Below are 103,524 nucleotides of genomic sequence, written 5' to 3'. Positions count from 1 at the left end.
TAGTCAATGCTCGTGCCAAATTTCATGTTTCTACGACATCGGGAAGTGAGAGAATTAGTGGCAATGATGGAAATCGAACGATCTACGCGGGGGGTCGTAACCGTCGTCGACGCTCGCGCACGCGCCATTTATCATAGAATATTTGTACTATGCCTATAATCTTCCCAGGAGTGTACTCAACAACTTCCCAAAGTTTCATGGCGATCGGATGAATGGTGTAGTAGCGCATAAAGGACAAGCAGACAGACACACAGACAGACACGCAGACAGACACGCAGACAGACACGCAGACAGACACGCAGACACGCAGACAGACACGCAGACAGACACGCAGACAGACACACAGACACGCAGACACGCAGACAGACAGACATTCGTTTTTATATATCTAGATAACAACCAATCACAGCGCAGCTTTTTTAGGTTACCTCAGTGGTATAATATATAACAACCAATCACAGCGCAGCTTTCATGTTACCTCAGCTTTATTGATATCGAACTATATCAATTGGGACGCTACATTAGTAGAAATGAAGCTGTTTGGTGTATTTTCTCATTTCCAATTCATGAATGTCATCCAACAGTTGTTCATTTGGCAGTCCATTTTCAAGATGTACAGCGCGTGTATTTTACAACAGAAAATGTACATGCAAGAGCATCTTCGCCACCGCAAACAACGTTAACTGCCTTCTTCTCATTGTGCACGCATGATTTGTTCGCAGGAACGCTACTTTACTCAGAAGTGCCAAAATACTACACATGGAATGCATCAGCGAAAAACTTTCAACGTCGTAAACAGGGCAAACCAGTTGAAGGGCATCCGAATTTATATTCGTCCGACACGTTAGGCCGCCTGTATACAGTTCATCCAAACAATCAAGAATGTTTTTACTTGCGCTTACTGTTAGTTAACATGCGTGGACCGAAATCCTTCCAAGAACTGAGAACAGTAAATGGTGAAGTATGTGCGACCTATCGAGAAGCTTGCCAACAATTAAAGCTTATTGAAAACGATGCCCATTGGGACACAGCACTCAAGGATGCATCGAATACTGCTCAACCACAGCAAATACGCACGTTATTTGCGATAATATTGACAACGTGTTTCCCATCCAATCCGTAAGATCTTTGGGAAAAATACAAAGATTACATGAGTGAAGACATCCTACGTCGTTTGCGAGCAACGAATCCGGATATGCAATTCACAACAAACGTGTATAATGAGGCGTTAGTTTCGATCGAGGATATATGTTTGGCAATCGCTAACAAAGGATTGGTGCAGTTGGGAATGTGTGCCCCGAATCGAGCTGCAAATGACGCTTATGATCGTGATTTGCAACGTGAAACACACTTCGATGTCGATGATTTGGGTACATTTGTTGAAAAGAATCTTCCAAAATTGGTTCCAGAACAACGCATTGTATATAACACAATCCTAAAAGCAATTACAAATCAAAGCAGAGGATTGTACTTCATAGATGCGCCCGGAGGTGCTGGCAAAACTTTTCTCATTTTAATCATTTTGGCAACTATACGATCACGGAATAAAATTGCACCGGCAATTGCATCATCTGGAATTGCGGCAACACTTTTGGATGGTGGTCGAACAGGACATTCAGCACTGAAATTGCCCTTGAATTTGCAAGCCACTGAGACACCAACATGCAATATCACCAAAAATTCTGGAATGGGCAAAGTTCTCCAAACTTGTGAACTTATCATATGGGACGAATGCACAATGGCTCACAAAAAAGCATTGGAAGCGCTTGATCGCACACTGCAAGATTTGAGGGGAAATGCACAGCCCTTCGGTGGAGCACTCATTTTATTGTCTGGTGATTTTCGACAAACTGCCAGTTATACCCCGTTCAACACCCGCTGATGAACTTAATGCATGTCTCAAATCATCACTTCTATGGCGACATGTTAAGAAATTGACTTTGAAAACCAATATGCGTGTTCAACTACAAAATGATGCATCCGCCGAACGCTTCGCAAAACAATTGCTGGATATTGGAAATGGGAAGATGCCAATCGACAGATCTACACAATGTATCACATTGCCAACAAACTTTGGAAAGATGACATCAACCAAAGACGAATTGATTCAAAAGGTGTTCCCAAATATCGCGCGGAATTACCAAAATCATCAGTGGCTCAGCGCACGGGCTATATTAGTAGCTACCAACAATGATGTCAATGCCATCAATTTCAGCATTCAAAACGAAATACCAGGCGAAGCGACAACGTATAAGTCCATCGATACTGTGATGAATCAAGATGAAGCTGTCAATTACCCAACGGAATTCTTGAATTCACTCGATTTTCCAGGTATGCCACCGCACATTTTAACATTGAAAATTGGCGTGCCTATCATTCTTCTCCGAAACATCCATCCACCACGACTTTGCAACGGTACAAGACTTTCAGTGAAAAAGATGATGAACAATGTCATCGTAGCTACAATTTTGAATGGGAAATTCAAGGGGGAAGATGTTCTGTTGCCACGGATTCCAATTATCCCAACAGATGAGCCATTGGAATTCAAACGTTTACAGTTTCCGGTGCGAGTCGCTTTTGCAATGACCATCAACAAAGCACAAGGACAATCGCTGCAAGTGTGTGGGCTAGATTTGGAGAATCCGTGCTTGTCACATGGACAACTGTATGTGGCCAGCTCACGCGTCGGAAAACCTTCGGATTTATTAGTGTATGCACCAGACGGAAAAACAAAAAATATTGTGTATCCACAAGCACTCGATTAAATACATAGAATTAAAATGACACTTTGAAACGTTTTCCATATGAAAATAAGTAAGTTTAAATAAAAATGACACAATGTAAATTCAATGTTATCAGAACGAGTTTCCTTGATTTCCTTTTCTTCTGATGTCGCAGCAATGCGCGACGGGTAAGCTAGTATATTATAAAGCTGAGGTAACATGTAAGCTGTGCTGCGATTGGTTGTTATATATTATACCACTCAGGCAACATGAAAGCTACGCTGTGATTGGTTGTTATCTAGATATATAAAAACAAATGTATGTATGTATGTCTGTCTTCGCAGCAAAGTGCGACGGGTAAGCTAGTATATATATATATATATATAAAATTGAATGTATGCGTGTCTGTCTGTCTGTTTGTCCTTTATGCACTACTACACCATTCATCCGATCGCCATGAAACTTTGGGAAGTTGTTGAGTACACTCCTGGGAAGATTACTGGCATAGTACATCTATCCTATGATAAATGGCGCACGTGCGAGCGTCGTCGACAGTTATGCCCCCCACGCAGATCATTCGATTTCCATCATTGCCACCAATTCTCTCACTTCCCAATGTCGTAGAAACATGAAATTTGGCATGAGCATTGATTATGTCATAAATAGCAAAAGCTAATGGGTCCCAACTCCATTATTCAATTCTAAGCGCAAAAGAATTAGCGTCCAAATTTTACGTACGGAATCTAATTCACTTTCCAATGTCATAGAAACTTGAAATTTGGCATGAGCATTGATTATGTCATAAATAGGATAAGGTAATAGGTCCCAACTCGATTATTTAATTCTAAGCACTAAAGAATTAACGTCCAAATTTTACGTAGTACGGAATCTAATTCTCTCACTTCCCGATGTCATAGAAACTTGAAATTTGGCACGGGCATTGATTATGTCATAAATAGGAAAAGTTACTGGGTCCCAACTCGATTTATTCAATTCTAAGCGCAAAAGAATTAGCGTCCAAATTTTATGCACAGAATCTAATTCTCTCACTTCCTGATGTCATATATATATATATATATACACACACACAGACACATACATACACACACACACATACATACATGAATGAATGTCTGTCTGTCCTTTATGCATTACTACACCATTCTTCCAATCGCCATGAAACTTTGGGAAGTTGTTGAGTACACTCCTGGGAAGATTACTGGCATAGTACATCTAGCCTATGATAAATGGCGCGCGTGCGTGCGTCGTCGACAGTTACGCCCCCCATGTATATCGTTCGATTTCCATCATTGCCACTAATTCTCTCACTTCCCGCTGTCGCAGAAACATGAAATTCGGCACGGGCATTGATTATGTCATAAATAGGAAAAGCTAATGGGTCCCAACTCGATTATTCAATTCTAAGCACAATAGAACTAGCGTCCAAATTTTACGTACGGAATCTAATTCTCTCACTTCCCGATGTAATTTGGCACGAACATTGATTATGTCTTAAATAGGAAAAGCTAATGGGTCCCAATTCGATTATTCAATTCTAAGCGCAAAAGAATTAGCGTCCAAATTTTATGTACGCAATCTAATTCTCTCACTTCCCAATGTCATAGAAACTTGAAATTTGGCACGAGCATTGACTATGTCATAAATAGGAAACGTTAATGGGTCCCAACTCGATTATTCAATTCTAAGCGCCAAAGAATTAGAGCCCAAATTTTATGTACGGAATCTAATTCTCTCACTTCCTGATGTCATCTACATATATAAATAAATGAATGTATTTGTGTCTGTCTGTCCTTTATGTATTACTACACCATTCATCCAATCGCCATGAAACTTTGGGAAGTTGCTGAGTACACTCCTGGGAAGATTACTGGCATAGTACAACTATCCTACGATAGGTGGCGCGTGCGAGCATTGTTGACAGTTATGCCCCCCAGACAAAGATCGTTTGATTTTCATCTCAAGCACGAAAGCAAAAGGCATTACGAGCAACGGGATGAGTGTTCAACTACAAAATGATGCATCCGCCGAACGTATCGCAAGACAATTCCTGGATATTGAGAATGCTGAGGTAAAATGAAAGCTGAGCTGTAATTGGTTGCTATATATTATACTGCTGAGGCAACATGAAAGCTGTGCTGTGATTGGTTGCTACTTCTTATACTACTGGGTGTTATATATTGTAAAGCTGAGGTAACATGAAAGCGGCGCTGTGATCGGTCGTTATCTATATATTTAAAAACGAATGTATGTCTGTCTGTCTTCGCAGCAACGGGCAAGCTAGTTAAGTAATAATAAACACAACTCCATCCTGATCCGCGCACAGAAACTGCACCTCCTCCAACAGTCCTGTATACACTGCGCTGATCATATGACCACTCCTACTCCCACCCATGTGACCCTCCTCTCATCCATGTGACCCTCGCATGACTATGACAACACCACAGATGCTGTATGCATATTTAGGTTTTCAGCCGCACTTAAGCAGCGGTGATGGATTCCAGCAACCTGATTGGTTGTTGGGTACACCCCCCCCCCCCCCTTTGGAGATCTGCACGAGTGTCCGGCCCATAAAATAAGCAGCAGCAGAGCTGTAGGAGGGTCGGCAACTAAGCGCAACCCTAAACCCTAACCCTATCCCCAAACCCTAACCCTGAAGCCTAACCCTGAATTCTAACCCCTCCGCTGGTCTCGTGAAGTAGCATTCGTGCACATCTCCAAAGGGGGTGTGTACCTAACAACCAATCAGGTCGCTGGAATCGCTCACTGCTGCTTAAGTGCGGCTGAAATACCAAATATGCATCCTGTATGCACCTGGCTGATCATGTGACCCTTCCTCCTCCCACCCATGTGACCGCTCACATGACTATGACATCACCACAGGTCCTGTAAGCACACGGCTGCACAAGGTAAGGTTGGTTTTTACATGGGAGATAAAATCGTGCGAGGCCAGAGTGGGGAAAATAGCAGATTTATGAAAGCGATTAGCGATGTTTTCACTGATGTTGCGAGAATAAAATATCGCGGCGCGCTCTATCTATCTGTGATGTTAGATTTGTTTTATCTTTTATCGCCTGTGTTTCCCTATGGAGCTTCCCTTTTTATCGTGTCGCAATTGCGTTGCGATGTTGTTTTAACCCCTTCAGGACATGGCCCTTTTTTCCATTTTTGTTTTTTCCTCCTCCTCTTTTTAAATGATTTTATAGAATTTTTAAAAGTTATTCAATACAGAAGATAAAACAATAATAATAATAATCTTTATTTGTATGGCGCCAACTTATTCTGCAGCTTTCAGGCATGGATAAATGCAAACTATACAACAATTACAGTGTGGGGTACATTGGGTTAGACACAAATGGGTTGGGGTGATACAGGAAGGGCAAAGGGGGGGGGCAAGGCATGGGGAACACGGGCAAAGGGGGGGAGCAAGGCATGGGGAACACAGGCAATAGGGGAATTCATGTGCAGAGCAATTATTAAAAGGAAAACGGGGTGGGGTGACATAGGGATGGGACTAGGTCAGGGGATTTGGTATGCCTCCCTGAAGAGGTGCGTTTTTAAGGCACGTCTGAAGTTTCGTGCATCTGGAATTGTCCGGATGCCTTGGGGTAGAGCGTTCCAGAGGATGGGTGCGATGAGTAGCGAGTTGCAGTAGTCAAGCCGGGAGTGGATGAGGGCAACCACTAGTTTCTTTAGCGTGTCCGTGGTTAGGAACAGCCGTATTTTAGCAATATTTCTAAAGTGCATGTGGCATGTTTGGGCCAGAGATTGGATATGGGGAGTAAAGGAGAGGTCAGAGTCCAGTGTGACCCCAGGGCACTGGGCATACTGTCTGGGGGTTATGATGATGCCAGACACTGGAATGGAGATATTGAGGGGAGGTCAGTTGGAAGGTGGAAAGACAAGGAGGTCAGTTTTAGAGAGGTTTAGTTTGAGAAAAAGGGAGGACATAGTGTTAGAGACAGCAGAAAGACAATCGGTGATGTTTTGGAGGAATGGTCCAGAGATCTCACGAGAGGAGGTGTATAGTTGGGTGTCGTCGGCATAGAGATGGTATTGGAGGCCAAATTTGTGGATGGTTTGTCCAATTGGGGCAGTATAGATAGAGAAGAGAAGGGGACCAAGGACCGAGCCCTGGGGTACCCCAACAGCGAGAGGAAGTGGAGCGAAGATAGAACCAACAAAGGAGACACTGAAAGAGTGGTCAGAGAGGTAGGAAGAGAACCAGGAGAGAGCAGTGTCTTTTAGCCCAATAGAGCGGAGCATACTGAGAAGGAGGTCATGGTCGACAGTGTCAAAAGCAGCAGATAGGTCAAGGAGGATTAGTAGGGAGTAGTCACCTCTCGACTTGGTAGTCATCCGGTCATTTGTTACTTTTGTGAGGGCAGTTTCGGTCGAGTGTAGAGAGCGGAAACCAGACTGGAGAGGGTTGAGGAGTGAGTTGTCAGAGAGAAAGCGTGTAAGGCGAGAGTAGACCAGGAGCTCTAGTATTTTGGAGATGAAGGGGAGGTTTGAGACGGGTCGGTAGTTGGCAGCATTACTTGGGTCCAGGGTTGTTTTTTTAAGCAGAGGGGATATGATGGAGTGTTTAAATCAGGAGGGGAAAGTGCCAGAGGTTAGGGAGAGGTTGCAGATTGTGGTGAGGTGAGTAATGAGAGCTGGGGAAAGGGACCGGAGGAGGTGAGAGGGGAGAGGGTCGCTAGCACAGGTGGTGGGGCGGGCAGCGGAAAGGAGCCTGAAGACTTCTTCCTCTGTCGTTGGTTCTAACATAGATAGTGAGTAGGTGCTGGATGCAGTGCTGACAAAACTGGGTTAAGGGCTAACCATGCAGTTTTTAAAGATTTCTTTGCGAATCTTGTCTTTTTTTTATTTTTTCTTTGAAATAGGCAGCTAGTTCTCCAGCAGTCAGGTCTGTCGCAGGGGCCTGTTCTTTGGGGCTGAGGAGGGAGTGGAAGGTCTCAAAGAGTTGTTTGGGGTTATGGGATAGTGAGGAGACAAGGGAGGTGAAATAAACTTGCTTGGCATGGTGAAGGGCTAGGTAATAAGTTTTAAGCATAAATTTGAAGTGGAGAAAGTCTGCTGGCAGCTTTGACTTTCTCCACAGCCGCTCCTAGAGCACCGCCCGATGAAGCGCGTTTGGGGCGTGAGCCAAGGTTGCCGTGGTCTGCGTTTGACTGCTCGAGTCACAGGCGGTGCCGCTTCATCCAGGGCACGACTGAGGGTGGTATGGTAGTGTTCGGCTGCCAGGTTAGAGCAGGGGAGGAGAGAGATATGGGATAGAGAGTACTGAATAGTCTTGGCAAACTGTTTAGTGCGGACGGACTGGAGGTTCCTAGAGGTGCGATAGATAGGAGGGTTAGGGGAGATGCTAGGGTGCCTGATGGAGAAGGAGAGAAGGTTGTGATTTGAGAGTGGAAGGGGGGAGTTAGTAAAGTGAGAGGCAGAGCAGAGATGGAGGAAAACTAAATCGAGAGTGTTGCCATCTCTGTGAGTGGGGGAGTCAGAGATCAGTGATAAGCCAAGGGAGGAGGTAAGCGTTAAAAGCCGGGAGGCAGATGAGGAGCTGGGGTTGTTAGTAGGGATGTTGAAGTCACCAAGGATGAGGGTTGGGATTTCACAGGATAGGAAGTGGGGAAGCCAGGCAGCGGAATGGTCTAGGAACAGGTGGGTGGAACCTGGAGGGTGGTAAATAACTGCGACACGCAGGGGCACTGGGCGGAAGAGTCGCAGGGTGTGGACTTCGAAGGAGTGGAAGCTAAGCTAGGGAGCTGAGGCAATGACCTGACAGATACAGTTTGGCGAGAGGATGATACCTGCTCCGCCGCCGTGGCGTCTGTCATCTGATCTGGGGGTGTTGGAGAACTGCAGGCCATCATAGGACAATGCAGCAGGGGAGGTAGAATCAGACTGCTGTATCCAGGTTTCTGTGAGGGCGAGCAGGTTCAATTGTTTACTGGTGAAGAGGTCATGGATAGTTGGGAGTTTGTTACATGCAGATTGGGAGTTCCATAGGACGCATTTGAATGGGGCGGGGGGGGGGCATTTTGGTAGGGAGCAGTACGGGGTGGGCCTGGGCTGGGGGATATGTCCCCTGCGGCTAGGAGTAGCAGGGTAGCAAGGGTGAGTGCATGGTTAGGGGATTTGTGTGGGTGGCTGAGGTGTTTCTTGGCTGTATGGGGGGGGCTGGAGGTGTTTTAGGAAGTTGAAAAGTGCATGGGAGCCATACATGGGTGAGGAGAGGAGGGAGGGGCTGATGTGGATGGAGTGTGTTGGGCCTGAGCGTTGAAAGAAAGAGTTAAAGCCTGAAAAAAGGATAGTGATGGAGATCAGTGCAAAGAGGAGAGTATTTCCCTCCAGACTTTGGACAGTTGTGGATGTTACCTGTCTCCTGCTCTGTCGTACTGCGCCGTATAACTGCATCATTCGACAGCATAAGACACTTGTTTCTGGACACATCAGGTGCAGCATGGAGGATAGAACTGGATTTAAAGTTCTGACTACAGGACTTCAGCTGGGAGGGACTTGTTACATTTCACTAGTCAACCAGCTGACCCACCTTTGGATGGCTAATGAACAAATTGGGGGGGAGGGGGGAGAGGTTTATTACTCTCTTAGGGTGCATTCCCACGAAAGTATATCGGCTCGGTTTTCACACCGAGCTGAAATACGTTGTCTTCGTGTGCAGGAGGGGGGGAGGATGGAAGAGCCAGGAGCAGGAACTGAGCTCCCGCCCCCTCTCTGCCTCCTCTCCACCCCTCTGCACTATTTGCAATGGGGAGAGGCGAGGCGGGGCTAATTCTCGGAACTTAGCCCTGCCCCCGCCTCGCCGAGCTCGGTTTTCACGCCGAGCTGATATACGGTATCCTCATCTGCAAGGAGGGGAGGATGGACTGAGCTCCCATCCCCTCTCTGCCCCTATGCACTATTTGCAATGAAAGGAGGTGGGTGGGGCTAAGTTTGGAGAATTAGCCCCGCCCGCCTCTCCCAATTGTAAATAGTGCAGAGCCACGGAGAGGAGGCAGAGAGGGGGCGGGAGCTCAGCACTGCTCCCGGCTCTTCCAGGCTCCCCCCCCCCCTGCAGAGAGCGACGACGTATATCTGCTGGGCGTGAAAACCGAGCCGATATACGTTGGTGTGAATCCAGCCTCACATAAACAGACTGTGTCCAGCCACACTAAGATGAGACGGGGAGAAAGCTATTTGGGGAGGTGATGCGGAAAATACATATGGTAACAAAAACAAGACTTGGATTTAGACATATTCATCAGTACTCTAAAATTACAATGTTTGAATCAAAACCTTTCAAAACCATCTTAATAAAGAAAAAAATATATTCCATTTGTCCATGGCCGTCGGAGGGCTGGTTGGTGTTTTTTGCGGGACGAGTTGTATTTTTCAGTGGTGCCATATAATGTACTGAAAAATGCTAAAGTGGAGTAAAGTGAAAAAAACACAAAATTCTGTCATCTTTCGGTGCTTCTTGTTTCTACGGCAACTAAACTGCAACACAGATGACCTGATCACTTTATTCTATGGGTCAGTCCGAGATACCGAACCTATAGTGGTTTTTTGTTTTTTTTGCTGAACTACTTTTATTTTTTTCAAAGATATTTCATTTTTTTAAAAATTATTTTCTGCCGCCGTCTTCTGACCGCCATAAACTTTCTTTCTCAGTTGACACAGTTATACGAAGGCTGATTTTCTGCAGGATGTCCTGTAGTTTGTGTTGGTTCAGTCTTTGAATACATATGACTTTTTGATTGCTTTTTATTGCATTGTTTTTTTTAGAGATCAGGCGGCCAAAACGCAATTCTGGCATTCTTTTTTTTTTTTTTTCGGACAACGCTCACCATGCGGGATAAATAATGTGTTCCTTTGATAGATCGGACGTTTACAGGCACAGCAATGAGAAATATGTATTTGTCTTTATAATAAATATGGCAAAAGGGTTTAGTTTTTTTTAAAGATTCGGTTTTTTTTTGTTTTTTTTAATAATTAGTAAAACTTTATTAACTTTATTCTTACTTTTTATTGTAGTGCCCACGGGGAACAACAACATAGGGGGTTAACAGTGGAAAGTTCTATGGACTTACGCAATAAAAATTCAATTAAAAACGATTCTCAAAAAATGCGTTGCTGATGCCTTAAAAATCACTTGAACAAAATCGCGATCGCCAGTGTGGGGCTAGCCTAAGTACGATGTCCGGCTCCTGTAATGTGCACCGTGTAGCTAATGCTGCGTGTCTTAAGTGAGCGGGGGTCTGTACTAGGGTCCCATAAGATGGGGGACAGCAAGATACATGTAACCCCCAACTCAGTCCCCCACACAGTAATAATCCCCCCCTACATAGTAATGGCTCCTCTGTACCCCAAACTAATAAGCATTATCTGTGACCCTGACAAGGTGATAGCGGCCCCTCTGTGCCTCCCCTAAGTAACAGCGGCCCCTCTGTACCTCCCCCAGTAATGGTGCTTCCCCCACCAACTACCAGCATTTTCTCCGTGTAGCTTCCAAGTATTGGTGTTTCCTTCTAACTAATAGCCGTCCCTTAGTACATCTTCCCCAAGTATCAGCGGTCCCTCTGTGCCCCCCTGAAGTAATGGTGCCTCCAGCCAAGTAACAGCAGACCCTCTGTATATCTACACCAAGTCATAGCCGTCTCTCTGTGCTTCCTTCTCTTAAGTAATGGCCGTCTCCTTGAATGTCTCCCCCAAGTACTAAAGGTCCTTTTCCATATCCACAAAGTAATGGCTCCTCTGTGTGTTCCCCCCCCAAGTAACAGCGCTGTAGGGTGTAATCACCCCATAAATCTGTACAAAGATAGAATACAACATCTACACTTCAGTGTCTCCTAAAAGGCTTCTCATTATTATCTCCACAAAGGGTATTTTCTGTGGTTTCTACATTCATTCCTCTTCTTTCCATTCAGGCTCCGGCATCCTAGTACTGTCTGTTGGGATCTTCCATATGAGAGAGGTTTTCTGATGAACCTGCCAAGGATGGATGGGAAGAGGAAGGAGATGGCAGAGAGTCTATTACATCTCACCCTAGAGATCCTCTATCAGCTTACTGGAGAGGTGAGAGATTCTGATGACGTCACATGACATCATTCTTCTTTATGATAACAGATGGACATGACTGAGAAGGTGAGGGACTCTGTAGATGTATGTAACACCATTTATTAGTCCGTCTCTCATCAGGATTATACAGCAGTGAAGAAGACCTCCAGTGAGCGCTGGCAGAACTTTGTGTCTGAAGGTCATGGAAGAACCCTGAGCCCAATAACGGGGCCTTCAACTCACTACCCGATACATGAGGACTTCACTGGGCAGAAGATCCTGGAACATGTCCTTAAGATGACTGAGCTGCTGACAGGAGAGGTGACACTGTGGGGAATGGGGGGCATTATACAGTAACAGGAGGGCTGTGGAGGATGACTGTATATTGTGTTGTCAGGTTCCTATAAGGTGTCAGGACGTCTCCGTCTATTTCTCCATGGAGGAGTGGGAGTATATAGAAGGACACAAAGATCTGTACAAGGAGGTCATGATGGAGGATCAGCAGCCCCTTACATCACAAGGTAATCTATACATATAATGAAATGTCCTGACTGACTGATTCATCAACGCTGAGTTAAACTATTAAAGTTAGAAACATAATTGGCCAGCAGCTTCTTTGTATAACATAGAGATCCCCTAAGAAAGGATTTTTTTCAATTCTACCCCTAAGAGGGTGACAAAGGGGGTCAAGTTTGTATGGGAAAGCAATATCTAACGCACCTGTGAATGTGAGACTTGGCTAAAATAATCAATAGAACAAATAATTTAACACATATTTCACCAACTGTCAAACACTGACCTAAATATTTGCTGAGCTGCTACTGATTTCCGCAATCCACCATAACGGCGAGCCCGCGCCATATCCTCTAAATAGTCAGCTAAACTGTTATAATTACTCCCATCACTATCAGGAGATAAAATGGTGAAACCATCCCAGTGATTCTCCACGTGCTCCAATATCTCCTCCTGCTCAATGTTATCTGTTGCTCCCTAACTGCTATTTTTTATTTCCCACTAGCTTACCCGTCGCGCGTTGCTGCGAAGACAGACAGACATTCATTCGTTTTTATATATCTAGATAACAACCAATCACAGCGCAGCTTTCATGTTACCTCAGTGGTATAATATATAACAACCAATCACAGCGCAGCTTTCATGTTACCTCAGCAGTAAGAGAAATAACAACCAATCACAGCGCAACTTTTATTCTGCCTCAGCAATATAAAAAATAGCAACCAATCACAGCGCAGCTTTCCTGTTACCTCAGTGGTATAATATATAACAACGAATCGCAGCACAGCTTTCATGCAACCTCAGTAGTATAAGAAGTAGCCACCAATCACAGCACAGCTTTCATGCAACCTCAGCAGTATAAGAAATAGCAACCAATCACAGCACAGCTTTCATTTTACCTCAGCATTCTAAATATCCAGCAATTGTCTTGCGAAACGTTCGGCGGATGCATCATTTTGTAGTTGAACACACCTCCCGTTGCTCGTAATGCCTTTTGCTTTCGTGCTTGAGATGGAAATCAAACAATCTTTGTCTGGGGGACATAACTGTTGACGACGCTCGCACGCGCGGCACCTATCGTACGATAGATGTACTATGCCAGTAATCTTCCCAGGAGTGTACTCAGCAACTTCCCAAAGTCTCATGGCAATTGAATGAATGGTGTAGTAATGCATAAAGGACAGACAGACAGACATGCATTCATTTATATATATCAGGAAGTGAGAGAATTACATTCTGCACGTAAAATTTGGACGCTAATTGTTTTGCGCTTAGAATTGAATAATCGACTTGGGACCCATTAACTTTTCCTATTTATGGCATAATCAATGCCGTGCCAAATTTCAAGTTTCTATGTGAGAAAATGACATTCCGTATGTAAAATTTGGACGCTAATTCTTTGGCGCATAAAATTGAATAATCGAGTTGGGACCCATTAGCTTTTCCTATTTATGACATAATTAATGGTCGTGCCAAATTTCAAGTTTCTATGACATTGGGAAGCGAGAAAATTAGATTCCGTACGTAAAATTTGGACGCTAATTCTTTGGCGCTTAGAATTGAATAATCGAGTTGGGACCCATTACCTTTTCCTATTTATGACATAGTCAATGCTCGTGCCAAATTTCATGTTTCTACAACATCGGGAAGTGAGAGAATTAGTGGCAATGATGGAAATCGAACGATCTACGTGGGGGGGTCGTAACTGTCGACGACGCTCGATCACGCGCCATTTATCATAGAATATTTGTACTATGCCTATAATCTTCCCAGGAGTGTACTCAACAACTTCCCATAGTTTCATGGCAATCAGATGAATGGTGTAGTAGCGCATAAAGGACAAACAGACAGACAGACAGACAGACACGCACACACGCAGACGTACATTCAATTTTATATATATAGATTTGTTCCTATGGAGGCTTCTTTTTATCGCATCGCTACAAACGCACAATGTGATTAACATTATTTAGTCCCATTGACTTTTGTGATAAAAAAACGTACGATTTTTATCGCGGGCGGCAGTGATGTGATGCAAGAAAAAAAAAAAAAAGCATCGCTCTCGTTCACAGATCGCAGTGAATAAAGATGCAAATTTGCCACATTTTTCTTGTGGCAAAATCACAATTGTCCGTGTTAGTTAGCCTTATGGAGCTGTGTTGAACCCACTCCCCATTCCTCAGCTTGAAAGTACTTCTAATTCTGGGGAAAGTGCTCAAAAACGCTGAGCTAGATTTACTGATACTAAAAGAAGAAGAACAAAACGACTCTACGAATCCGCTACTAAGTACACAGAAAGAAGGGAGTTCACCGTGCCGCAGTGACAGATTTCCAGCAAATCCACAGGTTCATAGAGCTGCAGCAGCTAAATACCAAGATAACCCCAAGGTCCTTAGAACATCATCAGCTGAGTAACCCCGAGGTCCAAAGAACATCAGCAGCTGAATAACCCCGATGTCCATAGAACATCATGAGCTGAATGACTTCGATGTCCATAGAACATCATGAGCTGAATGACTTCGATGTCCATAGAACATCATCAGCTGAGTGACCCCCGAGGTCCATGGAACATCATCAGCTGAGTGACCCCGAGGTCCATAGAAAATCATGAGCTGAGTGACCCCGAGGTCCATAGAACATCATGAGCTGAATGACCCCGAGGTCCATAGAACATCATGAGCTGAATGACCCCGAGGTCCATAGAACATCATGAGCTGAATGACCTCGAGGTCCATAGAACATCATGAGCTGAATGACCCCGAGGTCCATAGAACATCATGAGCTGAATGACCTCGAGGTCCATAGAACATCATGAGCTGAATGACCCCGAGGTCCATAGAACATCATGAGCTGAATGACCCCGAGGTCCATAGAACATCATGAGCTGAATGACCCCGAGGTCCATAGAACATCATGAGCTGAATGACCCCGAGGTCCATAGAACATCATGAGCTGAATGACCCCGAGGTCCATAGAACATCATGAGCTGAATGACCCCGAGGTCCATAGAACATCATGAGCTGAATGACCCCGAGGTCCATAGAACATCATGAGCTGAATGACCCCGAGGTCCATAGAACATCATGAGCTGAATGACCCCGAGGTCCATAGAACATCATGAGCTGAATGACCCCGAGGTCCATAGAACATCATGAGCTGAATGACCCCGAGGTCCATAGAACATCATGAGCTGAATGACCCCGAGGTCCATAGAACATCATGAGCTGAATGACCCCGAGGTCCATAGAACATCATGAGCTGAATGACCCCGAGGTCCATAGAACATCATGAGCTGAATGACCCCGAGGTCCATAGAACATCATGAGCTGAATGACCCCGAGGTCCATAGAACATCATGAGCTGAATGACCCCGAGGTCCATAGAACATCATGAGCTGAATGACCCCGAGGTCCATAGAACATCATGAGCTGAATGACCCCGAGGTCCATAGAGCATCATGAGCTGAATGACCCCGAGGTCCATAGAGCATCATGAGCTGAATGACCCCGAGGTCCATAGAGCATCATGAGCTGAATGACCCCGAGGTCCATAGAGCATCATGAGCTGAATGACCCCGAGGTCCATAGAGCATCATGAGCTGAATGACCCCGAGGTCCATAGAGCATCATGAGCTGAATGACCCCGAGGTCCATAGAGCATCATGAGCTGAATGACCCCGAGGTCCATAGAGCATCATGAGCTGAATGACCCCGAGGTCCATAGAGCATCATGAGCTGAATGACCCCGAGGTCCATAGAGCATCATGAGCTGAATGACCCCGAGGTCCATAGAGCATCATGAGCTGAATGACCCCGAGGTCCATAGAGCATCATGAGCTGAATGACCCCGAGGTCCATAGAGCATCATGAGCTGAATGACCCCGAGGTCCATAGAGCATCATGAGCTGAATGACCCCGAGGTCCATAGAGCATCATGAGCTGAATGACCCCGAGGTCCATAGAGCATCATGAGCTGAATGACCCCGAGGTCCATAGAGCATCATGAGCTGAATGACCCCGAGGTCCATAGAGCATCATGAGCTGAATGACCCCCGAGGTCCATAGAGCATCATGAGCTAAATGACCCCGAGGTCCATAGAGCATCATGAGCTGAATGACCCCGAGGTCCATAGAGCATCATGAGCTGAATGACCCCGAGGTCCATAGAGCATCATGAGCTGAATGACCCCGAGGTCCATAGAGCATCATGAGCTGAATGACCCCGAGGTCCATAGAGCATCATGAGCTGAATGCCCCCGAGGTCCATAGAGCATCATGAGCTGAATGACCCCGAGGTCCATAGAGCATCATCAGCTGAGTGACCCCCAGGTCCATAGAGCATCATCAGCTGAGTGACCCCGAGGTCCATAAAGCATCATCAGCTTAATAACCCCAAAATTCACAGAGCAGCTGTTAATAAATATGACAGAAATAATCCAAGACGATCAGAAAGGCGATCGCTTCCATGGAAGGTTAAAGATTTGTCAGGAATGTTGTACGATTCTGACGTGGATTATGAATCTGATAAAACTGTTGTTCTGGGAACTATGACTCATAAATGTACCGTATATTCCGACGAATAAGGCGACTGGGCGCATAAGATCACCCCCCCCCCCCCCCCCCCGCAACTGTCACCCTATATGCCGGGAATATAATGTAAAAAAAAAAAAAAAAAGCAGTACTCTCCTCCCCCAGCGTTCTTTGGCACTGCTGCAGGCTGTCGCTCCCTCCTCGTCCCTGACAGAGCATTGCTTTCTAGATGCAGGGCTTGAAATCCCCGCCTCCAGAAAGCTAATGCTGTGATTGGCTAACATACGCACCGTCAGCCAATCACAGCCATTCAATGACATCATTGAATGGCTCTGATTGGCTAACTCAGGCGGCCTCAGCCAATCACAGCCATTAGCTCCACGGCCTTTGCTTTCTGGAGCCGGGATTTATAAATCCCACAACCAGGAAGTGATCTTCTGTCGGTGGCCGAGGACTGCAAGAATTGCAGTGTAGCTTTGGAGAGCAGCAGGAGAGTTTCGGACCGAGCCTGCTATATAGTGATATAGACCACGTGGGCACGTCGCACAGCAGTCAGTGCTCTGGCAGATGAAACAGACGTTGCAGTGTCCTGATGGTGGCAGCACCCGTGGTGGACTTGCGGAAACGTGCGCACAGGCGGCGTAGCTTGCCTAGCAGGTCAGACAAGTGGGGGTAGTTTTTTAGAAATCGCTAAAGCACTAGATTAAAGACGTGGGCCAGGCATGGCACGTGTGTGAGGCTGCAGAGCTGCCACCAGGTTACGGCCATTGTCACACACGACCATGCCCGGTTGGAGGCTCAGCGGTGAAAGCCAGAAGTCTGTCTTCTCTATCAGACCCTGTAACAGCTCGGGGGCCGTGTGCCTCTTGTCACTAAACTGGTTAGTTTCAGCACGGGTTGCTGACGCTTGCCCACCACTGTGCTGCCACGCCGCGCGCTACCAACTGCTGGCGACGTGCTCACACTTCGTAATTGAGAGGTGGAGGTTGCGGAGGTGGGATTGGAGGAGGCGGAATAATACGCCACAGATACCAGCACCGAGGTAGGACACGCTATTCTTTGATGTGGGTAGCACGTGAGCGGTCCCAGGCTCTGACTCGGTCCCAGCCTCCACTAAGTTCACCCAATGTGCCGCCAGGGAGATATAGTGGCCCTGCCCGCCTGTACTTGTCCACGTGTCTGTCGTTGAGTGGACCTTCCCAGTAACTGCATTGTAATGTTGCGGGAGACGTGCTTGTGTAGGGCGGGGACGGCACACCAGGAAAAATAGTAGCGACTGGGGACCGAATACCGAATAGCGCGGGACCACCGCCACCATCATATTTTTGAAAGCCTCCGTTTCCACAAGCCTGTACGGCAGCATCTCCAGGCTGATTAATTTGGCAATGTGCACGTTTAAAGCTTGTGCATGCAGGTGGGTGGTGGCGTATTTCTGCTTTCGCTCCAACGTTTGTGTTAGCGACAACTGAACGCTGCGCTTAGAGACATTGCTAGAGGCCGTAGAGGACCGTGGAGGTGTGGGTGCAGGCCACGAGGCGCTTGTGCCTGCATCCTGGAAGCAGGATTGGATCTGTGTGGCAGGTTGTGGCACAGGGGTCGAGGCAGTGGTGTGACACGAAGGCAGTGAATGGCCTTCGTCCCACCTTGTGGGGCGCTTGGCCATCATATGCCTGCGCATGCTGGTGGTGGTGGCTCCCCAACTGATATTGATGCGGCATAGCTTGCACACCACTGTTCGTTGGTCGTCCGCGCTCTCACTAAAAAGCATCCACACCTTTGAACATCTAGCCCTCTGCACGGAGGTTTGGCGCGAGGGTTTGCTGTGGAAAACACTTGGTGGATTCTGGGCCTGCCTCTACCCCTGGCCACTCCACTGCCTCTTCCAACCTGTCCTGCTGCTGCACTTGCCTTCCCCTCTGAAGCCCTGTCCTCAGTAGGCTTAGCAAGCTAGGTGGGGTCAGTCACCTCATCGTCCAGCAGCTCTTTCTCAGAATCCTCTGTACACTCCTCCCTTGGACTTAGTGCCCTTACTACTACCTCACTGACAGACAACTGTGTCTCATCATCCTCACGCGCAAAAAGCTCTTGAGATAGTTGCCGGAGGTCCCCAGCCTCATCACCCGGACTCCGGGAACTTTCCAAAGGTTGGGCATCGGTCACGACAAACTCCTCAGGTAAGAGAGAAACCGTTTTTTCCCACTCAGGGCAGGGACCCGAGAACAGTTCCTGGGAGTCTGCCTGCTCAGAACATGTCATTTTCATGGAGTGAGGAGACTGGGAGGAAGGAGGAGCAGCCAAAGGATTCAGAGTTGCAGTCCCTAGGCCAGGAGTAGTGGACTGCGTAGAAGAATATATATTGCTGGACGTGTTTTCTACCATCCATGACAGGACCTGCTTGAACTGCTCTGGATGTAATAAAGGTCTTCCACGCGGACCCGCAAATTGTAATATGAACCTGGGGACCTATGGACTTGGCTCTCTCCTAATCCCTCAGCAGCCGGCTGTGATGCACCCCACCCATGACCTCTGTCCTCATCATGTTGGATTAAGAATAGAGCAGGGCCAAAATAAATGACCCCACCGTATAGCGCTGAGAACTGTGGCTAATTCACCGCACACAAAGACTTGTAGATAGCGGAGGCTCTATGCTGTGACTGGAAGAAATTAAACCGCTGTCTTGCACTGATAACGAGGGTTAATTTACCGCTCACGGAGACTTGTAGATAATAGAGAAGCTGTATGGAGTGGGAGAAAACTAGAAAGCCAGTGGATAGTGCTGATAACTGTATCTACTTCACCCAACACAGAGAATGGTATCTGTGAAATGCTGTTCTGCAGTGGCCCAGGAAATATTAGAGTACTATTTAGCGATGAGAGTGAGCAATTTCGTCTCAAGTAACGAGCATCTCAAGTACCCTAATGCTCAAACGAGTATCGAGCTCGGACGAGTGTGCTCGCTCATCTGTATTCATTACCATTGGTCGATAAATCATAAACACAATATGAATACGCAAGATAAGGAATTTAACATCTAAAATGCCAAACAAATGCGTGCAAGCATACTAGAATCACACATGATTGGCTTCTCAAACGCTGGTACACAATAATCAAAAAAACAATAGAATGTTTATTATAAATATTTTGAAACATATTCGAACAGCGAGGAACATGTCATCGCGACATGGGGGTCAGTCTGGAGACCTATTCATCATCTTCTGGTATCTTTGGCCTCGGCTGTTCACTCAAGGTTATTTGAACAACTATTTAATGCCTTTTAGGCATTGTGAAGGAAAAAACATAATGTATGAAGGATCATACACAATGGAGTCACATCTTTGTATGTCTCCCCCAAGTAATGTCTGTCCCTCTGTGTGTCTTTCCCAAGTACTAATACTCCCTTTTCGTCTCCTCAAAGCAATGACGGCTAATAAGCCCCCCACCCCACCCCTAGAAAATCAGAGTACAGCTTATTGTCGGCACAGGTCTTATTTTCAGGGTAACACTGTAGTTTCTTTTTTTTTCCATTCTTAGCGACATTGCGTATAAACTGCACACATATGTAATGTAATTACACATGTACAGCATTTATTACACTCACATAAAGAACAATAGGGCTGATGGGGCGTGGCTAACGCAGGCACCGAGACGGACGTTTCTCCTTAGGCTCCGCTCGGCAAGGGCACGAAAATCAATATAAAAGCGTTTAGCAGAAGGAGGGAAACTTACCCGATCCACCTAAGACCACATCGGGGACCGGAGATGTCCAGAAGGAGGACCGCAAAAGCGATCCCGACCAGGCTGGAGTCCTTCTTCTCCGTGCGCGGGGCTGCAGAGGAGACAACTGCAGGAGCGGCATCCTCTCCCGGCGCTCATGAGGAGGAACGGAGCGGAGACTCTGTACAGCCACAGGGGAAAGAAAGTGCCCCGGAGGCTACCAAGAAGCATCCCGCAGCGGAGGTAACGGGCTCAGGCCAGAGGGAACAACCCAGTGAAGAGAGGTTAGTGCAGGAGGGAGAGTTGGGAACGGAGCCCTCACCCCCCAAGATGGAGCCGACCACGCTACTGACTAGCAGCACTGCATCCTCTCCATCAGGCAGCCCAGAGAAGCAAAGGCAAAAAATGTCCCCCCCTAAAGATCTAACAGCACACACTGAGCCTCCCTGCAACACCAATGTAGAGAAAAACATTAATAACCTCTCTGCTTCAGACAAACCCGCAACAGAGCTCTACATCAAGGAGCTAGTCATGATCCTAAGAGATACTATTCACTCTGACATCAAAAGCATGACCTCGGACATGAATGCGTCCGTCCTTGAAGTCAAAAATAGAGTCGAACAAACAGAGAACAAAATGGAAGAAATCGTCAATTCTCACAATTCTCTTATAGATGCGCACCGCGAACTCGAAGATAAAGTCTCTAAACTTCAAAACAAGTTAATAGATCTTGAAGATAGAAACAGACGCAACAACGTCAGAATCAGAGGCGTTTCCGAAAGAGTTTCCAATGCTGAAATTTACAACTACGTCACGCGCTTCATGAAAAAGCTTCTTCCTGACGTCCCTGATCAAGATCTGAAAATCGACAGAGCTCACTGCCTGCCGCGTCCGAAATTTCTAAAAGAAGACAGTCCCCGGGACATTATAGTGCGTATCCATTTTTTCCGCACCAAAGAAGCCTTGATGAATGTGGCTAGGAAAACGCCGACTCTCCCAAGCCCCTACGACAAAATCCGCCTCTTCATAGACCTCTCCCAGGCCACTATGGAGACAAGAAGAGGCTTCGCCGCCGCAACAGCCGCTATGAGAGATGCCGGCATCATTTACAGATGGGGATTCCCCACAAAAATAATAGCTACTGAAGATAATACAACGCACATTTTTCTCAATCCTAATGAAGCAACAAACGCGTTGAATTTCTGGGGAGTTCCAATTCCTGACCGGTTTCAGCCACGTGCTCCGTCCAACACCAAAAGAAACCACCCTCCTGGATCCAAAGGAGCGACCAGCTTAAAATGAGTACTGGCTTTGTTTTCCCTCCCTGCTGATTTATGTCTCATATCATTGGAGTGCCCTACCGCATATGCTGGACTTTACTCCCCCAGATGATTCAACAAGTGTTGTCTCGTTTTGTTTTCTTAATGGTGTACAACGCTTGTTTTCCCCCAAAGCTACTTTTCCTTAGTGACCTATTCTCATATGGGGAAAACCTCTTAGTTAACTGCTTTATTTATTCTTTTTGTTGTTACTCTATTTTAGGTATCTTGGTCTTCCACGGTCTCCCAGGTCTCCAGCTTCTTCTTCCGCCATCTTCGCAATGACACTGAAAATCCTCTCCATAAACGCCAACGGCCTAAACTCTCCATACAAGAGACATGCAGTCTGGAAGGAATCTCTCTCCCACGATGCGGACATCGTATGTATACAGGAGACACACATGTTAGAATCAGACACAGGTCGCATGACACATAAAAAATTTCAACATTCTGTATTTGCTTGCACGCATAAAAAACACGCAGGGGTCATGATCACCTTTAAAGACAACGTAACATTCAAACTAGACGAAAAATTTTGCGACACCAAGGGTCGTTACATTATCCTGGTGGGCTCCCTGAACAACGTTGCACTTACGCTAGTCAATGTGTATGCCCCGAACACAAAGCAAATCAGCTTCCTTAATAAGCTAATGAAGAAAATCAACCGTGTAGCTAAAGGCTCGGTGATTGTCTGCGGTGACTTCAACCTAGTCCCAGACAACACAATTGACACTATTAACCAGAGACTAAAAAAGGGGCTCACCCTGGGTAACTGGCTACATAATGCGGCCCTTTATGATACTTTCCGTTGTATAAATGCCTCAGCAAAAGAATATACCCATTTCTCCCCCAGACACAGTACTTTCTCTCGTATTGACTTATGCCTAGTAGACAAAAATCTTCTCACAAAAATATCAAAGTCGGAAATAGGCATTGCCTCATGGTCCGACCATGCCCCGGTTGTGACATCCTTGGAACTTGGGGGAAACAGTCAAACAAACGGGTTATGGAGGAATAATACATATCTATTAAACCTACCTAAACAAAAAATAGAAATTCAAAAAGCCCTTGAGGAGTTCTTCACATTTAACGACACTCCAGACGTGGACCCCATGGTTTTGTGGAATGCACACAAAGCGTATATGCGTGGCATTCTAATAAAACTTGGTGCCAAATTCAAAAGAGACAAAACAAACAAAACGGTCGCACTACTGTCCCAGATAGCCACAAAAGAAAAGGAAATTCAACAACATCCCTCCCCCAAGGGGCTAAAAGATTTACGCATCCTGAGACTAGACCTGCGCAAAATACTATTGGGAGACTTTGATAGAGAGGTCAACGCCAACAGAGCCAACATATATTCATCCATAAACAAACCTTCTAAATGGATGGCCAACCTAACAAAAAGGAAAACCATAAAAGCCAATATTCCATATATATGGAACTCCAAAAAAAAGGAATATAAACTAACCAGCCCCAAACACATTACAGAAGCCTTTCGCACATACTATAATAATTTATACAACTTGAAGGACAACCTGCAGATCACTCAACCCAACAGTGTCACAATCGACAATTTTTTGAGAGGAGTCAATCTACCGTCCGCAGACGCGAACCAGGCATCTATCTTAGACCAACAATTTAACCCCACTGAATTGCTCTCAACAGTTTCCTCATTAAAAAAGCACAAAGTACCAGGCCCAGATGGCTACTCTTCAGAATACTATCAACTTTATTGGAACACACTATCTCCATATATTCAAAACACATTCAACACAGCAATGCAAAGGGGCAGTTTCCCTAAAGAAATGCTCCAGGCTACGATTATAGTCCTTCCCAAGCCGGGTAAAGAGCCAAACGATCCCGCCAATTTCCGTCCCATATCACTCCTTAATACGGACGTCAAAATTTACGCAAAAACATTAGCCAACAGATTACTAGATTTGCTCCCATCCCTGATCCACTCCGACCAACTGGGTTTTGTCAAAGGTAGACAGGCCTCAGATGGCACCAGAAGAACCCTAAACCTCATACATGCAATAGAATCCTCTCGCATGCCGTCAATCCTATTAACCTTAGATGCCGAAAAGGCTTTTGATAGGGTACACTGGGGTTTTGCCTTTGGGGCCCTAAAAAAATACGGCATGGGAGAGGATATAATAAGAGCGATACGTGCGTTGTACTCGTTCCCTTCTGCTAGGGTAATGGTAGACGGGACTCTATCAGAACCATTACTCATATCAAACGGGACTAGACAAGGTTGCCCATTATCACCTATCTTATATGTCCTCGCAATTGAACCACTAGCGGAAACAATTCGTCTATCCCCTGAAATTAGCGGTATCCCAATAAATTTAAGACAACACAAAATCGGTCTGTTCGCAGATGATGTCATTCTAACTATGTCTCGACCTCTGGAGTCCCTGAGAGCAGCTCAAAACATTTTAAACAATTTCAGTGAAGCTTCCCTCTATAGCATAAATGCAGACAAATCTCTTATCCTTGGTATTCATATATCGCAAGCCCTTAAAGTAGCCATTCAATCTGAATTCCCCTTTGGGTGGAGGAAAAATTCCATTCCCTACTTGGGGGTGGAGTTGACTTCTCCTCTTAGAGAGTTGGAAACTACAAATTTCCCGACGCTACTCGACTCTACACAGAAAGAGCTTGAACACCTGACAAAGCTAAACTTAACCTGGTATGGCAGGATTATGTCATACAAAATGAAGATCCTGCCAAAAATTTTATACTACTTAAGAGTCCTCCCGATCCCACTCTCAAATACATCCTTAATCAACTTACAGAACCAATTAAATAAATTTATATGGGGGGGTAAAAAACCATGCCTTGCTCTATCGATTCTCGCTGTACATCGTAGGAGAGGGGGAGCCGACATTCCCAACCTAAAAATGTACCACCGTGCAATTGTGTTAAATCAAATCAAGGGATGGCTGTCCGACGAGTGCCCCAAAGGTTGGCCTGGCATAGAGAGGGCCCTCTCAAGAAATATCCCAGGCAAATCCCTTTTGCTAGCAACATCTCTGTCCGGGGTTTCAGGTTCCTTAAACTTGGAACTAATAACTACGGGGATGTCTCCTCCCATGCATGCTTCACTTGAGGCATGGCATGAATTCACACAGAAACTAGCCACATGGGACACCCTTAGTAGGCCCTCACTGCCACTCAATGTTCTGCACCTCTTCTTGCCCAACCTTAATTTGAAGGAGTGGACAACTGGGGGCCTACAAACAATTGAAGATCTTAGATCCGCAAACAACATCAAAACATTCGAGGAGCTTAGCTCTTTATACCACCTATCACAAAAAGAATTCTTTCCTTATTGCAGAATTAGATCTTTCCTACAAACAACTCCCATATATAATATATATCTCCCAACTACAATTGCTCAAAAACTATCCTCAGGAGGAACACAAGGAAGCAAACCAGACACCAAATTCTTCTATGACATCCTAACAGATAACTCCTTTCTAAAAAAGAAGTCCCACATGTTAAACTGGGAAAAAGAACTAGGCGAAACAATATCTACCGTCTCTTGGGAAAGGGCCTACAAAACTTCAATGAAATCTTCTAAAGGGATGGGAATTCTGGAGTCTCAAACAAAAATATACCTAAGATGGTATTTCTCCCCTTCGCTACTAGAAAATAGATTTAAACTAGGTTCGGGCATGTGTTGGAGAGGTTGTGGCAGAAAAGGCACCCTTTCCCACATATTTTGGTCCTGTCCCTCACTCACTCAATTCTGGAGCGAAGTTCTGGGAGAGATATCTAAAATAATTAAATGTTATATTCCAAAAAAGACCAAGCTAATCCTTCTCCTGGTAGGGCTGGAGGAGTTCCCCCCTAACACAAGATACCTTCTCGCCCACTCTCTGATGACAGCAAAAACAATAATAGCTAGACACTGGAACAAATCCTCCCCCCCGGTTTTGGAAGAGTTTGTGGAACGGATGGCGGAACAACATATGTTTGAAGGATGGTTAGCTCGAAGAAACAATACCATGAGACACTTCGAAGTGACCTGGGAGAAGTGGAAACTACCTTAATAATATAATGTTAGAATATAGCCGTACGATGCCTTGTTAAAGTTAAAGTTAAACCCCCCCCCCCTTCCCCGTATTTTTTTTTCTTTCCTCCTTCATCCCCCCCCTCCCCCACTCTCCTCACCCCCTTTCATAAGAGAATAAAAAAAAAAAAAAAAACTGTATACAAGATTGATGGATAAAGCAAATGCAAATTCAAAAGTTCATGTCAGAGATTTATTGACCACTTTATGTTTACTGTTACTTAGTAAGATTGACTTTACAGTTATATACTTCCACAAGAATCCTTAATATGTCATTATTGATCATCAGTGTTTTGTATTTTGAAACTCTCAATAAAAATTTAATATGGTAAAAAAAAAAAAAGAACAATAGGGCTCTACCGCGCATAATACGTGGTAAAATAGAACATGCTGCGTTATTTTTTACACGTGTATTATACACAATAAAAAAATTGCTAGTGTGAGTGAATCAATGAAAATGAATGGACTTTAATTGACTTGATTCACCGCCTATTATGTGCGCATAATCCACGAGGAATTTACTCTTGCGTGAGCCTTAGCATCTCCTGTTTCTCATCATTAGCTCAATAAAGGGTATTTTTTTCCACATGGTATTTTTTTGTGGTTTTTACATTTGTTCATCTTCTTTCCATTCAGGCTCCGGCATCCTAGTATCGTCTGTTGGGATCTTCCATATGAGAGAGTTTTCTTCTATTAATTTGCCAAGAATGGATGGAAAGAGGAAGGAGATGGCAGAGAGACTATTACATCTCACCCTAGAGATCATCTATCAGCTTACTGGGGAGGTGAGAGATTCTGATGACGTCACATGACATCATCTATACGTGTGATGTAATGTCCTGACTGACTGATTCATCAACGCAGAGCCGAAACTACTGAAGTCAGAAACTTTAAATTTGGACAGACGCTTCTTTGTATAATGTAGAGATCCAATAAGAAAGGATTTTCTAAAATTCAACCCCTAAGAGCTCAGTCCCATTATTCATGCTTTAAAAAAGATTGCACAATATTGAACCAATGCTTTCCAATGGCAGCGGTCACATGGGCGAACTTTACATGCGCAAAAACGTCTGTGATGAAAATGATAGGACACCGTTTGTTAAAACGCGGCTAGCTGCGTTCTGCGTTTGCAAAGTATTTTTTCAAGAATGCAGAAATTGCCATTGCCTGCTATTCAGTTTTTTTGAGCATGCCGCACTGTACTTCCATCATCTGAACGAGTGCATAGGCTTCTATGCTGAAAGTGAAATCAATAGCAAGTGCTGACGATGTTGTCCTTATTGGGGCTACTTTGTAATTTCTGGGCAAATGGGTCGTGTGAATGGAGACATTTAAAGAACTTTAGCATTGTCCGCGCCCCTCCTGGCGAAGGCTCATAGACGTATGTGTTTTAGCGGTGTTTATTTTTTTTGTTTGTTGCCAAATCATATCTCATTTTGGTCAGCTGCTCTCAGATAAAACTAAAATAGTTCACCCATTTTTATGCCAAAACATAGAATATTACACTTGTTAATATACTTGTTTCGCCTGCTTGAATATTCTACATCGCCACCTGCATGTTGTAATCGTCTGTAAATATGTTGGACCTCGATTCATGTGCTTTCACACCTGCTAAGTACGCTCCCCTTAGCTAAAGCATATGTAAATCTTGCCGCTTCCATTCGCCCAAAGCTATGACCTTTGAATTTTTCACAACTGTTTTCGATTAATTAGGGGTGTATGTTTCCCGCCTCTATGCGTCCACTATAAAAGTTTCCTGGTTGAGTCGGTGAAGTACGGCTGACATTTATATAAAAAAAAAAATGTAAAAAAATGTGGAGGAAAATGATTTTTATCCGCGCTGTGGAGAGGCGGCCCGCATTGTGGGATACGCGCTGTAGCGCGTTTAAGAAAGACCGACAGAAGATTGTGCTGTGGGAGGATGTTGCCCAAGCAACATGTAGGATGCAATGGCGTTCTTTCAGCATCAGTGCCCGGAATGAAAAGAGTGAGTTGAATGTATTCTTTGCTTTTGCACCCTGCTCACACTATGTTATTGCTTTTTCCCAACCACGTTATGTTCCGATTTTTGCTCCCCCCGCCCCCAAATTGCTTATAAGTATCTGTTTAATGAGTCTGTGTTTTTCACCCTGTGTACGTGAACTATGGTTGCCGTGTATGTGCCTTTATGATATTTATGTTGTCTGACCTACTGGTCTGAAACACTTGCATGCCATCACTTCCCGACAATGGATTAGAGATCACTCCATCCACCTTCCACCTCCACACAGTCCCCATTCACGGCGTCGCCCGTGGATCTTTTAATGCCACATTGATTTATGTTTGTGGAGGCCCTGCATTGCCATCATTGCCATCCGGTTGGTCCATCATCTGGAAACAGAAGCTGGGTTTCGTGCCGTCCCAGAAATGTTATATGTTTATAAATAGATCTATATTTGAGCCATGTTGGCTCGTTATTTATACCTGCCAGTTTTGCACAAGTTTTTCCCATAAAAACAAAAAAACAAAAGAAAAACTATTTTGCCATGTTTTTATTACAATCTTTTAACAATCAACACAACAGGACCTTTTTTTGCCAAACACAGGCAAGTCTTTCATTCAGATGTCGCAGGTAAAATGCTTGTTGCAAATTACATTAGGTGAAGTACACATATTTGAGGGGGAGCATGTTGGACCTGGTGAACTACATTACTAGTTAAACTAAGAAAAATAACAAAAAAAATCAAATATGCTGAGTTTCACTGCTAGACACAAATTGTGCACCTTGTTTGGCTCTTTTTTTTATTTCCCGGAAAGGTACTATGGCTTTTAACATAGACATTCTTTTATGGTGGGTGAGTGCTTAGAGCCGCAAAGCTTTTTTGGCATGGAACTATAATGTACTCAGGTCAATACATGTAGTTCACATAGAAATAAAAACCTAGTTTAGAGGGGACATATTACGGTATACTACCCTTGATACGCCAGCCTGGGTGCCCTAGATCTCACCCACAACCCCTGTCCCTGCCTACTTGCCTCCACTCCTGGCTAACCCCAGGCGGGCAACTGGGCGGCAATCCCTACTATCACTAGGGACTGAAAAGGGGACGCTGGCGTATCTGGATGGAAAGGGTAGAATACTGACAGAAAAGGCTGATGTAAATAACCAACAAGAGCAATACTAAGCGGAACCGAGGCAGATAGAAAAACCTGGCGGATAATAGCAAAGTTTAGCAGACAAGATGACAGAAGCAGGAGACCAACCGAGGCAGACTAGCTAGCACACTGAGGGAAACCAATAACTGGCAGTGATTGCAAGTCTCTACCTGACCATTAAACAAAAGCTGAAGGGACAAAAGGTTTCAATAATGACTTATGAAAAACCCTGTGAACCCTCCATGTAGCTGGCAAATCAAGTTCATAAGCAAGCGGATTTACAAAGGGACCCACGTAACGAGGCACCAGTTTCAAAGACTGAAGCTTCAATTTGAGATTTCTAGAAGACAAATATACCTTCTGTCCCATCCTGTAAGGTTCAGATACTGAGAGACTCTTCTTACTACGCAACTGCATACGAGACCCCATTGCTTCCAGATTCTTCTGTACTTCTTTCCATACCCCCTGCAGTGCATCTGTGGCGACATCAGCTGCAGGACAGGCAGACTGAGCAAAAATAGCTGTAGGGAAGCGAGGATGCTGACCATATACGCACAGGAATGGAGATATTCCAGTGGAAGAACAAGTAATGTTGTTTAGCACAAACTCTGCCAACGGCAGGAATTCTGCCCACTGATGAACCTTTTCGCTAGCAAAGAACCGTAAATATTGAACTAAATCCTGGTTCTTCCGCTCAGTCTGACCATCAGTTTGCGGGTAGAATGCTGACGAGAAGGAAAGCGACGTTCCCAGATTTCTACAGAAGGCTCGCCAAAATTGCGCAGCAAACTGAACACCGCGATCAGATACAATGTTCTCGGAAACCCCATGTAGACAAATGATTTCTTTTACAAAAATCTTGGAAAGCACAGAAGGTAGCTTCTTTAACGCCACGAAATGTGCCATTTTTGAGAAACGGTCTACAACAACTAGGATAGTGGTGAACTTCTGAGACTCGGGTAGATCGGTAATAAAATCTACCGATAAATGCGACCACGGATGAGAAAGCATCGGTAACGGTTTCAGAGGCACCTCCGGACGACACCGACTTTTACTGCGTGCACAGACAGAGCATCCCTTAACAAAGTCGCGGATCTCCCGAGACATGTCTGGCCACCAATAGTGTCTAGAACAAAGATTCAGAGTCCCCTGAACCCCCGGATGGCCTCTTCGATGACTCTGAGATGCAAGGACTCTGGCACAAACCATCTGCCCTCCGGCGCCCCCAAGGGAGCGTCCTGCTGACAATTTTGTAGATGATGAACGAGATCAGATTCTACAGCTGCCACCACCACCCCAGGTGCCAAGATATTTTCAAATATATGTAACAACGAGGTTAAACCTGGCGAAAAACGCCAACCTGGCCTGACGAGCAGCGAGTCTCTTGGTATTGGCGAGATATACCAAGTTTTTATGATCAGTATACACGGTAATGGGATGCCTTACCGCCTCAAGATGGTGACGCCACTCTTCTAGAGACCACTTAATCACCAATAACTCACGATTACCCACGTCATAGTTGCGTTCCGCCGAACTGAACTTCCGCGAGAAGAACGCACATGGACTATACCCAGGTCTCCTGCTGAATTCCTGAGACAGTACAGCCCCCACCTCAGACGGATCGACCTCATTGAATAACGGTCGTCGCGCGTCAGGCTGTACTAGCATCGGGGCAGTAGTAAACGCCCTTTTGAGATGACTAAAAGCTTCTTGGGCCTCTGGCGACCATCTTACCAAGTCTGCACCCTTCTTGGTAAAATCGGTCAGGGGTTGAGCAATAACAGAATAATTTTTAATGAATCTACGGTAGAAATTTGCAAAGGCTAAAAACCGCTTGAGATCTTTTAGCTTATCTGGTCTGGCCCATTGGGAATTGCTGCCACTTTATCAGACTCCATTTGAATTTCTGTGAGTGAAATTACATAACTAAGGAAAGACACTTGTTTAGTACCAAAAATACATTTCTCCAACTTGACAAAAAGTTGGAACTCGCGCAAACGGGTCAGAACCAGCCTCAGGTGCCGCACATGTGAATCCCAGTCTTAGGAGTATGTCATCTAGAATGTCATTGAGATATATGACCAAAAATACCCCCAGAAAGTCATGGAAGACCGTGTTCATAAATCCCTGGAACCCAGCAGGGGCATTACAAAGCCTCCGCCCAGGGGCGGAGAGAGGGAGCAGCCAACTCTTAACAGAACATAATAAAAGGGAGCTTGTGCACGGCAGACGCACTCACAGGTGCACCACGCCGGCTAGGCACCTGTGCCCCCAGCAGCCAGACAACAAGCCGGGGGATGCGCCCCGACCTCTGGACCTCGCACACCGCCGCCCCGGGAGGACCAGCAATTTCTGCATGGTAACAGGACACAGTCCATTCATCTAATAGAAGGGCAGCATGTAGGGCACAATAGTCACTGTTAACACATGCTTACAACGGTGGTCCAGGCGACAATACTTGAGCTTCTACATATGCAAGGTGTTGTTAGTTTGGGCATTTTACTTAGAAATCAATGATTTGTCTTGGCATGGCAAGCATACATGTTTGAAAAAAGGTGGCCAATATCTGTGAAATGTTCCAACATCTGAAGACCTGATTTTGGTTAAACAACCAGTAAGCCAATGCAACACTGCGGTTAGACCTATGAAACTAAAATGCACATATTTGAAATCACTCCACCAACAACATTGCTATCAAACATATTTCTAAAATGTATATATACTCGTTTAGCGAATATTTGAAAAACACTATCGGTAGGAGAAAATTTTGTAAATGATCTATGAAAATCTTTCTATCAACCAACATAACTAGTGTGGCAACAGCACCAGATATGCCCATATACATGATTCTTTGGGAGGGTTCATATTGGCAACCCTAACAAACAGAATGAATTTGTAGCATTGCTATTTACCTGGACAATATTCACACGTCTTCTATAAAAGAGAGTGCTGCTGCATGTCTAGTCTGATGGCGCTCTTTAACCACACCAAAATACCTATAGAAAATGAAAAAATAAGGTTTGTGGTTATGGCCCACAACGGCACAAACATCTGCAAGCTGATTGTAATTTTGCTGGTTAAAAACCCTAATCACAGCCTGCTAAACTTGCAGTACATACACACAAATGGTGAGCTGATTTCTTGGGAGAATAGAGGTGACCACACATAGCACCAAAATGCGATGAGGGCCACAGTTGAAGTAAAACCTCACGTCTCAATTTTTAAAGGGGGTCCCTTGGATGATGCCAAAACGAGGAATTGGTTCACTACATTGGCCGCTTCTGCTCCTTGGCCAAAAAAACCCAAAATAGGCCCCAAGTGGAAGATCACACTCGCTATATCGAGCGGAAGGTGGCCAATTTAGTACAAGCTCGCAACCCACGTCAAGGGTCCTCGTTGTCTGCAAGTCCCTAACTACCAAAAAGTGCCAATAATGATCTAACTAATACAAAAAAGGTGGGCACAGCCAGCTTAAAAAAAAATTATACTATCTTGAGAAACCAGCTCTTCGGCCTTCTCACACATGGTCTAATTGCCATTGAAGCGCTCCCCTTGGAAAAGGAAGTACTCTGCGAAGAGTTCCCTGACTTGGAGAGCAGAGTGTGCTGGCCTACCATACTGTACAGGCTCTTCCAAAACTTCGCCCCCAAAAGCAGTGGGTAAAGCATCCACAGTATTCAAAACAGTATTATGTTGCCGGCAAAAATGATGTAAAACCGCACATGTGCTAATTATCGCAGATATGTTCTCAGGAGCCAGCTGAATGGCACCTAGTAACACTCGCCAACGATTAGCGAGAATCCCAAACGCACACTCAACATAACACCGGGCACATGTGAGGCAGTAATTAAACACCTGGCTCCTGCTGTCAATGTTCCTGCGAGCAAAAGGATGCATAATATAATTAGACAGGCTAAATGCCTCATCCGCCATGAAGACAAATGGGGCTTCTGTACCTGACGAGCCAGGAAGGCTCTGGGGCGCAGGCACAGAAAGCTGCTCGTCCCTAAGCCACCTACCCATTCTGAAAGCTCTGAAAATGCGAGCATTCCCAGCACTCCCAAAGGACCCACTATCAACCAGCAGGAATCAATAGTTGCTGTCAGCAACAGCAAGGAGGACCACCGAAAAGAACTGCCTATAGATGAAATACTGAGACCCAGAGTTAGGTGTTTTTTGGACATGAATATGGTTACCGTCCAGCACCCCAATGCAGTTTGTAAACTGTGCAGCGCCCATAAAACCCTCAGCGACGTCCATCCAATTTTGAAGAGAGGGCGGAGACATAACCAAAGGACGTCACAGGTCTCCCTGATGATTTCACCAATTCTAGAGCGACCAATCTAGAAAGCCAAATGCAACAAAGCAAAGGAATTCCCAGTAGCCAAAAATCTGTAGAAATGGGAGTAAAGAAGATATCTTAAAATAAAGGTACAAACCTTGCGGTGTGAACTGACACTATTAAACATGGGTCAGCATCATTAACAAACATATACATGCAAAACAACTATCCACTGATGAATGAAAGACATTGCACATTGGGCTACACGATTTACGCAAAATTTTTTGCCTGGCTGCTAATTTGGTGCACATACTTCACCGCCTCTAGTCAATTCAAAGGGCATGATTGCGGGAAAAAATTTGGCCCTACATGATGTGGTTTCCACCCCACCCCCCCCCCAAAAAAAAAATTAAAACAAAACTAAGCCTTTCACCTCCATTAACACAGGCTCCATTGGGGGAGGAAGGGTGGGGGCGGGGGCAGCACTGACAAAGGGTGTTCACAACAAAGTGGGGCTTATTATTAGGCATTAACGCCTGTAAAAAGGGAATCTTAACAGCTACAATTAGCCCTTTTAATTAATGAAAAACAAAACCATATGTGCCATGGCCATGGAGCCTGTGATGGTGCTTCAGGCATAGGTGTTAAGTTTGCTAATGTGCAGGCAAATCAAAGACGCACCTAATAACCAAACATGTCTAGTCAAAGATACAAAGCCTACGCAGGGAAGGGATCAAACATAATTACATACATGATGTTACCTAGAGACAGATGTTAACTTACCGCAGAATGACCGGGAGTCTTTCCTCAGCAGAGACACACTCATGCATGTTGGAATCTCTGTGGGTAATTTCGAAATGCACCACCTCCAGAAGTTCACAGAACATGACAAACAAAAAAAGGCGATGAACTTGTCGGGTAACACCTCAGGTCCGTGTATAGGGAATAAAACAGGCCAATATGTTTACGCTGTGACACCATCGAATGCACCCAGTACCTCCTAGTTCTCCTCCTCCTCCTCCTGACTGGCCTAGGACTATTGCTAGCACTAAGTCAGTCACTAGCAATGTAGCCAAACACATCCTCTGGCATGCAATATGAAAGCCTACATGCACGCAACATAAACCAGCCAAAGAAAATATCCCCTGACGACATGTCTGCAAGTCCTGTTGTTGCAGCCGTGCTGAGGCCTGCACCTTGTCTGCCGGCCAAACCAGGTTTTGGGTGTGCCCTTGCTTCTCTGGGAGCTGAGGGGTGTGGTAGCTGCAGGAAGAAGGTCAGTCAGCACCTGGTGCAGAGTAGCCTGGCTCCTATTTAAACAGGGCCAGCACTATCTCCTGTGCTGGTCAATCACTTCAGTTGCATTTTGGACAGCGACGGAGCAACACAGCTTGGCGGAAGCTCTCCATGCAAGCTAAGTTCTTTTCTGTTTTGTTTGGTTCTGACTCACTTGTACTTTATGCTAGGGCTCCCTGATAGGGACTGGTTAGTGGCCCAGGCACGCGTGCAGGCTCGCACTTGTCAAAGTGATCGGTCCGCCAAGTAGGCAGGGCCCCCTCCCGGGTTAGGGGACTATAGGGAGAGTATTCCCCATAGTGTTATGTTTCCTTTGCACGGTTGTGCCTTTGATTTATGTTATTGAGGTTGCACGTCTGTAGGACGCAACACCTGTAATGTCTTGGACATCCAGAATGAAGCAGAATAAAGCAGAAGCCTCATTACAGCCAATTTATAACACCTTGTAGTGGGCTGGACGATGAATAGCTACGCGAGGATCAAGTTCCGGATGCTCAAAGATTCAAATGCATTTTGCTGTGCATTGCAAATTTATGTAGCGGAAAGCTCTGCTAGGTGCGTTTTTTACAGCGTGACGCACTCTTCGGTCATGCAAATTCTTGAAAGCATGCGTTCTGTGCACAAAGATTTGCACGTTAAAACGCTCGTGTGACTGAGCCCTAGGGGGTGATAAGGAAGGGGGTCAAAGTTTGTATGGGAAAACTGCAATTATTCTTACCATTAATTCCTTTTCAAGGAGTCCATCATGACAGCACACATGGAGGTTGCCCCCTCTTGAGCTCAATGGGACAGGAAGAGGAGAGTTCTTAAGGTCACCTCCCACCACCATTCTCCAGTGGCTTCAAATTATCATAACAGATACGTGGCCCAGTTTTTTATTGATGCTAAAAAAAACTAACATACTGTTATGTTTACATGTACAATATGCAGCAATTTACAAATGTGGGTAAGTATGTGCTGTCATGAGGGACTCATGGAAAAGGAATTAAGAATAATTCCAGTTTTACCATACTATCCATCCTGACAGGACACATGGAGGCAATAGCAGATTATGACTGTAACCTTAGGGGGGAACCACTGCCTAGAGGACCTTCCGCCCAAAGGCCAGTTCTTTACCAGAATAGAGAGCCAAGTGATAATGCTTAGAAAATGTATGGACACTGGAACACATCGTTGCCCTACAAATCTGCTCTGTCGATGCTCCACTGTGTTCGGCCCATGCAGAAGCAAGAGCCCTAGTAGAGTGAGCTCTTATCCTCTCTGGGGCCAACAAATTTCTGGATTTATATGCGTCCTGTGTTATCATGAGCCTGGTCAGGGACCATGGGTGGCAGTGGCGCGGTTCGCCGCTGCGTTCTGGGATGGTGTTGCGCCCACGTTCAGGTTGGCAGGCTGTGGTGCCGTGCTCTGCTGTACGGGCGTGGAGTGTCTGCTATGAGTGGCGCACACTCTCTAACTCTGTGAGTTATAGTGGCTGGCTGGGAGCTCCAGTAAGCCGACTTGATTGGTCTCTGCTCAAGGGGCGGAGACTCCTGAATATAGTCTGGCAGCTGCTGATAAAAGTTGCCAGTTATTGGTTCAGTTCCCTGTGTTTCTGACTTCGGTCCTGCTCCAGTGCAAGTTACCTTGTCTCGATGCAGTTCTGCATGTGTTCTGTGGTTTTCCTGTTGTGTTTGTTTACTCTATCGGCCTAGCCTGTCGGTACTAGTAAGTTGTCATCTGCATAGGTACGGCGGTTCCTTCCTGTCCTGCCACTAGGCAGCGTAGGGTCAGTGTTGGTGGCCTGGACCTGTCCACCTTTTGGGGCTACCTCCAGGAGGGACATTGGCGTTGGTGAGGGTCAGAGAGTCCAGCGCCATCTGTCCCTGTGCGGACTACTAGTACTGTAACATAGTAACTGGCCAAAAAAATATTATGCAGCGTTTTTTTTAAGTGGAATTCAGATTCGTGACCTGGCCGGGATGGTTCAGGACCTGTCGGGGCGTGTCAGCCATCATGAGCAGCGGTTGGTTGTGCCCGCTGATCCAGTACCTGAGCCTATATGCCTATTAACCGAGGTGTTCTTGGACCGGAAAAAATTCTTTGCCTTCCGGGAGGCTTGTAAGTTTTTTCGCTTGCGGCCTCATTCCTCTGGGTCCAAGTCCCAACGGATGGGGATTGTTATGTCTCTGCTCAGAGAAGGGCCCCAGTCATGGGCCTATTTTTTTACCGGCTGATTACACGATCGTGCAGGTAATGCAGTCAGTAAGTTGTTGGCCCTACGCCAGTATTCAGGTAAATCTGCATGGAACAACTGTGCGCTCAAAGATTTGTTTTTGGTAGGCTTGTCTGACGCAGTAAAAGATCTATTACTGTCCCATCCGTCACCCTCTACTTTGAATCAGGCTATGGAATTGGCATTCAGAGCTGATTGTAGACTCAGGTCTAGAAGGTAAGCTAAGCTAGAGTACCGTCAAGAACAGGGTGCTAAGTCTCTGGCGACTTCTACAGCCTGTACCCCATTTTCAACCCCTGGAGCTGATGGTATGGAAGTTGACCGGTTGAGTCCTAAAGAACGAAGGCGGTTCCGGGTTTCAAACTAGCTCTGTTTCTACTGCGGCAAGGCTGGTCATCGTATTGCGTCCTGCCAGGAACGGCAGATACTGAAGCAGCAGGAAAACTTCAGCTCCTAGGTGACTGTCGGGAGGGTCATCTAGGAGGTCAGGTACTCCCTAAATTACTGGTGCCTTGTAGTGTGTCTTACAAGGCTTTTCATAGGGTGATTTATTGATTCTGGGTCAGCTGCGAACCTTATCCATTTGCATGATATGTATTAGAAAGGTTGCACACCCACTGCCTAGGTGTTTCCTCCTTTGGAAAGATTATGCATTGGCCTGAGATCTCTTTCAGATGGCTTGAACCGCTCCATCCAAGTGCGGTACACAGGTAAGTAGATACAGAAAAATGCTGCAGAAAAACAGTCATATGTCTACACAGTGTAGACGTCTGACTGTTTTTATGTAGCACTTTATTCAATAAAGGCTTGTGGACACTATCTCTGTGAAGACAGCATTTTTCTGCATCTACTTATCCATTTGCAATTTGCAAAACCACTGTTATCAAGTTTTACCACGTTAGGTTTGTCGATCCACTTTACCAGTATCGATGCAACCCCTCTGTCCTCAGGGGTAGTGCGCTTGAGGACACCAGAAATTCAGTTCATGGTGGGCGCATTACATTCGGAGGTTATTTCATTTCTGGTCATGGAGAAGATGTTCATGGATATCGTTCTGGGATTGCCGTGGCTAAAGACGCACAATCCTCAGTTCGATTGGACTACTCTGGAGCTAGTTCAGTGGGGAGGGTGCTGTAAGGCTCATCTAGTGCCTGTTACATTGTGCTCCACCGATACTATTAGTATTCCAGACTATTAATGGGATTTTCAAGATGTGTTCTTTAAGAAGCTTTCTTAGATATTATCCCCACACCGTGAATGGGATTTTAGGATTGACCTGGTCCTAGATAGTCCCATCCCTAAGTGGGCCATATTTAATCTGTCGGGTTGGGAGCATGAGGCTCTTAAATCCTATATTTCAGAGGCTTTAGCCAAGGAACATATCAGATCATCAGTCACCAGCTGGAGCAGGCCTATTTTTTGTTGAAAAGAAAGATGGGTCTTTGCGGCCTTGTGTTGACTATCAGGCTTTAAACAAAATCACCATAAAAAATCAGTGCTCGCTCCCTCTGATCCCTGATCTGTTGAATCAGGTGGTGGGAGCATGCTGGTTCTCTAAGCTTGACCTTCGGTGGGCATATGATGTTATACGTATTAAGTCTGGTGACGAGTGGAAGATTGCGTTCAACACCCCGTTGGGGCACTTGGAGTGTCTGGTTACGCTCTTCGGATTATGAAACACCCCTGTGGTTTTTCAGGGGTTTATAAACACGGTCTTCCACGATTATCTAGGGTTTTTTATGGTTGTCTATTTGGGCGACATTTTGGTGTACTGGTCGGATTGGGACACGCATGTCAGACATTTCCATTTAGTGTTAGAGCAGTTATGGGAGTACCAATTGTATGGTAATTGGAGAAGTGCTCATTTGGGGTCAAATGCGTGTCATTCTATGGGTATATTGTTACTCCAACTGATGTGTGTATGGAGTCAGACAAGGTTGCGGCAATCGCACAATGGGCTAAACCAAATAATTTGAAGGCTCTTCAGCACTTTCTTGGGTTTGCCAACTTTTACAGAAAATGTATCAGAAATTTTTCAGTGATTGCACAACCGCTGACTGATCTCACGAAAAAAGAGGCCGACGTGACGCCGTGGTCTCTGGAAGCTTCAGAAGCGTTTGAGCAAGTTAAGAGGTCTTTTTCCACCGCGCTGGTGCTTGCTCAGCCTGATCCTCAGAAGCCCTTTTTTGTGGAGGTAGATGCTTTGGAGGTTGGGGTGGGGGCAGTCCTCTCCCAGGAATTGGGAGGCCGTTCAGTTTATAGTCCGTGTGCCGCCTTTTCCCGTAAATTCAGTAGTGCCGAGCACAACTGCGGTGTTGGTAACAGGGAACTATTGGCAATAAAATGGGCATTTGAGGATTGGCGTAATCTTCTGGGGGGGCTCAACACCAGGTAACAGTCTTCACCGATCGCAAGAACTCGCAAGTGTATCTTGAGAATGCTAAGCGTTTTAATGCGCAGCAAACCAGGTGGGCGCTTTTCTTCTCGAGATTCAATTTTACAGTCACGTACCTGCTGGGAGATGAAATTGTGAAAGCTGACGCTCTCTCCCGCAGTTTCAGGACTCCGGAGGTTAAGGGCTCTTCTCTGGAAGGCGTCCTCCCGCCCGGTGTCGTGGTGGCAGCCCTGACACGGAACTTTCCAGCTCAGCTTGAGGAATATCAACTTCCGGCAGGGAAGTTATTTGTACCGATGTCTCTGCAGTTGTTGGTTCTGGAAGAGTCTCTTTCCTCCATTTTTGCAGGGCATCCGGGGGTCCAGGGGACTCTTCAGCTATGTTCCTGATTCTACTGGTGGCTCGGCATGGTCCAGGACATCTGGGAGTTCGTAAATCAGTGTTCAGCTTGTGCACGTGGTAAGAGTCGCCTTAAGAGCCCTGAGGGACCGTTAATGCCGCTGTCAGTACCTGGTAGTCCATGGTTGCACGTGTCCATGGATTTTATCACTGACCTGCCTCTGTCACAAGGTTGTTCCACCATTTTGGTAGTTGTTGACAAGTTCTCAAAAATGACCCATTTTGTTGCTTTGGAAAAATCGCTGTCTGACACTGAATTGGTGAAGATTTTCATTAGAGAGAAAAGATTGCACGGAATATCGGTCAATATAGTTTCGGATCAGGGGTGCAATTTGTGGCCCAATTTTGGAGGGCCTTCTGTAAAAACTTGGGAACATCTCTGTCTTTCTCATCAGCGTTTCATCCGCAGACGAATGGGCAAACAGAATGTAAAAATCAAGACCTAGTACAATACTTGCGTCTTTTTGTGGGCAAGAGGGTCAGTCAGGTAGCGTTTTTACCTTTGGCCGAATTTGCCATAAATAATCGTATCAATTCTGCGATGGGGGTGTCTCCTTTCTTCTGTGTGTTCGGTCAGCATCCCTGGTTGCTGACTTCCATTCCAGTACCTACAGCTTGTCCTGCTGTTGATGTTGGTACTAGTGAGTTGCGGGAGGTCTGGAATGGTGTGCACAAGAATCTGGAGGAAGCACGTGCTCGTATGCACAGTGGTCGTCAGAAGGTCTAGCTGTCCACAAAGAATTTAAAAATGAAGCTCTCCTCAGTAAAGCTTGCGCCGTGTTTTATCGGTCCCTTTGCCATAACGCGAATCCTTAATCCTCTAGCTTATGAGTCGGATTTACCGAGTTCTTGGAGGGTGCATAAGGTGTTTCATAAATCCCTTTTGAAGTTGTTTATCCTTCCTGTTGTGTTGGTTTATTCTATCGGCCTAGCCTGTCGGTACTAGTAAGTTGTCATTTGCATAGGTACGGCAGTTCCTTCCTGTCCTGCCACTAGGCAGCGTAGGGTCAATGTTGGCAGCCTGGACCAGTCCAGCATTCGGGCTACCTCCAGGAAGGGACATTGCCGTGGTTGAGGGTCAGGGAGTCCCGTGCCGTGCGTACCTGTGCGCACTACTAGTACTGTAACATCCTGAATCGCTGTCTTGATCCATCTAGCAATGGTGTATTTTGACGCTACTTTCCATTTATGTCCCTAAAATTAAAGAAATAAATTGTCTGATTTCCTAAACGTCTGTGCGACTTGTAAATATGTCAGGACTGCACAACGGACATATAGATTGTGTAAATGCTGTTCTTTGTTGTGTTTTAAAGCTTTGATAAAAGGAGGGCAAAACTATCTCTTGTTCCATGTGAAGTGTGTGATCTTCTCTCGTGTTAAATCCCCGGCCCGATTTAAAATCTCCCAGACTGCTCGAAGTTCTATATAATTCAAGGACTGAGAGCTAACATATGCTGACCAGGAGCCCTGTGGATCTGCTGAATGAATTACAACCTAGGATACTAAAGGAAGCAGCAGAGCTAACTGCAGAACCACTTACCATAATCTTTGAAAATTCCTGAAGAACAGGAGAAGTCCCAGAATATTGGAAAAAGGCAAATGTTATCTTCAAAAAAGGGAAGAAGGTGAATCCAGGAAACTATAGGCATGTGAGCCTGACTTCTATACTGGGAAAGATCTTTGAACAAATTATTAAACAGCATGTATGCAAGTACTTGGATGAAAATAGAATAATTAACCTGAGCCAGCATGGGTTTGTAACAAACAAGTCATGCCAGATGAATCTAACTTCCTTCTATGACAGAATCACCGACTGGGTTGATCAGGGAAACGCGGTGGATATAGTATATCTTGACTTTAGTAAAGCATTTGACAAAGTATCTCATACCATACTTATTGAAAAAAATTACCTAATATGAGATAGACAAGGCAACTGGTGGAATCACAACTGGCTGAGTGATCATAGTCCAAGAGTGGTCATAAATGGCTGCACATCCAAGTAGAAGTATGTATTAACTGGGGTACTACTAGGTTCTGTCCTAGGCCCAGTGTTGTTCAACATTTTTAAAAATGATCTGGAGGAGGGAATTAATGGGAAATTGATCAAATTTGCTGACAGCACAAAGCTAGGAGGGATAGCTAACACTAGGGAAGAGAGAGAGAGCGTATTCAAAAAGAGCTAAAAAAGCTAGAACAGTGGGCAGTGACTAACAGAATGGTATTTAACAAGGAGAAATGCAAAGTCCTACGCCTGGGCAAGAAAAATCAAAAAAGCACATACAGAATAGGAAGAATTGGGTTCGCAGTAGCACATGTGAAAAAGACTTGGGTATACTAATAGATCATAGACTGAACATGAGTCAACAATGCGAAGCAGCAGCCAAAAAGGCAAACACAATTCTGGGATGTATTAAGAGAAGCATAGAATCTAGATCATGTAAGGTAATTATCATCCTCTATTCTTCCTTCGTCAGACCTTATCTGGAATACTGTGTCCAGTTTTGTGCACCGCACTTTAAAAAAGACATAGACAAACTAGAGCAAGTTTAGAAAAGAGTTACCAAAATGGTGAGCGGTCTGCAAATTATGTTTTATAAGGAACAGTAAAAGGATCCGGGAATGTTTAGCTTGCAAAAAAGAAGGTTGAGAGGAGACTTAATAGCGGTCTACAATTATCTGAAGGGCTGTCAATGCAGAGGGATCATCCCTATTCTCATCTGCACAAGAAAAGACTAGAAGTAATGGGATGAAACTGAAAGGGAGGAGACACAAATTAGATCTTAAAAAAAAACTTTCTGACGGTGAGGGTGATCAATGTGTGGAACAAGTTACCATGGGAGATGGTGAGTTCTCCTTCAATGGAAGTGCTCAAACAAAGGCTGAACAAATATCTGTCTGGGGTGATTTAGTGAATTTTACATTTAGCAGGGGGTTGGACCAGATGACCCTAGAGGTCCAATCCAACTCAACCATTCTATGAGTCTTTGCTACCTGAGCTCCCCAGCCTAATTCACTAGCATCGCTGTGTACTGACATGCACGGGGACTACTTTTCAAAGACAAGCAGGCGACAACCACCAAATTAGGGATTTTTTCACTGAGGATGATAGTTTAAATTTCCTATTTATGTAAAATTGCTTTTTCTCCCCAGTAGAGTATTTTTTGCTGCAAGGGTCTACAACAGAACTGAGTCTATGGAACCATTGGCAAACAAGCTGTCATTTGCCCGAGGATCCTCATAGCCTCTCTTATAGAAACCCAGTTCTTTTTAAATGTATCAATCAAGAGGCTATGTTTGGGGGTCCCGTACGGCCACCCCGGAGTGAGATTGGGTGAGCCGTGTGGGTATAATGGCAGCCAGGGGCCTGCTGAAAGGCCCCAGGGCTGTCTTGGCAGTATGCCTATCAAGCTATCCCCGTGGGGGCTTGGTAGACTGCTTATCAGAATGCAGGATGATGTAAAGCTATAGCATTAGATCGTACTACATAAGCGATCTAAGCATCGATAGTTGTTGTCCCCCTGGGGACTAAAAGAAAGTATAAAAATAAAAGCAATAAAGTTTTTCTAATTTTTAAAAAAATAAATAAATTTTAATAAAAACCCGTTTGCCATATTTACAATAAAAGAATCTAAATAGTAAAACAATCAATTTTTGGTATCGCCGCATCCCTAAAATTCTGATCAAAATAACTCATTATTTACCTCGCACAATGAACGTTGCCAAAAAAATAAAAATAAAGCCAGAAATGCACTTTTTTGGTCACCCTGTCTCCAAGAACAAATGTAATAAAAAGTGATCAAAAAGTTGTATATAATAAAAAATGGTACCATCGGAAACGTCAGGATGTACCGCATAAAATGAGCCCTCGCATAACTACGTCGGTGGAAAAATAATGATTGTGCTCAGAAGATTACAGCAGAACATGATATATATATATATATATATATATATATATATCTCTTTAAAAAAAATACTAGTAGTATAGCAAAAAAAACCTATAAGTTTGGTATCATAGTAGTCATATGGTATTGTAAAGACCCATAGAATAAAGTTATCATGTCTTTTTTTGCAGTTTCTGTGCTGTATTTCTCTCCACTTAGAATTTTTTTTAAGGTTTTCAGTACATTATATGGGACATTAAGTCATACCATTGAAAAATACAACTCATCCCGCAAAAAAACAAGCCCTCATACAGCTAGATCAATGAATAAATAAAGGAGTTACGATTTTGTTTTAAAAGGGAAAAGGAAAAAACGAAAATGGAAAAAAGCAAAAAAAGCTCCATCACTTAGGGGTTAAGGGCCTTCAAATTAAGTATGGTTCTAAATTAGTCACTAAAAGTACAGAATAATAATAGCCACAATCCAGTTTCCTTATAGGGACTGGTATAATGGCTCCCATTAGCAATAAATTTTGAATCCCTTCCTCCAAATGCTCTTGATGAAGAGGGGTCTGTAATGATACTACCAAAAAATATAGATGTAGCAGCACTCCTCTGGAGTACACCTATAGGTGCAAGGCGTGGAACTGGGGTGCAAAAGCTCAAAAAGTCCCGACTCCTAGGACTGCACAGTTCATCCAAATAAAGCATAAATCGAGCAGCAAAACCAGTTATCCAAAATAGTGCTTCTTTATTAATCCATACAAAAAGGCAGAGCAGCGTTTCAACTCCCTCTGGAGTTTTTTTTTTTTTATAAATTCTTTATTTATTTTGGTTTTAACTTGGGTACAGAAAGGAAAAAAGGGGGAGGGGAATATACAGCAATAAAATGCAAGGAGGTTTGTTCACATATACATTTAAGTCTTGTAATTGAGTATGAATGATAGGAGAGGTTAGAGGGTAAGGGAATACAGGTAGGTATGATCAGGGGGGGGAGGAGGGGGGAAAAAAACCAGGTCGATTTTTGTAGCTTGCTTTATGATCCAAATTGTAGGTCGTTTTAAGAAATAGAGTAGGATTATTGTGATGATGCACATGGTACGCAGATTAGTGTGTTTCTAATTGGAGGATTGTTTGTTCCCATAAGAGATCCACTTGTTCCAGATATTTAAGTACTTTTTGGGTTCTCCTTCTTGTAGGCGTCTCGTTTTTTCATAACTATTTATTAAATTAACCTCATTCCACCATTCGAGGATGTTAGGGGGTCTACTTCTTTCCACTGTCTCGGAATTAGTATTTTCGCTGCGTCCAGTAAAAGAGGGAGTAGTGGGTCACTTTTTTCTGACGCCTTCCGGGGGAATATATTTAAGAGGAGCAGTTTGGGTGTGAGGTTTACTTCGTAACCCAGAATTGATTTTTGCGTCTTTTGTATATCCCGCCAAAAGGGGGCCAGCCCTGGGCACAGGTATAGAATGTGTGAAAGGGATCCCTCTGCTTTAGAGCACCTTCAGCAGGTCGAGGGATATTTCAAATCTATTCTTTGGAATAGTTCTGGAGTTTTGTACCACCTGGAAGTTATTTTATAGTTCAGCTCTTGATATTTTGTTGAAACCGAGCTTGAGTGTGAATTGCTTAAGATGATCAGGATTTCCTCTTGGGAGAATGTGGTGCCGAGATCTTTTTCCCAGCTGGAGATATAAGAGGGGTTTTCCTTATTATGGATGAGAGTATTGTAGATTTTTGAGGTGATCCCCTTAAAGGGGCGAAATGTCCTGAGGAGTTTATGGGAGAGTAGATTGTGGTTAGTGCTCAGAATGTCTGGTTGAAAGAGGGACAGTGTGTCCCTAATGGTCTTGTAATCTTTAGAATGGAGTTGTGGCAGACCGAGCAGGTTTTGGAACTCCTGGTAGTTGATAAACAAATTGTTGTGAAATAATTTAGATGCGGACATAGAATGTAGGTGAGAGTGTTGTAAGAGATTATTTTTAAGCCTCTTTAATTTGTTTGGTTATAAATTCAAAAAGGGAGTGTATCAACTGACCTGAGGTAAGAAGCGCAATTTCTTGTTAGTTTTGTGCCAAATTTTGAAAGAGGTTGCGGTTACGGGATTGGTGATTCCTTTTAGTGAGGGTTTATTGTATGGTGTCACCCAAGGTAGAGAATAAAGATCGGTTTCTAATGAATGACGTTCTATTTGAGCCCATAATTTATTGTTGGCTGGGTGTATAAGGTCGAAAACGCGGGATAGCTGTATTGCGTTGTAATAATGTTCAAAGTCTGGTAGGCCGATACCGCCAGATTTTTTATGTCTGATTAGGGTTCAGTATTTTACTCTGTGGCTTTTATTTTGCCAAAGGAATCTGGATATAAGGCATTTTAGTTTAACCCCTTGAGTGGCGGGTTTCCTACCACCCTGTAAGACCCAGCAGGGCAGGTTTTTAAAAATGGTCTAATCATTGAATTTCAACTAATTTTGCAGTTGCGTCTCAAGAGCCATATCGTTTTCATTTTTCCATTGACATGGCCATATAAGGGCTTGTTTTTTGCGGGACAAGTTGTGATTTTTTTAAACAGGGGGAGGAAAATAAGAAATGGGGAAAAAAGAAAAAAAGGGGCCATGTCATTAAGAGGTTAAATAATGTATTAACTTCCTTCTCTGGGTCATTACGACGCATGGATACCACATGTGTGATTTTATTTTTGATTTTTTACAAAGTAAAGGGAGACAAGTGTTTTTATAATTTTTTTTAAAATAATTAAAAAAATTTTTTTTGTCCCTTTTAGGGGACTTCCACAGGGACCCATCAGGACCCCCTGATCACATTCCAGGGGTCCGATTGTGACAGCCCTTTACATGCTGCAGTGACAGCCCTTTACATGCTGCAGTCACATAGACTGCAGCATGTAAAGGGTTAACACAGCAGAGATCGGAGGTTTTCTCTGATCTCTGCTGTAAGAGCTGGTACCTAGCTGTCCTCTTACAGCCAAGCACCAGCTCTCCCTGCCACAGAGACCATCGGCTTGCTTCTGACAAGCCGATTGTCTCTATGGCAACCTGTAAACAAAGCAGGAGACTTAGAAGCAGGAGATTGCCGGCAGATCGGCAATATCTTCTGCTGGTTTTTCAAAGCCCCTGCTGTGTTCTCTGTGGGTCTGTGCAGGCAGAGCACACTGTCACAGCTTGTGGCATTGTGCTCTGCAGCTCCCATAGTGATACATAGCCCGGAAATCTTCCGGGCTATATCACTATCGGCCGTCGAGCTCGTCCCGGAAGATTTCTGGGCGTGCCACTCAAGGGGTTAATGAAGAAAGACTGTGGGATTTCTATTGGGAGCACTTGCATCAGATAAAGGACTTTGGGCAGGACCACCATTTTAACTAGGTTCTTCCTTCCCATCCACGACGCCTGTAGGGACATCCAGGAAGCTAAGTCTTTTTCGAGTTTCTCTAATAGTGGGAGAAAATTTAGTTTATATAGATCAGGTAAATTATGTGAAATTATGGTTCCCAGATATGTTATATGGGAGCATGTGTTCTTAAATGGAGATGTTGTGCATAATCTGGACCATATTTTTCCCTCTGTATTTATATTGAGAAGGTCAGATTTTGAATAATTGAGTTTGAAGTTTGAAACTTGTCCAAAGAGATCAAATTCTCTCGAGTGGTTTGAGAGACTGTTGTGGCTGGGATATTATTATCAATACATCGTCAGCGAAGAAAGCTGTTTTATGCTCAATCTGTCCGCAACGGAGGCCTATGATTCGCGGATTTTGCCTTATTCTTTCCAGAAACACCTCCATTGACAAGACAAATAAGAGAGAGAAGGGGGCAGCCTTGTCTCGTGCCATTCCTAATGTTAAAGGCCGAGGAAAGGCTTTCATTTATTTTGATCTTAGCTGAGGGTTTTTTATATAGTGCCATAATTTTGGGTCAAATTTATGAAGGGCTTTTTTAAGAAATAGCCAATTTACCCTATCGAAGACTTTTTCTGCATCAGTTGTAAGGATCGCTAGAGAAGTTTTGGCATTCTTGGCTTGGTGTAACGCGTTGATCAGCCTGATGGTGTTGTCTTTAGCTTCTCTAGAGGGTGTGAAACCCGCTTGTTCTGAGTTAATAAGACTTGGGAGAAGATGTTCGATTCTATTCGCTAGGATTTTGGCACAAAGTTTGATGTCATTGTTGATTAATGAAATTGGCCTATAACTGCTACAAAGAAAGTTATCTTTTCCTTCTTTCGGAATTAGGGAGATGTGGGCGGTGAGTGCTTCTTTTGGGAAATCTTTTGTGGCGTTGATATGGTTGAAGTAGTTGAGCAGGGCCGGGGTTAAAATATCTTTGAATGTTTTATAGTATGATGAACTATACCCATCTGGGCCTGGGCTTTTGCCTTTGGGGAGGTCTTTAATAACATCCTCTATTTCTTCTAGGGAGATTGGGTTGTTTAGTGCCGATTTCTGGGAGTCTGAAACTCGTGGGAGATTGATAGAATCTAAGATTCTCTGAATCCGCTCGGTTCTCTGTGTATATGATATCTCCTGATCTATATATATAAAATTGAATGTATGTCTGTCTGCGTGCGTGTCTGTTTGTCCTTTATGCGCTACTACACCATTCATCCGATCGCCATGAAACTTTGGGAAGTTGTTAAGTACACTCCTGGGAAGATTATAGGCATAGTACAAATATCCTACGATAAATGGCGTGCGAGCGTCGTCGAAAGTTACGCCCCCCCCCACGTAGATCGAATAAGTAAGCCACCTGCTATTGTGATGTCATCACTGATGTCATCAACATCGGACGCCCTTGAGCATGCCCCAACATGTTCTATAAAGCTGCATTGTGATGTCATTAAGGCTCTATTATGACACGTACAGCTTGGAACCACTAGAGCACGCCAGCCAATTACCATTGGAGTTGGAAGTGGGTAAACAAGTACTAGGATATCTTCCTAAGAAGCCACAGCAGCCGGATAAATTGTATGTTCCACCCAACGGCTATTTTATTCAGCCCGCAAGGGGGAAGCAGCGGCCTACAAAATCTAATTCTCTCATTTCCTGATGTCATAGATAGATAGATAGATAGACTGTATGCAATAACCCTGATAGATAGATAGATAGATAGATAGATAGATAGATAGATAGATAGACTGTATGCAATGACACGTACAGCTTGAAACCATAAATACTAGAGCACGCCAGCCATTTACAGTCAGTCTCCATTGGAGTTGGAAGTGGGCAAACATGTACTCGGCCAGTGATGGCGAACCTTTTAGGGACCGAGTGCCCAAACTACAACCCAAAACCCACTTATGTATCGCAAAGTGCCAACACGTCAGGGGGCGGGGCTTATCACAACGTATGATTTTACCCCCGTCGTTCTAAAAAGGAGAAGGCTGTTTCAGAATAGACCGGGTGCAGATTCTGACTGCTTTTTGGACGCGGAAATACTGCAGAATGTCCTCAGCGGAGATTTCTGTGGAAAATTCTGCAGCATTTCCGCATCTAAAAAGCAGTCAAAATCTGCACCCGGTCTATTCTGAAAGAGCCCTGCCCATTTCTGCCACATGTACACATACCCCAGCGGTAATAGTGACACCTTCACCCCAGCGATAATAGTGACATCCCACAGCAGTAATAATAGTGACACTCCCCCCATTAGTAATAAGAGTGACATACCCCAGCGGTCCCCCAGCAGTAATAATGCCCGCTCCCTTCCCCCCAGCGGTTCCCCCAGCAGTCATAATACCCCCCCCCCCCCAGTGGTCCACCAGCAGTCACAATGCCACCCCCAGCTGTCCGCCAGCAATAATAATGCCCCCCTCCCCCCAAGTGGTTCCCCCAGCAGTCATAATGGCTCCCCCCCAGCGGTTCTCCTGGCAGTCATCATGCCCCCCTTCCCCCACAGAGATTTTCTTGGCAGTCACCATGCCCCCCTCCCCCCAACGATTCTCCCAGCAGTCATGCCTCCGCTCCCCCGCCAGCGATTCTCCCAGCAGTCAGAATGTCTCCCATCCCCCCCCCCAGCGATTCTCCCAGCAGTCAGAATGTCTCCCATCCCCCCCCCCAGCGATTCTCCCAGCAGTCAGAATGTCTCCCATCCCCCCCCCCAGCGATTCTCCCAGCAGTCAGAATGTCTCCCATCCCCCCCCCCAGCGATTCTCCCAGCAGTCAGAATGTCTCCGATCCCCCCCCCAGCGATTCTCCCAGCAGTAAGAATGTCTCCCCCCCCCCCCAGCAATTCTCCCAGCAGTAAGAATGTCTCCCCCCCCCCAGCGATTCTCACACAACGGCTATTTTATTCAGCCTGGAAGGGGGAAGCAGCGGCCTACAAAACCTCAGTGGTCGCTGCTGCCGTCATCTAGATATATAAAAACGAAGTATGTATGTATGTCTGTCTTCGCAGCAACGCGCGACGGGTACGCTAGTTATCTATATTATATAGATCCGAGTAGTAAGATTGAAAGGTTCTAGCTATAGCGTCTGTTGTGTGATGGAGTTGGTCGTTCCTATCTTTAATTTTCGTGATGAAAGACCTGGAGTTTTGTTTTTTAATTAAGGAGGCTAGTCTTTTCCCGCATTTGTCTGCTAAAGCATAGTGTTTGAATTTGGCGTAATATAGATATTTGTCCGTATTTAGGTTAAGTAATTGCCTTAGCTTTGAGCGTAGTTCAAAGAGGTTTTTCTCCAGGGGGCGCAGGATTGTTTTCTTATGTTGTAATTCTAGTTTTTTGATTTGTTCGATGAGGTCAGTTTTCTCTTTCTCACTTTCCTTCTTCCTTCTAGAGCCTATTTGTATGAAAAGACCTCGGATCACTGCCTTGTGGGCTTCCCACAGAATTTCAGGCTTTGAGGAGTATTGGGCGTTATCCGTGAAGTATAATTGGATATTTTGCCTAATGGAGGCAACGTCTTCTTTAAGTAGGATGCTATCATTTAATATCCAATTGGGTGGGCATCTTTTTTTTTTTTGCTAGTGAAATTTCGAGTGAAAGAGGGGCGTGATCTGAAAAGAGGATTACATCATAAGCAGTCTTCTCCACCGAACCCAGTAAGTGATGCAGAATATACAAGTAATCTATCCTAGAGTATTTCTTGTGTACGGGCAAGTAGAAAGTAAAATCTTTTGTAGAGAGGTTGTGTATTCTCCATGGGTCAACTAAGTTAAGGTCAGTTAGTAATTTTTAAATTTTTTTTGAGTTTAAGGTAGGAAATTGAAGACGTTCCGTTTGATGTGTCCATGGAGGGTTGGAGTGGAACATTAAAATCGCCGCCAATAATTAATTGCCCTTCTTTGAATTTTTCCAGGTGGTCAAAAACTGAGAGGAAGAAATTTACTTGATTGCTGTTTGGAGCGTATATATTTGCCAGCGTGTAGGATTTGTCGAACAGAGTACCCTTAAGGAAGATATATCTTCTGTCTGGGTCAGACTAAACATTGTTGAATTGAAATGGTAGATCTTTATTTTGAACTATTGCCACTCCTCTGTGTCGTTTAAGTGGGGAGGAGGCGTTATACCATTTAGTAAATACTTTATTTTTGGATAAAGGTGTGTAGCTTTTTTTGAAATGCTTTTCCTGGAAGAAAATTATATCAGTTTTGTTTTTCTCTAGGTAGTGGAGAATTTGGGATCTCTTATGGGGGACATTAATACCTTTGACATTGAAAGTGTCAATTTGTAGTTTAGCCTTTAGGTCTTGTAATGAGTATTGTTCAATATGTGGTAGGATCGGCAGAGCTACTTAGGGTGAGAGAATCAACAAAGGGGTAAACACAACGATGTTTCATCATTTTAAGAAAATGAGAAAATGAAATAAACAATTGATAACGTTTTGCAGCTGAGCGTGAGTATTTAGACATTGTCTGCTCGCACTCAGGTTCAAAAGCAATCTATCAAGGTTTGTGGGGGGGGGGGCGCAAACAAAGAGGATCAAATGGGATCCAACATTAGCAAAGATCGGTGGGAGGAGCTGACTAGACCAAATTGGGTTTGTTCCCGTCAGATCTCCCAGCGCAATCCGTATAACTTCAGAGAAAACCAAGGTAAAACAGGCAAGTGTAAATGGAGAGAAAAACGTGAAGTCTATATTTATCTCCTCAGAAGAGAAAAGGGGGCAAGGCGGAATAAAGACTCCCATCTTGTCAGGTGGCGTCTGGTAGGAGGCCTCTTCTAGGGGTCTTGGTGAAGTCTTGCTCCATTCTCCTCCACTTCCTGGGCTTGTTTGGGGTGACTTGAGTCCAAAATTCCATTTTGGGAAGAGCGGGAAGGGCCAAGGAGTCTTCCGCTGATGTCCAATCCAAAATGTGAATATGGGAGAGGTTTAGCTTGTTGAGAACTGAATTCACCGATCTAGGCCTGAAGACTCTGTGGGCTCTTTCCAGCCCGAGGTCTGCGTCCTCTTCCCTTTCCAAGAGGCTGTTGAAAATTCGGCAGAGAGTGGTAGAGATCTCTTTGTCGGGGATGCTTTCGGGAATACCGCGTATGTGGATATTGTTGCGTCTCGATCGGTTTTCTAGATCATCTATATGTAGACGTTGGAAGTACATTCCTTTGTTTGTCAATCAGAATATCTTTAACCCTTTCTGCGTGGTTGATTATCTTTGTGCAAGAATCTTCAAGGGTATTGATTTTGGCGTGTACTTCTTTGACGTCTTTCCTTAGGTCCAAGATCTCCTCCTTCACCGTTTGGGTGAATTCTTTAAACAAATCTTTAATGCACTGCTTGGTTGGCAGCGCCTTGATGTATTTTTTTTTATATCTGAATTGGAGATCATGAGTGAGTCGTCTTCTGATTCACTTTCTGAGCCTTGCAGGGAGGCAGCGTGGTTTTGGTTATCTTCGTCTAATGCCATCTGCTTGGATTGAAAAGTGGGAGGAATATCTTGTGAGGCGGACCCGGAGTTTTCCATTAACGCTTGAGATCTTTTAGGTGTTTTGAGATCCTTGGCATTGCTGTTGCCTAGAGATTTTGTGGGTTTCCCCATTTTGCCTGTCTTGATGCAATTGCGCTAAGAGAAAAAGGCCTCCTTCCCACGAATGGATTTCCGCCGCATAATTTGCGGCGGAAATCCGCTGCGTTGCCCGCAGCTATTAGGTTCTATTGAACCTAATAGGTCAGGGCTCACGGTGCAGAATTCCGCACCGTGAATTCACCCGTCCTCACCCGCGGCATGCTCTATTTGCCGCGGGTGTACGCGCGGACGGCTTCCATTGCAGTCAATGGAAGCCATCCGTTCACGCTATCTTCAGCTGTAGCACACGCCCACGCGGTGGGCGTGTCGACGCGGTGGAGGTGGGCGGGGAAGCGTCATGCGGGAGTGAGGACGCCGGATCCGCAGGTAAGTATGGGGTCTCCTGGGGGGCGAAGTTTAACGGCGGAGCCCGTCACGGCTGTGTGCAACCGGCCAAAGGGTGAGAGGGGTTTTACATATCACGTTTTGTAGATACAGCTTTTACAGGTCTTTGTATTTGAGAAGCTGATATATGTGATTTTTATTGCATTTCACCACTAGATGGAGCAAGAGTCCATTATTAGTAATGCCAACAAAGCAGAGCCACTCAGATGTAAAATGGGGTGATAGGATAGACTTCAACGATGAGACTGTGCACAATGTTATGCTTTGTGATTATAAGGGGGGTTGCTTGTGCTGCAGGTGTCTCCAGGGACTGTCCTACCCCTCAGGGTTAGTATGCTGTTGGCTGCTGTATTCAGCCTTGTACAGATCTGAGCAGAGGAATGTGACCTGAGTAATTGGCTGCTCCACGTGGGGCACAGCAAATGGCGGTTGTCTCCTTCTGCACTTTCTAGTGCAGATGTTATGCAGCTGTTATACTGTTATGCAGAGGGGAGACGACAGCACTCTGCTCTCTTTCTCCCGGTCTCCCCCTGCTACTGTTCTATATAATGATTTTAGCCTTGCAGAGGCTTTGGCTGCCGCGGGCTCCCTCTCCTCATTCCGTTCCTCCACAGCTCCACGTGGGGCACAGCTAATGGCGGCTGTCTTCTTCTGTACTTTGCAGTACAGATGTTTTGCAGCTGTTGGGTGGCTGTTGTGCAGAGGGGAGTCTATGGCTCTGTTTCTCCCGATATCCCCCTGCTCCTGCTCTCAATAGTTATTGCCGTGTAGAGGCTTTGGCTGTCACGGGCTCCCTCTCCTCCTTCAGTTCCCCCACTCACTGCCTCCCGCGCTCCTGTCTCCCCGGCTGTCGGCACAGCAGGTGTCTCCTCCGCTCTGCTTCTTTAGCTACCCCGCTCCTCTCACCTGCTCTGAGCTTCTCCCTCCGGCAGGCAGCAGGGAGATTCAGCATCAGGCCGTCCGGCAGCAGTTGGGTCCCAGGCACCGTGGAGTCAGCGTCCCCGCGGGTCCCCGAGCAGGCTGTCTCCGGAGCTGATTACCACGTCCCGCCGCCTCCACAAGTTGCTGGGTCTGCAGAGTCTGCCCAGGTAATGCAGCTTCTGCCTCCTTGGCACTTTTCTCAGGGTTTTTCCACTGGTAAATGGGTATTTTGTGCCCGACTGATGGGAGCTCAGGCTAACTGCGTCCGACCATCTTGCCCGCTGGCCACGCCCCTCCCTTCAGAGTTTTTGTCAAGCTAACTTCAAGTAAAAACAACAGACACTATATACAGTGCACAAGCCAATCACTATAAAAAATTAAAAGCACAGGACCTCCACCCATTGTGTAGCATACTTACTCCTCCATGGTGGCAGGTGGGGGACCGGGAGTGGCTATGGCGTATACAATGGTCCAATGCAGAGGCATCCATGTCCGGTGCATGCGTGAGACTTAACAGTCATTGCGATATATGACTAGGAGCGGCTTTACCAAGTGTGCATGTCTCAGACCTTAATGTTTGGTGTGCGTTCTTATTTATTTTTTCAGATGACGTTCACCGTGCGGGCTAAATAATGTACTTCTTTGATAGATCAGACTTTTACGGATGCGGCGATACCAAATATGTATTTTTGTTTTATGATTTAGATTTTTTCATTATAGATATGGGGGTGGACTGAGGACTGCCGGACCTTAGATGCTGGGCATCATGTGTCTCTTAGAACTGCCGAGACAATAGAGCAAACTCTCGTCTGTCAGATTTTTGATGCTGAGCGTCACCCATCTAATGCCCAACTGTATGTTCCGTGCTCGCGTGTATACAGCCCGCAAAACCTTTATATCCTAGCAACAGATGACAGGACCAAAAACATACAGAACTGTGCTGACACGGCATATTGCAGTTACATTCCTTTCAGTATTTCAACTTTTTACAGTTCAATATACAGCAAAACACAGATTAGATAATATATATATATGAATTCAACGCGGACAAAGTTGCGGGTCACAAGCTAGTGGGCTAATAAAGGCAGCGGCCGGGCTTCATTTGGTCTTGTAAATGATGGTGATCACATTATATGAAAGTGGTCGATACATCAGCAGTTCTGAGGCCGTCTGGAGAATTCTGGCGTTTCCCAAACAAAAAAGGTTTCCAAGAGTCATTTATCTCGCTGTTCGTATGGATAATGGCCAGCGTGTCTATATTAATCCACATGCCAAGAATAATTTGCTGCAGAAGATTAGCAGCCCCAAGAAAACTACACTTTTAACATTTTTTGATCTATGCAAAACAGGTGATTTTGCAAAAACTCTTCTTTAGGTGGAAGTTCCTTCCTAGTATTTATGGAAAAGTAACTGAATTGAGAGGAAAAACTGTGGAAATGATGTCACTGACTGGCCAGAAGTAAGTAAGCATGAAGCTTCTGGCACAGAGTACGCTGTCTACCCTGACAATGCTGAGTGCTATTATCTTCATCTTCTGCTTCATGGAATTAGTGGTCCGACGTCATTCTTGGATTTGAAGACTGTTACTGGTATTGTTCACCTGACATAACAATTAGAGATGAGCGAGCACGCTCGGTAAGGGCAGTTACTCGAGCGAGCCTCGATCATCTCGAGTAACTACCTTCTCCTCCAAGCGTGCTCGGGAGCAGCGGGGGGTGGGGGTGGGGAGTGCGAGAAATCTCTCTCGCTGCCCCCCGAGTGTGCTCGCTCATCTCTAATAACAATCAGTCTGTGAGGCTCTAGGCTTGCTGCAGGATGACAAGCACTGGAATGCTTCTATGGAAGAACCTTCTCCTTGTGATTCTCGATTTAGACTACGGGAACTTTCCTCAGTGTTGTTGATATCTTGTCAACTATCAAACGCATTATGTCCTCCGACATACTAAAATAGTATTTTTCCCCGAAAGACATAAAGCGTCTGATAGTGTCAGAATTGCAACAAAATGTTCACCAAATAATGGATGAAGTTTATAATACCCGATTTCTATTGAAGACGCAGTGTTGTCTTTGGGAGGACAATGTATAGAACACTATGGCTAACCTCAACCTACAGGATACAGACTTACAATACAGAATACCTTAGGTGGAATAGCTACAACACAATCTTCTGGGCACAAGTAGTGTCTATAACGTTCGGTAACTAAAGAACAGCTTGCAATCAGAGTTTAGAAAGTACTGCGAAGCACACTGGGCAAATATTTCTCCTGGATGCTCCTGGGGAAACCAGCAAAACATTTGTCATAAACCTACTACATTCCAGAATATGGAAATATTGTGGGATAGCCTTGGCTGTCACCTCTTCTGGCATTGCTGCCACATTACTAGATGGAGGTAAGACGGCTCATTCTGCTTTTAGATTGCCCTTAAATCTGATACATATAGAGACCCCTCTGTGCAACATATAAAAACAGAGTAATATGGCGCAGGTGCCGAAAGAGACTAAGCTTGTAGTATGGGATGAATATTCTATGGCTCATAAAGATGGAGTTGCAGCGCCCAGTAGAATGCTGAAAGATATAAGGGCAAATGATGGCTTAATGGGTGTGTTACGGTTCTCTTAGCTGGAAACTTTCCAGGCAAACTTTACCAGTCGTGTCTGAGAGAACAAGAGCTGATGAAGTAAGAAAAGGTTTAAAATCTTCATATTTGTGGCTTCATATTCAGAAGCTCTCCCTAATACAGTGTACTCTGAAATTAAGACCTACCCTGAAAGTAAGCCCCACTCCTGTTTTTGGGGAGGTTTGAATTATAAGCCGTTCACCCAAAATGAGCCCTGGCTAGAGCACATGAAAAAAAAAAACATCAATACTCACCTGGCCAGCGGCGTCTGAGTTTGTCGCAATAGTCCCCTGCGCTGCGGCAGGCTGCCGTGTCCTCTGTGCTGAGAAATCCTCTTCTTTCTAGTGACGGGGCTTTGAATACCCTGCCTCCAGCAAAGCTAGTGCTGTGATTGGATCGAGCACTAGTCAATCAGAGCTGGCGCTCAAACTTTCACAGCCATTCAGTGAATGACATCAATGAATGGCTGTGATTGGCTCATTGAGCGCCGGCTGTGATTGGCTGGCGCTCGATGCAATCGCAGCGCTCGCTGTGCTGGAGGCGGGGTATTCAAAGCTCCGTCACCAGAAACAAGATACCTCAGCGTGGAGGACACAGCAGAGTGCCGCATCACCACCAGAGACCAGCAGTGCGAGGCACTGGGACGCTGTGCACCAGGTGAGTATAGACACCTGACAACATCCCCCGAAAATAAGACACTGCCTCTTTCTGGGCAAATTTATTTATAAGACATTGTCTTATTTTTGGGGAAACATGGTAACAAATGTGAGAGTTCTCTTAAGAGGTGACGCTTCCGATGGGCATTTTTCAGAGATGTTACTTAAAATGGGAGATGGAAAACTCTACACTTGAAGGTAAGATCATCATAACACCCAGCTTAGCCATAGTGGTGAGATCTCTTACAGAATGTACTACTAAGGTCTACCCCGAAATCTCTCACATCACAGCCTATAAATATGTTATGCAACCGTGTGTTTTTCACTCCCAAATATGAGAAAGCAGCCGCCATTAATGATCTGCTGAAATCATTCAAAGAAGAAACGCAATATAATATAGATTCAGTACTACAAGCTGATGATGCAGTAAACTATCCTGTGGAATTCCTAAACACCATCAACCCAACCAGTTCCCCTCCCTCCCACCGCCAGTATAACCTCATTTTTAAGGTCCGCGCACCAGTTATGTTACTAAGCAACCCAAACCCTCCAAAATGTTGTAATGGCTGGGTGGTGCCTAATAATCCTGTGGTTTCACCTACATTTGCTGCCCGAATACAAATAAAAGTTCTCCATGGAAATTTTATTGAGGCCACAGTAATCACTGGATGTGCTGAAGAGGCAAGATGATCCGAGCCACCCAACATGGAAAGATGCATTGTAGAGATGAGCGAACGTACTCGGTAAAGCACTACTCGTCCGAGTAATGTGCTTTATCCGAGTACCTCCCCGCTCGTCCTGAAAGATTCGGGGAGCGCCGCGAAGCGGGGAGCTGCAGGGGAGAGCGGGGAGGAACGGAGGGGAGATCTCTCTCTCCTTCTCTCCCGACCGCTCTCCCCTGCTCCCCGCCGCAACTCACCTGTCAGCAGCGGCGCTCCCCGAATCTTTCAGGACGAGCGGGGAGGTACTCGGATAAAGCACATTACTCGGACGAGTAGTGCTTTACCGAGTACATTCGCTCATCTCTAATGCATTGTAAAAAAATATATAGTCAAATGGACTTACCTGGTGCTCAGCGGGAGCCCTCAAGAAGAATTGGGCAACCTGCCTGCATCGGAGGTCCTAGTTACACAGAGAAAGGGGAGCAGCAGCAAATGTATGGTGCTTCACAACAACAAAAAAAAAGCAAGGACTTTATTGTTTCATCTTAAAATGGCAAGACAACGTTTCCACCATTCAAGGATTTTTTTCAAGCCGCATAATAGGTGAAACCGGACATGCAGTCCATGCCCCAGGCTGATTTTATACGTGGCTGGAAATGATAGGTCTTGTCCCATCTTTTGCCGATTAACACTGGCTGTTCCCATAGATTTCTAGGAGAGCTGCTAAAAAAGAGTGGGAAGGAGTTTAGCAGCATCTAATGCTGCGAACACAATACAAGACCCTTTATTTAGGCACTAGAAGACATTCCGAGGATGTAGGCCAAGTGAGGGATTTCTGGGCGCAGCGTCTATATTTGCTAATACGCCACAGCTGGCTGTGGGAAATGACGAGGAAACGCAACTTTAGCCAAAACTCCTTTACCTTTTCACATGTTTTTCGGCCATGATGCAGCCGGTGTGAAAATAAATTGCCCGTGTGAAAGAGGCCTTATGGTGGTTTGTGCGAATTAACAGCAGATAGGCAAATATTTAGGTCAGTGTTTTCAACAATCGGTAAAATACATGTTTAATTACCTGTTCAATAGATTATTGCAAAGCTTCAGGTTCATTGGTGCGTTAGATATTGTTTCCCCATACAAACTTTGACCCACCTTGAAAGTTAAATTAAATAAGATCCTTTCTTATTGGATTCCTACGTTATAGAAAGAAGCTACTGTCCAAATGTCAGGCTTCTAACTTTAGTAGTTTAGGCTCAGCATTGATGAATCAGTCAGGCCATTTCATAGCTGGAATAGACTTGAGGGAGGACGGTTTATCACCGGATCAGTTCTATGTGGCTGTTCCAGAGTGAGTTCCGCTAGCAGTCTGGCGGTCCTTGTACCTGAAGGTAATACTGCGAATGTAGTTTACAAAGAGGTCCTTCACTAATAGGATTATAATACAGGGATTATTAGAATGGTTTATATAATAAACACAAAAGATATATGATAAAGAAAGAGGTTTATAACATAAGTTAATTAGCGACGGGTTAGCAACATAATAATTATGAAGATAGTTACGATTTGTAGCATCTAGAAAGTGTGATACGAAGTTCACGAGGAAGAGGTCAAGGGCAAAAGCTGGTTCTTCTATGTGATAACAGATGGACATGACTGAGAAGGTGAGGGACTCTGTAGATGTATGTAACACCATTTATTACTCTGTCTCTCATCAGGATTACACAGCAGTGAAGAAGACTTCTAGTGAGCGCTGGCAGAACTTTGTGTCTGAAGGTCATGGAAGAACCCTGAGCCCAATAACGGGGCCTTCAACTCACTACCCGATACATGAGGACTTCAATGGGCAGAAGATCCTGGAACATGTCCACAAGATGACTGAGCTGCTGGCAGGAGAGGTGACACTGCGGGGAATGGGGGACATTATACAGTAACAGGAGGGCTGTGGAGGATGACTGTATATTGTGTTATCAGGTTCCTATAAGGTCTCAGGACATCTCTGTCTATTTCTCCATGGAGGAGTGGGAGTATTTAGAAGGACACAAGGATCTGTACAAGGAGGTCATGATGGGGGATCAGCAGCCCCTCACATCACAAGGTAATAGACATATAGAAGTACACATGACCTTAAGTACTTGAAGATGGAGTCCAGTCACTGTATGTGTGTCTTACAGATAGATCCGGTAAGAGGACATCACCAGAGAGCTGCCCCAGTCCTCTCCATCCACAGGATTATCCGGTACGTGGAGAAACTCCCTATAATCTGTAGAAGGCTCTGAAGGTTCTGCATTCAATACCAAATTGTCCCAAACCCTTTGAGACGAATGTTCAGTTTAAATGCAGAAAACGACTGAATGGCGAACAAGAATCATGCGCTTCTCCTTTGTTGCTCAGTTTCAGCCGGCTAAAGGATCAGCGGCGGCTTGTGCGGTTATCCTGCAGTTTAACCCCTGATCGTTCACTGTGTGACATAGGAATGGGAAACAATGAACGATTAGCGGACGTGAACTGCATGATTCTCACCTAGAAATAAGCTGCCTGAGTGCGGATGTGCTGGTGATGGCGTTAGCGGCTCGTTCGCTCGTCGTGCAAACAAGAATTGTGCAGTTCTCATCCCGTGTAAAACAAGTATAACAATACCAAATAGGACTAGAGGGGATTTACAGGGAACGATTACACAGGTCTGCAAAAAAAGAATTTTTTTAAGAGCTGTTTTAGTTATTCCACGTAATCTGTATATTTTTCGGTACACTGAATCTGAAAATGACCTCCGTTTTGTCATAAGACATCATGTTTCCTGACAATTCAGTCATCTATATTAAATAAGGCAATACCTCAAAATAAATGAAAATAGATTTATAAAATTAATTTTTAGTTACAAATTTTACATGAAAATCATTTTTGAACTGAAATGAGCCACTAAAACACACTAAAATCGTTTCTTCTTCCCCGCGAGGCTCCTCTTGGTACATTTACGCTTGTGAGTAGCATCTGGAATGTCTCTCTGAAGCATCCAACCGTAGTCTGCCATCATTGGAATGCTCCATTTTCCCTGCTATCTTCTTTCCATCTTTTTAATGTCCTGGTGGAATCGTTCACCTTGTTCTTCACTCACAGCTTCCAAATTTTCAGGAAAGTAGTGAAGGTGGGATTGGAGGAAATGCACTTTCAAACTCATCAGGCAACCTAAAGCTTGAGATGCTTTCAGCATTCGTCCGATGAGATGTTTGTAGTCGGGATCTTTCTTATTGCCTAAACATTTCTCTACGACCTCTTTAAATGCAATCCACCCTCCTTTCTGAGAATCCATCATGGTATTGACACACTCTTGATCAGCTATAAGCCTTCTAATGTCTGGTCTGATGAACACTTCTTCCATCAATTTTGCCTCCAAAAGGCCTGGAAACTTGGTGACCAAATATTTGAAGCATTCTCCATCTCTTGGAAGTGATTTCATGAATTGCTTCATCAATCCTAATTTTATATGGAGAGGTGGTAGAAGAACTTTATGTGGAGGTACCAAAGTTTCTTGGAGGACATTTTTTTTGACCGACCTGTGAGCTGCCAACTCTTCTTGGTCCAGTGAGTGTGTCAGTCTTGACTGTCCCATAGACACATAAAACAAGGCTATTTGGTATATCCAGCTTGTTGCCCGAGCAGCATGCACAAGACCTTTAAATTCCCACACACTTGCCAACCATGGTCTTCATATTTAAGTTTACGAAGAACCAATTCCAAGTTCTCGTAGGTTTCCTTCAAGTGGATGGAATGACCTACATGGATGGAAGCATAAAAACTGCTGTTGTGGAGTAAAACTGCTTTGAGACTTCTTTTCCCCTCGTCATCCTGACAGCATACACATGGAGGTTGCCTGCTGGACACCTGTTGGGACAGGAAGTGGAAGCTACAAAAGGCAACTCCCACCACCGGCTCACCAGTGTCTTCCTGTCCCTACAGGACAGTCCAAGCCGGCCTCCAGGTGTATCCTGGAGGTGAATGAAGAAAGAAGACTCCCATGCAGCCGGTCCGCCCGTGGGGGGACGACTCTCTGTTCGGGCTGGCAGGGCTTGCGCGGGTGAGACCCTACGAGGGGACCCTCACCCGCAGGATCTACCCAGCAATGTTCCCCCAGTGGGAAAATCCTCCCCCGGTACGCTGCCCAGTGGGGTTGTCGTACCGGTAGGAAGCAGCCCCGGCACCTGCAGGCTCGACGCCGGTGTCTCCAGGGATCCACGTCTAGAGAGGTATGCCAGCAGCGCTCGGGGCGGGCCAGGGGGGTAGGTCCCTGGTTCAAATCAAGTCCCCTCAAGTGCTAGCTTTACTCGTAAAGTGCTCGCTTCGGCAGCACATATACTAAAATTGGAACGATACAGAGAAGATTAGCATGGCCCCTGCGCAAGGTTGACATGCAAATTCGTGAAGCGTTCCATATAGCGCCATGTGTGTCTCCTAGGCGGCGGGTCCGGCGGCGTCCCCACGTGGGTGTATGCCCCGGGTCCGGCGCGGCGGCGTGACGTCAGCGCGGCCGAATCACGGGGGGCCTCACTTAAAGGGGGCGTGTCGGCGCCAAATTTGAAAATTTAAAAGGACTGGATTCCTCTGCATCTCTCCTGGCTGCACCTTACTGAAGATGTCAGCCAGAGAGGACACTGAAAGCAGCCTGCTGGTGAGTAGACTGCTTTGGGAGTACCGGGGAGGGAGGATTGAGACATCAGGATCTGGTGCTGGAAGTCCTTTTTGCTGTCTCCGTCTCTTAGAACAGAGATGCACAAAAGGTTTGAGAGGCCAAAAAGCGAGTGCGCAAATGTCCAGTTGGCTTGCGGCGGCTAGAAGAGGGCCACACCAAGCCACTATGCGCGGACCCTACAGAGAAGGTGATCCGCAAAGAGGGCTCCTCGGGCATGTCGGACATCCGATCCATGATCCGCGAGGAGATTGAAGCCTCGCTCTCCTCTCTTTCTCTGCCGCCCCCCATGTAAAGGGTAAGGCGGGCACGAATGGAAGAGTCAGACTCTGAGGAGGTCCTAGAAGATTCTCCTTCAGAATCCATGCCGCCCATGAGGGATACAAGGAAGTATTTCTTTTCATCGGCGGACTTGGGTCAGCTGTTAACTGCAGTCCGGCGCACCATGCAGGTGGAGAAAGAGGGCCGCAGCAGCCATCCTTTCAGGATTGCCTGTTCCGGGGACTCCTACCACAGCCAAAACCGTCATTTCCAGTTAATGACACTTTAAAACAGCTGATCCTGACAGAGTGGAAACAGGCAGATCAGAAATTCTTCCTGTCCAAGGAATTCAAGGATCGGATGGTCTTCACACCAGAAGATATCGAGTTCCTAGAAACCGTCCCTAAGGTGGATCTGGCGGTCGCCAGGGTCTCAAAAAGCAGCCCTCGCCTTTGAGGACATTTCCCAACTGCGGGATCCACTAGATACCAGAGTGGATTCTGCGATGGAAAAGGCCTGGGAGACCGCGGCCCTGACCGTCAAAGCCAACATCACGGCCACATCTGTGGCGAGATCTATGTCAGTCTGGTTAGACCAACTCCAGACGCTGATTTCTCAGAGGGGCTCTAGGGAGGACATCTCCAGCTGCCTTCCCCTCCTCCAGGGGCAACCGGCTTCCTGGCAGACGCCTCTCTGGAGTCAGTGAGGTTCAGGGCCCGTTCAGCATCCCTCTCGAACACAGCAGGAGGGCTGTCTGGGTTAAGGCCTGGACAGGAAATAACGCCTCCAAGAATAGACTCTGTTCCCTGCCCTCCCAAGGACACAGAATCTGCGGGCCTTCCTTGGATACTCTCCTAGAGAAGGCATCGGATAAGAGCCAGGGACTACCATCGGAGAAATCGTTTAAGCGGCTTCCTCCTCCTACCCTTCTCCTTTTGTTCCCTCTAGAGCATACAAGGGGAAAGGGAAAACCGGACGCTGGTCCTATCCCAAAGGAGGAAATGGTGAGAATCTGCCTTCCCGGATCCTACAGGTAGGGGGTAGACTGAAAGGGTTCGCCCTTAGATGGAACGAGGCAACCTCCAATCCCTGGGCCTTACGCCTAGTCTCGGATGGCTACAAAATTGAAATTTCCTCCCCGGAGGTTCATAGTCACCCCCTGCCAGTCACCTGCGTCTGCTCAGGCCCTCCAGTTGGGGGTGCAAGAGCTGTTGTCCCTAGGGGCCATCACTCGGGTTCCCGCAGACGGACTATTCAAGGGGTGCTACTCCCCCTTGTTCCTAATCAAAAAAAAAAAAAAGAAAAACAATGGATCCTATAGAACTATGATTAATCTGAAATTCCTGAATAAATCTATCACGTATCAAAGATTTAAAATGGAATCGGTGCGGTCAGCAATCCCCTTAATTGCGCCGGATAGTGTCATGGCCACCGTGGACTTAAAGGACACATATTACCATGTCCGTATACACATAGATTCCCAGCGGTTTCTGCGGTTTGCCCTGGTGATAGATGGCTCTGTCTCTCACTTTCAATTTACGTGCCTGCCGTTCGGGATTTCCTCCGCACCCCGGGTGTTCTCCAAACTGGTGTTAGAGATGGTGGCGGCACTGACAAGGTGTTGATTGTCCCATACCTCGACGATTTCCTGATCATAACAGGATCGGCTTCAGAACTCCAGTTCCAGGTCAACCTCACACTCCGTCTGTTCGAGTCATTAGGCTGGATCATCAACTCCTCTAAATCCAGTCTTCTGCCTGAGCAGAAAGAAAAAAAAATAAAAAAATAAAAAATAAAAATTTCTGGGAGTGATTCTGGACTCACACAATCAGTGCTCATCCCTTCCCCAAGAAGGCAAAAAAAAAAAAAAAAACAACAAAAAAACGATCCAGGATGAGTGTCGGGCACTTTCTCTAACCACTAAAGTCTCCCTTAGGAGAGGCATGAGGGTCCTCGGCCTCATGACCTCTTGCATCGGGTAGTCCCTTGGGCCCAGTTACATTGTAGAACCCTCCAAGACTTTATCCTAAACAACTGGGATAAATCCCCTGCCTCCCTGGATCGGAAAGTCGTCCTTACCTACAAGATAAAATCCTCCTTGGAATGGTGGATGTCTATCTCTAACCTTGCCAGAGCCACGGCTTGGTACCCCGCATCCCCAGTATCCATCTTTACTGACGCAAGTGCAACTGGTTGGGGGGCCCACTTAGGCCGTCATTACGTCCAAGGGGGCTGGAACCGGGAGGAAGCTGCTCAATCCTCCAACTACAAAGAACTTTGCGCTGTCTGGAAGGCCATTCGGGGCCTCGAGACAGAGATCAGGGGTAGACACATTAAGATCTTTTCGGATAACATAACAACTGTGTCCCTCATCCGCCACCAGGGATCCATGCGGAACCCCCGACTCCAAGACCTGGCGGCGAAAGTTCTCGGGTAGATAGAGCAGCGGACGCCTTCCGTCACAGCGTACCACGTAAGGGGCCCAGAGAACTCCATGGCGGACCATCTCAGCCGCAGGAAGATAGACCCCGGGGAGTGGACTCTATATCCACACGCGTTCCAGCTAAATTTAGAGAGATGGGGGACACCCAAGCTGGACTTGTTCACCTCTCGGGAGAACACCAAGTGTCCCCGGTTTTTCTCCACGGGAGCAGACGGGGGCTCCCTGGGAATAGATGCACTATCCCAGGCCTGGGATTGGGACCTTGCATACGCCTTCCCGCCTATCCCCCTGATTCCTCGGGTCCTAAGGAAAATTCAGGAGTCCCCAGGCTCCGTTATCCTGGTGGCCCCATTCTGGCCCAAGAGACCCTGGTTCCCGATCCTGGCCGCTCTCTCGACACAGGATCGCCTCTACATCTGCCGCAGAGAGACGACCTCCTTCAGCAGGGTCCCCTGATAGGCCCAAAGGTCCGACAGTTCAGACTGGCGGCCTGGAAGTTGAGCGGGTAAAATACCTGAGCCGGGGCCTATCAGAGGGGGTGACCACTACGTTATGTGAGAGCCTCAAAAAATCCACCTGAAAAATATACTCCAGGGTGTGGGATACCTTCTCTAGGTGGTTGGCGCATAGTATACATGACCTCCAACAGCCCGACATTAACAAAATATTGGAGTTCCTACAGGATGGTTTGGACATGGGGCTAAGACCTGGTACCCTTAAGGTCCAGGTGGCCGCCCTTGGGGCCTTCTTCGACTTCCCCTTAGGCGGCCATAGGCTAATTAAGAAATATCTGAAAGGGGCATTCAGACTCCATCCCTTTATAGGAGAAACCATGCCCCCATTGGACCTGAACCTTGTTTTGCAGGCCCTCTGCGCACACCCCTTTGAGCCCCTGGAAGATCTATCAGTAAAGATCCTCCCCCACAAAGTTGCCTTTTTAGTGGCCATCACATCCGCCAGACGGATCGGGGAGATCCAATCCTTCTCGATTAGGACCCCATACATGACCACCTGCCCAGATAAAATAGAGTTCAGGCCTGACCCCTTCTTTCAACCAAAAGTTCTCACAGACTTTCACAGAGAACAGCGTATAGTACTTCCCTCCTTCTGCCAGGAACCCCGTAATACCACGGAACAGAGGTTCCATAATTTAGATGTTAGACGAGCAGTCCTGAAGTATTTGGAGGTCACACATTCCTTCAGGAAGTCTAACAACCTCTTCATTCAATTTCAGGGTCCACGCAGAGGAGGGGCTGCTACTAAGGACTCCTTAGCGCATTAGGTCAGGAGGGCCATAGAAGAGGCGTACAGATCCCAGGGGATCCCACTCCCGGGCGACGTTATAGCCCATTCCACTAGGGCGGTCGCCTGTTCCTGGGCAGAGAGAGCCCAGGCGACAACCGACCAGATCTGCAGAGCCGCCACGGGTCGAGCACACATACTTTCGTTAAACACTATCGCCTGGATTTGGGGGCCAACCGGGATATGGCCTTTGGGCGGAAGGTGCTACAGGCAGTGGTCCCTCCCTAAAGCCCTTGGTCGTTGGTATTCCTCCATGTGTATGCTGTCAGGATGACGAGGGGAAGACAGGAATTAGGTCCTACCTGTTAATTCCTTTTCTTGAAGTCATCCTGACAGCATAGGGGCTTTTCCCTCCCCTTCGGTTATATTTTACATGAAGTAACGTATTGTACTATGATTTCCATATTAGAAATGATTGGTTAAGCAAAGCCGGGTCACTGTAGTTATTTGGTACACACTGGTGAGCCGGTGGTGGGAGTTGCCTTTTGTAGTTTCCGCTTCCTGTCCCAACAGGTGTCCAGCAGGCAACCTCCATGTGTATGCTGTCAGGATGACTTCAAGAAAAGGAATTAACAGGTAGGACCTAATTCCTGTCTTTGAAGAATCTATGAAAATACACCATTACGTTAAATCATATTGGATTTTGAATTGACCCATCAAACCTTCGACATCGATGGAATTGACCAACTTGTCTTCTTGGGCAAAGTAAGGAACCAACTCCTTTTCACGATGTCTGAACCATGAAAAAGACACTCCTGGCAATAATAAATTCCTGCTTTTGAGCCTTGAACTGAGTAACTCAGCAGCATCTTTGGGAAGATTCAAGTCTCTTACCAAATCATTCATCTCCTTCTGGTCTTGTATCCTCTTCAAAGTCAGAACTTGATTCATCATCTGGTTCAGGTATGACTCCACCTTCATCAGAGCTAGATATCTCTTCCAAGGTAGCAGGAGGCTTGGGTACTGGTATATCTGTGCAATGGGAGATGGGATAAATTGCTGAGTGAAGATTGGGGTATTAAATGGAATGCTTTGGAATTATACCCTTTCACATCACATGAACAAAAGTAACAGTCGTCACTATGGTTCTTTTGCTCTCGCCATACCACAGGAATCCCATAACAGAAAGCTTTTTTTTCTTACCCTTGAACCAATTTCGGAGGTCCTCAACACACCGTTTGCACTTGTTCCCCGTTAACTTGGGGAAACATGATTTAGGAATGATGAGCTAACACAAAGAGATTGTGGGAGTTACACCTTCTCTTTTTAGTTGTCAGCGGCCACAGCAGCAGAGAGTCAGCGTCACTGGCAGTGCCAGCAGAGACTGAGCGAGAGAGCAAGCTGTCCGCGGCCACAGCATCAGAGAGCTGGCGTCTGGGTCAGAGCTGAGAGGTGGCAGAGAGGCACAGACATGTCTGCGGAGTGTGCTGTGAGGGAGCAGATGGCCAGGGGAGATGGTCTGCAGCTTCGTAAGTCACAGTACAAGGGCTTCGCCAGGGGAGATAGGAGGGCATAGCCTTACAGCAGGGGGATTCCTAGAGAGGCTGCAGTACCACACTGTCAGCGCAGGTGTCTCTTAGTGGTTCACCACGGGGAGAAGGAAGGGGGACGGCTGCTCCGGGGAGAGTGATTGCTGCGGCATGCTAGGACCTTGCTCATGGCAGCCAATCATCTCCTGGGGGCATCACCGCCTGTCAAGCACCCTGTATACTATCTCCACCCATACTTCCGGTGGCGTCAAGATACAATAGTACCACGGGCGAGAACCAAGAAAAAAAATTGAATCAAGCCCGTGCATTTCAGAGCCCTCGCGGTCACCTTGCAACATGTTGATGCTGGTTTCCATTAGCTCACTCTGGAAGTTCTTTTCTTTGAAAGTTATGTTTTTTTGACATTGTGTATCTTAAATGCGTTGATGGGAATTAATTAATAATAATTTTGACTTTAAATTTAGTTAAAACCCCTAAGATAAAAAAATACCAAAAATTTGCTAATTTGAAGAGAATTTTGCATCTAGTGGTAAATCCTGACGTCTAGGATTTATTTCATTTTTTTTTCAGCACACCAAAATACATGAAAATTAGTTGAAAATCATCAAACAGTTTTTTAGTTGCAGATCTGTGTTATCATTCAAAAAATCAATGTATCGTTCGAATTTGAATGATAATCGTTCAGTATAAACATGACCAACAACTGGACGACGCACAAGAATTTGTTTGCTTCTCATTTGTTAAATGCAAGCATAAAAATCATCGTTCGCTCATTTACACATTGTTGTGAGTAAACAGCGATTGTTTAATCATTCACATTCACTGTATATGCAAGCTGCACGTGAGCAAACCTTCTCATGCTCAGTCTATGAACTATTAGTATACTCAAGCACATGTGAAAAAGACTGGAGTATACTAATAGATCATAGACTGAACATGAGTCAACAATGTGATGCAGCAGCCAAAAAGGTAAACACAATTCTGTGATGTATTAAAAGAAGCATAGAGTCTAGATCTCGTGAGGTCATTATCCCCCTCTACTCTTCCTTAGTCAGGCCTCATCTAGAATACTGTGTCCAGTACTGGACACCGCACTTTAAAAAAGACATATACAAACTGGAGCAAATTTAGAGAAGAGTCACCAAGATGGTAAGCGGTCTGCAAATCATGTCCTATGAGGAACGGTTAAAGGATCCGGAAATGTTTAGCTTGCAGAAGAGAAGGCTGAGAGGAGACTTAATAGCGGTCTACAAATATCTGAAAGTCTGTCACACTGCAGAGGGATTAGCCCTATTCTTATTTGCACAAGGAAAGACTAGAAGCAATGGGATGAAACTGAAAGGGAGGAAACACAGATTAGATATTAGAAAAAATCTTTCTGACAGTGAGGGTGATCAATGAGTGAAACAGGTTACCACAGGAGGTGGTGAGTTCTCCTTCAATGGAAGTGTTCAAACAAAGGCTGGACAAATATCTGTCTGGAATGATTTTGTGAATCCTGCACTGAGCAGGGGGTTGGACCCGATGACCCTGGAGGTCCCTTGAAAAATTCAAGATGCCATGACGTATGTCCGTTATTACGGTCATACTGACTTTTTGTTTTTTAATCACATTTACGTGTAATCCTGGATGGAAGAAAATGACATAGATATTACTGCCTTCTCCACGATCATCATGACATCATAGCTGGAGGATTTCACTTAAAAGTAAAGCATTAATGGTGTTGGTAACAAAGGGGCATTAGTTTGGAGGGTGCGCTGTTTTATGTATTCTGTGGAATGGCAGGAGAGAGGTCTTCCTCATACATGTTGTTGGGGCTAGAGCAACGCATTTCTGCCGACAGAATAGATGATGTTATCTGTGCGGAGAAACCAAAACCTGAGGAAGACCCTTCCCTTCATGAAATCATCAAGGCCGATATGATCCATGGGCCTCGCGGTAATTTAACCCCCAATGCACCCTGTATGAAAGAAGGTCGCTGCAGCAAGAAGTATCCTCGACCCTCCTGAGAGACACACAGGAGACGACAGATACCCCAGTGCCGGCGAAGAGCCCCGAAGGGCGGTGGTTTCACCGGTGAGATCCATGTGTAACCCTGGATAACCGCTGGGGGGCCTAATAATCCTGTTCCTTCACCTACATTTGTTCCCATATATAACATAGAGTATTGCAGTTCTGTAAGATCTATACAATACATGTAAATATGGTAATAAAGGCAGCGGCCGGGCTTCATTTGGTCTTGTAAATGATAGTGATGAGATCACATTATATGAAGTGGTTGATACATCAGCAGTTCTGAGGCCGTCTGGAGAATTCTGGGGTTTCCCATACATGAAAGGTTTCCAACAGTCGTTCATCTCGCTGTTCCTTCCTACTATGTATGGAAATGTAAGTTAGACCTGCAGCTGGCTCCCTCATATAACTACTGCTGTCCTGTCATTACTGGTCATTATGCTAATTACCCATCTTCTCCGCCCATCTAACACGTTCCTCTACATCTGTCTGACTTTTACAGTATTTGTTTCCCAGCTTTTCCCTCAGGGTAATGATCTGAAGAATATTGATGCTGCAGCCATAGTGGTAAAAGAAGAGGTAAATGTGAGGGGTGATGAGCGGTGGAAGGAGGAGATCCCTACAGACACCCGTCCAGGTGAGTAGTAACCACGGAGTAATGCAGAGAACAGTCACATCTTCTGCTCTTTCATCACCTGCAATGTTTTTGTGTTACATTTTTAAGCTCTGTGTTCTGTCAGATTGTTCAGCTGCGTATTCATCCATTTAGCCGAAACCCAAATTAAATGTGGATGAAAATGTGGTATCGCTATAGGAGATAAACCGTGACGAGGATTTAAATATGCTGATCTCTGCTGATCTCTTAAAAGGGTGTGTTTAGGGATTCCCATATATGACAGACCATCGTGTGGAAGTACAAAGGTGGCAGCTGTAAGCCAAGCAAGGGTACATAACTGTTAGGGAAATCCAATGTTCCGTCAATATGCTGTGAGGCTCCAAATCAGAGGTGATTATGGCGGCCGCCGTGAGAAAGCAATGGACACAGACATGACCGTGTCTTAAAGCAATCTACCTTTATTACAAAGCATCTTTCTTTATATAGTATTTTAAAGGAGAGCAGTCTATTGTCAATATGTGTACATTTTAGTCAGTCACATGTCTTACATAGATAGCAGTTAATCATTAAGGCCTTGTCTTTACTGGACACTATTGCACACTGACCTTTGAGCAGTGTAACAGAAGATAAAGAACAATGTAAGATATATATACACGTTTGCTAAGTACTATTCTCTATTTCTAATTCCTGTAACAATGCAATCTTGCCGTGCAAACAACACATGAATGTACAAGCGTGTATCAAAGATGTTCATAGGAGACAGGATGAAATATATATATATAAGTTTTATGCTCCTAGCCTTCACAAAACCCTGTCTTGTTAAACGGAAGCCATTCATAGGCCTCATGTCTGCACACAATGTAGATACTTGGAGGAAGTGCTAGGACAGTATGGTTGGGGACAACAGCTAACCACCGGGCCGAAACAATATCTACTGTCTTGTATTGTAATGACTGCAAGACAGATCGCTGACCTGCAGTAATTACAGGGGTAATTGCTTTTACTTCTGGTCCTCCTCTTATACACTGGGTGTTGTGTGATAAGTTGCCCACACACATGTGGCAGGTGTGCAGAGAGTGGGGCTGCTGCACCGCTGCTTGGGGTCTGGGGCAATTAATCCCGTTAGGTAGACATGTTGCTGCGGTCATTTTCTGAGGGCTGAAGTGAATGTGCATTTCTGCCTTTCTCGGTTGACAACGATCGGTTAAGGATCAGCCAAGTGTTCTCATACCATCTAACTCCTGAGGATACATATTCCTCCTGTGATAATTTGCTGGAGCTCACCGCTATGTTTGGGGTGTCGGCAGGTCTTACAATTCGGACATATTGAGGGTAATGGCTATATATGACATAGTTTCTGCAGCTGTGGGACTGTGTGTACGTCTCCACCAATATTTATGTGTCCCTGATTTATGGAAAGCCTTAACAATAATCTCATGATGCTTTACAACTTATTGCCCCAACTCTTCATTTAGCACATCATAGATTCCCTCTATACCGAGGATTGTCCATAACAGTAGAGACAGCCGTCCAAGCATTCCTCCGGCTCTGGAGCTTTTTGCAATGACTAGCTTGTATCCAGGTGTCCTTTCCTTCCAGTTTGACTGAATTGGCAGTTCTCAACTGGATCTGATATGGACTGTCAAATGTTGGTTCAAAACTTTTTTTGATGTCTTTTGAGGACAACCCAGTCCTGGAAACAAAATATGTGACCCTTTTTTTTGAGTCTGGATCTGGAATCAAGGAAAATTCATGATTATGAGTGACACAACTTCTGATGCAAGGCACTCACATGGAGACTATAGCTCTTTTTTGCTCCCCCTGAGGGCGCTGTAAGGCGAAACATGTTGTGGATATAGATTAGATTATAATAGGGGTTTGGTGGTGCTGATTTATAAATTTCCACATAGGCTTTTGGCAGTTGGCCATCCAGGCCTATGTTTTGGTGTGTATATGCACAGTTACACACATGATACTAACTGATGACTGCTGGTCCCATCCCATTACTGCCACCATTTGCCCCTTTATTTTAAATATCATTCAATGTTGTCTTTTTGAATAATAAAGTATTTAGATTATATTTCAGGGAATATCACCTATGGGGATTTTTTGCCTTTGGCAATTAGAATTGTGTTTATATAACCCGGAGTATTCCTAGGGCAATTTAATAATATAAGCAGTCATAATAATCGTCCGACTATTGAAAGTCACACAAGTCCAGCATTTTGTTGCAAGAGGCAAACAAGGTCTTCTGTGACTACATATTAGTTTGTAGAGATGGGCGAACGTACTCGTCCGAGCTTGATACTCGTTCGAGTATTAGTGTGTTCGAGATGCTCGTTACTAGAGGCGAGCACCACGCGATGTTCGAGTTACTTTTTACTTTCGTCTCTGAGACGTTAGCGCGCTTTTCTGGCCAATAGAAAGACAGGGAAGGCATTACAACTTCCCCCTGCGACGTTCAAGCCCTTTACCACCTCCCTGCAGTGAGTGGCTGGCGAGATCAGGTGTCACCTGAGTATATAAATCGGCCCCTCCCGCGGCTCGCCTCAGATGCATTCTGACATAGTTCAGGGAAAGTGCTGTCTTGCTGGAGTTGCTATAGGGAGAGTGTTAGGAGTTATTTTAGGCTTCAAGAACTTCTATTTTAGGCTTCACTGGTCCTTCTTAGGGCCACATCTGACCGTGTGCAGTACTGTTGAGGCTGCTATTTGCAGTGTTGCACTTTTTTTTTTTTTTTTTTGTATATCGGCCGTGCAGAGCATTGCGTCCTGCAGTAATTTTGCATAGTCCAGGGCCAGTAGTGGTGGTGAGCCAGGGACAGTGAAAGACATATACAGTCTATATAAGCAGTGGGCTTTTCCAACAAAATTTGGGGAAAAAAATCTATTTGGGCTGCCTGTGACCATCCTCAGTGTACTGCGTCTCTGCTGGGGGTAGTTGTCCTAATTCATACGCAGCCAGCTAAGTGTTACAGCAGGCTTGTGCAAAATTCTTTCCTGGCTCTGCTGTGCGTTCCGTAAGCGAAGTCAGCCTCCAACCACAGGCGAATAAGTGGCACATTTAATTACAGCGTTCTGTTTCTGCACTACTGGTAATATACCATGCTGAGGGGTAAGGGTAGGCCTAGAGGACGTGGACGCGGGCGAGGACGCGGAGGCCCAAGTCAGGGTGTGGGCACAGGCCGAGCTCCTGATCCAGATGTATCGCAGCCGACTGCTGCGGGATTAGGAGAGAGGCACGTTTCTGGCGTCCCCACATTCATCTCACAATTAATGGGTCCACGCGGTAGACCTTTATTAGAAACTGAGCACTGTGAGCAGGTCCTGTCGTGGATGGCAGAAAGTGCATCCAGCAATCTATCGACCACTCAGAGTTCTGCGCCGTCCACTGCTGCAACTCTGAATCCTCTGGCTGCTGCTCCTCCTTCATCACAGCCTCCTCACTCCATAACAATGACACATTCTGAGGAGCAGGCAGACTCCCAGGAACTGTTCTCGGGCCCCAGCCCAGAATGGGCAGCAATGGTTCCGAATCCTCTCCCACTGGAGGAGTTTGTCGTGACCGATGCCCAACCTTTGGAAAGTTCCCGGGGTCCGGGGGATGAGGCTGGGGACTTCCGGCAACTGTCTCAAGAGCTTTCAGTGGGTGAGGAGGACGATGACGATGAGACACAGTTGTCTATCACTCAGGTAGTAGTAATTGGAGTAAGTCCAAGGGAGGAGCGCACAGAGGATTCGGAGGAAGAGCAGCAGGACGATGAGGTGACTGACCCCACCTTGTTTGCTACGCCTACTGAGGACAGGTCTTCAGAGGGGGAGGCAAGGGCAGCAGCAGGGCAGGTTGGAAGAGGCAGTGCGGTGGCCAGGGGTAGAGGCAGGGCCAGACCGAATAATCCACCACCTGTTTCCCAAAGCGCCCCCTCACGCCATGCCACCCTGCAGAGGCCGAGGTGCTCAAAGGTCTGGCAGTTTTTCACTGAGAGTGCAGACGACCAACGAACAGTGGTGTGCAACCTTTGTCGCGCCAAGATCAGCCGGGGAGCCACCACCACCAGCCTCACCACCACCAGCATGCGCAGACATATGATGGCCAAGCACCCCACAAGGTGGGACGAAGGCCGTTCACCGCCTCCAGTTTGCACCGCTGCCTCTCCCCCTGTGCCCCAACCTGCCACTGAGATCCAACCCCCCTCTCAGGCCACAGGCACTACCGTCTCCCGGCCTGCACCCACACCCTCACCTCCGCTGTCCTCGGCCCCATCCACCAATGTCTCTCAGCGCACCGTCCAGCTGTTGCTAGCGCAATTGTTGGAGCGCAAGCGCAAGTACGCCGCCACGCACCCGCACGCTCAAGCGTTAAACGTGCATATAGCCAAGTTTATCAGCCTGGAGATGCTGCCGTATAGGGTTGTGGAAACGGAGGCTTTCAAAGGTATGATGGCGGCGGCGGCCCTGCGCTACTCAGTTCCTAGTCGCCACTACTTTTCCCGATGTGCCGTCCCAGCCCTGCACGACCACGTCTCCCGCAACATTGTACGCACCCTCACCAACGCAGTTACTGCCAAGGTCCACTTAACAACGGACACGTGGACAAGCACAGGCGGGCAGGGCCACTATATCTCCCTGACGGTACATTGGGTGAATTTAGTGGAGGCTGGGACCGAGTCAGAGCCTGGGACCGCTCACGTCCTACCCACCCCCAGAATTGCGGGCCCCAGCTCGGTGGTGGTATCTGCGGCGGTGTATGCTTCCTCCACTAAACCACCCTCCTCCTCCTCCTCCTCCATCATCATAGACAGGAGGGTGCTCTGACTATCCAGCGACATACTGTCTTCCCCCGGCTCTGTTTCCGAGCGCAAAGCGTCTGCCTTTATGCTTTGCAGGGAACTTCTCAAGGCATAGCAGAGGAATGGTGACGCTAATGATTGCAGCATCGCCGCTCACCATCTGGGTAGACTCCTCAAAGTTTGCAAGGACCTGGCAGATGTCTGCCAACCAGGCCCACTCTTCTATAAAGAATTGAGGAGGCTGACTCCCACTGCGCCGCCCATGTTGGAGTTGGTATTCCACTATAGCTCTACGCTGCTCATAGAGCCTGGCCAACATGTGGAGCGTAGAGTTCTACCATGTGGGCACGTCACACAGCAGTCGGTGCACTGGCAGATGAAACCGATGTTGCAGGGTGGCAGCGTCCGTGTGGGACTTGCGAGGAGGAGGAGGACGAGGAGGACGAGGAGGACATGGCTGACTTCATGTTACGATGCCTTTCTCGTGACCCTCACGTTACACGCATTCTGGCCACTTCGGATTACTGGGTGTACACACTGCTCGACCCACGGTATAAGGAGAACCTTTCCACTCTCATACCCGAAGAGGAAAGGGGTTCGAGACTGATGCTATACCACAGGACCCTGGCCCTGACCCATTAAAGCTGACGTTACATCGGTCCACACGGAGTTGTAACTGCATGTGTCCACTTCTTAAGGACCCCAGTCTGACTGGGGCATGCAGTGTGGGCCGAAGCCCACCTGCATTAAACATGACATTACCTCAGCTGTGATGGGCACTGCAATGGGATTTATTTACGTACCACCGGTGGCTTCCTGGCACCCACCCATGCTGTCGGTCCACAGGGACTTCACAATAGGGAGTTGTACCTGCCTGTGTCTATGAATTAAAAACCCCGGTCAGGTTGGGGCATGCAGTGTGGGCCGAAGCCCACCTGCATTTAATCTGGCGTTAGCTCTGCTGTCCAAGGCACTGCAATGGGATACATTTATGTACAGCCGGTGGGTTCCAGGGAGCCACCCATGCTGTGGGTGCACACGGAATTCCCATTGCGGAGTTGTACCTGCCTGTGACTATTTATAAAAAAACGCGGTCTGACTGGGGCATGCAGACACCTTGACAGAATGAATAGTGTGTGGCACATAGGTTCCCCATTGCTATGCCCACATGTGCAGCTCCTGATGGCGGTGGCACAGGATTATATTTCTCACTGCTTCTGTACAGCATTGTGGGCTATCGTCCTGCCCCTTTTAAAGAGGGTCGCTGCCTAGCCGTGCCAACCCTCTGCAGTGTGTGCCTGCGGTTCCTCTGGCAGACACACTTCTAAATAGACATGAGGGTGGCGTGGCATGAGGGCAGCTGAAGGCTGCGCAGGGACACTTTGGTGTGTGCTGTGGACACTGGGTCGTGCGGGGGGGGGGGGGGGTTGGGCAGCATGTAACCCAGGAGAAGTGGCAGCGGAGTGTCATGCAGGCAGTGATTGTGCTTTGTTGGAGGTAGTGTGGTGCTTAGCTAAGGTATGCCATGCTAATGAGGGCTTTTCAGAAGTAAAAATTGTTGGGAGGGGGGGGCACTCTTGCCGCTATTGTGGCTTAATAGTGGGACCTGGGAACTTGAGATGCAGCCCAACATGTAGCCCCTCGCCTGCCCTATCCGTTGCTGTGTCGTTCCCATCACTTTCTTGAATTGCCCAGATTTTCACAAATGGAGACCTTAGCGAGCATCGGCGATATACAAAAATGCTCGGGTCGCCCATTGACTTCAATGGGGTTCGTTACTCGAAACGAACCCTCGAGCATCGCGAAAATTTCGTCCCGAGTAACGAGCACCCGAGCATTTTGGTGCTCGCTCATCTCTATTAGTTTGCTTCACATGCCCCCCCCCCCACAAACTGCTTCTAGCCAGCCTGTTCTACTCTTTTCTATGAAATTTTATAAGTGACCCATAAGAGCCTTGGAGGATAATATCCAAAAGTCAAGAGAATTGTATTAACCCCGGGGGATAATGTGCAGAAACAACTGCTAGATTACTCTTACATCAGTAATAACTTGGGCGATTATTGCCCCATGTAAAGGTACCTTAGCTGTCAAACCCCTGTGATTGTAGCTGGCAGGTGTCATCTGCTCCAAACAACCAGCACCCACTGGGTATGCGGCGGGCACATCTCTCAAAAACACTTCATATTCACCCTGCACCTCTGTGATCTACATGTACAAAACGAAAATATATCTCACCAGCAGCACTTTAAAATATCCCCATAGGCTTGAAGCAAATTTCAATAATTAACCCTTTCCCCCTCTGTAATTTACATGTAGATCGCAGTAAATAAGATTAGGTAGCCGCATTAATTGGTGCAAAAAAATCCAAATGCGTTTATTTTCCCATAACCAATGTAGCCAGTACAGCGCCGTTTCGACCAGCAGTTTGGTCTTGAGCTTGATAAAGGTCAAAACGTCGCTGTAGTGTCTACATTGGTTATGGGAAAATAAACGCATTTGGATTTTTTGCACCAATTGATGCTGCTACCTAATCTTATTTACTGCGATCTACATGTAAGTTACAGAGGGGGAAAGGGTTAATTATTGAAATTTGCTTTAAGCCTTCAAATTTTGTATAGAAGTTTTCTTTGTAAATATTATTAAATATATATTTTGTTTTATTCAAAAATAACAAAAATACATTTTATTGTTTGCAGATGCCGGTACCAGGAGCTCAGGGGAATATCGGATGTCTTCAGATCTTAACGCAGAAGACTGCAATATTGCCCAGGATACATTAGAAGAGCCCACTATTATCCCAGATAAACCCTCAGCCCTTCACAGCAAACATCTATCATCTGATCCTGCTACACAGGTCCTGCTTTCTGATGCATCACAGACTACTGAGCCAGAAAAAAGCCACAGCAGGGATGTTGAATATCAAAAAGCTCCCACAGCGGAGAAGGCATTCTTACATTCAGAAAGTAGAAGATGTTTTATAAATAAATCAGATCTTGCACCACATGAGAGAAGCCACACAGGGGCGAAGCCATTTTCATGCTCAGAATGTGAAAAATGTTTTCCTGTGAAATCACGTCTTGTTACACATCAGAGAATTCACACAGGAGATACACCATTTTCATGTTCTGAGTGTGGGAAATGTTTTGCTGTGAAATCACGTCTTGTTACACATCAGAGAAGTCACACAGGAGAGATACCATTTTCATGTTCTGAGTGTGGGAAATGTTTTGCTGTGAAATCACGTCTTGTTACACATGAGAGAAGTCACACAGGAGAGAAACCATTTTCATGCTCAGAATGTGGAAAATGTTTTCCTGTGAAATCACAACTTGTTAGACATCAGAGTACTCACACAGAGAAGAAAACATTTTCATGTTCTGAGTGTGGGAAATGTTTTACCTGGCAATCAGGTCTTGTTACACATCAGAGAAGTCACACAGGAGAGACACCATTTTCATGTTCTGAGTGTGGGAAATGTTTTGCTGTGAAATCACGTCTTGTTACACATCAGAGAAGTCACACAGGAGAGAAACCATTTTCATGCTCAGAATGTGGGAAATGTTTTACCTGGCAATCAAATCTAGTTAAACATCAGATAACTCACACAAGAGACAAGTTATTTTCATGTTCTGAGTGTGGAAAATGTTTTACCTGGAAATCAGCTCTTGTTACACATCAACGAACTCACACTGGGGAGAAGCCATTTTCATGTTCAGAATGTGGGAAATGTTTTATCCAGAAATCACATCTTTTTACACATCAGAGAAGTCACACAGGAGAGACACCATTTTCATGTTCTGAGTGTGGGAAATGTTTTGCTATGAAATCATGTCTTGTTAGACATCAGAGAAGTCACACAGGAGAGAAGCCATTTTCATGTTCAGAATGTGGGAAATGTTTTGCTATGAAATCATGTCTTGTTAGACATCAGAGAAGTCACACAGGAGAGAAGCCATTTTCATGTTCTGAGTGTGGGAAACGTTTTACCTGGCAATCAAATCTTGTTAAACATCAGAGAACTCACACAGGAGAGACACCATTTTCATGTTCTGAGTGTGGGAAATGTTTTACCTGGAAATCAGATCTTGTTACACATCAGAGAACTCACACTGGGGAGAAGCCATTTTCATGTTCAGAATGTGGGAAATGTTTTAGGCAGAAATCGAACCTTCTTGCACATCAGATTACTCACACAGGAGAGAAGCCATTTCCATGTTCAGAATGTGGGAAATGTTTTAGGCAGAAATCGAACCTTCTTGCACATCAGATTACTCACACAGGAGAGAAGCCATTTTCGTGTTCAGAATGTGGGAAATGTTTTAGGCAGAAATCGAACCTTCTTGCACATCAGATTACTCACACAGGAGAGAAGCCATTTTCGTGTTCAGAATGTGGGAAATGTTTTACTGTGAAATCATGTCTTGTTAGACATCAGAGAAGTCACACAGGGGGAAAACCATTTTCATGCTCAGAATGTGGAAACTTTTTTGCTTTGAAATCAAATCTTATTACACATCAGAGAAGTCACACAGGAGAGAAGCCATTTTCATGTTCAGAATGTGGGAAATGTTTTGCTGTGAAATCACGTCTTGTTACACATCAGAGAACTCACACAGGAGAGAAGCCATTTTCATGTTCTGAGTGTGGGAAATATTTTAGCCAGAAATCATACCTTCTTACACATCAGAGGACTCACACAGGGAAGAAAACATTTTCATGCTCAGAATGTGGGAAATGTTTTACCTGGAAATCACATCTTGTTACACATCAGAGAACTCACACTGGGGAGAAGCTATTTTCATGTTCAGAATGTGGGAAATGTTTTGCTGTGAAATCACGTCTTGTTACACATCAGAGAACTCACACAGTAGAGAAGCCATTTTCATGCTCAGAATGTGGGAAATGTTTTACCTGGAAATCAGATCTTGTTACACATCAGAGAACTCACACTGGGGAGAAGCTATTTTCATGTTCAGAATGTGGAAAATGTTTTTCCCGGAAAGCAGATCTTGTAAAACATCAGAGAACTCACACAGGGGAGAAGTTTTTTCCATGTTCAGAATGTGGGAAATGTTTTTCCCGGAAAGAAAATCTTGTTACACATCAGAGAACTCACACTGGGGAGAAGCTATTTTCATGTTCAGAATGTGGAAAATGTTTTAGCCAGAAATCAGGTCTTGTTATACATCAGAGAAGTCACACAGGGGAGAAGCCATTTTCATGTTCAGAATGTGGAAAATGTTTCTCCCGGAAAGCAGATCTTGTAAAACATCAGAGAACTCACACAGGGGAGAAACCATTTTCATGTTCAGAATGTGGGAAATGTTTTGCTTTGAAATCACATTTTGTTACACATCAGAGAACTCACACAGGGGAGAAACCATTTTCATGTTCAGAATGTGGGAAATGTTTTTCCCGGAAAGCAGTTCTTGTTACACATCAGAGAATTCACTTGTAAACATTTTCATGTCGTTAATGTGGGAAATGTTTTACTCTGGAATCAAAGCTTGTTCTACATCAGAGAATTCAAACACAAGAGAAGTCATATATTTATGTTCAGAATCTTGGAAATATTTTATCTATTTAGTTAGACATTAGAGGGCTCACGCAGGTGCAGAGCCAGGTTCAGGTCCTGAATGTGGGAAATATTTTACCTTGAAAGCAGATCTGGTTAGACATCATCAGAGAATCCACATGGGACAAAGCCATTTACATGTTCAGAATCTAAGTAGAAAGGTGAAAAAAATCCGGGGTTGCGCTACCCGAATCAGTGAGTGATTTGGATAAATATAAGCAGGGGAACATGCAGAATATATGATTCTTCTCTCTCATTTAAGATGGTGGGTCATGGAAAAGACCTAGTAAGCTCAGAAAGTAAGCTCAGCTTCTCCTCTTTATTTTAAACCAGCATAAAAAGACACATTTCATGGCAACGCCCCCTCCTCAGCTATAGCTGGAGATACACCTTGTGTTGGCTATTGGTATGTGCATGGTATATATTTTGGCCAGCTGCGCCTACACCCATTACGTTTTTTTTTTTCACTAATCCATGTTAAGAATGTGGGAACTTTATGGCATTCAATTCATTCTTTTTTTAACTTTGTTTTTTTTATTAAAGGAAAATTCGCATAGTACATAATAGAAATTTTTCATCAGTTGCAAGTTCAATATTACATATATAACATGCTGTGCTTTATCTTGCTTGGTGATAATAACATTTTCTTTTATGATTTATCCATGTACATGACAATAAACTTCTAACAGTTAAACATGAACTGTCTATGCCGATTATTTAAATTATTGTGTTGTGGGGCTCCGTGTTTGTTGTTTATTAGGAGGGGGGAAGACAGGAATGTAGATAGGAGGAGGATAGGGAGGGGGGGGGAGAGAGAAGAGGTCTTGTGTCTAAGGGCAAAACAATCCAATTGCAGGAATACAGCTTTTTGTGGAAAAACTTGCTTTTTATTTTCTTTTTGGTGCTTGAATAATACAGAGAACGCGTTTCGGTTATGAAACCTTGTTTACCTCTGACTAACAAAGACATTATGCAAACCTTAAAAAGGTTTAGTGAAAATAAGTGAATTAAAAACATATGTGCAATTAACCCATGGCAGTCTGTTACTTCAATTACCAGGGCTTGTTCCTCCTGCAGGAACTTGCCCTGATCATTTTATATATGCATAACATATTGAATGGCATATAAGAATAGAATATTCATATATTAAGTGCTCCACTAAATGAAATAAAATATGGAATCAATATAGCAATATTTATATAAACAAAAGGAAAAATGACCCTTCTGACAGCAGCATCAAATTAGAACACAAATTCTAAGTATGGAATGTTACTACCAATAATATATGGTAATCAATAACGCTACACCATACACTTCCAGCATGATAAAATCATGTTGGAATCAATATGTGTTACTTGATGAATAATATTTATTGCAACTAATAAATGTATAAAAGGTCCGTTTTATAATTCATTCCTTTCGGGAATCTTGTATTTAAATTTAATATCCAGAACGCTTCTCTTTTAAACACTTTATCCGGGTTAATTGTTCCTTTCTTTTTATTTATGACCTTTTCAATTCCAAAAAATGAGAAAGTATTTAAATTTCCCTTATGCTTATCACAAAAGTGTTTAACCGCACCTGAACTGTTCACATTATCCTTTTTGATGTTACGGATATGTTCATTGATTCGGGTCTTCAACTTTCGTGTAGTGCAACCTATGTAATTCAAATTACACTCTCTGCATTGAATCATATAAACTACATTAATAGTGTTGCAGTTAATATAATTACAGATTTTATACTCTTTATTGTTGTCGCTGTCAGAAAAGGTTTTTCTCCTATCAGCCAAATGGCAAACAGTACATCTAGAATTACCGCAGCGGAAAAAACCTTGAAATTTCATCCATTGCGGTTTTCCCTGATTAGAGGAAAACGTACTAGGTGCTATCAGATCTCCCAAATTTTTACTTCTTTTTGAAACACATTTGATTCCCTCATTCAATATCTCGTCAACAGTATCGTCTTGTCTTAAAACAGGCAAAAATTTGAAAAACATTTTTTTAATTTCATAAAAATTTCTGCTATACGCCGTAGAGAAAACCATTCCCTTGTTGATATTTCCTTTTTTATTTATGCATTTATCTTTAAGTAGCTCTTCCCTACTAATTGTTTCTATTTTAGTGCATGCTTCATTTAATAATGGCTGTTTGTAACCTCTCTGATACAGTCTGTTTTTGATGTCCATTTTTGCTGCATTAAATGAAACATCATCAGAGCAGGATCTTTTTGCCCGTACGAGTTCCCCTACGGGGATAGCTTTGATAGTGTGTCTAGGATGACCACTGTTTGCATGTAGTATGGTGTTACCCGCTGTTATTTTTCTGTATAATTTGGTCTCTATTCCTTTGATACAATTACCTCTCAGGGTTAAATCCAGAAATGGTACTTCTACATCACTATGTGTTACAATGAACTGTAAATTAACAGAATTATTATTGATGTAATTTTCAAATTGACTGATTTGTTCGTGCACCCCATTTCGTTCCAGACCTTTATTCCAGATAATTATTATATCGTCAATGTATCTTGCATACCACACCATGCGACCAACAAAGGGATTATTGTGACTAAAAATAAAGGAATCTTCCCACCAACTCATAAAGAGATTGGCTATAACCGGAGAAAATTTAGATCCCATCGGGGCTCCAGAAATTTGTAAGAAAAATTGTTGATCAAAGGAGAAAAAATTATGCGTTAACAAAAATTCCGTAGATAACAAAATAAATTCCTTCAACTCATTGCTGTAATTACTAAAATTCTGTAAATGAAAACGTACTGCTTCTATGGCCGTATGGTGTGGTATACAAGAATACAGATCCTTGACATCACATAAGATCCAACACAAGTCATCATTCCACTTCATATGCTGCAACTTCTGTATTACATGCTTACTATCCCTCAAAAAACCAGGGGTTCTATAAACTAATGGTTGCAGGGATCGGTCCACCCACGAGCTTAAATGCTCACAGGGTGAGCCGATCCCTGCAACTATCGGTCGCAATGGAGGTGGAAATATTCCCTTATGGATTTTAGGAAGGCCATGGAATAAAGCCATGACTGGATTTGAGGGAGACAAATATGAAATAACCTTGTCATCTAATATGCCAAACTCTTTTCCCGTATGCAATAACTTGTCAAGTTCTTTTAAACAACCTTGTAGCGGGTTAGTATCAATTTTTTTATATATATCAGTATTATTCAATATATTTTTGACAAGATTTGCATAGAGGTCAGAGTCCAACAAAACTATATTGCCCCCCTTATCAGATTTACGTATCACTAAATTCTTATTCTCCATAAGTTCCTTCAAGCCGATTTTTTCTCTAGCAGTGAGATTATCCTTTTTCTTTTTTCTATGTGCGTTGGTATCTTTGATTTTAAAAAGTTCTTTTTCTATGGCCAGTTGAAAGTCATCCATGTGTTTTGTTCTAGCACTCAAGGGGTAGAAGCTTGGATTAGGGACATGGAAATTGATCTTATTCACATTTTTTATGTCAGCCAATTCGCTTCCACCTTCTTTTTCCAACTCTGTTAAAGGTTTTTTCCGCTGCGGTAATTCTAGATGTACCGTTTGCCATTTGGCTGATAGGAGAAAAACCTTTTCTGACAGCGACAACAATAAAGAGTATAAAATCTGTAATTATATTAACTGCAACACTATTAATGTAGTTTATATGATTCAATGCAGAGAGTGTAATTTGAATTACATAGGTTGCACTACACGAAAGTTGAAGACCCGAATCAATGAACATATCCGTAACATCAAAAAGGATAATGTGAACAGTTCAGGTGCGGTTAAACACTTCTGTGATAAGCATAAGGGAAATTTAAATACTTTCTCATTTTTTGGAATTGAAAAGGTCATAAATAAAAAGAAAGGAACAATTAACCCGGATAAAGTGTTTAAAAGAGAAGCGTTCTGGATATTAAATTTAAATACAAGATTCCCGAAAGGAATGAATTATAAAACGGACCTTTTATACATTTATTAGTTGCAATAAATATTATTCATCAAGTAACACATATTGATTCCAACATGATTTTATCATGCTGGAAGTGTATGGTGTAGCGTTATTGATTACCATATATTATTGGTAGTAACATTCCATACTTAGAATTTGTGTTCTAATTTGATGCTGCTGTCAGAAGGGTCATTTTTCCTTTTGTTTATATAAATATTGCTATATTGATTCCATATTTTATTTCATTTAGTGGAGCACTTAATATATGAATATTCTATTCTTATATGCCATTCAATATGTTATGCATATATAAAATGATCAGGGCAAGTTCCTGCAGGAGGAACAAGCCCTGGTAATTGAAGTAACAGACTGCCATGGGTTAATTGCACACATGTTTTTAATTCACTTATTTTCACTAAACCTTTTTAAGGTTTGCATAATGTCTTTGTTAGTCAGAGGTGAACAAGGTTTCATAACCGAAACGCGTTCTCTGTATTATTCAAGCACCAAAAAGAAAATAAAAAGCAAGTTTTTCCACAAAAAGCTGTATTCCTGCAATTGGATTGTTTTGCGTTTAGTCAGAGCCAGAAGTAGCTGGATGGCAACAGCTTGTGAGTATACTTGCTAGCGGAACTGAGGTGTGCAGCACATGAAGACAAGGTGGGACTTTTTATTGTTTGCTTCTTGTGTCTAAGGACCTAATCTTGGGATAAAGTAGAGTTGGTATCTAGCCAAGCGCCCCATATTTCAATTCATTCTTGTTAACCCCTTAGTGGCCAGCTCATAGTGTTTTTACATCCTGCCTAAGTGCATCCTGCAGGGATTTAAGCCACATGGGATATGAATGTGACAACTCCATGCTGGCAGTGCCCAGAGGTAGCTGACAACATGGAGTTGTCATCCCGGGCTGTGGGGAGTCCTTCCCCAGGAATGCGACCGGCGCTATATGATGAATAGCGCTGATCAGATTAAAGTGCAAAAACGTTTTTGAAAGTTAAAGATTCAGCTGCCCTCATGGATTAGATCCATGGAGGCAGCTGAGATTACTCACCCCGGTCACCCTGGTTCTGCGTGCTGTCCCGTAGTAATCTGGTCCTCCCTCCAGGACCTAACGCCGACCTTCTGCGCATGCAAGCCAGGCATCATTACATGAGATGCATGCACAGAAGGCCAGGAGACCCGGCAAATTTGAAGTCTCCTGGCTCCCAGCTCCAGAAGGTAGCCGGGCCTGTTATCTACGTTATCCAATGGATAACGGCGATCACGGAAAAGTGAAAAAAAGTTTAAATATTATCTTCCCTCGAATCCATGAGGGGAGATGAAATTACACAACTAAGTTCCTCAGATTTGTCCTCTAATGGGATCTTTATCCACAAACCTTACCCCGGCTTTGGCGCATGCACCCGTCAGCATAATGGTGGATGCATGCGCAAAAGTCTAGGATTGGCCAGGTAATTTAAAATCTCCATACTCCCGGCTACCAAAGGTAGCTGAGAGCCTGGAGATGTCACAGGGGCCCATGGTATGTGGCTACTGGTAACATGATCGCTGTTATCCAATGGATAATGGCGATCACGTAAAAGCTTTTAAAAAGTTGAAGTCTCAGCTTCCCTCACTGATGCGATCGGTGAGAGGAGATGAAACATCTTCCCAGAGGCCTCCGCATTTGAACCCCGATGCGATCAACCTCCATGGACCTTTCGGGTTTCTGAGCATGCGCCTGCTGGCAAAATAACGGACACATGCGCAGGAGCTGAGGAGCCCAGGAAATTTTAAATCTCCTTGCTCCCGGCTACCAAAAGTCACTGAGAGCCTGGAGCGGTGACCAGTGGCCTCGTTGGGCAGTCCCCGGTCACATTATAAAAAGGTAGCAAACTGCCTTAAGCTATTCTCACACGACCGGTTAGGAATTGCAGATCCCATAGTAACATAGTATGTTAGGCTGAATGAAGACAATGTCCAACTAGTTCAGCCTGTTTCAACTCCCTAATTGATCCAGAGGAAGGCAAAAACCCCAAGAGGCAAACGCCAATTAGCCCATTTGGGGGAAAATTCCTTCCTGGCTCCATATTGGCAATCAGAATAATTCCTGGATCCACCTTTGATAGTTTCTACCTGAATGTAAGACCGGGAACTACAACCCCGGTGGTCACCTAATGTCTATATCGTGTAATATCCTTCCGCTCGAGAAAGACGTCTAGTCCCCTCTTAAACTTCTCAATAGATTTTGCCATCACCGCGTCCTCAGGCAGAGAGTTCCACAGTCTGACTGCTCTTACAGTAAAGAACCCCCTTTTATGTTGATGATGAAACCTTCTTTCTTCTTGACTTAGTGGATGCCCTCTTGTTACTGTCGCAGTCCTGGGTATAAACCGATCATGGGAGAGATCCATGTATTGTCCCCTGATGTATTTATACATAGTTATTTGATCGCCCCTTAGCCGTCTTTTTTCCATGGTGAATATTCAGAATATTAATAGCCTCACTGGGTATTCCAGTCCTCTCATTCCATTTATTAATTTAGTTGCCCTTCTTTGAACCCCCTCCAGCACTGTAACATCTTTCCTGAGCACCGGTGACCAGAACTGTATGCAGTATTTCATGTGAGGCCTGACAAGTGCCTTATATAGTGGAAGAATAATGTTCTCGTCCTTCGCCCTTATACCTCTTTTAATGCACCCCAAGACTTTATTAGCTTTTGCAGCAGCTGACTGGCATTGGTTACTCCAGTTTAGTCTACAATCCACTAGTACCCCCAGGTCTTTTTCCTTCTCACTTTTCCCTAGCAGTACCCCATTTAGTGTATATTGGTGACATCCGTTTCTCCTGCCCATATGCATAACCTTACATTCATCAACATTGAACTTCATTTGCCATTTTTCTGCCCAAGCCCCCAGCTTATCTAGGTCTGTTTGTAGCCGTACATTGTCCTCCGTTGCATTAATTGTCTTATATCATTTGCAAATATTGATATTTTTCTGTGCAGTCCCTCTATCAGGTCGTTGATAAATATATTGAACAGAATAGGGCTTAGTTCTGAACCCTGTGGCACGCCGCTAGCAACGACTGCCCAATCAGAGTATGAACCATTTATTGCCACCCTCTGCTTTCTATCTCTGAGCCAATTCTTTACCCAGATACACACGTTTTCACCCAATCTGAGCTGCCTCATTTTATATATCAGCCTATTATGTGGCGCGGTGTCAAATGCTTTAGAGAAATCCAGATATACGAGATCAATAGACTCTCCCAGTTCCAGCCTAGAACTTACTTCATTGTAGAAGCTGATCTGATTGGTCTGACATGATTGACCCCTCATGAACCCATTCTGGTGAGGAGTTATTCTGTTGTTCTCATTGAAGTATTCTTCGATGGCATCACTCAGAAACCCCTCGAATATTTTTCCAGTTATTGAAGTGAGACTTACTAGCCTATAGTTACTCCTTTTTGTAAATTGGAACCAGGCTGGCAATGCACCAACCCAATAGTACAAACCCATCTTTAAAGAGTGTGTGTGTGTATATATATATATATTGTAAGGGATTAGCGTCAGGATAAAGTAGTAGCCGGGGCGTCCACGGCCAGGGACAGTGACACCAGGAAATAAAGTTCTTTAGTCCAGGCTTCACCTGGGTTTATTGCAGCAAAATAAAGTAAAACAGGCCTTAACTTGAGGCCAACAGAAATGAACACCTGCTCGTCTGAGCACTCTCTATACATAGATTGGTCCTGACTACTCACTTTGGCTGTGCGCAGCAAGCAGTGTTTTCAGTCTGTTCCTCAGACCTGCAGAGGTCTCACCACACTCTCTCCAAGACCTGCAGACCCAGGCTTTATTTTTTTTTTTTTAAATCAAATTTTTTATTGACATTTTAGAAATGAATAACAAGAAGGACAAAGACATTTTGTAAGAAACAACTGCTACGCTTTGCATCCCTGGTAGGACCAGGTTAATGCAATAGGGTCGACAAAGTTCTAAGTCGGTTGTAAAGAAAGTTCCATAGGTGCGCTGCTGTTGAGGTTTCTTCTTTTGGACCGATGAGGGAACTTGTCTTTGCTCTTTGATGCAAGCGGGATGAAACAGTCTAATGTCCGAAAGAGAGAACGTGGCGTGCGATTTATCACGACATATAAATTCGTCTTAACTTCAGGCCCGCACCGAACTCTAAAATAGGTGAAGGGGGGAGGGGGCAGACAGAGGGGGGGGAGGGGGTGGGGTTGTTGTTGAGTCAATATATAGCTATTACCAAGCTCCAGTTACGGGCAGGTTAATCCGTGTGTATACTAGGTCTTTTTCATGGGCGAGGGGTAAGCTAGCCATCTTGAATGCCACTCTAGGTGGAGTGGGGGGTGGTGGAGGTCTGCATTAACTAGGGCGACTTAGCGGGTGTAGGGGGTTCCATGCCACCACGTATGTGTTTTGCTCACCATAGTCCCGTGTTTCGGGACGCTCCTCCGGGGAGGAAGATACGATCTGGTATGGCATGATGGATGTTGGAGAGTGACGTCCCTCCGTGAGAGGCCCCAAATCCGCAGAAACCATCATGTGGTCCTCAGCTGTCTTTATAAGGCCTGGTACTAGCCTCACCTGGTACGTGGGAGTGGCCATCCCACCCTTCGCTTTGACCATTCCAGGAAAAGCCGGCCCGGACTATGCGGCTTGGAGCCACTTACAAACTACAACATGTCAGTAACTCAGTGTTACTGACACACAAATGCTGGCTTCCTCCACCGAGCCCAGGCTGCTCGGTGGCACGTATCTGCCCAAGCGCTCCCTAAAGACATATAGAGCATCCTAGGCGAAATATATCTGCCCTCCAGCACTTTGCCAGTCACTGTCTCACTATATATATATATATGTGTGTGTGTGTGTATATATATATATATATATATATATATATAATATGTGTGTATATATATATATGTGTGTGTGTGTGTGTATATATCTGTATAATATATATATATATATATATATATATATATATATATATATGTAAAAAAGAAATAGTGGTCTAGCTATCACATCACTTAGTTCCCTTAGAACCCTGGGGTGTAAGAATGCTCGTCTTCCTGCAGTTCCAGGAGCAGCTTGTTGAGTGCCTTCTGTGTGAGACCGCCACACCTCAGCAAGCTTACAAAGCCTCAGAGAGCACCACTTTTTACACGTCATTGCTGCCACTGGGGTCAAGAAATACCCCCCAAAAGGAGGAGGCATACCAGATTTTATTGCCCCATTTGCCCATCCGAACCAGCCTTTGTAATTACTCCTATCTTCAGACATACTACACAGTTTACATTATTATTTTTATGTAAGATTCAGGGAAAGTCAAAAAGGGCACAGGAGGGGGCGGGTTTTTTTCTAAGGGAGTTCATTTTTATTCTGCACAAGTGGGCAATGGGGCCTAGAATTTATTCCGTTGTACCCTGAAATCCAATTGGTGTTCCCTTCATTATAGTCCTAGCCATGTATGCTATAAGTAGATTGGGGCTACAGTGGGTATGTCTCTGAACATGGGACAAACAGGGGGATCCATTTTGGGGTGCAAGTCTTCATTCATGTGTGTGCTGTACAAAAAACCTGTTTTTAAAAATGACACAATTGCCAAAAAAAATGAAAATCGTAATCATTTCCTTCTGCTTTGCTTAGATTTATTCAAAACTTGTTAAGTCAAAATATGCAGTACACCCCTAGATGAATTCGTTAAGGGGTCTAGTTTTCAAAATGGGGTCATTTGTGGCAGTTTTCCATTGTTTTGGTGGCTCAAGGGCTCTACAAGTGGGTAACGGGGCCTAAAACACCTTCAAGCAAAATTTCTGTCCTGAAAGCCACCGGCTGATCCTTTCATTTAGGGCCCCGTTGTGCATACAGACATAATATTAGGGCCACAATCCGTATGTTTCTGAACACAGGAAAAACAGGGGTATCCGTTTTGGGGTGCAAGTTTTCATTTATATGTGTGCTGTACAAAAAATACTGCTTTTAAAATGATATAATTACCAGAAAAATTAAAATCATATTTTTTTTCCTTCTGCTTTGCTTTGATTCATTCAAGTACTGGGGGGTCAAAATACACAGCACACCTGTAGATGAATTCACTATGGGTTCTAGTTTTCAAAACGGGGTCATTTGTTGGGGTTCTACATCGTTTTGGCCGCTCAAGGGCTCTACAAGTGGGCAATTGGGCCTGAAACACCTTCAAGCAAAATCTTCTGAAAGCCACCGGCTGCTCCTTTCGGTTTGGGCCCCGTTGTGCATACAGACATAACATTAGGGTCACAATAGGTATGTTTCTAAACACGGGACAAACAGGGAGGTCCATTTTGGGGTGTAAATTCTCTTTTTCATGTGCCTTATAGATAAAAAATACTGCCTTTAAAATGACATATTTGTCAAGTAAGAAATTTTAGTTTTTCTCCTCTAAATTGCATAAACTCCTGAAAAAAAACTGTGCAGTCAAAATACTCACGACACCCCTCAGTGAATACTTTAAGGGGTGTAGTTTTTATAATAGGGTCCTTTGTGGGGGTATATATCATTCTGACACTTATGAGGCTTTGCAATCTTGGCTTGGTGCAGGAAAACAAAGTGTTCCTCCAAATGTTAAATTTGTACGTCTCTAGAGATGAGCGAGCGTACTCGTCCGAGCTTGATAGCTTAGTAGAGATGAGCGAGCACCAAAATGCTCGGGTGCTCGTTACTCGGGACGAAATTATCGCGATGCTCGAGGGTTCGTTTCGAGTAACGAACCCCATTGAAGTCAATGGGCGACCCGAGCATTTTTGTATTTCGCCGATGCTCGCTAAGGTTTTCATGTGTGAAAATCTGGGCAATTCAAGAAAGTGATGGGAACGACACAGCAACGGATAGGGCAGGCGAGGGGCTACATGTTGAGCTGCATCTCAAGTTCACAGGTCCCACTATTAAGCCACAATACCGGCAAGAGTGGGCCCCCCCCCCCCCCCACCCAACAACTTTTACTTCTGAAAAGCCCTCGTTAGCAATGGATACCTTAGCTACACTACCTACAACAAAGCACAATCACTGCCTGCATGACACTCTGCTGCCACTTCTCCTGGGTTACATGCTGCCCAACCCCCCCCCCCCCCTGCACGACGCAGTGTCCACAGCGCACACCAAACTGTCCCTGCGCAGCCTTCAGCTGCCCTCATGCCACGCCACCCTCATGTCTATTTATAAGTGCGTCTGCCAGAGGAAAAGCAGGCACACACTGCAGAGGGTTGGCACGGCTAGGCAGCGACCCTCTTTAAAAGGGGTGGGGCGATAGCCCACAATGCTGTACAGAAGCAATGAGAAATATAATCCTGTGCCACCGCCATCAGGAGCTGCACACGTGGGCATAGCAATGGGGAACCTATGTGCCACACACTATTCATTCTGTCAAGGTTTCTGCATGCCCCAGTCAGACCTGGCTTTTTAATTCATAGACACAGGCAGGTACAACTCCCTATTGTGAAGTCCCTGTGGACCCACAGCATGGGTGGGTGCCAGGAAGCCACCAGCGGTACATAAAAATATCCCATTGCATTGCCCAACACAGCTGAGGTAGTAATGTCGTGCTTAATGCAGGTGGGCTTCGGCCCACACTGCATGCCCCAGTCAGACTGGGGTTCTTTACAAGTGGACACATGTAGGTTAAAGTCCGTGTGCACCTACAGCATGGGTGGCTCCCTGGAACCCACCGGCGGTACATAAATATATCCCATTGCAGTGCCCAACACAGCTGAGGTAGTAATGTTGTGCTTAATGCAGGTGGGCTTCGGCCCACACTGCATGCCCCAGTCTGACTGGGGTTCTTTAGAAGTGGAAACAGATGCATTTATAATTCTCTGTGGACCCACAGCATGGGTGGGTGCCAGGAAGCCACCGGCGGTACATAAAAACATCCCATTGCATTGCCCAACACAGCTGAGGTAGTAATGTCGTGCTTAATGCAGGTGGGCTTCGGCCCACACTGCATGCCCCAGTCAGACTGGGGTTCTTTACAAGTGGACACATGTAGGTTAAACTCCGTGTGCACCTACAGCGTGGGTGGCTCCCTGGAACCCACCGGCGGTACATAAAAATATCCCATTGCATTGCCCAACACAGCTGAGGTAGTAATGTCGTGCTTAATGCAGGTGGGCTTCGGCCCACACTGCATGCCCCAGTCAGACTGCGGTTCTTTACAAGTGGACACATGTAGGTTAAACTCCGTGTGCACCTACAGCATGGGTGGCTCCCTGGAACCCACCGGTGGTACATAAAAATATCCCATTGCATTGCCCAACACAGCTGAGGTAGTAATGTTGTGCTTAATGCAGGTGGGCTTCGGCCAACAGTGCATGCCCCAGTCTGACTGGTAATATGTACCTTAACAGTAACCGCGTTGGTGGTAATGTGGTGGTGACTGCGGACCTAGTAGCGCGGTTTTATTTTGTTGGTTTTCGGAATGTGGCCAGGATTAAGTGGGCTGTGGCGGGGGATGTTTTTGAGGCACTACGTGTCCTCTCCACGTGTCCGTGGTTATATGCACCTTAACAGTAACAGCGTTGGTGGGAAATGGCCTCGCCGCCATCATGTCTTTGGGAAGCCTCTGTTTCCACACCCCAGAGACATACCATTAGCAGCGGTATAGGCAGAGCCCATAATTAGTAACATTTTAGCCGTAGCATTAGGACAGGCCCCACTAACATATCACTAGCAGCATTATAGGGGGAGCACAGTATTCGTTCCATTTCAGTAATAGTAGCACTCAAGACAGGCCCCAGTAACAATTCCGAAGCAGCAGTATAGTGGGAGCGCAGTCTTCGTTCCATTTCAGTAGCTGCAGTATAGACAAGGCCCAAGTTACATTTATGTAGCTAAAGTGTAGGCCAACCCCACACACCTTTCTGTACCATGAGTGCAGGCGAAGAACATAGAAATTGCTATGATTACACTGTAGGTGAGTGCCCAAAAAAATTGGTGTACCAACAGTACTAATGTACCTCAGTAAAAATTGGCCATGCCCAGCCAAGATGGCAGGTGAAACCCATTAATCGCTTTGGTTAATGTGGCTTAAGTGGTAACTAGGCCTGGAGGCAGCCCAGTTTAACGAAAAATTGTTTCAAGTTAAAGTTCCAACGCTTTTAAGAGCATTGAAACTTATAAAAAAATTTTAGAAAAATTATATGAGTGAGCCTTGTGGCCCTAAGAAAAATTGCACGTTCAGCGTGATTACGTAAGGTTTCAGGAGGAGGAGCAGGAGGAGGAGGAGGAATATTATACACAGATTGATGAAGCAGAAATGTCCCCGTTTTGGATGGTGAGAGAGAACGATGCTTCCATCCGCGGGTGCAGCCTACGTATTGCTTAGGTATCGCTGCTGTCCGCTGGTGGAGAAGAGAAGTCTGGGGAAATCCAGGCTTTGTTCATCTTGATGAGTGTTAGCCTGTCGGCACTGTCGGTTGACAGGCGGGTACGCTTATCTGTGATGATTCCCCCAGCCGCACTAAACACCCTCTCCGACAAGACACTAGCCGCAGGACAAGCAAGCACCTCCAGGGCATACAGCGCTAGTTCAGGCCACGTGTCCAGCTTCGACACCCAGTAGTTGTAGGTGGCAGAGGCGTCACGGAGGACGGTCGTGCGATCGGATACGTACTCCCTCACCATCCTTTTACAGTGCTCCCGCCGACTCAGCCTTGACTGGGGAGCGGTGACACAGTCTTGCTGGGGAGCCATAAAGCTGTCCAGGCCCTTAAAGACTGTTGCACTGCCTGTGCTGTACATGCTGCTCGATCTCCGCACCTCCCCTGCTACCTGGCCCTCGGAACTGCGCCTTCTGCCACTAGCGCTGTCGGGTGGGAATTTTACCATCAGCTTGTCCGCAAGGGTCCTGTGGTATAGCAACACTCTCGAACCCCTTTCCTCTTCGGGAATGATAGTGGGAAGGTTCTCCTTATAGCGTGGGTCCAGCAGTGTGTACACCCAGTAATCCGTAGTGGCCAGAATGCGTGTAACGCGAGGGTCACGAGAAAGGCATCCTAACATGAAGTCAGCCATGTGTGCCAGGGTACCTGTACGCAACACATGGCTGTCCGCACTAGGAAGATCACTTTCAGGATCCTCCTCCTCCTCCTCAGGCCATACACGCTGAAATGATGACAGGCAAGCAGCATGGGTACCGTCAGCAGTGGGCCAAGCTGTCTCTTCCCCCTCCTCCTCATCCTCCTCATGCTCCTCCTCCTCCTCCTGAACGTGCTGAGATATAGACAGGAGGGTGCTCTGACTATCCAGCGACATACTGTCTTCCCCCGGCTCTGTTTCCGAGCGCAAAGCGGCTGCCTTTATGGTTTGCAGGGAACTTCTCAAGATGCATAGCAGAGGAATGGTGACGCTAATGATTGCAGCATCGCCGCTCACCACCTGGGTAGACTGCTCAAAGTTTCGAAGGACCTGGCAGATGTCTGCCAACCAGGCCCACTCTTCTGAAAATAATTGAGGAGGCTGACTCCCACTGCGCCGCCCATGTTGGAGTTGGTATTCCACTATAGCTCTACGCTGCTCATAGAGCCTGGCCAACATGTGGAGCGTAGAGTTCTACCGTGTGGGCACGTCGCACAGCAGTCGGTGCACTGGCAGATGAAACCGATGTTGCAGGGTGCGCAGGGTGGCAGCGTCCGTGTGGGACTTGCGGAAATGTGCGCAGAGCCGGCGCACCTTTCCGAGCAGGTCTGACAAGCGTGGGTAGCTTTTCAGAAAGCGCTGAACCACCAAATTAAAGACGTGGGCCAGGCATGGCACGTGCGTGAGGCTGCTGAGCTGCAGAGCCGCCACCAGGTTACGGCCGTTGTCACACACGACCATGCCCGGTTGGAGGCTCAGCGACGCAATCCAGCGGTCGGTCTGCTCTGTCAGACCCTGCAGCAGTTCGTGGGCCGTGTGCCTCTTATCTCCTAAGCTGAGTAGTTTCAGCACGGCCTGCTGACGCTTGCCCACCGCTGTGCTGCCACGACACGCGACACCGACTGCTGGCGACGCGCTGCTGCTGACACATCTTGATTGCGAGACAGAGGTTGCGTTGGAGGAGGAGGAGGAGGGTGCTTTAGTGGAGGAAGCATACACCGCCGCAGATACCACCACCGAGCTGGGGCCCGCAATTCTGGGGGTGGGTAGGACGTGAGCGGTCCCAGGCTCTGACTGTGTCCCAGCCTCCACTAAATTCACCCAATGTGCCGTCAGGGAGATGTAGTGGCCCTGCCCGCCTGTGCTTGTCCACGTGTCCGTTGTTAAGTGGACCTTGGCAGTAACCGCGTTGGTGAGGGCGCGTACAATGTTGCGGGAGACGTAGTCATGCATGGCTGGGACGGCACATCGGGAAAAGTAGTGGCGACTGGGAACTGAGTAGCGCGGGGCCGCCGCCGCCATCATACTTTTGAAGGACTCCGTTTCCACAACCCTATACGGCAGCATCTCAAGGCTGATAAATTTGGCTATCTGGACGGTTAACGCTTGAGCGTGCGGGTGCGTGGCGGCGTACTTGCGCTAGCGACGGCTGGACGGTGCGGTGCGAGACATTGCTGGATTGGGCCGAGGACAGCGGAGGTGAGGGTGTGGGTGCAGGCCAGGAGACGGTAGTGCCTGTGTCCTCAGAGGGGGGTTGGATCTCAGTGGCAGGTTGGGGCACAGGGGAGAGGCAGCGGTGCAAACCGGAGGCGGTGAACGGCCTTCGTCCCACCTTGTGGGGTGCTTGGCCATCATATGTCTGCGCATGCTGGTGGTGGTGAGGCTGTTGGTGGTGGCTCCCCTGCTGATCTTGGCGTGACAAAGGTTGCACACCACTGTTCGTCGGTCGTCAGGCGTCTCTGTGAAAAACTGCCAGACCTTAAAGCACCTTGGCCTCTGCAGGGTGGCATGGCGCGAGGGTGCGCTTTGGGAAACAGTTGGTGGAATATTCGGTCTGGCCCTGCCTCTACCCCTGGCCACCGCACTGCCTCTTGCAACCTGCCCTGCTGCTGCCCTTGCCTCCCCCTCTGAAGACCTGTCCTGAGTAGGCATTGCAAACCAGGTGGGGTCAGTCACCTCATCGTCCTGCTGCTCTTCCTCCGAATCCTCTGTGCGCTCCTCCCTCGGACTTACTGCCCTTACTACTACCTCACCGATAGACAACTGTGTCTCATCGTCATCGTCCTCCTCACCCACTGAAAGGTCTTGAGACAGTTGCCGGAAGTCCCCAGCCTCATCCCCCGGACCCCGGGAACTTTCCAATGGTTGGGCATCAGTGACGATAAACTCCTCTGGTGGGAGAGGAACCACTGCTGCCCAATCTGAGCAGGGGCCCGAGAACAGTTCCTGGGAGTGTTCCCGCTCCTGAGCATGTGTCATTGTAGTGGAGTGAGGAGGCTGGGAGGAAGGAGGAGCAGCAGACAGAGGATTCGGATTTGCAGCAGTGGACGGCGCAGAACTGTGGGTGGACGATAGGTTGCTCGAAGCACTTTCTGCCATCCACGACAGGACCTGCTCACACTGCTCATTTTCTAATAACGGTCTCCCGCGTGGACCCATTAATTGGGCGATGAATGTGGGGACGCCAGAAACGTGCCTCTCTCCTAATCGCGCAGCAGTTGGCTGCGATACACCTGGATCAGGAGTTCGGCCTGTGCTCACACCCTCACTTGGCCCTCCGCGTCCTCGGCCGCGTCCACGTCCTCTAGGCCTACCCCTACCCCTCAGCATGCTGTATTACCAGTGATTTGATTTCCCAGGCAGGAAATAAATTGGCGCAAGCCTGCAGGCCAAATATACTTTTTTCCCTTTTTTTTAAAAGGAAAGGCCCACTGCGTCTATTCAATGAATAATAAGTTTAATAACTGTGTTGTGCCCCTGCAAATGTGTCACAGAACTTTAGTGTTGCAGAGTTATTAACTACAGCTGAGCAAGGAATTTCCCAGGCAGGAAAGAAAGTGGCGCAAGCCTGCTGTTAAACGTAGCTGGTTGCGTCTGATTTTTTAACGTTCTCCACGCAGCACACACGTACCCAGAGCCCCGAGGACTGTCAGAGGCAGGCCAAATATACTTTTTCCCCTTTTTTTTAAAAGGAAAGGCCCAGTGCGTCTATTCAATGAATAATAAGTTTAATAACTGTGTTGTGCCCCTGCAAATGTGTCACAGAACTTTAGTGTTGCAGAGTTATTAACTACAGCTGAGCAAGGAATTTCCCAGGCAGGAAAGAAAGTGGCGCAAGCCTGCTGTTAAACGTAGCTGGCTGCGTATGAATTTTTTACTATCTCCACCCACCACACACGTACACAGAACGCTGAGGACTGACAGAGGCAGGGCACATAGAATTTTTCCCTTTTTTTAAAAAGAAAAGGCCCACTGACTATATTCAATCAGATAAGAAATCTGTTCCACAGAAATGCAGTTATATGAAGTGCAGCAGAGCGGTGATTTTTCCCAGGAAGGCAGGAAATAAATTGGCGCAAGCCTGCTGTTAAACGTAGCTGGCTGCGTATGATTTGTTTACTATCTCCACCCACCACACACGTACACAGAACGCTGAGGACTGACAAAGGCAGGGCACATAGAATTTTTCCCTTTTTTTAAAAAGAAAAGGCCCACTGACTATATTCAATCAATAATATATGTCTTCTGGCCCTGCCTACACAATTCTGTCCCTGTAGTATTACTGCCGGGCGCAATGCTCTGCACAGCCGATTTTGAAAAAAAAAAAAATGCAACACTGCTAACAGCAGCCTGCACAGTACTGCACACGGTTAAATGTGGCCCTAAGAAGGACCGTTGGGGTTCTTGAAGCCTACACTCACTCCTAACACTCTCCCTACCTAACCACCACTTCTGTCCCTGGACTATTACTGCGGGGCGCAATGCTCTGCAGACAGACGATTTTGAAAAAAAAAAAATTGTGCAACACTGCTAACAGCACCCTCCACAGTACTGCACACGGATAGATGTGGCCCTGAGAAGGACCGTTGGGGTTCTTGAAGCCTACACTCACTCCTAACACTCTCCCTACAGCAGCACCAGCAGCAGCACTTTCCCTCAGCTAACTCAGTCACAAGGCATCTGAGGCGAGCCGCGGGAGGGGCCGACTTTTATACTCGGGTGACATCTGATCGCCCCAGCCACTCACAGCAGGGAGGTGGTATAGGGCTTGAACGTCACAGGGGGAAGTTGTAATGCCTCCCCTGTCTTTCAATTGGCCAGAAAAGCGCGCTAACGTCTCAGAGAGGAAACTGAAAGTAACCGGAACATCGCGTGGTACTCGTTACGAGTAACGAGCATCCCGAACACGCTAATATTCGCCCGAGCATCAAGCTCGGACGAGTACGTTCGCTCATCTCTATAGCTTAGGGTACTCGAGATGCTCGTTACTCGAGACGAACACCACACGGTACTCGAGTCAATTCCATTTCCTTCCCTGAAAGTTTTGCGCCATCTTCGGGCCAATAGACATGTAGGGAAGGCATTACATTTTCCTCCTGTGACGTTCAAGCCCCATCTCACCCCCCTGCAGTGAGTGGCTGGCGAGATCAAGTGACCGCTGAGTATATAAAGCAGTCCCACCCGCTGCTCGCCTCAGACACACGCTGGCAGAGATTAGGGAAGGTGCTGTTGCTCATTCAGGCATAGTGTTAGCGTCTTCAAGAACCCCAACGGTCCTTCTTAGGGCCACATCTGACCGTGTGCATTACTGTTGTGGCTGCTGGTAGCAGTTTTGCAATTTTTCTTTTCTTTTTTTCTATCGGGCGTGCAGGCTATAGCGTTCTCAGGCTGCAGTCTGTACTACATGGTATAGGGGCAGTATTGGTCAGGCAGGGACAGTGCTAGTGTGGAATCCTGTCTACAAGAACCCCAACGATCCTTCTTAGGGCTATCTGTGACCATGTGCATTTAACTCCATGGCTGCTGGGAGTTGTAGTACCTCACTATTGCACAGCTAGGCCTGCTTGCATCCTTCTGTATAATTTTTTTCTAGCTGCAGTTTGTGTAACATAAGCGCTGTCTGCCTCCGACTGCATGCCAATAATTCAAAAATTTTGTACACTGCTCTGTGTCTGCCGTCAAATGCACGCATAGCGTACGGCGACAGTCCCCGATAGAGGGAAAGTCAGATACACGCTATATAGCCTGCATTGCATTTTTAAAATTTTTTAAAAAAAACAAAGTCCTTCTTAGGGCTACCTGTGACCATGTGCATTTCACTGCGTGGCTGCTGGGAGTTGAGGTGCATCACTATTGCACAGCTAGGCCTGCTTGCAGCCTTCCATATAATTTTTTTCTGGCTGCAGTTTGCGTTACATAACCGCTGTCAGCCACCAACTGCGCGCCAATAATTCACAACATTTTTTACACCGCTCAGTGTCGGCTCGATTCGTAATCCACCATGCTGAGGGGTAGGGGTAGGGCTAGAGTTCGTGTACACGGGCGAGGACGCAGAGTTTCAAGTAAGGGTGTGGGCATAGGCCGAGTTCCTGGTCCAGTTGAATTGCAGCTGGCTGCTGCGGGATTAGGAGAGAGGAAAGTTTCTGGGGTCCCCAGCTTCATATCACAATTTTTGGGTCCACGTCGTAGACCTTTATTACAAAATGAGCAGTGTGAGCAGGTCCTGTCATGAATAGCAGAAAGTGCATCCAGCAATGTATCGACCACCCAATCTTCTACGCCGTCCACTGCTGCAACTTTGAATCCTCTCGCTGCTGCTCCTCCTTCCTCCCAGCCTCCTCACGCTATAAAAATGACACATTCTGATGAGCAGGCAGACTCCCAGGAACTGTTCTCGGGCCCCTGCCCTGATTGGGAAAAAATGGTTCCTCTCCCACCTGAGGAGTTTGTCGTGACCGATGTCCAAACTTTGGGAAGTTCCCGGGATCGAGGTGATGAGGCTGGGGACTTCCGGCAACTGTCTCAAGAGCTTTCAGTGGGTGAGGAGGACGATGATGATGAGACACAGTTGTCTATCAGTGAGGCAGTAGTAAGTGCAGTAAGTCCAAGGGAGGAGCGCACAGAGGATTCGGAGGAAGAGCCGCTGGACGATGAGGTGACTGACCCCACCTGGTTTAATAACCCAACTGAGGACAGGTCTTCAGAGGGGGAGGCAAATGCAGCAGCAGGACAGGTTGGAAGAGGCAGTGGGGTGGCCAGGGGTAGAGGCAGGGCCAGAGCGAATAATCCCCCAACTGTTTCCCAAAGCACCCCCTCGCGCCAAGCCACCATGCAGAGGCCAAGGTGCTCAAAGGTGTGGCAGTTTTTCACTGAGAGCGGGGACGACCGATGAACAGTGGTGTACAACCTTTGTCGCGCCAAGATCAGCTAGGGAGCCACCACTACCAGCCTCACCACCACCAGCATGCGCAGGCATATGATGGTCAAGCACCCCACTAGGTGGGACGAAGGCCGTTCACCGCCTCCGGTTTGCACCGCTGCCTCTCCCCCTGTGCCCCAACCTGCCACTGAGATCCAACCCCCCTCTGAGGACACAGGCACTACCGTCTCCTGGCCTGCACCCACACCCTCACCTCCACTGTCCTCGGCCCAATCCAGCAATGTCTCGCACCGCAAGGCCAAGGTGCTCAAAGGTGTGGCAGTTTTTCACTGAGAGCGGGGACAACCGATAAACAGTGGTGTGCAACCTTTGTCGCGCCAAGATCAGCTAGGGAGCCACCACTACCAGCCTCACCACCACCAGCATGCGCAGGCATATGATGGCCAAGCACCCCACTAGGTGGGACGAAGGCCGTTCACCGCCTCCGGTTTGCACCGCTGCCCCTTCCCCTGTGCCCCAACCTGCCACACAGATCCAACCCCCCTCTCAGGACACAGGCACGAGCGTCTCCCAGCCTGCACCCACACCCTCGCATCCGCTGTCCTCAGGCCCCATCCAGCAATGTCTCTCAGTGCAGCGTCCAGCTGTCGCTAGCACAAGCGTTGGAGCGAAAGCGCAAATACGCTGCCATGCACCCGCGCGCTCGAGCTTTAAAAGTGCACATTGCCAAATTGATCAGCCTGGAGATGCTGCCGTACAGGCTTGCAGAAATAGAGGCTTTCAAAAACATGATGGCGGCGGCCCCGCGCTCTTCAGTCCCCAGTCGCCACAATTTTTCACGGTGTGCCGTCCCAGCCCTACACCAGCACATCTCCCGCAACATCAATCGTGCCCTCACCAATGCGGTTACTGGGGAGGTCCACTTAACCACGGACACATGGACAAATACTGGCGGACAGGGCCACTATATCTCCCTGATGGCACATTGGGTGAATTTGGTGGAGGCTGGGACCGAGTCAGAGCCTGGGACTGCACACGTCCTACCCACACCCAGAATTGTGGGTCCTTCCACGGTTCTGGTGTCTGCGGCGGTCTATGCCACCTCCTCTAAACCCTCCCCCTCCTCCTCCTCCAACAATGAAAACATTCTTGGCAAATGCTTTCACTTTGGTCCGTCTTGCGCCGGTCCAAGAATTTCACCTCTACCGGCACAATACGAATACCCCCGGCCGTCCCTCTTAATCATGGCCACAGTTCCGAAAACCAACAAAATACAACTGGGGTCCTATTCCATTATTCCTAGCTGAAGCATTCAGCCGACCGGTAGAGCAATAGTGGCTTCCATCTTGTTGGTACTGATAATAATTACAAATTTTAGTGTACAGCTGAGGTGGGAATAGAGCCGACTATAGAACACAGCATCCCTGCAGGGCTGGGGACAGAGTAGCAGCAGGCACATATCCTTGGTGGAAGCAGGCCAGCTGAGACCACATACTCCCGGACAGATTTTGGACTGATTGATGAGGCCTTTACTTGTGATCATCTTTGGTAATTCCTGACAAAGATGAGTGGTATAGCCAGAAACTTGCATTGCTAACACTTTGAAATGGTCAACAGAAAACATATGAATGAAGCCTTTCAATATTTCTGATTGAGATGAGGTGGCGTTCTGACTTTTAGTACCCAGAATATCCTTTTCATTGCTATCAAATGCCCCTCTTGTCTCGGAAAATGCTAGCTTTTCCACATAGCTGTTGTCGCTTCCACTTTTGTTCTGTGGCTTTACTTTAGTCCATTGGCTCTTATTCGTATCTGAAGGTTTGATTTTGCCCATGGAGGCAAAATTCAAGGTGGAGGCGCAGAACCGACACTAACCCTGGGCCCGCTCACCTCCTTCCCACACAGGCTACAGCAGGCCTTGGTCATGGTGTCTTGGCCTTGTAATGCCACCTCCTCCTCCCGCTTGGGGTCAGGGGATCAGCAATGCGCATCATGTATTTTCTCTCGTGTTACCACAGTTATCGGAGAAACTTGTTTGGGCCAAAGGAGAGGAGCGTAACTGCATTAATGTTACAGGGGTCTACCTATACTTCAGCTGCAGAAATGTTACAGGGGTCTGCCAATACTGCTGCTACATAAATGTTTCTGGGGTCTGCGTATACTACTGCAACTAAAATGCTACTGGGGTCTGTCTATACTGTTACTAGTGAAATGTTACTAATACTGGGCTCTGCCTATACTGCTGCTACGGAAATGTTACTGGGGTCTGTCTATACTGTTACCACTGAAATGTTACTAATACTGGGCTCTGCCTATACTGCTGCTACTGAAATGTTACTAATACTGGG

At 45.8% G+C, this 103,524-nt stretch overlaps 1 protein-coding gene and 1 non-coding gene across 2 annotated transcripts; both read left to right on the top strand.

Moving 5' to 3' along the window:
* Window positions 1-5,606: 5,606 nt before the first annotated feature.
* On the top strand, window positions 5,607-80,965 carry LOC136620469 (zinc finger protein 585A-like). Its single transcript, XM_066595254.1, has 10 exons — window positions 5,607-5,650; window positions 11,672-11,819; window positions 11,928-12,122; window positions 12,199-12,322; window positions 26,597-26,745; window positions 59,489-59,668; window positions 59,745-59,868; window positions 59,945-60,009; window positions 70,480-70,600; window positions 78,065-80,965. The coding sequence occupies exons 2-10, from the start codon at window positions 11,727-11,729 to the stop codon at window positions 80,824-80,826; spliced, it is 3,813 nt and encodes a 1,270-aa protein (XP_066451351.1). The 5' UTR covers window positions 5,607-5,650; window positions 11,672-11,726; the 3' UTR covers window positions 80,827-80,965.
* On the top strand, window positions 62,100-62,206 carry LOC136622647 (U6 spliceosomal RNA). Its single transcript, XR_010791840.1, has one exon. It is a non-coding gene; the product is annotated as a U6 spliceosomal RNA (small nuclear RNA).
* Window positions 80,966-103,524: the final 22,559 nt, after the last annotated feature.

The sequence above is a fragment of the Eleutherodactylus coqui genome, chromosome 3 (assembly GCF_035609145.1).
Source record: "Eleutherodactylus coqui strain aEleCoq1 chromosome 3, aEleCoq1.hap1, whole genome shotgun sequence".
Classification (NCBI taxonomy): Eukaryota; Metazoa; Chordata; class Amphibia; order Anura; family Eleutherodactylidae; genus Eleutherodactylus; species Eleutherodactylus coqui.
This window is presented reverse-complemented; position numbering and strand designations above follow the sequence as displayed.

Bases quoted from the DNA above. Each gene is read 5' to 3' on its own strand.
- LOC136620469 (XM_066595254.1), top strand. From the start codon at position 11,727: ATGAACCTGCCAAGGATGGATGGGAAGAGGAAGGAGATGGCAGAGAGT. The intron at 11,820-11,927 runs GTGAGAGATTCT...ACCATTTATTAG, and splicing joins TCTATCAGCTTACTGGAGAG to TCCGTCTCTCATCAGGATTA. The intron at 59,669-59,744 runs GTGACACTGCGG...TTGTGTTATCAG, and splicing joins CTGAGCTGCTGGCAGGAGAG to GTTCCTATAAGGTCTCAGGA.